We start from the raw sequence: 144,179 nt of genomic DNA, 5'->3' as shown, positions 1-144,179 counted from the left end.
AGATGATTTTTGAAATCGAATGAGGGTTTTTTCAAACCGGGATATCGAGCCTATAACTGAACACAGCGGGGAGGACTCAAATAAAGGTACACGACCTAAACACAACGAGACACGCTCGGGAGAGACTCAAAACAAAAGACGAGACCGTCAAATGAAAGAGACACGACACACAGACGCGTAAATGAAGATGGGAGACCTCGGACCACGAGGAGCCAGTTCAATCTGGGTATTGTTTCCCACCCTTTCTCATTTGTGATCCTCACATCACTCGACTCTCAAGCTCGGATTTTCTCTCAAAACCCTTTTCCTCAATTTTCTCTCAACTTACACCTCTCTATTCTTCAATCTCTCATTTTCCAAACGGTTTTTGCCTTCTACTAAAACGGTTTTGATCAAAACGAGAGTCGGATTAACGTACTTGTTCGATTTTTGATTTGAAAACCGTGCGAGTCAGGCCGCAAGCACTGTAAATTTTCCTTTTGGGGTCCAAGACAATGGTCCAGTTTTGGAAAATGAAATAGTTTTCGAGAAAGTAGTCAACCTCAGTAAAAATTTTCAAAAACTATTTTTCAAACAGTCAATGCTCAACGAGCATGAAACTTACCCTTCGAGATGCGCAACCTCAGATCGGGGGCAATGGAAAATTGCCCCTGGTTTGAAAAAGGGGGGGGGGAGGCAACGGAAAGTTGCCCCTAGTTTGAATGGCGTCTCACGACGGCTTGTGGCAACGGAAAGTTGCCCCTTGTTTGGGATGATGCCGCAGCAGTCTGTAAACAGTCTTCATTGGCGGTGGTCGAGCTCTTGGACACAGCGATGGCGAAGACGGTCACAACACATATATGGACACAATCACCTTGAAAGGTGTTGGCCACTGGACTTTGAGGTGAAATTGAAACCATTGCATGGACCGAGACGCTTATGAAAGCGTTGGGGGCTGGACTTCATGATGAAGTTGCCTACGTATCCCAAACATGGGAATCAAGCCTTACGTAGTTCCGGTTAAGGTCCACTCGGGTATTTTAACCTTCACTTTGTTTGGCTCTCACTTTTGCCAAGGCGCCCAATGCGGGTTTTCGACCTTGCGAGCTTCTTTTCATTTTCTATTTCCTCTTTTTTTCTTTTGCATTTTTCTTTTTCTTTTCTTTTTTGTATCTTTTGTCTTTTCTTTTCTTTTCTTCTTTTTTGTATTTTTGCTTTTTTTTTTGTATTTTTCTCTTGCTCTAACTTTTGCCTGGGCCGCCCTTCCGGGTTTTCGGCCCAGCGAGCCTCTCAGAGGGTAAAAGTGTAGCAAGTCCATGCCAAATGGTTTTTTTTTTTTGAAATTGAAGCCTCTCTGTGTCTTAGGAGAACGGCTGTTGCACTGATTTGCGGAAGTATCCATCCCGGTTGTTCCACGAGCTTCTTTCGGCAAGATCCACTCCTTCTGATTCGGCTTGGGTGCTTCTTGATCGAAGGCTACTTCAAAACCGGCCACACGGGCCTTTCATGGCGTTTGTCCGTTGAACTTTCTGAATGTTCAGAACGGGTTCAAAGTCGGAGAACAAGTAGATTGAATCTCGAGGCTGAGAGCGATCCTAGGCTGCGCAATCTCAAGAGCGATTCCACACAGGTCTTCGCAGGGCCGCGTAAAACATTTATTTTTGAAAGTTTTTAAGAAAGCGACAAATCGCTCGCGCCGAAGATAGTGTGGAACCAATCTGGATCAGGCCAGGGTCCTTCTCAGTACTCACGCCGACAAGCATGGCTTTATTCATAAAAAGGCTTAGCACGCCTCTCTTTCTCTCAAAATGATCAAAATTTTGCAAAACCCGAGGAATTCCTTCCTCTTCGTTTTCATCACCGCAGTGTTCAAAAAGTTTTTTTTTTTTGTGAAAAACTTAGGTTAATGCAATGAGTTTGGCACGCAGGAGAGCAGGCGAGATGTGCTGTCAGCCCATTCAAATTCTCTGGCACTTATGCTGAAAGCAAGCATCAAGTTGAGATAGCAACAGCTGTTTCAATTGGTTCTGTTGGTGCAACTGGCCCCTCGGCAGAAACAGACTCGAAACAAAAATAGATAATTACAAAACAAAACGGTGTTCGGGACAACAACCCCAGAATCACCAGGTATTATATACAACGGGGACTGACTCGATACAACCAGACAGACCCTTAAGCAAAAAAAGACTGACTCAAAACAAAGAGACAGACTCAAAACAAAAGACTGACTCGATATCCAAGCCAGGATTTACAAAAACTCGATTTCACCGGTGCTCAAAAATGCGTGCCAGACGCTTCACCCAAAAATGTACCAAATGTTGCCCGCAGGTAGTTCACTTCACATACTCGCAGTATCTGAGCCCTCGAAATCCAACAACTGAGTGGTGACGGGCTTGCCTGAGGTAGGTGGTAGGATAACCTTGTTATCAATCAAATCCTGCACTTCATGGCGAAGGCGGGAACATCCATCGGTACTGTGACCGGACTGTTGATGGTACGCGCAGTACAAGGTAGCATCATGAGTGGCGGGAAGATTCTTCGGGAGTGGCCGGGACTCCAAAGGCTTAAGATGCCCATTCTTCGCCAATATCAGCAATGCCCTAGAGAAAGGCATGTGGAGGTCGTGAAAGACCCTGCGCCCTCGGGGCAGGTACTTTGTAGTTTGAGGATTCTTGCCAGATGCGCTGGTGAAAGGATCAGCTGGCGCTGCCTTGGCTTTTGGAACCTTCCCCGATGCAGGGTTGGGAACTACAGGAATTGTCTGGGCATGACGGGGCCCATCTCGGTTTTCTGCCTGGCTTGAACTGCCTTTGATCGGAGCGGGGAAAGCATCATCTACAGCTTTGGTCACTATTGCAGATGTTTGTTGCTTGTTCATCCCTCTGGCCTTCAGAGCCTCGACTGCCCACAGCAGTTGTTCAATAGGGTCAGCGTCTACCTTTGCCTTGTCCTTTCCTCTAGCCTCAGCCTGATCAAGGGTCTGGGTTGGTGCTGACATGTCGTGGCTATAGCCGGAAGCCACCTCTGGCTGGCTGAGCTCTATCACAATCCGCCCCAGTAGCGGAGGCTCCTGTGGTACAAAATTCCCGGCATACGGCGCCGCTGGCGGTGAAGCCGACATTCCATAGGCGAGGTCCGCCACAGACCTTTGGAGATCGCCTATCATCCCCATCAATTCGAAGGTGGTGGGCTCACGAGCTTGGTATAACTGAGGAGCCCAGACCGGGTGCACAACGGGTGACCTGGGCGGATATGACATACTGATGCTGGCCTCATTCTGCGGAGTGGTTCCCTGCTCCGGTACAGCTGCCATAACCACAATTTCTTCTGAATTTTGTGCCGCCATAAATCCTGCCTCAGCAAGGGGGGACACTGGCTGTTCTGTATCAACTCTGCAACTCTCTGAACTGAAAGAAAACAGACAGCATTTCAGCCCAAACTGATCAAACACGGGTGTAGCCAAACAACTGTACCCTACTGCTGATCACTGTTCCCAGATTTCTGTTCCCAAAATACTGAATCTAATACTCGCGGATAACTGATTCCTGATAACTGATTCTCAACAATACTTATTCTGGCGCCTTCGGGTCCGATACTTAAACTCACAAACTGGTATATGCGTTCCTGTAGAGATACACTCTAAAAGCACATAGCAAGTAAAAGAGAGCTCAATCACCCCTATGTTGGGGTAGGGTTTCCCTGTCCTATTTTGTCAGGAACTAGGGTTTCACTACGCACACAGCGGTTTCAAACAACCTATCGGGTAAGCAACCTGTCCTAGTTTGGAATGGTCACTACGGATTCCGAATATGCACTAGGTCGAATGGTCAAAGGGGTGCCCCGGTAAAACCGGGGTTTGTGTTCCCATACTGTCAGAGCCCATAGCCGGTCAGCCTTATGGACATGCCTTGACAAGACAAGCCTCCGACAAACCGTTCAGGAATGGCAGATGGCAAACACTGTGTTCCTAGGCGCACCAATGCACATGCAATGCAAAGAAACACATAAATGAGATCAAAACAGGATATCACGAGTTCGAGTCAAACTCTCTAAAAATCCCCAGCAGAGTCGCCAGAAACTGTAACAGCGCCCGCGTGGGCCTCGTGCTACAGTTCGGACTCGATTTGTGTCACGGTTCTAAGTCTGAACCAAAGAGTCCAAATCTGGCAAATCGTTTTGAGAAACAGATTTTTGAAAAAGTAGTGCCAAACATGGACTGCTTTGCCAGATACAGAGTCGCCACCTAAATATTTTAAAATGGGGAAATTTAGGAAACCCTGACTCGGTGCCGAAGGCCACATGTCCGTCATCACCGGAGTTGTCTCGGCTCGGGAGCTTGGGTACGATCGGGGAAGGTCAGCTATGAGCACCCCCTTTCGCCCGGTCCGAAGACCGGCCTCTACTAACCGTGATATCCGTTTTTGAAAACGTTATTTGTTCTTATTCCAATTATTAGCCTAGAATTACTATGTTATGCGCGCAGCAAACAAGTATAGACTAGATTGCCTAATTTGGGAAAGAAACATTGCATATCCGTTTGTTTTGAAAATGCTTTAAATTCTGCTACTCGCAAGTAGGCTAAAACACGGATTTCAATGAGTTTTTCCAACTCAAACAATCCAACCTTCACCCACAGGCATTCCAAACATTTTAACACATAAGCATCTAGCCACATGTTAAGCATGCTGACATGGCAACATTCACACTCATGCGATATGCTAAAGCGGAAATACTTACATCGTACTCCGTGCCAAAATAAAGAACTCGTTAGCAAACATGCATGATCCAAGTTCATGTTAAAAATGGCTAATGCATCACATGCAAAAATGCGATCTAGGCAGGCTCGGCTAACCCTAAACATGGCATATGAAATGCGATCAACTATCACGTATTCAATTTTTGAATTGAAGTACAAATGCAGTTAGCGTGATGTACCGAGCCTAATGCATGCAATACAAATGCATGGATGCACACATGCATAGCATAAGGTATGCTAATTTAAACGTGCCTTAATCTACCATCATAAGCAGGTAAATAAAAGGGAGAAAGAAGTGGGGGTTGGAAGACATGCACACACACACCCACACTTATTACAAGTTTGCCCTCGCTCGGAGGGACCAAATGAATATTACAAATTAATTAACTACGCAAGCTAATTAATATTACAAATTAACTAATTTAATTAACAAATTAAATAAATTAATTAGAGCAGGAAAACACCTCGGGAAGCGTGCCGCCATGCGCAAGCTGCCTCTGTTTTCCTTCCTTTCCTCCTCTGGAGACTGTTAAAGCCTCAGGGCTGATCCCTTGGACAGAGAGGATCACCACCGGCTGATTGAAATTTCCACCGGCAGTGTAGTATGGCCATCGGCACAAAATAGGGTCTCTCGGCAGAGAAAATGGTGCCGGTCGGCACATTACACTGCCGGTCGGCAGAGTATTCCTGCAGAACCTGCAACTCACAGCAACAGAGGGCAAAACAAGGCATGGCAGCACAATTCAAAGCATGTATGCACCAACCATGTCTCTTATCATTGTAATGACTCAAAGGGACATGTGCCTCGGTTCTCGGACCACCAATCACGCATTTCCATGCATGATGGTCCAAGGAACCAAGCATGCAACTTTGGTTTCAAATGCATGCAAACCAACAAACAACTTAGGCCCTATCCCTATCACCAATTCAAGGGACAAGGCATGCATGCAAGATGCAATGCAACCTAGGCATACAAGCTAAGGATGCAACATGGCATGGCAAAACACTTATGCAATCATGCAAGCATACATATGGCAACGCAAATGGATGGCAAGATGGACTTATGCATGAATTAGGCTGCTCTAATAAGGCCTAAAACAGTGGCCATAATGACCGAAACAAGAAGCCAAAACACATGTACACATACACATGATGGAAGGCCTACACTTGGGCACAAATCAAGCAACATTCAAGCACACTTGAAAGGGATAAACAAGAGCAATTAGCATGCATTATAAGCTCTAAGATCATGCTAATACATGGTTCCAAACCAAGCAACAAATCAAGCCAAGCATGCACCAAATGGCTTAAGTGTTCAAGGCAAATCAATGAGGCATTGAGCTACACTTAACAAGACCAAACAAGGCATGCATTAAGCGACCAAAAACAGGTTTATAGCACATTAAAACAAGGCTAAAGGACTACTTAGATGGCATCTAAATGGCCCAAATACAAAGGCATACACCATGGCCAAAACATGGAGCATTGCAACACATACTTTCAAAGCATTAAAGAGACATGCAAGGCAATCAAACAAGCATGTAAATGGGACTGAAATGGCATGTAGGATGATTCCAAATCATCAAAACAATGCAAAAATGGCATACTACACATGCACGTATTCAAGGCCAACAAGCCCAAATACAAAGGAGCTATATAATGCATGCAAAGATCAACCCAAACGATTATGGACAGAGCTAAAACATGGCAAAATAAGCACATAAACTTCACAAATACAAGCCTAAAACATGCTCCAACAAAGGCTAACAACCTAGAACATGTTAAGGCACAAATAAGGCATTACATGGCAACTATGCTAAACATGCATGGAGTTCCAAAACCAACTTGAAATCATGTTATATTATGGATATATAAGCATGAAAAACAAACCAAACATGCTCAACACACACTCAAGAATAGGCTTCCTTAAGAGGCCAAACCATGCCCTTTTCAAGGACAACAAGGAGAGGGGGTGGCCCTCTCCTTCTTGGGACTTCAAAGCATCATCTTCACCACTGAAATCCCTCAAGATTTCAGTGGTGAAGAGACCTCAACACCAAAATCCCGGAGCTAGCACAAAATGGCTCAAAATGAGGCCTTTTGAGGCCTAAGGGTGGTCAACACCCCTTAAACAACAAAACACTCTTAATAAACAATAAAGAGGGCTTAAGAACAGAACTTTTTTATGTTATACAATAATCACAAAAACAGCTCTAAGACTAGTATAAAATCAATGCAAAAATGGGGGAAAAAGGGACTAGTTTCTCACCCTTGTAGTCCTCTTCAACAATGGTGCTCCAATGGCCTCCTTGAGCTTGAATCCAACACAAAAACTTCAAAACACACTCTTTAGAACCTCAGCTCCAAGAGGAAGGTGAAACACTAGGTGTTTGTGTGCAATAGTGAGACACAAAACACCTAGTGTGCAAAATGAGAGGGAAAGAGAGATAGGTTGTGTATGTCTAACCCTAACCCTAGAAAACCAGAGCTCTCCTCTGTATTTTTCCTCTCTCAAAAATGTCTAAAGCCTCTTTTTTTGCCTTAGAGAGAGCTTCTCTCTATATGCCTCTTGTAAAGCTTACAAAACAAGCTTTGCAAGAGGGAGATCCCTCCATACACGTGGAGGGGAGAAAAAGCAATACAGCTGTCTAAAAATATCTGCAAAAGCAGATGAACAGCAATCGGCCGGCAAAAAATGCCATCTTGGCCAAAAAGAGTGCCGACCGGCACAAAAAAGTGCTGACCGGCAACAAATAGTGCCGGCCGGCAAACTATATTGCCGGTGGCAGCAAGAACCAGCCGGTGGCATCTAGCCACTGCCGGTGATGGGTAGGGATGGTCTACAAGCCCTACCCTGCCTCTCAAAGGCAAGATGCAAGTGTTTGGTGCAAAACCAGACACTAAACGGTCGAGTTCGGGGATCCTGAGGCAAGGCGCGCGAGCCAAGACCTCCGGGAACTCCAAACGAACACAAACATGGATAATCACCGAGTGTTCAAACGGTGACGTCCAAGTCTTGAGGACGGTCAAAAATGGGGTGTCTACAAGTGTGTTATTCAGCTTATTGACTGTGTGTTGATTATGCCCGGCTGTGTGTCATGCATTTTATTTTAAGCTGTTATGCTGTCCGTTTATCTGTTTATTTATTTCCTTTTCGCTTTATTTATCTTTTGCTAGGTCAGTTCTAGCACAATTGCTTCCAACCCAACAGGCATTCCCCAAGCACTTTGGACACGAGGTCGTCGACTCCATCGATCTGAGGATCTAATCAACGGACAGCCAGTGTTCCATTCTCTACCCCCTGTTACCAGAATGAAGCAGAAAAAGCGCAGTGTATCTGAACAGAGATCACCAGAACAGTGGTTTCCCCCATCAGTGGACAGTCGGATTGAGATCCCCATTGAGACAGATCTGCCAGTAGTTCAGACAAATCAAAATAGTACGACGGCACCAACAGGAGTTGAGGAGATGATGCGCCAAATGCAAGAAACCATGCGAGCCATGCAACAGGATGCCGTTCGCCGGGATAAACTCGCTAAGCAACAAACTGAGATTATGACCCAGCAGGCTGAGCTGATTACCAGGCTGCAACAACAGAATACAACATCTGCTTCACAACAAATTCCTCCTCCGGCGAGGGCTCCAATACCTGAGCAGACACCTGTTGTTCAGAACGCTCCTCCAAACACCCAGAATACTGTGCCGACTATCCAAAATCTGCAAGAGGACACAAATCTTCCAACGGGGCCAGCTCTGCCCCCGCTTCCACCACAACTGTCCAAGGTCCATACACCCAATCACCCGGACTCTCCATCCGAGGTCGAGGTTGATCATACAGCTCTGAAATTGAGCAAACTGGAGAAGCTCTTCAAGAAATCCCAAGGGGTCAAGGCTATGCCGGATATCGAAGATGGATATACCGAGGAGGCCGTAACACTCCCCGATAGGTTCAAAATGCCACAAATCGACCGCTTTGACGGGTCCGGTGACCCCATGGTCCATATCCGACTATTTGCAGACATCTTGCGGCCAATGGGCCTAACACGACCACAGAAGCTTTCATTATTCGGCCGAACCCTGTTGGGTGTGGCCTCCCATTGGTGCGTAAAGTTACCAGATGAAGTGAAGAAGAATTGGGATGAAATGGCTGAGGCCTTTGTCGCGCAATATTCATACAACACTCAGATCGAGATCACAACCCGTGATCTCGAAACGACAAGGCAAGAGCCCAAGGAAACTTTCTCGGACTTTGTGATCCGATGGAGGGCAAAAGCGTCAATGATGACTTTAAGGCCCACTGACAAAGATCAAATCCGGATGATTGTGCGCAATCTCCACCCAAAGTTGATGCAGAGAATGATTGTAGTCCCCTTCCCTACTTTCGCAGATTTACATGAGATGGGAGTGCAAATCGAAGACGCAATGAAACAAGGTCTGTTTGACCACGACAGGGAACAACCAAGGAGGACCTTCAACCGTAACAACAATGCGGGCCCGAGTGGCGCTGCAAATACGAGAGCCTCGGAAGTTAGTATGGTCACCACCACTCCCCCTCCCCCTCCAAGGCCCATGACTGCCACACCCTTCTCCGGCGCCTCCGGAAGCAACACACAAACCAATAGATTCCAACCGCGAGGCCAAAGAACCTTTACCCCACTATATATGCCCCTGACCAAAGTTCTGGGAATATTGATCAGAAAAAATCATTTAAAACCCCTGGAGCCAAAGCCATTACCGAATCCACTCCCCCCCTCTTATGACCAAGCAAAGTACTGCGCATATCACCAACAACGCGGTCACGACACTGACCGTTGTTACAGATTGCGTCATGAGATCCAAGATCTTATTGACAAACAGGTGATCGCACCTCCTGATAAACCCAATGTCACAACCAACCCTCTCCCACCACATAACCAACCTCCCCCTCCCAAAAGAATTAATTTTATCCAGACTGGGGTCGCATCTTACGATCCTAGTATCTATATTATGCCCACCCACCTACCCAAGCCAGAGGTGCTCCTCCCCGATTGCACTGATTTCTTGTGCATGGTGGACATCTCTAAAACCCAACCAGAACCGATGGTGGTGACCGTCGAAGACAGGGCAGGGCAGATTTTGGGAGAGAATGAGATTGTTGAATCTGTGACTGGACAGAATTTTGCTGGGGGAGCCTATGATCCAAGCAAGTACATCCTATCAACGAGCCGAATTGGGCTAGGTATAGAATTGCCAGAGACAGGAGAGCTATGCATGATCCGGGGGGATGGATCTGGGCTATGGGCAGATGATCTGACAGCCGTAGAGGAGGACTTTGCCAACCTGCAATTTCTCGATGACCAGGAACTGGGGGATGCGTCAATCAATTGGTACGATTATGAGGGATCAGCGGAGGCCACTGGATGGCTTGAAGACCAACCAGATGCAGTGGGGGAAGCCCAACCAGAACAGAGCCCGATAGGGGCGGAAGTATCAGTTGTGGCCGGAATGGCCGAAAGTCAAGTTGTATCGCCGGAGAGCGCCGGTGCTAAGAATTCCGCTCGAGACATGGGCATTATGGATACGGGAATTGTTGAACAAACAGCTGTACTGATGCAGCTGGAACGAGAAAAGTTCGAGGAGGCTGAGAGAATTAGGAAAGCTAAAGGCCCTGAGGGGACTGAAAGTGCTGCGTGCACGAAGATAGAGAATGCTGCGAGCATGTTGACAGGGAATACTGCGAGTACAACTAAACCGGAGCCAGACAGGTGTCTGTTGGCTGCCGATGGAATGTGGTGGGAAGACGATGACTTATGTCTTGCCCACACGGATGAAGACTGGGGGAATAATCAACCGGATGACACTTGGTACCTCGATGAGGTTGACCACATGACGAGAAGTGGGCGGTATTTCAAACCCCCACACCTGGACCAACCCGAGGCATCCGGGAAGGATAGAGAAGCGGAGAAACAGAAGGAGAAGCAGATTGAAGAGGAAGCTGTGCTGAAACAATTAAAGAAGATACAAGCAGACATCTCCATCTGGGGACTGCTAATGGCATCACGAGTACATAGAGAAGTTGTCCTATCTGCTATGGACAAGTCCAAACTCTCCATAGACACCACGCCTGAACAGCTGGTTGGGCTGGTTTTTCCGGGAGGAGGTTCCCCGGCATTAACCTTTTCGGATAAGGAGCTACCGCCTGAGGGCACAAATAATAACAAACCTCTCTATATCTCTGTAGAATGTAGAGATAAGTGGATACCGGTGGTACTTGTTGATACCGGGTCTGCGATTAACGTCTGCCCAACCAGAACGGCATATGCAATCGGGTTGAAGCCCGTGGACTTCGTCCCAACTACCCAAGTGATCAGAGCATACGACAATACCAGCAGAGAAGTGATGGGGACTGTTAAAATTTAAACCAAGGTTGGTCCAGGACAACACAGTATCGAATTTCATATCTTGGACGTTCCCGCAACCTTTAACCTACTTTTGGGGCGACCGTGGTTGGACCAGGTCAAAGCAGTCTCTTCCACTCTACATCAAATGCTAAAGTACCCTCACGGGAAAGGGGTAGCGATCGTTTTTGGGAATTCATCAATCCATCCGCCGCCGGAAGTGTCTACACCTGTCTTGGAGATTGAGCACGGCACGGAGGATGTGTTTTTATCGGGGTTCACTTTGCCCGAGGCTCAAGTGGTGCAGAATGTCATGGCTGTGAATGAGGGCATGTATGTTAGTGCACAATCTATCTACCTCATGAACAAGCTAAAACATACCCCCGGGATGGGATTAGGGAGAAGCGGCCGGAAGGGCGTCTCAGTGTTGGCCGAAGTGCCACACAACCCTCACGCCTTTGGACTGGGTTATCTGCCCACCAAGGAGGATTGAGTGAGGAAAGGAAAAGAAATGGCCGGCAGGGCCAGGGCAAAGAAGGCCGGGAAGCCATTTGAGTTAATGCATAGGCCCATCTGGGGTACCCTAAACGGACGCTTCGTCCTGGAGAGGGAAGATTTTCCATTCTGCGGCTTCCCGGAGCCATGGCTAAACGCGGAGGGGACGCGCGTGCCTGGTTTTGAAATCTTCTTCGACATACAATTATCTGGGGATGACGTTGCCGAAGCGCAGACAGACCCACCGACTGAGGTTGAGCAATGTGAAGCAGTGGATCCTGAGAGCACAGAGCTTGAAATGGGGGTAGCACTGGCGTGTCTACTATCAGATCCTCTGATCGGCCAAGAGTGCTTGGGGGATAACTCTTCGGTTTCTGTGATTGGAGATGAAATAGCTGCGGGCTTTCCAGCGCCGATCTTGGATGCATCTATCGCACCTTCTCTCATCTGGCAATATGAAGAAGGCTTTTTATCTAGCAGCTCCGGGTCAGGTAGTGAGCCGGAATCTGATTCTACCGAATCTTGTGCGTCGGTATCAGATTCCAGCTCGACTGAGTCTGAGTCCGGTATTCCTGGGGGTGATAACCCGGATGCCACAGTCCTGTCTAGGTCGTCATTTTCATTTTCTTTTGAGTCTGTTGTAACAGAGGAATCTGACGGCTTGGAAATATTTAATGAGAATGATGTGGATGTGGTTTCTGAGTATTTTTCTGTGCCTTTGATTTATTGCTTAAATCAGGATTTTCAAAATTTTGATGAAAACAACGAGGGAGAAATTCCCCCAGTTTTGCAACGATTAATTGATCAAGAGCAGGAAAGATTTGTTAAACCTTTAATGGATGAAATCACTACTGTGAATGTTGGTACTGAGAAGGACCCGCGGCTGGTCCAGATTGGGTCCACGTTGTCTTCGGAGGAGCGCGAGCGCTTAGTCGCTTTATTAAAAGATTTCAAAGATGTTTTCGCGTGGTCCTACGAAGACATGCCTGGAATCGATCCTGAGATTGTACAGCACCGGATCCCTCTTGACCCCGAGGCCCGACCTGTCAAACAGAAACTCAGAAGGATTCGCCCGGACTGGGCCCTCAAAATTAAGGAAGAGGTCACCAAGCAAATTGACGTAGGGTTCCTGCTGGTATCTGAATATCCAACTTGGTTGGCCAACATTGTTCCGGTGCCAAAGAAGGACGGCAGGATTCGGGTCTGTGTAGACTTCAGAGATTTGAACAGGGCCAGTCCGAAGGACGACTTCCCCTTGCCGCACATCGATGAATTGGTGGATTTCACGGCGGGACACGCCTTGCTTTCGTTTATGGATGGTTTCTCAGGCTATAATCAGATAGTAATGGCACCCGAAGACCGGGAGAAGACTGCGTTCACTACCCCGTGGGGTACATATTGTTATAGAGTGATGCCATTCGAGTTGAAAAATGCTGGAGCTACGTATCAACGGGCAGCAACTACAATATTGCATGATATGATCCATAAAGAGGTCGAGGTGTATGTGGACGACATGATTGTCAAGTCCAAAGATAGAGAGGGCCACTGCACCGCCTTACAAAAATTCTTTCAAAGGATCAAAGAGTTTCGGCTGCGACTGAATCCCCAGAAATGCACGTTCGGTGTTACAGCAGGGAAGATGCTAGGGTTTCTGATTACACAAAGGGGCATCGAGGTCGACCCTTCCAAAATCAAGGCCATCTTAGAAATGCCACCACCAAGGACTGAAAAGGAGGTGCGAGGCTTTCTGGGTAAAGTGCAATTCATAAGACGGTTTATTTCTAAATTAACCTTGACTTGTGAACCACTTTTTGGTCTCCTGAAGAAAGGAAAGAAATTCCAATGGGACGGCCGATGTCAAGCAGCTTTTGAGCAGATCAAAGAGTATCTACAGAACCCACCCGTGTTGTTGCCACCAGAGCCGGGGAGACCGTTGATATTGTATCTTTTGGTAACTGAGACTACCATGGGCTGCATGCTCACGCAGGAGTCAGAAGACAAAGTGGAAAGAGCCATCTACTATCGGAGCAAAAAGATGCTGGATTACGAGACCCGCTATACACCGCTGGAGAAGGCTTGTTTGGCCTTGGTATGGCCAACCAGGAAGCTGCGGCACTACCTGTTAGCCCACTCTGTAATGTTGGTTTCGCGTTTGGACCCCATCAAATATCTCTTCGAGAAACCAGCACTTATGGGTAGGCTAGCTCGTTGGCTGCTGTTGCTCTCCGAATTTGATTTGAAGTATGTAACGCGCAAGTCGGTAAAAGGGAGAGCGGTAGCGGAGTTCCTTGCCGACCACTCGGTTGAGGGGGATGAAGCGGTTGAGTATCTATTCCCAGATGAAGCCATTCTACACGTCGAAGATGAAACTTGGACGATGTACTTTGACGGAGCGTGAAACCAGTATGGGTGTGGGATAGTGGTGTTGCTGATAGCACCTGATGATTCCCGTATCCCTTTAGCATTCAAGCTCCGGTTCAAAGTTTCCAGCAATGAAGCAGAGTATGAGGCATGTATTGCTGGCCTGGAAGCAGCCCTGGAACTAGGGGCAAGACGGTTGGACGTCATTGGGGACTCGAACCTTGTTGTGTCTCAAGCAAAAGGAGATTGGAAAGTCAAGGAGGAAAGGATGATAATCTACCACCAAACCTTGGATTTGTTAATTCCTCGGTTTGAGAAGCTAAACTTCACCCACCTCGTAAGAGAGAACAACAGGTTTGCAGATTCATTAGCAACTCTATCTTCTATGATAGACATCCCGTCCGGAGTCCGGATGCGTCCAGTCATTATTGATCAAAAGTTTGCGCCAGCATACGAGTCGATTTCCACCATAGATGAGGTTCAAGACGGCAACCCCTGGTATTACGACATCTGGAACTTCTTGGAAAAAGAGACATATCCACTAGGGGCAAATGCCAAAGATAAGAGGGCCATCAGAAGAATGGCTGCTCAGTTCATTATCTGTGGAGGAAAGCTGTACAAAAGGGGTCATCTGGGAATGCATAAGCTCTGTGTAGAAGCTGAAGAGTCGAAACGCCTGATGGAAGCCATCCATGGGGGGGAGTGCGGTGCACACATGAATGGAGTAATGCTGGCCAGAAAGATCCTCAGACAGGGCTACTACTGGTCAACCATGGAGGAGGATTGTATTAGTTTTGTTCGGCGATGCCACAAGTGTCAAATTCATGCAAACCGCATGAACATCCCGCCGTCAAAGCTGTACAACATGACTTCGCCATGGCCTTTTTCAGTTTGGGGAATTGATGTGATCGGAGCTGTTACCCCGAAGGGGTCAAACGGGCATGAGTTTATCCTAGTAGCGATAGATTATTTCACAAAGTGGGTTGAGGCCCAATCATACGCGGTGTTGAAGGCGTCGCATGTCGCAAAGTTCATCAGAAACAACATCATCTGTCGCTACGGGGTGCCAAACGAGATAATTTCAGATAATGGTTCCCACTTCAAGAAAGAAGTGATAGACTTGTTGGAGAAATACAATGTGGCTTTCCATAAATCATCCACATACCGGCCGCAGACCAACGGAGCGGTTGAGGCAGCCAACAAGAATATCAAGCATATATTGCAGAAGATGGTGGAAACCTATCGGGATTGGCCAGACAAGCTGCCATTTGCTCTGTGGGGCTACAGGACTTCGATCAGGACTTCTACTGGAGCAACTCCATATTCATTGGTCTATGGAATGGAGGCTGTTCTACCCATTGAGATTGAGGTTCCGTCGTTACGAGTATTGGCTGAATGCCAGATAGCCGAAGCAGATTGGCAGCAAAGCAGATTCGAAGAACTCATGCTCTTTGATGAAAGAAGACTGAAAGCACTGTACCACATCCAAGGCTATCAACGCAGAGTTGCCCGGGCTTTCAACAAAAAGGTTAAGTCCAGGAATCTGAAAGAAGGAGATTTGGTGCTCAAAGACAACCGAGCTCCCATCCACGACCCAAGGGGCAAGTTCAAACCCAATTGGACTGGTCCTTACATCATCAAAGCTATCTGGTCAGGTGGAGCTGTGGTTCTGATGGATCTAGATGGCTTGGAGTTCTTACAACCGATCAATATGGACAAGTTGAAGAAATACTATCCTTGAGAGGCTCGCTAGGCCGAAAACCCGAAAGGGTGACCTAGGCAAAAGTCAGAGCACAAAAAATTAGAAAATATAAAAACTGAGCTTGCAAGGTTGAAAACCCGCAAAGGGCGGCCTTGGCAAAAGTTAGAGCGCAAAAGGAGAGTGAAAATACTCGAGTGAACCTTAGCCTGAACTACGTAAGGCTTGATTCCCATCTTTGGGATACGTAGGCAGCTTCACATCGAAGTTCAGCCATAAACTTTTCCCCGATCAACTCTGTCCATTTTGATCATCTCAGTCATCTTTATCCATCAGCATTTATCGTGATCTCCGGTACAGTGCTGTTCAGACTAGGGGCAACTTTCCGTTGCCGCGACAGTGCAAAGTTACTCAGACTAGGGGCAACTTTCCGTTGCTTTGAAGTGCCGCATTCTTCTTCAGACTAGGGGCAACTTTCCAGTTACGGGGATCTGGGATTGTGCACCTCAGTGACAGATTTTCGGCGTGTCCAATTCTGATCCACATCGAAAATAGTTTTGAAAAGTTTTAATAAAAGTTGACTTTGTTCAAATTAATCTTTTTACGACTAAGACCATTTTTGGACCCTAAGCGGAAAATTTTTAGTACCACAACTTTCAATTTCATTGATTTCAAAACTGAGTTCTCCTGCTCTTGCATTACAATCGAGGTTGGTTTTTTTAGTACATTCATAACGAAAACTTGAAAATGCTAAACAAGCAATAAATTTGGGGCATAGTTGAATCAAGTATCTCTGCGTCCCCTCCCAGAGCTGGACGAAGCATCTGATGCCAAGCTAGGCCCAACCTGTGCCTCCTCATTGAGCCAATCCAGGCACTCGTCGGACAAAGTGCAACTGAAAGTAGAAGCAGGGGCCAGGAGCTCTCTAGTCCTCCATGCTGTGGCATATCGGGCAAGCTGTGCACCCCGGACCGGGAAAGCAGCTGGGTACTCAATCCCCTCCGGTGGGCAGGTCTGATCATGACCAAACTGACGCAGGAACCGGAACGGAAAATAGAACACGCAGTGGGTTAGACCAATCAATTGGATCCCAATCAGCTGAGACATACTATAGCTCATTGCCGGGAGGTTGAGCCAAGGACAACGCCAAGCAATGCCGTCTGCGGACAAATTGCACATCCAATCGAACCACCACCTTTCGTCAAGAGCATTGACTAGGCGCTGTCGAAAGAAGTAGCCTCGAGCTGAATAGGCCGGGCAAGAGTCCACAACCTGCAACTTGTCCATTAACCATACCTAGGGGAGGGATGGAAAATGAGAGAATAAAGAAGAGAGAGATGTACGATGAGAGAAAAGTAAGACAAGGGTTTTGTGAGAAAAACCGAGCCTGAGGGTCGAGTGATGTGAGCAAATATATATGTAAGGTCGGGTGGGAAACATTACCTGCAGCAGCAGTGGACTCCCAGCAAACCTAGTCGCCTCCCGGCGATAGACAGAATCTAAGCCCATCAGTGTCTCGGCCAAGGTCATGGCAATACAACTTTTTCCTTCTCTCAAGCCTTGGGCGACTTCAATCAGGCGAATGCTAGCCCCGCCGAAGCCCGAGGAAAGCAGAAAGTGAGACAACAAACATAAGCAGAGGGCGTGTTGCCTGAAACCCTGCCAATAATGGTTGCTGCGGTCACCGGCGTCGGAAAAACGACGGATCAAACCGAGGATGTCCAGTTCCCCACCGCAGATCAGAGATCGAGCGTCATGCGCCGTAAGCCCACACATCCGCCCTAAAGCCTGAGCATGGCCAAAACGGAGCTGGGGCAAGATCACTTCAGAGCATTCAGACTCCATCAAAACCTGAAAATCTTCGAAAGTAGGGCATACCTCTTGGTCGCCAAAGCTAAAAACATGTGTCACTGGATTCCAGAACCTTGCCGCGGCATGGAGAAAAGGGAGGTGTAGCGGAGTACGGCTCAGCGTGAATAGTGCATTCAAGCCGAAACCCAGGAAATTCAGCTTTTCCGGGCCATCTAGAGAAGAGATCCAAGATGTGACATTTTCTACGAGAAACGCCTCCATCTTTGTCTAAAACTAAGATGAAATGAATGTTCTCGAAGTTGAGGCTTTTATAGAGGGAAAAACACTATTCACGGGGACACGTGTCAAAAATCCGGTGGCTGCAGGACTAAGTGGCCGGCCGGCCACCTTTTCTGGCTGGCCAGCCATTTGCTTTTTGCAAAACTGGCCGGCCAGCTGTCTCTCTCCACAAAAATGGCCGGCCGGCTCCAAAAGATGGCCGGCAATGCTGCAGTGTATCCTCTTGGCCCTGTTTTACCCTTCGAGGGAGAGTTCCAAGCATTTCCATGCAACGGGAGAGTCAAAGGCCTTCATCTCCCTCCGTTTCGGATGCGTTCCGGTGCCCAGATCATCAGAAGTACACTCTGTTGTCGTCTTGTTTATCGAGTTGTTGTTTTGATTATCGAGTTGTTGTTTTGCTTATCGAGTTGTTTGTCGAGCGGACGTGTTTCGTGTTTTCGATTCATTACTTTCCGATTAAACAATCTTTGTTTAAGTCTTGTTTATTTGCGTTGTCAACGTTGTTGCATTTTGCTTATCGAGTTGTAAACTTCCTAAGGTTCTGTTATATCTTAGTAAGTTGAGTTGTTTAGTTTGTTGCGTCGGTTCACTACCTGACTTGGTGATTACACAATGCACATTTCCATTCAATTTCATTTTTGTGCGAAATAAATTGATGCGATACGATGCTAAAATTTTAAAATACAAACACCTTTTCGAAGGCTATTTCATTCCATCATGCTTTACAACAAACAAAGGTACAAGTTTTACAAAAAATAAAACTGCCTAACAATGTGCAAAGTGCTACAAACTACTAGCAAAAAGAAAAATAAAGCAGGAAATAGCAACATCAAAGTCCTCGGGAGCGGGAACGAGAAGCACTCCTCATCCTCTTCTGCGGGACAACCTCTGCGCCATCATCATCATCTGGGTCGGAGCTGTCATCCTCAGGATCCCCCTCAGCCTCACCTCTGTTCCCCGAACCAAAATCGGAGCCCCCCCTCCTCAGCAGATGTCTCTGACTGACGGTCGGTAGCCTCCTCCTCCTCCTCAACATCCTCCTCCTCCTCATCAGGCTCCACCTCCACAACGTTAGCCCTACGTCTGTGGACAGGCCCTCCTCGAGCTCCCCGAAAAGGCCTAGATGGCCCGGCTCCTCGGGAAGGCCGAGATGACCCCGCCCCCTGAAAAGGCCCGGGTGACCCAACTCCCTGAAAAGGCCCAGATGGCCCAGCTCCCCAAGGAGGCCCAGGTGGCCTGGCCTGCGGTTGACCGGACCATGAAGGCATCTGAAAACAAAGAGTTCAATTCAAATACATCAGTCCGAATATATACATCAGATGCAGATACAAGCAAAGGCTACGTGAAGTGGGTGCGTGTAAATGCAGTGTCCGAGTGTGGTGTGTGTCAGATGTGCTCTACACAAGTAGTCTATCGATGCAGTAGAAATCAGCATGTCATCAGAAGTATGTTAAATGCCAGAAAACTGAAGGGTACCTGAATGCCCGCGACAGACAACTGTGGCTCCCTACGCAGGACCATGCCCTCGAGTGTGGCCACCAGTCCAACCACCTCCTCCATGTACCCTCGCGGTGGCTGCAAAAATGAGTTCATAATCATCAGTGAACAAAAGTGTCTAAACATCTGAATGATGAATGAAAAACAGTGGAGCATACCAGCGGTGAGTCAGGATCAATGGCGTATCGATCACTGGGCATCGGAGGATCTAGCGGAATTGGAGTCGGGGAGATAGCTCCATACTGCCACGCCATCAACTCAGTAGGCATATCTGGCCATCCAGGATGAGGATAAGCCGACGGAGTCGGAGGAACCGGTCTACTCCCACCTCTAGATGTACCAGCCCTGCTAGTAGAAGGGGCGTCTGCAGCCCGAGCCCGAGCCTGGCCTGAGGATGACATACCGGCAGGCCTCATCATCGGGATACGAGCTCCCGTCAATGGAGGCATCAAGTATATGTGACGGTAAGTGGCGTAGTCCCCCTCCTCAACATATAGTAAAGCATCACTACCCAGCATGGCGCTGACTACCTCCGAGTAAGAGAGTCTATCAGCAGTCCGCATGCTGACTGGGGGCACTGCGGGAGGATCCTGAGAAAGATACCCCCATACCTGGCGCAGAAAGCGTTCCCCCAGGAACCATGCCCTGCCAACCGGCCCTTCAAGCAGGACCCTATACTGGGAGATATCTGACCCTCCGGTATACTGAAGTCGGAGACCGTCACCCAGGGACACCTAGGGCTGCCATGTGATCTGCGGATGATAAATGCATAAACCAATCAGAAATCAAGAATATACAGAGCAAATCAAAGATGAAAATGAAAGGAACTGAAAGTTCTGAGGTACCTCTGAATGTCGCACAGTGTCAAAGTACTGTCGCAGGTAAAGGAGGGTCTCTCGGGGTCTCGGCCGGTGCGGGCCCTCGAACACCAGTGAGTATGGGGTCATGGGAACCCCTACCACCTCCAACTCTGGGGCTAATGCTGGGAAGTATACATAGACCCATAGCTGAGAAAAGCAGTGCAGAATGTAAGTACGAAATGCTGAGAGCAAAATACAGACTGTAAAAGTGCGCTGTGTGTGCAATGTACAAGTAATGAAGAGCAGAAATGTAAATCAAGAGGACAGTAAAGTACCTCCCAGGCTCTCCAGTAGCCGCCAAGTAAATCGCCCCACCCGCGGGAGGTCGCGCTCATATAAAAGTAAAGGGTAGCCAGCCCGGCGCCACCCCAGTCATATCGATGGACCTGTGATAGGTCAACCAGAGCGCTCAGCAGGTATAGCCCGACTGTGTTCCCTCTGTCGGCGAACAGGGTAGTCCCGAAGAGGAACATAAGGAAACCACGGGCGTACTGCTCTGTCTCCTCGGGAGTCTCAGGCACCATCTCCGCCCGCCGGAAGTGGGAAGAGAACCAAGTGTATCGGACTCTCCCAGAAACCCTGTCAACAGGCGGGCGAGCCCCCAATAGATACATCCAAGCGGCCTCCCACTCGCCCATATCCTCATCATAGGGGATGGACCAACCTCCTATGTCTAAGCCAGTCAACACAGCGAAGTCTAGAGGCGTAATGGTCATGTCCCCGGTAGCAGAGAAATGAAAGGAGTTGGTGGTGTCCCACCATCTCTCTACCAAGGCTGCCATCAGTGTCCTCCTGGCAGGACAACGTGACAACCCGACGCAGAAGGGCCCGAATCCTGCCAAATCTACCAAGTCTCGGACGCCCTCCGGGAGCTCAGCGTACCAGTCCCGCGCAATGGTGGAACCATACCCCCGCACACTGCGGGAACCAACCTGCATTCAGAATGAATACATGTGTCAATAATGAAATGGGCTGTGTGCCAATGAAACGAATGGGCTGTGTGCCAATGAGATGAAATGGGCTGTGTGCCAATGAAATGAATGGGCTGTGAGCCAATGAGATGAAATGGGCTGTGTGCCAATGAGATGAATGGGCTGTGTGCCAATGATAATGAAATGGGCTGTGTGCCGATGAAATGAAATGGGCTGTGTGCCGATGAAATGAATGGGCTGTGTGCCAATGAGATGAAATGGGCTGTGTGCCAATGAAATGAATGGGCTGTGTGCCAATGAGATGAAATGGGCTGTGTGCCGATGAAATGAAATGGGCTGTGTGCCGATGAAATGAAATGGGCTGTGTGCCAATGAGATGAAATGGGCTGTGTGCCAATGAGATGAACTGGGCTGTGTGCCAATGAGATGAATTGGGCTGTATGCCGATGAAGTGAAATAAGCTACATGCAAATTTTAATCTGGGCTGCGTATTCAGAAAATTTGAAGTTTGGGCTGCGTGTTCAACTTTCTATCAGTGTGGGCTGCGTGTTCACTATTTAATCTGGGCTGCGTGTTCAGAAAATTTGAAGTTTGGGCTGCGTGTTCAACTTTATATCAGTGTGGGCTGCGTGTTCACTATTTAATCTGGGCTGCGTGTTCAGAAAATTTGAAGTTTGGGCTGCGTGTTCAACTTTCTATCAGTGTGGGCTGCGTGTTCACTATTTAATTTGGGCTGCGTGTTCAGAAAATTTGAAGTTTGGGCTGCGTGTTCAACTTTCTATCAGTGTGGGCTGCGTGTTCACTATTTAATCTGGGCTGCGTGTTCAGAAAATTTGAAGTTTGGGCTGCGTGTTCAAATTTCAACTAGTGTGGGTTGCGTGTTCACTATTTAATCTGGGCTGCGTGTTCAGAAAATTTGAAGTTTGGGCTGCGTGTTCAAATTTCAACTAGCGTGGGCTGCGTGTTCACTACTCTAATCTGGGCTGCGTGTTCAGAAAATTTGAAGTTTGGGCTGCGTGTTCAACTTTCTATCAGTGTGGGCTGCGTGTTCACTATTTAATCTGGGCTGCGTGTTCAGAAAATTTGAAGTTTGGGCTGCGTGTTCAAATTTCAACTAGCGTGGGCTGCGTGTTCACTACTCTATCTGGGCTGCGTGTTCAGAAAATTTAAAGTTTGGGCTGCGTGTTCAAATTTCAACTAGTGTGGACTGCGTGTTCACTATCTAATCTGGGCTGCGTGTTCAGAAAATTTAAAGTGTGGGCTGCGTGTTCACTTTCGAATTCGGGCTGTGTGTTCGACAAATCAGTGTTTGAGCCGTGTATTCGCCACTTAACTAATGTGTACTGTGCGTTCGCAATTAATTAATGAGCCGAGTGTTCAGAAATTCGAGTGTTGAAACTACATGTTCAGGATGCAAGCAAAGTACTATGTCATAAGCTAAACTGCATGTTCAAGCATGGCAAAGGTGCGAAATGTACGAAAAATACAGAAAAATGAAGTAAATACCTCTCGGGCCTCATGAGAAAGGTGATGCTCCGGCTCTCGGAGAAGCAGATCCCCGGGTGCTCGCTCGTCAAAGCTAGTGAAGTGACGGAAGACAGCGCACGGAAGAACATGTGCTGGCGGACGGTACCTCCCAGGAATAAAAGGTCGGGTCCTCGGGGGTAGGGTCATAGGATCAAAATCATCTCCGGCACCTGGAAAACCTCCGCTGTGGGGAGAATTACCCGCCATTTTCAGAAGATCTGCAAAGGGAGCAAAAATGAGCAAAATGGGCCGAAATTGGAAAAAGTCAACAAAAGTCAACTCTCGGGAAATAAAAAGTCAACAAAAGTCAACTCCCGAGAAAATCTTCCAAATATTGAGACAAACTTACCTCAAGTGGCGAAAATGCGAAAAGAAGCTCCGAAACCGAAATCTAATCGCTTCAGAGTGCTTGAAACTGAATGTTTTTGCGGAAACAATTTACGTGGGGCGTTGGAAAACGCGTGTGGAACTCAGATCTGGAGAAGAAAGTGGTATAGGAGGCAAGAAAGGGGAAGGTCTCGGCTGCCTTATATAGGCCCCAAGTCTTGGATTGAAGGAGCATCAAAAAGGAGGTGAAAAGACCAAAAAGCCCCCGGATTTGGGCATATGGCCGGCCGACCCTCTTTTCTAGCCGGCCAGCTATCTGCTTTTTGGAAAACTGGCCGGCCAGCCATTTGCTTTATGGAAAACCGGTTGGCCACCTCCCATTGGGAAGATAAACGGTCGGCCATGTCCCCCACATGCCCACCTAGCTCTCTGCAAATTTTGAGGAAGATCGGAGTTCCCGGGACCTGAAAAAGTTCAAGAAAAGTACACTTCCGGTCGCGAAATTGCTCCGTCGGGACTTCAGCTTCAAGTTCTGACATATGTCTCATCATCATTCATCGAAATCAAAGTGTATCCTTTTTGAACGAGTTGTAGCCTTTCCAGGAAGTGGATCGGAGGCTGTGATTGAGTCGCCTTCGCCGAAACACGCATTTCCATACTCGTTGTTTCATGACAAACGGACACCCTGATTCATGCTCGTTTCACACTATCATGCACATAACTTGCATTCTCATGAGCATACCTGCATTAACGTGCACATTTCTTGATATTGGCATACCTCTATGTTTGAGCATACGTTGTCACGCATGTTCCACTCTTGCATTACGATGCATACACTCACCGGCACTGTGTGTGTCGAACTTTCGGAATCACATTAAATATATGTTGGTAGCATGTTGTACTTGTTGCAATTTCTCTCTTTTACAGGCACGATATTGTATGTACGGTACATTTGAGGCTGGTGCGACCAGACGAATCGCGCAGGTATCGTATCTTCTCCGTGTGAGACGTGGCGGGGATTGAATAATCCTCCGCATTCTTAACCGCATGAAATGTAGTTGTTGCTTTGCATTCTTGCTTAAAACTGTTGCATCTATTTGCGAATACTTGCTTCATTACAGCTTGCTGCAGTCGCATGATCATGAGTGATGACCGGCTTCGCGTAGCGTATAAGTCCAACTTTCAAAACCGGCTTCGCGTAGCGTATAAGTCCAATCTTCAAAATCTTCTTGCATTATCATTTGCATTTTGCCCCATGCCTGCGGGCACATCTCTATTCATCTTGTACGTTTGTCTAAGTCTTCGGCCTTGTCAAAAATGGGTCGTCTCTGGGCTTTGACATTCACTACCGTCACTTGTGACTTCCGAGTTCTGTCAAAGAGGGGCAACTGTAGACACCCCATTTTTGACCGACCTTAAGACTCAGATGTCACTGATTGAGCGCTTGGTGATGTTGCATAATGTGCTCGTTCAGAAGTTTCAGAGTCGCGGCCGTGAGCCCTGCCTCCGGACTTCCGAACCCTCTTTTATAATTTGCCTCGGTTTGCGAACCAGGATCGATTTTCTCTGTTTCTTTTCCTGGGGGAAGGGAGAGGTCCCGTAGACTATCTCTCAATGTCCGTAGGCTACATTTGGTGGCCGTAGGCCATTTTTCCCATTTCGGAGTCTGGTTTTCGGTTTTCGGAGCCGTCAGGCCATGTGCCTCTGTTCGGGACCGCCTAACCACCTCCGTTTGTTCTAATTTTTGGCATACTCCTTATTTGCTCCCTTTTGAGGGACACTGGGGTCTGAGAAACCCACTTCGTGGCCGAATGCCACTTTCGGTGCTTAACAGCCCATTTTCGGGACCTCGAACTGCGTGTTTTGGTCCCCGAGCATTCGTTTTGCAATGGTTTTCGTTCATTTTTGGCAGGTACCTCTGTTTTATCACCGGAGAGGTCACTGAAGGGTGGGAGGCCAGTAATTGTTGCAGCAACCAGTTATACATCCTCCGACGCCCTCCGGCGCCCGTTTTTCGCACTTCCGGGCTAACGTTGAACACCTTGGGCCCATTTTCTCGAACTTTGAACCACATATTTGTGATGTACACACATGGGATGACCCTAAAAAATGGTGGCCGGCCATTAATATTACTTGACCCTTTTGACCCCCTCCTTCCGGGCTAATGTTGAACCCCTTGGACCAATTTTCTCGAACTTTGAACCACATATTTGTGATGTACACACATGAGAGGACCCTAAAAGTTGGTTGCCGGCCAGTAATTCCACCTGACCCTTTTGAACCCCTCTTTCCAAGCTAATGTTGAACCCCTTGGACCCACTTTCTTGGACTTTTAACCACAGGGTTGTGTTGTACACAGATAGGAGGACACCATCAGTTGGTGGCCGGCCACTAAATCTGATTGACCCTTTTGACCCCTAGCCGGCCGACTAGGGGGTGTAGCCGGCCGGCCACCTGCAGCAAAAGTAATAGGCCGGCCGAGCTCCTTGCACTGTGCACTTTACAGCTGTGGAGCTTTATCCCACAGAAAAGATCTTTATCCGGGGGATATTTTGTGGGGGAAAGTTACTCTCCTTTTCCCCCACCTTTACACCCCCTCTTTGGCCCTTATAACCAGCTGATGGCTTCACTTGTGAGGGTTAGAAAATTTGGTCTTCAAGCTTCCATACACAAAGCCATCTCTATACCTCTCATTTCCTTGAAAATTCCTAAGTCCCTAAGCACCATTTCTTCTACACCACCAAGCTCTACCACCACCACCTCATTTCCAGCAACAAGGAAGGCTTCTCAAAGGCTAAAGGAGCTGCAAATTGATCCAAGAAGCAACAAAAGCTTTGGTCTTCAAGGGTAAGTGACACTTCTCCTCTTTTGACCCCTTTTCTTGATCCATTTATAAGCCCCACTTGATTTTTGTTTCAAGCTCCGGCCCTAACTGAAAGGGGCCCTCTTTTGAGCTCATTTTCACTTTTAATTAAGGGCTCAACCCTGTTTGAGCCCTCCATGATGCACTTGCTTCATTGATCCTCTTATGTGTCATAATCTTGCATGCTACTTTTGGCCCATGAGAAATCTGTTTTTGAGCATGATGTAATCTGTGAATGTGCTTATTTTGGGCCCTTCTTCAACATTGTTGAAGGCCCCTCACCATTTGGTGCCTCCATGTGCCACTTGTAGTTATATCCCTTATTTGGCCACATTTTTGCATAAATCGGCAGCCCCCTTTGCTTCTGTTTTTGGACCTTGGTCCGAACTGAAAGCGGCCTTATTTTGGCCAATACTTCATGTTTCATTAACACTTTTTTCTGTTTGGTGATTATTTTGTATACTTCATGTTATAGCACCTTTTGAGCCTCAATCTTGTGCTCATTTTTTAGCATGTTTATATATTGATTCGAAGCTTGCCATATACTGTGAACATTCATATTTTTGGTCCCTCTTCAATGTTGTAGAAGGAAATTTTTCAGTTTGGGTTTTTCTTATATCACTTGCTTCATTACCCCTCTCTTGGCCCCTATTCTTGCATGCTATTTTTGCCATACCTATGCTTGCTGTTTGGCCATGTTTATAACTGTGAAAGTGCCTTTTTTGGGACTGTCTAGCTTCTGTCTTTGCATTGCATGTCCATATTGTGCATGTTTGGCATAGCTATAGGCCATTTCGGGTGCCTAAATTCGCATTTCGGGACAATTCCATGCATTCGGTATCATTTCGACTCATTTCGGGACTGTTTTCCCCCATATCTTAATGCTGAAATTCTATTAGAATGATTGCTATTCATTTCATGTCATTACATCGCATTTTATCATTGCCTCGGTTTGCGTGCCCGTGTGCACGCATTTCGAGGCACTTCATTTTTATCCGCCGGCATCTTATGTGAGTGTGGCTGAGGCTCACTCATGTTGGTATAAGCCCATATCATCATTGCATGTCATTACATCACATTCCGTCATTGCCTCGGTTTGCGTGCCCGTGTGCACGCATTTCGAGGCACTCTATTTTCATCCGCCGGCATCTTATGTGAGTGTGGCTGAGGCTCACTCATGTTGGTATAAGCCCATATCATCATTGCATGTCATTACATTGCATTTTACCATTGTCTCGGTTTGCGTGCCCGTGTGTACGCATTTCGAGGCATCTCATTTTCATAGCATAGTGCATACTAGGTTGTATCTTAGATTGCATTCTGTCATTTTCTCGGTTTGCGTGCCTATGTGCACGCATTTCGAGGCACCTCATTTTCATAGCATAGTGCATACTAGGTTGTATCTTAGATTGCATTCTGTCATTTTCTCGGTTTGCGTGCCCGTGTGCACGCACTTCGAGGCATCTCATTTTTACAGCATAGTGCATCCTAGGTTGTATCTTAGATCGCATTCTGTCATTTTCTCGGTTTGCATGCCCGTGTGCATGCATTTCGAGGCATCTCATTTTCATAGCATAGTGCATACTAGGTTGTATCTTAGATTGCATTCTGTCATTTTCTCGGTTTGCATGCCCGTGTGCACGCATTTCGAGGCATCTCATTTTCATAGCATTGTGTATGTTAGGATTGTATCTTAGTTGAATTTCATGCATATCATGCATATTGCATCGTGTCCGGAATAGGAGTTAGTCCGGGCACGGGAAGCGAGGTACATTTCGTACTCCGAGTGACGGAATGTGTCTCAATTCCCCAGTCACCGACACTTCGGATTATCCATGATGGAGTTAGGTTTTAGCTGTAGTTTCATGTGCATTCATCCTATATTGATGGAGTTAGGTTTTAGTAAACAACATAATTACGTATCTACCCTCATGCAAGAGGGTCGGTGTAAGTGTCCGAGTGTTTAAACCCTAATCCATGAGAAATGGCAAGTAAACATCATAAATACATATCTGCCATCACGCAAGAGGGTCCGAATAAGTGTCTGAGTGTTTAAACCCTAATGCACGAGAAATGATAAATAAACACCATAATTACATATCTGCCATCTTGCATGGGGTTCCGAATAAGTGTCCGAGTGTTAAAGCCCTATTGCATGGGAAATAGCAAATAAACGCCATAATTACATATCTGCCATCACCTAAGTGGGTGTGAATAAGTGTCCGAGTGTTTAAACCCTAATGCATGAGAAATGGCAAGTAAACACCATAATTACATATCTGCCATCATGCAATAGGGTCCGAATAAGTGTCCGAGTGTTTAAACCCTAATGCATGAGAAATGGAAAGTAAACACCATAATTACATATCTGCCATCATGTAAGAGGGTCCGAATAAGTGTCCGAGTGTTTAAACCCTAATGCATGAGAAATGGCAAGTAAACACCATAATTACATACCTGCCATCATGCAAGAGGGTCCGAATAATTGTCCGAGCATTTAAACCCTAATGCATGAGAAATGGCAAATAAACACCACAATTACATATCAGCCATCACGCAAGAGGGTCCGAATAAGTGTCCGAGTGTTTAAACCCTAATGCATGAGAAATGGCAAGTAAACGCCATAATTACATATCTGCCATCATGCAAGAGGGTCCGAATAAATGTCCGAGTGTTTAAACACAAATGCATGAGAAATGGCAAGTAAACACCATAATTACAAATCTTCCATCATGCAAGAGGGTCCGAATAAGTGTCCGAGTATTTAAACCCTAATGCATGAGAAATGGCAAGAAAACGCCATAATTATATATCTGTCGTCATGCAAGTGGGTCCGAATAAGTGTCTGAGTGTTTAAACCCTAATGCATGAGAAATGGCAAGTAAACGCCATAATTAGATATCTGCCGTCACGCAAGAGGGTCCGAATAAGTGTCTGAGTGTCTAAACACTAATGCATGAGAAATGGCAAATAAACACCATAATTACAAATCTGCCATCATGCAAGAGGGTCCGAATAAGTGACCGAGTATGTAAACCCTAATGCATGAGAAACGGCAAATAAACACCATAATTTCATATCTGCGGTCATGCAAAAGGGTTTGAATAAGTGGCCGAGTATTTAGACCCTAATGCATGAGAAATGGCAAATAAACACCATAATTACACACCGGCCATCTTGCAAGATCGTCCAAATAAGTGTCCGACTATTTAAACTCTAATGCATGAGAAATGGCAAGAAAACGCCATAATTATATATCTGCCGTCATGCACGAGGGTCCGAATAAGTGTCCGAGTACTTAAACCCTAATGCATGAGAAATGGCAAATAAACACCATAATTACATATCTGCCATCATGCAAGAGGGTCCGAATAAGTGTCCCAGTGTTTAAATCCTAATGCATGAGAAATGGCAAATAGACACCATAATTATATATCTGCCATCACGCAAGAGGGTCCGAATAAGTGTCCGAGTGTTTAAAACCTAATGCATGAGAAATGGCAAGTAAACACCATAATTACATATCTGCCATCATGCAATAGGGTCCGAATAAGTGTCCGAGTGTTTGAACCCTAATGTATGAGAAATGGCAAGTAAACACCATAATTACATATCTGCCATCATGTAAGAGGGTCTGAATAAGTGTCCGAGTGTTTAAACCCTAATGCATGAGAAATGGCAAGTAAACACCATAATTACATACCTGCCATCATGCAAGAGGGTCCGAATAATTGGCCGAGCATTTAAACCCTAATGCATGAGAAATGGCAAATAAACACCATAATTACATATCAGCCATCATGCAAGAGGGTCCGAATAAGTGTCCGAGTGTTTAAACCCTAATGCATGAGAAATGGCAAGTAAACGCCATAATTACATATCTGCCATCATGCAAGAGGGTCCGAATAAATGTCCGAGTGTTTAAACCCAAATGCATGAGAAATGGCAAGTAAACACCATAATTACAAATCTTCCATCATGCAAGAGGGTCCGAGTAAGTGTCCGAGTATTTCAACCCTAATGCATGAGAAATGGCAAGAAAACGCCATAATTATATATTTGCCGTCATGCAAGAGGGTCCGAATAAATGTCCGAGTACTTAAACCCTAATGCATGAGAAATGGCAAATATACACCATAATTACATATCTGCCATCATGCAAGAGGGTCTGAATAAGTGTCCGAGTGTTTAAACCCTAATGCATGAGAAATGGCAAGTAAACGCCATAATTACATATCTGCCGTCATGCAAGAGGGTCCGAATAAGTGTCTGAGTGTCTAAACACTAATGCATGAGAAATGGCAAATAAACAACGTAATTACAAATCTGCCATCATGCAAGAGGGTCCGAATAAGTGACCGAGTATGTAAACCCTAATGCATGAGAAACGGCAAATAAACACCATAATTACATATCTGCGGTCATGCGAGAGGGTTTGAATAAGTGGCCGGGTATTTAGACCCTAATGCATGAGAAATGGCAAATAAACACCATAATTACACACCGGCCATCATGCAAGATCGTCCGAATAAGTGTCCGACTATTTAAACCCTAATGCATGAGAAATGGCAAGAAAACGCCATAATTATATATCTGCCGTCATGCACGAGGGTCCGAATAAGTGTCCGAGTACTTAAACCCTAATGCATGAGAAATGGCAAATAAACACCATAATTACATATCTGCCATCATGCAAGAGGGTCCGAATAAGTGTCCCAGTGTTTAAATCCTAATGCATGAGAAATGGCAAATAGACACCATAATTATATATCTGCCATCACGCAAGAGGGTCCGAATAAGTGTCCGAGTGTTTAAACCCTAATGCATGAGAAATGGCAAGTAAACACCATAATTACATATCTGCCATCATGCAAGAGGGTCCGAATTAGTGACCGAGTGTTAAAGCCCTATTGCATGACAAATGGTGATTAAAACCATAATTACGTATCTGTCATCTTGTAAGAGGGTCCAAATATGTGTCTGAGTGTTTAAACCCAAATGCATGAGAAATGATAAATAAGCACCACAATTACATATCTACCATCAAGCGTGGGGGTCCGAATAAGTGTCCGAGTGTTAAAGCCCTAATGCATGAGAAATGGCAAGTAAACACCATAATTACATATCTGCCATCACATAAGCGGGCCTGGATAAGTGTCCGAGTTTTTAAACATTAATGCATGAGAAATGGCAAATAAACACCATAATTACATATCTGCCATCATGCAAGAGGGCCCGAATAAGTGTCCGAGAGTTTAAGCCCGAATGCATGAGAAATGATAAGTAAACAACATAATTACATATCTGCCATCATGCAAGAGGGTCTGAATAAGTGTCTGAGTATTTAAACCCTAATGCATGAGAAATGGCAAATAAACACCATAATTAAATATCTGCCATCGTGCAAGAGGGTCCAAGTAAGTGTCCGAGTGTTTAAACCCTAATGCATGAGAAATGGCTAGTAAACACTATAATTACATATCTGCCCTCATGCAAGAGGGTCGGAGTAAGTGTCCGAGTGTTTAAACCCTAATCGATGAGAAATGGCAAGTAAATATCATAATTACATATCTGCCATCATGCAAGAGGGTCCGAATAAGTGTCCGAGTGTTAAAGCCCTAATGCGGGAGAAACGGTGATTAACCCCAAAATTACATACCAGCCATCATGCAATAGGGTCCTAATAAGTGTCTGAGTGTTTAAACCCTAATGCATGAGAAATGATAAATAAACACCATAATTACATATCTGCCATCATGCATGGGGGTCCGAATAAGTGTCCGAGTGTTAAAGCCCTAATGCATGAAAAATGGCAAGTAAACACCATAATTACATATCTGCCATCACGTAAGCGGGTCTGAATAAGTGTCCGAGTGTTTAAACCCTAGCCCATGAGAAATGGCAAATAAACACCATAATTACATATCTGCGATCATGCAAGAGGGTCCGAATAAGTGTCCGAGTGTTTAAACCCTAATGTATGAGAAATGGCAAGTAAACACCATAATTACAAATCTGCCATCATGCAAGAGTGTCCGAACAAGTGTCCGAGTGTTTAAACGCTAATGCATGAGAAATGGCAAGTAAACACCATAATTACATATCTGCTATCATGTAAGAAGGTCCGAATAAGTGTCCGAGTATTTAAACCCTAATGCATAAGAAATGGCAAATAAACACCATAATTACATATCTGCCATCATGCAAGAGGGTCCGAATAAGTGTCCGAGTGTCAAAGCCCCAATGCATGATAAATGGTGATTAAACACCATAATTACGTATCTGTCATCATGCAAGAGGGTCCAAATATGTGTCTGAGTGTTTAAACCCAAATGCATGAGAAATGATAAATAAACACCACAATTACATATCTGCCATCAAGCGTGAGGGTCCGAATACGTGTCCGAGTGTTAAAGCCCTAATGCATGAGAAATGGCAAGCAAACACCATAATTACATATCTGCCATCACGTAAGCGGGTCTGAATAAGTGTCCGAGTTTTTAAACCTTAATGCATGAGAAATGGCAAATAAACACCATAATTACATATCTGCCATCATGCAAGAGGGTCCGAATAAGTGTCCGAGTGTTTAAGCCCTAATGCATGAGAAATGGTAAGTAAACAACATAATTACATATCTGCCATCATGCAAGAGGGTCAGAATAAGTGTCCGAGTATTTATACCCTAACGCAAGAGAAATGGTAAATAAATACCATAATTACATATCTGCCATCATGCAAGAGGGACCGAATCAGTGTTCGAGTGTTTAAACACTAATGCAAGAGAAATGGCAAGAAAACACCATAATTACATATCTGCCATCATGCAATAGCGTCGGAATATGTGTCCGAGTGTTTAAACCCTAATGGATGTGAAATGGAAAGTAAACACGATAATTACATTTCTGCCATCGTGCAATTGGGTCCGAATAAGTGTCCTAGTATTTAAACGCTAATGCATGAGAAATGGCAAATAAACACCATAATTAAATTTCTGCCATCAAGCAAGAGGGTCCGAGTGTTTAAACGCTAACGCATGAGAAATGGCAGGTAAACACCATAATTACATATCTGCCATCATGCAAGAGGGTCCGAATAAGTGTCCGAGTGTTTAAACCCTAATGCATGAGAAATGGCTAGTAAACACCATAATTATATATCTGCCCTAATGCAAGAGCGTCGGAGTAAGTGTCCGAGTGTTTAAACCCTAATCCATGAGAAATGACAAGTAAACATCATAATTACATATCTGCCATCATGCGAGGGGGTCTGAATAAGTGTCCGAGTGTTAAAGCCCTAATGCATGAGAAACGGTGATTGAACACCATAATTACATATCTGCCATCATGCAAGACGGTCCTAATAAGTGTCTGAGTTTTTAAACCCTAATGCATGAGAAATGATAAATAAACACCATAATTACATATCTGCCATCATGCAAGAGGGTCCGAATAAGTGTCCGAGTGTTAAAGCCCTAATGCGGGAGAAACGGTGATTAACCCCAAAATTACATATCAGCCATCATGCAATAGGGTCCTAATAAGTGTCTGAGTGTTTAAACCCTAACGCATGAGAAATGATAAATAAACACCATAATTACATATCTGCCATCATGCATGGGGGTGCGAATAAGTGTCCGAGTGTTAAAGCCCTAATGCATGAAAAATGGCAAGTAAACACCATAATTACATATCTGCCATCACGTAAGCGGGTCTGAATAAGTGTCCGAGTGTTTAAACCCTAGCCCATGAGAAATGGCAAATAAACACCATAATTACATATCTGCGATCATGCAAGAGGGTCCGAATAAGTGTCCGAGTGTTTAAACCCTAATGTATGAGAAATGGCAAGTAAACACCATAATTACAAATCTGCCATCATGCAAGAGTGTCCGAACAAGTGTCCGAGTGTTTAAACCCTAATGCATGAGAAATGGCAAGTAAACACCATAATTACATATCTGCCATCATGTAAGAAGGTCCGAATAAGTGTCCGAGTATTTAAACCCTAATGCATAAGAAATGGCAAATAAACACCATAATTACATATCTGCCATCATGCAAGAGGGTCCGAATAAGTGTCCGAGTGTCAAAGCCCCAATGCATGATAAATGGTGATTAAACACCATAATTACGTATCTGTCATCATGCAAGAGGGTCCAAATATGTGTCTGAGTGTTTAAACCCAAATGCATGAGAAATGATAAATAAACACCACAATTACATATCTGCCATCAAGCGTGAGGGTCCGAATACGTGTCCGAGTGTTAAAGCCCTAATGCATGAGAAATGGCAAGCAAACACCATAATTACATATCTGCCATCACGTAAGCGGGTTTGAATAAGTGTCCGAGTTTTTAAACCTTAATGCATGAGAAATGGCAAATAAACACCATAATTACATATCTGCCATCATGCAAGAGGGTCCGAATAAGTGCCCGAGTGTTTAAGCCCTAATGCATGAGAAATGGTAAGTAAACAACATAATTACATATCTGCCATCATGCAAGAGGGTCAGAATAAGTGTCCGAGTATTTATACCCTAACGCAAGAGAAATGGTAAATAAATACCATAATTACATATCTGCCATCATGCAAGAGGGACCGAATCAGTGTTCGAGTGTTTAAACACTAATGCAAGAGAAATGGCAAGAAAACACCATAATTACATATCTGCCATCATGCAATAGGGTCGGAATATGTGTCCGAGTGTTTAAACCCTAATGGATGTGAAATGGAAAGTAAACACGATAATTACATTTCTGCCATCGTGCAAGTGGGTCCGAATAAGTGTCCTAGTATTTAAACGCTAATGCATGAGAAATGGCAAATAAACACCATAATTAAATTTCTGCCATCAAGCAAGAGGGTCCGAGTGTTTAAACGCTAACGCATGAGAAATGGCAGGTAAACACCATAATTACATATCTGCCATCATGCAAGAGGGTCCGAATAAGTGTCCGAGTGTTTAAACCCTAATGCATGAGAAATGGCTAGTAAACACCATAATTATATATCTGCCCTAATGCAAGAGCGTCGGAGTAAGTGTCCGAGTGTTTAAACCCTAATCCATGAGAAATGACAAGTAAACATCATAATTACATATCTGCCATCATGCGAGGGGGTCTGAATAAGTGTCCGAGTGTTAAAGCCCTAATGCATGAGAAACGGTGATTGAACACCATAATTACATATCTGCCATCATGCAAGACGGTCCTAATAAGTGTCTGAGTGTTTAAACCCTAATGCATGAGAAATGATAAATAAACACCATAATTACATATCTGCCATCATGCATGAGGGTCCGAATAAGTGTCCGAGTGTTTAAACCCTAATGCATGAGAAATGGCAAGTAAACACCATAATTACATATCTGCCATCCCGTAAGCGGGTCTGAATAAGTGTCCAAGTGTTTAAACCCTAGCCCATGAGAAATGGCAAATAAACACCATAATTACATATCTGCGATCATGCAAGAGGGTCCGAATAAGTGTCCGTGTGTTTAAACCCTAATGCATGAGAAATGGCAAGTAAACAGCATACTTACATATCTGCCATCAAGCAAGAGGGTCCGAATAAGCGTCCGAGTGGTTAAATCCTAATGCATGAGAAATGGCAAGTTAACACCATAATTACATATCTGCCATCATGGAAGAGGGTCCGAATAAGTGTCCGAGTGTTAAAGCCCTAATGCATGAGAAACGGTGATTAAACACCATAATTACATATCTGCCTTCATGCAAGAGGGTCCTAATAAGTGTCTGAGTGTTTAAAACCTAATGCATGAGAAAAGATAAATAAACACCATAATTACATATCTCCCATCATGCATGGGGGTCCGAATAAGTGTCCGAGTGTTAAAGCCCTAATGTATGAAATATGGCACATAAACACCATAATTACATATCTGCCATCACGTAAGCGGGTCTGAATAAGTGTCCGAGTGTTTTAACCCTAGCCCATGAGAAATGGCAAATAAACACCATAATTACATATCTGCGATCATGTAAGAGGGTCCGAATAAGTGTCCGAGTGTTTAAAACCTAATGCATGAGAAATGGCAAGTAAAAACACCATAATTACATATCTGCCATCATGCAAGAGGGTCGGAGTAAGTGTCCGAGTGTTTAAACCCTAATGCATCAGAAATGGCGATTAAATACCATAATTACATATCTGCCATCATGTAAGAGGGTCCGACTAAGTGTCCGAGTTTTTAAACCCTCATGCATGAGAAATGGAAAGTAAACACCATAATTACATATCTGCGATCATGCAAGAGGGTCCGAATAAGTGTCTGAGTGTTTAAACCCTATTGCATGAGAAATGATAAATAAACGCCATAATTACATATCTGCCGTCATGCATGAGGGTCCGAATAAGTGTCCGAGTGTCAAAGCCATAATGCATGATAAATGGTGATTAAACACCATAATTACGTATCTGTCATCATGCAAGAGGGTCCAAATATGTGTCTGAGTGTTTAAACCCAAATGCATGAGAAATGATAAATAAACACCACAATTACATATCTGCCATCAAGCGTGAGGGTCCGAATAAGTGACCGAGTGTCAAAGCCCTAATGCATGAGAAATGGCAAATAAACACCGTAATTACATATCTGCCACCATGCAAGAGGGTCCGAATAAGTGTCCGAGTGTTTGAACCCTTATGCATGAGAAATGGCAAGTAAACGGCATAATTACATATCTGCGAACATGCAAGAGGGTCCGAATAAGTGTCCGACTATTTAAACCCTAATGCATGAGAAATGGCAAATAAACACCATAATTTCATATCTGCCATCATGCAAGAGGGTCCAAAGAAGTGTCCGAGTGTTTAACCCCTAATGCATGAGAAATGGCAAACAAACACCATAATTACATATCTGCCTTCATGCAAGAGGGTATGAATATGTGTCCAAGTGTTTAAACCCCAATGCATGAGAAATAGCGAGTAAACACCATAATTATAAATCTGCCATCCGGCAAGAGGGTCCGAATAAGTGTCCGAGTGTTAAAGCCCTAATGCATGAGAAATGGTGATTAAACACAATAATTACATATCTGCCATTATGCAAGAGGGCCCGAATAAGTGTCTGAGTGTTTAAACCCTAATGCATGAGAAATGATAAATAAACACCATAATTACATTTCTACCATCATGCAAGAGGGTTCGAATAAGTGTCCGAGTGTCTAATCCCTAATGCACGAGAAATGGAAAGTAAACACCATAGTTACATTTTTGCCATTATGCAAGAGGGTCCGAATAAGTGTCCGAGTATTTAAACCCTAATGCATGAGAGATGGCAAATAAACACCATAATTACATATTTGCCGCCATGCAAGAGGGTCCGAATAAGTGTCCGAGTGTTTAAATCCTTATGCATGAGAAATGGCAAGTAAACGGCATAATTACATATCTGCCATCATGCAAGAGGGTCCGAATAAGTGTCCGAGTGTTTAAACCCTAATGCATGAGAAATGGCAAGTAAACATCATAATTATATATCTGCCATCTTGCAAGAGGGTCCGAATAAGTGTCCGAGTATTTAAACCCTAATGCATGAGAAATGGCAAATAAACACCATCATTACATATCTGCCATCATGCAAGAGGGTCCGAATAAGTGTCCGAGTGTTTAAACCCTAATGCATGAGAAATGGCAAATAAACACCATAATTACATATCTGCCATGATGCATGAGGGTCCGAATAAGTGTCCGAGTGTTTAAACCCTAATGCATGTGAAATGGCGAGTAAACACCATAATTACATATCTGCCATCAGGCAAGAGGGTCCGAATAAGTGTCCGAGTGTTAAACCCTAATGCATGAGAAATGGTTATTAAACACCATAATTACATATCTGCCATCGTGCAAGAGGGTCCGAATAAGTGTCTGAGTGTTTAAACCCTAATGCATGAGAAATGATAAATAAACACCATAATTACATATCTGCCATCATGCATGGGGGTCCGAATAAGTGTCCGAGTGTTAAAGCCCTAATGCATGAGAAATGGCAAGTAAACACCATAATTAGATATCTGCCATCACGTAAGCGGGTCTGAATAAGTTTCCGAGTGTTTAAACCCTAACCCATGAGAAATGGCAAATAAACACCATAGTTACATATCTGCCATCATGCAAGAGGGTCTGAATAAGTGTCCAAGTGTTTGAACCCTAATGCATGAGAAATGGCAAGTAAACACCATAATTACATATCTGCCATCATGCAAGAGGGTCCGAATAAGTGTCCGTGTATTTAAACCCAAATGCATGAGAAATGGCAAATAAACACCATAATTACATATCTGCCATCATGCAAGAGGGTCCGAATATGTGTCCGAGTGTTTCAACCCTAATGCATGAGAAATGGCAAGTAAACGCCACAATTACATATCTGCCATCATGCAAGAGGGTCCGAATAAGTGTCCGATTGTTTAAACCCTAAAACATGAGAAATGGAAAGTAAACACCATAATTACATATCTGCCATCATGCAAGAGGGTCCGAATAAGTGTTCGAGTGTTTAAACCCTAATGCATGAGAAATGGCAAGTTAACACCATAATTACATATCTGCCATCATACAAGAGGATCCGAATAAGTGTCTGAGTATTTAAACCCTAATGCATAAGAAATGGCAAGTAAACACCATAATTACATATCTGCCTTCATGCAAGAGGGTCCGAATGAGTGTCCGAGTGTTTAAACCCTAATGCATGGGAAATGGCAAGTAAACACCATAATTACATATCTGCCATCATGCAAGAGGGTCCGAATAAGTGTCCAAGTGCCAAAGCCCTAATGCATGATAAATGGTGATCAAACACCATAATTACGTATCTGTCATCATGCAAGAGGGTCCGAATCTGTGTCTGAGTGTTTAAACCCTAATGCAAGAGAAATGGTAAAGAAATACCATAGTTACATATATGCCATCATGCAAGAGGGTCCGGATCAGGGTCCGAGTGTTTAAACCCTAATGCATGAGAAATGGCAAGTAAACACCATAATTACATATCTGCCATAATGCGAGAGGGTAGGAATAAGTGACCGGGTGTTTAAACCCTAATGGATGTGGGATGGCAAGTAAACACCATAATTACATATCTGCCATCATGCAAGGGGGTCCGAATAAGTGTCCCAGTATTTAAACCCTAATGCATGAGAAATGGCAAATAAACAGCATAATTAAATAACTGCCATCATGCAAGGGGGTCCAAATAACTGTCCGAGTGTTTAAACGCTAACGCATGAGAAATGGCAAGTAAACACCATAATTACATATCTGCCATCATGCAAGAGGGTCCAAATAAGTGTCCGAGTGTTTAAACCCTAATGCATGAGAAATGGCCAGTAAACACCATAATTACATATCTGCCATCATGTAAGAGGGTCGGAGTAAGTGTCGGAGTGTTTAAACCCTAATGCATCAGAAATGGCGATTAAACACCATAATTATGTATCTGCCATCATGCAAGAGGGTCCGACTAAGTGTCCGAGTTTTTAAACCCTCATGCATGAGAAATGGAAAGTAAACACCATAATTACATATTTGCGATCATGCAAAAGGGTCCGAATACGTGTCTGAGTGTTTAAACCCTATTGCATGAGAAATGATAAATAAACGCCATAATTACATATCTCCCATCATGCATGAGGGTCCGAATAAGTGTCCGAGTGTCAAAGCCATAATGCATGATAAATGGTGATTAAACACCATAATTACGTATCTGTCATCATGCAAGAGGGTCCAAATATGTGTCTGAGTGTTTAAACCCAAATGCATGAGAAATGATAAATAAACACCACAATTACATATCTGCCATCAAGCGTGAGGGTCCGAATAAGTGTCCGAGTGTTAAAGCCCTAATGCATGAGAAATGGAAAATAAACACCGTAATTACATATCTGCCACCATGCAAGAGGGTCCGAATAAGTGTCCGAGTGTTTGAACCCTTATGCATGAGAAATGGCAAGTAAACGGCATAATTACATATCTGCCAACATGCAAGAGGGTCCGAATAAGTGTCCGAGTATTTAAACCCTAATGCATGAGAAATGGCAAATAAACACCATAATTTCATATCTGCCATCATGCAAGAGGGTCCGACGAAGTGTCCGAGTGTTTAACCCCTAATGCATGAGAAATGGCAAACAAACACCATAATTACATATATGCCTTCATGCAAGAGGGTATGAATATGTGTCCAAGTTTTTAAACCCCAATGCCTGAGAAATAGCGAGTAAACACCATAATTATAAATCTGCCATCCGGCAAGAGGGTCCGAATAAGTGTCCGAGTGTTAAAGCCCTAATGCATGAGAAATGGTGATTAAACACAATAATTACATATCTGCCATCATGCAAGAGGGTCCGAATAAGTGTCTGAGTGTTTAAACCCTAATGCATGAGAAATGATAAATAAACACCATAATTATATATCTGCCATCATGCATGAGGGTCCGAATAAGTGTCCGAGTGTTTAAACCCTAATGCATGAGAAATGGCAAGTAAGCACCATAATTACATATCTGCCATTATGCAAGAGGGTCCGAATAAGTGTCTAAGTGTTTAAACCCTAATGCATGAGAAATGATAAATAAACACCATAATTACATATCTGCCATCATGCATGGGGGTCCGAATAACTGTCCGAGTGTTAAAGCCCTAATGCATGAGAAATGGCAAGTAAACAACATAATTACATATCGCCATCACGTAAGCGGGTCTGAATAAGTGTCCGAGTGTTTAAACCCTAATGCATGAGAAAATGGCAAGTAAGCACCACAATCACATATCTGCCATCATGCAAGAGGGTTCGAATAAGTGTCTGAGTGTTTAAACCCTAATGCATGAGAAATGATAAATAAACACCATAATTACATACCTGCCATCATGCATGAGGGTCCGAATAAGTGTCCGATTGTTAAAGCTCTAATGCATGAGAAATGGCCAGTAAACACCATAATTACATATCTGTCATCCTGTAAGCGGGTCTGAATAAGTGTCTGAGTGTTTAAACCCCAACGCATGAGAAATGGCAAATAAACACCATAATTACATATCTGCCATCATGCAAGAGAGTCCGAATTAGTGTCCGAGTGTTTAAACCCTAATGCATGAAAAATGGCAAGTAAACACCATAATTACATCTCTGCCATCATGCAAGAGGGTCCGAATAAGTGTCCGAGTGTCTAAAGCCTAATGCATGAGAAATGGCAAGTAAACACCACAGTTACATATCTGCCATCATGCAAGAGGGTCTGAATAAGTGTCCGAGTATTTAAACCCTAATGCATGAGAGATGGCAAATAAACACCATAATTACATATCGGCCACCATGCAAGAGGGTCCGAATAAGTGTTCGAGTGTTGAAACCCTTATGCATGAGAAATGGCAAGTAAACGCCATAATTACAGATCTGCGATCCTGCAAAAGGGTCAGAATAAGTGTCCGAGTGTTTAAACCCTAATGCATGAGAAATGGCAAGTAAACACCATAATTACATGTCTGCCATCATGCAAAAGGGTCCGAATAAGTGTCCGAGTATTTAAACCCTAATCCATGAGAAATGGCAAATAAACCCCATAATTACATATGTGCCATCATGCAAGAGGGTTCGAATAACTGTCCGAGTGTTCAAACCCTAATGCATGAGAAATGGCAAATAAACACCATAATTACATATCTGCCATCGTACAAGAGTGTCCGAATAAGTGTTCGCGTGTTTAAACCCTAATGCATGTGAAATGGCGAGTAAACACCATAATTACATATCTGCCATCAGGCAAGAGGGTCCGAATAAGTATCCGTGTGTTAAAGCCCTAATGCATGAGAAATGGTGATTAAACACCATAATTACATATATGCCATCATGCAAGAGGGTCTAAATAAGTGTCCGAGTGTTTAGACCCCAATGCATGAGAAATAGCGAGTAAACACCATAATTATAAATCTGCCATCCGGCAAGAGGGTCCGAATAAGTGTCCGAGTGTTAAAGCCCTAATGCATGAGAAATGGTGATTAAACACAATAATTACATATCTGCCATTATGCAAGAGGGTCCGAATAAGTGTCTGAGTGTTTAAACCCTAATGCATGAGAAATGATAAATAAACACCATAATTACATTTCTACCATCATGCAAGAGGGTTCGAATAAGTGTCCGAGTGTCTAATCCCTAATGCATGAGAAATGGCAAGTAAACACCATAGTTACATTTTTGCCATTATGCAAGAGAGTCCGAATAAGTGTCCGAGTATTTAAAACCTAATGCATGAGAGATGGCAAATAAACACCATAATTACATATTTGCCGCCATGCAAGAGGGTCCGAATAAGTGTCCGAGTGTTTAAATCCTTATGCATGAGAAATGGCAAGTAAATGGCATAATTACATATCTGCCATCATGCAAGAGGGTCCGAATAAGTGTCCGAGTGTTTAAACCCTAATGCATGGGAAATGGCAAGTAAACATCATAATTATATATCTGCCATCTTGCAAGAGGGTCCGAATAAGTGTCCGAGTATTTAAACCCTAATGCATGAGAAATGGCAAATAAACACCATCATTACATATCTGCCATCATGCAAGAGGGTCCGAATAAGTGTCCTAGTGTTTAAACCCTAATGCATGAGAAATGGAAAATAAACACCATAATTACATATCTGCCATGATGCAAGAGGGTCCGAATAAGTGTCCGAGTGTTTAAACCCTAATGCATGTGAAATGGCGAGTAAACACCATAATTACATATCTGCCATCAGGCAAGAGGGTCCGAATAAGTGTCCGAGTGTTAAACCCTAATGCATGAGAAATGGTTATTAAACACCATAATTACATATCTGCCATCGTGCAAGAGGGTCCGAATAAGTGTCTGAGTGTTTAAACCCTAATGCATGAGAAATGATAAATAAACACCATAATTACATATCTGCCATCATGCATGGGGGTCCGAATAAGTGTCCGAGTGTTAAAGCCCTAATGCATGAGAAATGGCAAGTAAACACCATAATTAGATATCTGCCATCACGTAAGCGGGTCTGAATAAGTGTCCGAGTGTTTAAACCCTAACCCATGAGAAATGGCAAATAAACACCATAGTTACATATCTGCCATCATGCAAGAGGGTCTGAATAAGTGTCTAAGTGTTTGAACCCTAATGCATGAGAAATGGCAAGTAAACACCATAATTACATATCTGCCATCATGCAAGAGGGTCCGAATAAGTATCCGTGTATTTAAACCCAAATGCATGAGAAATGGCAAATAAACACCATAATTACATATCTGCCATCATGCAAGAGGGTCCGAATAAGTGTCCGAGTGTTTCAACCCTAATGCATGAGAAATGGCAAGTAAACGCCACAATTACATATCTGCCATCATGCAAGAGGGTCCGAATAAGTGTCCGAGTTTTTAAACCCTAAAACATGAGAAATGGAAAGTAAACACCATAATTACATATCTGCCATCATGCAAGAGGGTCCGAATAAGTGTTCGAGTGTTTAAACCCTAATGCATGAGAAATGGCAAGTTAACACCATAATTACATATCTGCCATCATACAAGAGGATCCGAATAAGTGTCTGAGTATTTAAACCCTAATGCATAAGAAATGGCAAGTAAACATCAAAATTACATATCTGCCTCCATGCAAGAGGGTCCGAATGAGTGTCCGAGTGTTTAAACCCTAATGCATGGGAAATGGCAAGTAAACACCATAATTACATATCTGCCATCATGCAAGAGGGTCCGAATAAGTGTCCAAGTGCCAAAGCCCTAATGCATGATAAATGGTGATCAAACACCATAATTACGTATCTGTCATCATGCAAGAGGGTCCGAATCTGTGTCCGAGTGTTTAAACCCTAATGCAAGAGAAATGGTAAAGAAATACCATAGTTACATATATGCCATCATGCAAGAGGGTCCGGATCAGGGTCCGAGTGTTTAAACCCTAATGCATGAGAAATGGCAAGTAAACACCATAATTACATATCTGCCATAATGCGAGAGGGTCGGAATAAGTGACCGAGTGTTTAAACCCTAATGGATGTGGGATGGCAAGTAAACACCATAATTACATATCTGCCATCATGCAAGGGGGTCCGAATAAGTGTCCCAGTATTTAAACCCTAATGCATGAGAAATGGCAAATAAACACCATAATTAAATAATAGCCATCATGCAAGGGGGTCCAAATAAGTGTCCGAGTGTTTAAACGCTAACGCATGATAAATGGCAAGTAAACACCATAATTACATATCTGCCATCATGCAAGAGGGTCCAAATAAGCGTCCGAGTGTTTAAACCCTAATGCATGAGAAATGGCCAGTAAACACCATAATTACATATCTGCCATCATGCAAGAGGGTCGGAGTAAGTGTCGGAGTGTTTAAACCCTAATGCATCAGAAATGGCGATTAAACACCATAATTACGTATCTGCCATCATGCAAGAGGGTTCGACTAAGTGTCCGAGTTTTTAAACCCTCATGCATGAGAAATGGAAAGTAAACACCATAATTACATATTTGCGATCATGCAAGAGGGTCCGAATACGTGTCTGAGTGTTTAAACCCTATTGCATGAGAAATGATAAATAAACGCCATAATTACATATCTGCCATCATGCATGAGGGTCCGAATAAGTGTCCGAGTGTCAAAGCCATAATGCATGATAAATGGTGATTAAACACCATAATTACGTATCTGTCATCATGCAAGAGGGTCCAAATATGTGTCTGAGTGTTTAAACCCAAATGCATGAGAAATGATAAATAAACACCACAATTACATATCTGCCATCAAGCGTGAGGGTCCGAATAAGTGTCCGAGTGTTAAAGCCCTAATGCATGAGAAATGGAAAATAAACACCGTAATTACATATCTGCCACCATGCAAGAGGGTCCGAATAAGTGTCCGAGTGTTTGAACCCTTATGCATGTGAAATGCCAAGTAAACGGCATAATTACATATCTGCCAACATGCAAGAGGGTCCGAATAAGTGTCCGAGTATTTAAACCCTAATGCATGAGAAATGGCAAATAAACACCATAATTTCATATCTGCCATCATGCAAGAGGGTCCGAAGAAGTGTCCGAGTGTTTAACCCCTAATGCATGAGAAATGGCAAACAAACACCATAATTACATATCTGCCTTCATGCAAGAGGGTATGAATATGTGTCCAAGTGTTTAAACCCCAATGCATGAGAAATAGCGAGTAAACACCATAATTATAAATCTGCCATCCGGCAAGAGGGTCCGAATAAGTGTCCGAGTGTTAAAGCCCTAATGCATGAGAAATGGTGATTAAACACAATAATTACATATCTGCCATCATGCAAGAGGGTCCGAATAAGTGTCTGAGTGTTTAAACCCTAATGCATGAGAAATGATAAATAAACACCATAATTACATTTCTACCATCATGCAAGAGGGTTCGAATAAGTGTCCGAGTGTCTAATCCCTAATGCATGAGAAATGGCAAGTAAACACCATACTTACATTTTTGCCATTATGCAAGAGGGTCCGAATAAGTGTCCGAGTATTTAAACCCTAATGCATGAGAGATGGCAAATAAACACCATAATTACATATTGGCCGCCATGCAAGAGGGTCCGAATAAGTGTCCGAGTGTTTAAATCCTTATGCATGAGAAATGGCAAGTAAACGGCATAATTACATATCTGCCATCATGCAAGAGGGGCCGAATAAGTGTCCGAGTGTTTAAACCGTAATGCATGAGAAATGGCAAGTAAACACCATAATTATATATCTGCCATTTTGCAAGAGGGTCCGAATAAGTGTCCGAGTATTTAAACCCTAATGCATGAGAAATGGCAAATAAACACCATAATTACATATCAGCCATCATGCAAGAGGGTCCAAATAAGTGTCCGATTATTTAAACCCTAATGCATGAGAAACGGCAAATAAACACCGTAATTACATACCTGCCATCATGCAAGAGGGTCCGAATAAGTGTCTGAGTGTTTAAACCATAATGCATGAGAAATGGAAAATAAACACCACAATTACATATCTGCCATTATGCAAGAGGGTCCGAATAGGTGTCCGAGTGTTTAAACCCAAATGGATGAGAAATGGCAGGTAAACACCATAATTACATATCTGCCGTCATGCAAGGGGGTCCGAATAAGTGTCCGAGTGTTAAAGCCCTAATGCATGAGAAATGGCGATTAAACACCATAATTACATATCTGCCATCACGCAAGAGGGTCCGAATAAGTGTCTGAGTGTTTAAACCCTAATGCATGAGAAATGATAAATAAACACCATAATTATATATCTGCCATCATGCATGAGGGTCCGAATAAGTGTCCGAGTGTTTAAACCCTAATGCATGAGAAATGGCAAGTAAGCACCATAATTACATATCTGCCATTATGCAAGAGGGTCCGAATAAGTGTCTAAGTGTTTAAACCCTAATGCATGAGAAATGATAAATAAACACCATAATTACATATCTGCCATCATGCATGGGGGTCCGAATAAGTGTCCGAGTGTTAAAGCCCTAATGCATGAGAAATGGCAAGTAAACACCATAATTACATATCGCCATCACGTAAGCGGGTCTGAATAAGTGTCCGAGTGTTTAAACCCTAATGCATGAGAAAATGGCAAGTAAGCACCTCAATCACATATCTGCCATCATGCAAGAGGGTTCGAATAAGTGTCTGAGTGTTTAAACCCTAATGCATGAAAATGATAAATAAACACCATAATTACATACCTGCCATCATGCATGAGGGTCCGAATAAGTGTTCGATTGTTAAAGCTCTAATGCATGAGAAATGGCCAGTAAACACCATAATTACATATCTGTCATCCTGTAAGCGGGTCTGAATAAGTGTCTGAGTGTTTAAACCCCAACGCATGAGAAATGGCAAATAAACACCATAATTACATATCTGCCATCATGCAAGAGAGTCCGAATTAGTGTCCGAGTGTTTAAACCCTAATGCATGAAAAATGGCAAGTAAACACCATAATTACATCTCTGCCATCATGCAAGAGGGTCCGAATAAGTGTCCGAGTGTCTAAAGCCTAATGCATGAGAAATGGCAAGTAAACACCACAGTTACATATCTGCCATCATGCAAGAGGGTCTGAATAAGTGTCCGAGTATTTAAACCCTAATGCATGAGAGATGGCAAATAAACACCATAATTACATATCGGCCACCATGCAAGAGGGTCCGAATAAGTGTTCGAGTGTTGAAACCCTTATGCATGAGAAATGGCAAGTAAACGCCATAATTACAGATCTGCGATCATGCAAAAGGGTCAGAATAAGTGTCCGAGTGTTTAAACCCTAATGCATGAGAAATGGCAAGTAAACACCATAATTACATGTCTGCCATCATGCAAAAGGGTCCGAATAAGTGTCCGAGTATTTAAACCCTAATGCATGAGAAATGGCAAATAAACCCCATAATTACATATGTGCCATCATGCAAGAGGGTTCGAATAACTATCCGAGTGTTCAAACCCTAATGCATGAGAAATGGCAAATAAACACCATAATTACATATCTGCCATCGTACAAGAGTGTCCGAATAAGTGTTCGAGTGTTTAAACCCTAATGCATGTGAAATGGCGAGTAAACACCATAATTACATATCTGCCATCAGGCAAGAGGGTCCGAATAAGTATCCGTGTGTTAAAGCCCTAATGCATGAGAATTGGTGATTAAACACCATAATTACATATATGCCATCATGCAAGAGGGTCTAAATAAGTGTCTGAGTGTTTAAACCCTAATGCACGAGAAATGATAAATAAACCCCATAATTACATATCTGCCGTCATGCATGAGGGTCCGAATAAGTGTCCGAGTGTTTAAACCCAAATGCAAGAGAAATGGGAAGTAAGCACGATAATTACATATCTACCATTATGCAAGAGGGTCCGAATAAGTGTCTGAGTGTTTAAACCGTAATGCGTGAGAGATGGCAAATAAACACCATAATTACATATTTGCCGCCATGCAAAAGGGTCCGAATAAGTGTCCGAGTGTTTAAATCCTTATGCATGAGAAATGGCAAGTAAACGACATAATTACATATCTGCCATCATGCAAAAGGGTCCGAATAAGTGTCCGAGTGTTTAAACCCTAATGCATGAGAAATGGCAAGTAAACACCATAATTATATATCTGCCATCATGCAAGAGGGTCCGAATAAGTGTCCGAGTATTTAAACCCTAATGCATGAGAAATGGCAAATAAACACCATCATTACATATCTGCCATCATGCAAGAGGGTCCGAATAAGTGTCCGAGTGTTTAAACCCTAATGCATGAGAAATGGCAAATAAACACCATAATTACATATCTTCCATGATGCAAGAGGGTCCGAATAACTGTCCGAGTGTTCAAACCCTAATGCATGCGAAATGGCAAATAAACACCATCATTACATATCTGCCATCGTACAAGAGTGTCCGAATAAGTGTCCGAGTGTTTAAACCCTAATGCATGTGAAATGGCGAGTAAACACCATAATTACATATCTGCCATCAGGCAAGAGGGTCCGAATAAGTATCCGTGTGTTAAAGCCCTAATGCATGAGAAATGGTGATTAAACACCATAATTACATATCTGCCATCATGCAAGAGGGTCTAAATAAGTGTCTGAGTGTTTAAGCCCTAATGCACGTGAAATGATAAATAAACCCCATAATTACATATCTGCCGTCATGCATGAGGGTCCGAATAAGTGTCCGAGTGTTTAAACCCTAATGCAAGAGAAATGGGAAGTAAGCACCATAATTACATATCTACTGTTATGCAAGAGGGTCCGAATAAGTGTCTGAGTGTTTAAACCCTAATGCATGAGAAATGATAAATAAACACCATAATTACATATCTTCCATCATGCATGGGGGTCCGAATAAGTGTTCGAGTGTTAAAGCCCTAATGCATGAGAAATGGCAACTAAACACCATAATTACAAATCTGCCAACACGTAAGCGGGTCTGAATAAGTGTCCGAGTGTTTAAACCCTAACCCATGAGAAATGGCAAATAAACACCATAATTACATATCTGCCATCATGCAAGAGGGTCCGAATAAGTTTCCAAGTGTTTAAACCCTAATGCATGAGAAATGGCAAGTAAACACCATAATTACATATCTGCCATCATGCAAGAGGGTCCGAATAAGTGTCCGAGTGTTTAAACCGTAATGCATGAGAAATGGCAAATAAACACCTTAATTACATATCTGCCATCATGCAATAGGGTCCGAATAAGTGTCCGAGTGTTTAAACCCTAATGCATGAGAAATGGCAAATAAACGCCATAATTACATATCTGCCATCATGCATGAGGGTCCGAATAAGTGTCCGAGTCTTTAAACCCTAATGCATGAGAAATGGCAACTAAACACCATAATTACAGATCTGCCATAAGGCAAGAGGGTCCGAATAAGTGTCCGAGTATTTAAAACCAAATGCATGAGAAATGACAAATAAACACCATAATTACATATTTGCCATCAAGCAAGTGGGTTCGAATAAATGTCCAAGTATTTAAAACCTAATGCATGTGAAATGGAAAATAAACACCATAATTACATACCTGCCATAATGCAAGAGGGTCCGAATAAGTGTCCGAGCGTTACAGACCTAATCCATGAGAAATGGGGATTAACCACCATAATTACATATCTGCCATCCTGCAAGAGGGTCCGAATAAGCGTCCGAGTGCTTCAACCCTAATCCATGAGAAATGATAAATAAACACCATAATTACATGTCTGCCATCATGCATGAGGGTCCAAAGAAGTGTCCGAGTGTTTAAGCCCTAATGCATGAGAAATGGCAAGTAAGCACCATAATTACATATCTGCCATTATGCAAGAGGGTCCGAATAAGTGTCTGAGTGTTTAAACCCTAATGCATGAGAAATGATAAATAAACACCATAATTACATATCTGCGATCATGCATGGGGGTCTGAATAAATGTCCGAGTGTTAAAGCCCTAATGCATGAGAAATGACAAGTAAACACCATAATTACATATCTGCCATCATGCAAGAGGGTCCGAATAAGTGTTCTAGTGTTTAAACCCTAGCGCATGAGAAATGGCAAATAAACACCATAATTACATATCTGCCATCATGCAAGAGGGTCTGAATCAGTGTCCGAGTGTTTAGACCCTAATGCATGAGAAATGGCAAGTACTCACCATAAATACATATCTGCCATCAAGCAAGAGGGTCCGAATAAGTGTCTGAGTGTCTAAACCCTAATGCATGAGAAATGGCAAGTAAACACCATAATTACATATCTGCCATCATGCAAGATGGTCCGAATAAGTGCCCGAGTGTTTAAACCGTAACACATGAGAAATGGCAAATAAACACCGTATTTACATATCTGCCATCATGCAAGAGGGTCCGAATAAGTGTCCGAGTGTTTAAACCCTTGTGCATGAGAAAATGGCAAGTAAACGCCATAATTACATATATGTCATCATGCAAGAGGGTCGGAATAAGTGTCCGAGTGTTTAAACCCTAATGCATGAGAAATGGCAAGTAAACACCATAATTACATATCTGCCATCATGCAAGAGGGTCCGAATAAGTGTCCGAGTATTTAAACCCTAATGCATGAGAAATGGCGAATAAACACCATAATTACATATCTGCCATCATGCAAGAGGGTCCGAATAAGTGTCCGAGTGTTTAAACCCTAATGCGTGAGAAATGACAAATAAACACCATAATTACATATCTGCCATCATGCAAGAGGGTCCGAATAAGTGTCCGAGTGTTTGAACCCCAATGCTTGAGAAATGGCGGGTAAGCACCATAATTACATATCTGCCATCAGGCAAGAGGGTCCGAATAAGTGTCCTAGTGTTAAAGCCCTAATGCATGGGAAATGGTGATTAAAGACCATAATTACATATCTGTCATCATGCAAGAGGGTCCGAATAAGTGTCTGAGTGTTTAAACCCTAATGCATGAGAAATGATAAATAAACACCATAGTTACATATCTGCCGTCATGCATGAGGGTCCGAATAAGTGTCCGAGTGTTTAAACCCCAATGCATGAGAAATGGCAAGTAAGCACCATAATTAAATATCTGCCATCATGCAAGAGGGTCCGAATAAGTGTTCTAGTGTTTAAACACTAACGCATGAGAAATGGCAAGTAAACACCATAATTACATATCTGCCATCATGCTAGAGGGTCCGAATAAGTGTCTGAGTGTTTAAACCCTAATGCATGAGAAATGGCAAGTAAACACCATAATTACATATCTGCCATCATGCAAGAGGGTCCGAATAAGTGTTCTAGTGTTTAAACCCTAGCGCATGAGAAATGGCAAATAAACACCATAATTACATATCTGCCATCATGCAAGAGGGTCCGAATAAGTGTCTGATTGTCTAAACCCTAATGCATGAGAAATGGCAAGTAAACACCATAATTACATATCTGCCATCATGCAAGATGGTCCGAATAAGTGCCCGAGTGTTTAAACCGTAACACATGAGAAATGGCAAATAAACACCGTATTTACATATCTGCCATCATGCAAGAGGGTCGGAATAAGTGTCCGCGTGATTAAACCCTAATGCATGAGAAATGGCAAGTAAACACCATAATTACATATCTGCCATCATGTAAGAGGGTTCGAATAAGTGTCCGAGTATTTAAACCCTAATGCATGAGAAATGGAAAATGAACACCATAATTACATATCTGCCATCATGCAAGAGGGTCCGAATAAGTGTCCGAGTGTTTAAACCCTAATACATGAGAAATGGCAAGTGAACACCGTAATTACATATCTGCCATCATGCAAGAGGGTCCGAATAAGTGTCCGAGTATTTAAACCCTAATGCATGAGAAATGGCGAATAAACACCATAATTACATATCTGCCATCATGCAAGAGGGTCCGAATAAGTGTCCGAGTGTTTAAACCCTAATGCGTGAGAAATGACAAATAAACACCATAATTACATATCTGCCATCATGCAAGAGGGTCCGAATAAGTGTCCGAGTGTTTGAACCCCAATGCTTGAGAAATGGCGGGTAAGCACCATAATTACATATCTGCCATCAGGCAAGAGGGTCCGAATAAGTGTCCTAGTGTTAAAGCCCTAATGCATGGGAAATGGTGATTAAAGACCATAATTACATATCTGTCATCATGCAAGAGGGTCCGAATAAGTGTCTGAGTGTTTAAACCCTAATGCATGAGAAATGATAAATAAACACCATAGTTACATATCTGCCGTCATGCATGAGGGTCCGAATAAGTGTCCGAGTGTTTAAACCCCAATGCATGAGAAATGGCAAGTAAGCACCATAATTAAATATCTGCCATCATGCAAGAGGGTCCGAATAAGTGTTCTAGTGTTTAAACACTAACGCATGAGAAATGGCAAGTAAACACCATAATTACATATCTGCCATCATGCTAGAGGGTCCGAATAAGTGTCTGAGTGTTTAAACCCTAATGCATGAGAAATGGCAAGTAAACACCATAATTACATATCTGCCATCATGCAAGAGGGTCCGAATAAGTGTTCTAGTGTTTAAACCCTAGCGCATGAGAAATGGCAAATAAACACCATAATTACATATCTGCCATCATGCAAGAGGGTCCGAATAAGTGTCTGATTGTCTAAACCCTAATGCATGAGAAATGGCAAGTAAACACCATAATTACATATCTGCCATCATGCAAGATGGTCCGAATAAGTGCCCGAGTGTTTAAACCGTAACACATGAGAAATGGCAAATAAACACCGTATTTACATATCTGCCATCATGCAAGAGGGTCGGAATAAGTGTCCGAGTGATTAAACCCTAATGCATGAGAAATGGCAAGTAAACACCATAATTACATATCTGCCATCATGTAAGAGGGTTCGAATAAGTGTCCGAGTATTTAAACCCTAATGCATGAGAAATGGAAAATGAACACCATAATTACATATCTGCCATCATGCAAGAGGGTCCGAATAAGTGTCCGAGTGTTTAAACCCTAATACATGAGAAATGGCAAGTGAACACCGTAATTACATATCTGTCATCAAGCAAGAGGGTCCGAATAAGTCTCCAAGTGTTAAAGCCCTAATGCATGAGAAATGGTGATTAAACACCATAATTACATATCTGCCATGTTGCAAGAGGGTCCGAATAAGTGTCTGAGTGTTTAAACCCTAATGCATGAGAAATGGAAAGTAAGCAGCATAATTACATATCTGCCATCGTGGAAGAGGGTCCGAACAAGTGTGGGAGTGTTTAAACCCAAATGCATGAGAAATGATAAATAAACACCATAATTACATATCTACCATCATGCATGAGGGTCCGAATAAGTATCCGAGTGTTTAAACCCCAATGCATGAGAAATGGCAAGAAAGCACCATAATTACATATCTGCCATTATGCAACGGGGTCTGAATAAGTGTCCGAGTGTTTAAACCCTAATGCATGAGAAATGGCTAGTAAACACCATAATTACAAATCTGCCATCATGCAAGAGGGTCCGAATAAGTGTTCTAGTATTTAAACCCTAGTGCATGAGAAATGGCAAATAAACACCATAATTACATATCTGCCATCATGCAAGATGGTCCGAATAAGTGTTCTAGTATTTAAACACAAACGCGTGAGAAATGGCAAGTAAACACCACAATTACATATCTGCCATCATGCAAGAGGGTCCGAATAAGTGTCCGAGTATTTAAACCCCAATGCATGAGAAATGGAAAATAAACACCATAATTACATATCTGCCATCATGCAAGAGGGTCCGAATAAGTGTCCGAGTGTTTAAACCCTAAGACATGAGAAATGGCAAGTGAACACCATAATTACATCTCTGTCATCAAGCAAGAGGGTCCGAATAAGTGTCCGAGTGTTAAAGCCCTAATGCATGAGAAATGGTGATTAAACACCATAATTACATATCTGCCATGTTGCAAGAGGGTCCGAATAAGTGTCTGAGTGTTTGAACCTAATGCATGAGAAATGGCAAGTAAGCAGCATAATTACATATCTGCCATCATGGAAGAGGGTCCGAATAAGTGTCTGAGTGTTTAAACCCTAATGCATGAGAAATGATAAATAAACACCATAATTACATATTTGCCATCACGCATGAGGGTCCGAATAAGTGTCCGAGTGTTTAAACCCTAATGCATGAGAAATGGCAAGTAAATACCATAATTACATATCTGCCATCATGCAAGAGGGTCGGAATAAGTGTCCGAGTATTTAAACCCTAATGCATGAGAAATGGAAAATAAACACCATAATTACATATCTGCCATCATGCAAAGAGGGTCCGAATAAGTGTCCGAGTGTTTAAACCCTAATACAGAAGAAATGGCAAGTGAAAACCATAATTACATATCTGTCATCAAGCAAGAGGGTCCGAATAAGTGTCCGAGTGTTAAAGCCCTAATGCATGAGAAATGGTGATTAAACACCATAATTACATATCTGCCATGTTGCATGAGGGTCCGAATAAGTGTCCGAGTGTTTAAACCCTAATGCATGAGAAATGGCAAGTAAGCACCATAATTACATATCTGCCATCATGGAAGACGGTCCGAATAAGTGTCTGAGTGTTTAAACCCTAATGCATGAGAAATGATAAATAAACACCATAATTACATATCTGCCATCATGCATGAGGGTCCGAATAAATGTCCGAGTGTTAAAGCCCAAATGCATGAGAAATGGCAAGTAAACACCATAATTACATATCTGCCATCACGTAAGCGGGTCTGAATAAGTGCCCAAGTGTTTAAACCCTAATGCATGAGAAATGGCAAATAAACACCGTATTTACATATCTGTCATCATGCAAGAGGGTCCGAATAAGTGTCCGTGTGTTTAAACCATAATGCATGAGAAATGGCAAGTAAACACCATAATTACATATCTGCCATCATGCAAGAGGGTCCGAATAAGTGTCCGAGTGTCTAAACCCTAATGCATGAGAACTGGCAAGTAAACACCATAATTACATATCTGCCATCATGCGAGAGGGTTCGAATAAGTGTCTGAGTGTTTAAACCCTAATGCATGAGAAATGATAAATAAACACCATAATTTCATAGTTGCCATCATGCATGAGGGTCCGAATAAGTGTCCGAGTGTTAAAGCCCTAATGCATGAGAAATGGCCAGTAAACACCATAATTACATATCTGCCATCACGTAAGCAGGTCTGATTAAGTGTCCGAGTGTTTTAACCCTAACGCATGAGAAATGGCAAATAAACACCATAATTACATATCTCCCATCAAGCAAGAGTGTCTGAATTAGTGTCCGAGTGTTTAAACCCTAATGCATGAGAAATGGCAAGTAAACACCATAATTACATATCTGCCATCATGCAAGAGGGTCCGAATAAGTGTCCGAGTATTTAAACCCTAAAGCATGGGAAATGGCAAATAAACACCATAATTACATATCTGCCACCATGCAAGAGGGTCCGAATAAGTGTTCGAGTGTTTAAACCCTTATGCATGAGAAATGGCAAGTAAACGCCATAATTACATATCTGCCATCATGCAAGTGGGTCGGAATTAGTGTCTGAGTGTTTAAAATCTAATGCATGAGAAATGGCAAGTAAACACCATAATTACATATCTGCCATCGTACAAGAGGGTCCGAATAAGTGTCCAAGTATTTAAACCCTAATGCATGAGATATGGCGAATAAAAACCATAATTACATATCTGGCATCATGCAAGAGGGTCCGAATAAGTGTCCGAGTGTTTAAACCCTAATGCATGAGAAATGGCGGGTACACACCATAATTTCATATCTGCCATCAGGCAAGAGGGTCCGAATAAGTGTCCGAGTGTTAAAGCCCTAATGCATGAGAAATGGTGATTAAACGCCATAATTACATATCTTCCATCATGCAAGTGGGTCCGAATAAGTGTCTGAGTGTTAAAACCCTAATGCACGAGAAATGATAAATAAACACCATAATTGCATATCTGCCATCATGCATGAGGGTCCGAATAAGTGTCCGAGTGTTTAAACCCTGATGCATGAGAAATGGCAAGTAAGCACCATAATTACATATCTGCCATTATGCAAGGGGGTCCAAATAAGTGTCAGAGTGTTTAAACCCTAATGCATGAGAAATGATAAATAAACACCATAATTACATATCTGCCATCATGCATGGGGGTCCGAATAAGTGTCCGAGTGTTAAAGCCCTAATGCATGATAAATGGCAAGTAAAACCATAATTACATATCTGCCGTCACGTAAGCGGGTCTGAATAAGTGTCCGAGTGTTTAAACCCTAACCCATGAGGAATGGCAAATAAACACCATAATTACATATCTGCCATCATGCAAGAGGGTCCGAATAAGTGTCAGAGTGTTTAAATCCTAATGCATGAGAAATGGCAAGTAAACACCATAATTACATATCTGCCATCATGCAAGAGGGTCTGAATAAGTGTCCGAGTGTTTAAATCCTTATGCATGAGAAATGGCAAGTAAACGGCATAATTACATATCTGCCATCATGCAAGAGGGTCCGAATAAGTGTCCGAGTGTTTAAACCCTAATGCATGAGAAATGGCAAGTAAATACCATAATTATATATCTGCCATCATGCAAGAGGGTCCGAATAAGTGTCCGAGTATTTAAACCCTAATGCATGAGAAATGGCAAATAAACACCATCATTACATATCTGCCATCATGCAAGAGGGTCAGAATAAGTGTAGACGTCCCCGAACGCCCCGGGAGGTTGAGCTCCCGTTCTGTTCATTTGGGGTCACTACAGCTCAAGACTCTCAATTTGTCACGGTTCTAGGTCTGAACCAAAGAGTCCAAATCCGGCAAATCGTTTTTGAGAAAATAGATTTTTAGAAAAGAAGTGCCAACCATGGACTGCTTTGCTAGATACAGAGTCGCCACCTAAATATTTTATTTTGGGGAAATTTAGGAAACCCTGACTCGTTTGCCTAAGGCCACGTGTCCGTCATCACCAAAGTTGCCTCGGTTCGGGAACTTGGGTACGATTGGGGAAGGTCACTTCGTGAGCACCCCCGTTCGTCCGATCAAAGATCGGCCTCTACTAACCATGATATCTAGTTTTGAAAACATTGTGTGTTCTTATCCCGGTTATTAGCCTAGATTTACTATGTGATGCGCACAACATACAAGTATAGACTGGGTCGCCTGAATTGGAACAAAACATTTCATGTTTGTTTATTTGAAAGATGGTTTGCTACTCGCAAGTAGGCTTGAAATGCAGATTTTGCCACCCTCAGGTGGGCTTAAGAAAAGATGGTTTTGCCACTATCTAGTGGGCATAAAACTCACAGTTAATGATTTGTTCCAGTGCAGATAATCCAACCTTCACCCACAAGCATTCAGGCAGTTATATCACATAAGCATATTGCCTCATTGTAAGCATGCTATCATGGCATTTACTCACACGCATGCAAGGATGCTAAAGCATAAAGCTCACCGGGTACTCCAAGCCAAAACAAAAACTCATTAGGAATCATGCATGAATCCTAAGTACACAGAAATGCCTAATGCAACACATGCAAAAATGCAAACTATAGCAGGCTCGGCTATTCTAAACATGGCATATGGAATGCTACAGCTAACATGTATTCAATCTTGGAATTGAAAATACAATGCAGTTAGTATGACGCACCGAGCCCGGTGTATGTAAAACAGATGAATGAATGCAAACATGCTATCATACTGTATGCTAATTGAAATATGCCCTAATAACCATCATAAGCGGATAAATAAAAGGGAGAAAGACGTGGGGTCGGAAGACATACAACACACACACGCACACTTATTACAGTTGTACCCTCGCGCGGAGGGTCTAAATAAATATACAGTCCCGAATAAAAGAATATTACAGTCCGAATAATACAGTCCAAATAATATACAAATTCCTAATTAATTAATCAAATTAACTAAGAAAGCTGTAAAATTGGTGTGCAAGCCAGGGACTGCCTTGGTTCTGACGAATGATGTATGCCTGGGCTGCCTTGCGCGGAAATCCACTGGGATGCCCCAATTAGCCTCTGTTTACACCTTTTCTTGAAATGCGTGCCGAACTCCAAAAAGTTGCTGATTCTTTATTTTGCTGCAACAGAGAGCAGGAAAGGGGCATGGCAATGTATTTTCACAGATATATGCATGCCTCGATCCTCGGGCCACCAATCACGCATATCGATGCAGGATGGCAAAGGGGTCGAAATGTGCAACTCAATATAGAATGAATGCACGTATAAACACAACAAGAACCTAACTCCATCATGGATGATCCGGAGTGTCGGTGACTAGGGAATTGAGACACGTTCCGTCACTCGGAGTACGAAACGCACCTCGTTTCCCGTGCCCGGACTAACTCCTATCCCGGACACGATGCAATATGCATGATATGCATGAATGCAACTAAGATACAGCCTAGCATACACAATGCTATGAAAATGAGATGTCTCGAAATGCGTGCACACCGGCACGCAAACCAAGGAAAATGACAGAATACGATCTAAGATACAACCTAGTATGCACTATGCTGTAAAAAAGAGATGCCTCGAAATTCGTGCACATGGGCACGCAAACCGAGAAAATGACATACGCAATTCAAATGACATGGAAATGTGATATGGGCTTACACTAACATGAGAGAGCCTCAGCCACGCTCACATAAGAGGCCGATGGATGAAAATGAAGTGCCTCAAAACGCGTGCACACGGGCACACAAATCGAGGCAATGGCATATACAATGCAATAGCATGGAAAATGATATGCAAACACGCTAATGGAATTTCAGCACTGAAATGTGGGGGAAAACAGCCCCGAAATGAGGCGAAAACACACCTGATGCATGGAATAGCCCTGAAGCAAAAATTTTGGCACCCGAAATGGCCTATAGCTATACCAAATATGCACAATATGGACATGCAATGAATAGACAGTAGCAAGGCAGCCCCAAAATTAGCATTTTACCAGTACAAATCATGGCCAATCAGCAAACACAGATAGGGCAACAATGGCATGCAAAAATGGCCCTAAACGTGAGGTAAAGAAGCAACTGACAGTTTCTGACCCCAAACAGGTTAGGACCCTTCAACAAAGTTGAAGAGGGGCCCAAAAAATGATCTTTTTCAGAACTGTAAAAACCCCAAAAACAAACATAGGTATGGCTAAGCTCTTATGCAAGAATTGGACCAAAAAAAGGACAAACAAGCAAGTAGTAGATGCAAAGCCCAAACAGAATATAAATACACTCAGAATGTCATGCAAGATGAGGCTCAAAAGAGGCTATAACACAAAGTCTACAAAATATTCCACAAACGGCCAAAGACCCTTAATGAAACATGAAGAATGGGCCAAAATAAGACTATTTTCAGTACTGTAAAAAGGCCAAAAACAGACGCACAATGGGCTGCCAAAGCATGCAAGAAAAGGGGACCAAAGAGGGATATAACATGAAGTGGTAGATGGAGGTCCCAAACAGTGATGAGCCCTTCTTCAATTTTGAAGAGGGGCTCAAAAGAAACCTATTTACCATTTACATCATGCTCCAAAACAGATCACATATAGGCTAAAAATATCATGCAAGAAGATGGCATTCAAGGAGGATATTGAAGCAAGTGCAATATGGGGGCCTCAAACAGTGTTGAGCCCTTAAGAAAAAGTGAAAAGGAGCTCAAAAGAAGGCCACTTTCAGTTAGGGCCGGAGCGCAAAACAACAAGCATATATGGCTTAAAAATGATACAAGAAATAAACCAAAAAGGGGGAAATGAGACTCACCTTTCAAGACAAGTCTTTAGCAACTCTTGGCTTGAGTTTGTAGCACCCTTAGGCCTTAAAGAACACCTTCAAACTTCTGGAATGGAGGATGGAAGGGTGGGGGTTGGTGGTGTAGAAGAAATGGTGGTAGAACTTAGGAAGTTTTTTGCTTGAAAGGGATAGATGGAGGGAGATTTTTGCATGCAAGCTTGAAGGTAATTTTTTCTAACCCCTAAGACCAATGCTTCCTGCTGGTTATATGGACCAAAAAGAGGGAGTAAAGGTGGGGAAAAGGTGGGGGAAAAGGAGGCAAGTTTTCCCCCAAAAAATATCCCCCGGATCAAGATATTTTCTAGGGGAAACAGCTATACAGCTGTAAAGTGCACAGTGTAAGGATTATGGCCGGCCACCTTCACTAGCCGGCCGGCCAAGGGTCAAAAGGGCCAAGTTGAAATAGTGGCCGGCAGCTTCACATTGGTGTCCTCCCAGGTGCCCTCAACACAACCCTGTGACTCAAAATTGGAAACAGTGAAAGATGAGAGAGAACAAGCCATTTTTAGGAGGGGTTCAAAAGGGTCAATTGGAGTTTCTGGCCGGCCATATGATATTAGGATCCTCCCATGTGTGTACAACACAAATATGTGGTTTGGGGTTGAAGAAAGTGGCCCCAAGGTGTTCAACATTGGCTCGGAAGTGAGAAAAACGGGTGTCGGAGGGTGAAAATGGAATATAACTGGTTGCCAAGATAATTGCTGGCCTTCCATTCTCCAGTGACCTTCCTAGTGATAAAACAGAGGTACCTGCCAAAAATGAACAAAAACCGATGCAAAACGAATGCTCGGGGGCCAATACAGTTCGGGGTCCCGAAAATGGGCTACTAAGCACCAAAAGTGGCGTTCGGCCACAAAGTGGGTTTCTCAGACCCCAGTGTCCTTCAAAAGGGAGAAAATAAGATGTATACCAAAAATCAGAGAAAATGAAGAAGGTTAAGCGGTCCCGAACCGAGGCACACGGCCTGACGGCTCCGAAAACCGGAAACCGAGCTCCGAAATAGGCAAAATGGCCTACAGCCACAAAATGTAGCCCACGGCCACTGAGAGATGGTCTACGGGACCTCTCCCTCCCCTCAGGAAAAGAAACAGAGAAAACCAAGTCTGGTTCGCGAACCGAGGCAAGGCAGAGAAGAGGGTTCGGAAATCCGGAGGCAGGGCTCACGGCCGCGACTCTGAGACTTCTGAATGAGCGCGATATGCAACATCACCAAGCGCTCAATTGGTGATGTCTGAGTCTTAAGGTCGGTCAAAAATGGGGTGTCTACAATAAGTGTCAGAGTATTTAAACCCTAATGCTTGATAAATGGCAAATAAACACCAAAATTACATATTTGCCATCATGCAAGAGGGTCCGAATAAGTGTCCGAGTATTTAAACCCTAATGGATGAGAAATGGCAAATAAACACCATAATTACATACCTGCCATCATGCAAGAGGGTCCGAATAAGTGTTCGAGTGTTTAAACCCTAATGCATGAGAAATGGAAAATAAACACCATAATTACATATCTGCCATCATGCAAGAGGGTCCGAATAAGTGTCTGAGTGTTTAAACCCTAATGCATGGGAAATGGCAAGTAAACACCATAATTACATATCTGCGGTCATGCAAGAGGGTCTGAATAAGTGTCCGAGTGTTAAAGCCCTAATGCATGAGAAATGGTGATTAAACACCATAATTACATATCTGCCATCATGCAAGAGGGTCCGAATAAGTGTCCGAGTGTTTAAACCCTAATGCATGAGAAATGAAAAATAAACACCATAATTACATATCTGCCACCATGCATGAGGGTCCGAATAAGTGTCCGAGTGTTAAAGCCCTAATGCATGAGAAATGGCAAGTAAACACCATAATTACATATTAGGCATCATGCAAGACGGTACGAATAAGTGCCCGAGTGTTTAAACCCTACTACATGAGAAATGGATAATAAACACTATAATTACATATCTGCCATCATGCAAGAGGGTCGGAGTAAGTGTCCGAGTGTTTAAACCCTAATGCATGAGAAATGGCGATTAAACACCATAATTACATATCTGCCATCATACAAGAGGGTCCGAATAAGGGTCCGAGTGTTTAAACCCTAATGCATGAGAAATGGCGAGTAAACACCACAATTACATATCTGCCATCAGGCAAGAGGGTCCGAATAAGTGTCTGATTGTTAAAGCCCTAATGCATGAGAAATGGTGATTAAACACCACAATTACATATCTGTCATCATGCAAGAGGGTCCGAATAAGTGTTTGAGTGTTTAAACCCTAATGCAATGGAAATGATAAATAAACACCATAATTACATATCTGCCATCATGCGTGAGGGGCCGAATAAGTGTCCGAGTGTTAAAGCCCTAATGCATGAGAAATGGCAAGTAAACACCATGATTGCATATCTGGCATCATGCAAGACGGTCCGAATAAGTGTCCGAGTGTTTAAACCCTACTGCATGAGAAATGGCTAGTAAACACCATAATTACAAATCTGCCATCATGCAAGAGGGTCGGAGTAAGTGTCCGAGTGTTTAAACCCTAATGCATAAGAAATGGCGATAAAACACCATAATTACATAGCTGCCATCATGCAAGAGGGTCCGAATAAGTGTAGACGCGCCCGTGGGCCTCATGCTACAGTTCGGACTCGATTTGTGTTACGGTTCTAAGTTTGAACCAAAGAGTCCAAATCTGGCAAATCGTTTTGAGAAACAGATTTTTGAAAAAGTAGTGCCAAACATGGACTGCTTTGCCAGATACAGAGTCGCTACCTAAATATTTTAAAATGGGAAATTTAGGAAACCCTGACTCGGTGCCGAAGGCCACATGTCCGTCATCACCGGAGTTGTCTCGGCTCGGGAGCTTGGGTACGATCGGGGAAGGTCATCTATGAGCACCCCTTCTCGCCCGGTCCGAAGACCGGCCTCTAGTAACCGTGATATCCAGTTTTGAAAACGTTATGTGTTCTTATTCCAATTATTAGCCTAGCATTACTATGTTATGCGCGCGGCAAACAAGTATAGACCGAATCGCCCAAATTGGAAATAAAACATTTTATGTTCGTTTTGAAAATGGTTTGGTAGTCGTAAGTAGGCTAAAATGCAGGTTTTGCCACCTTCAAGTGGGCTTTTGGAAAAGATGGTTTTGCCACTATCTAGTGGGCTTAAAAAAATCACAGTTTTAACGCATTATCCCAATTTAAGCAATTTGACCTCCACCCACAGGCATTCAAGCAGTTTATCTCATGTAAGCACTTAGCCGCATGGCAAGCATACTGTCATGGCAACACTCACACGCATGCTGGATGCTAAAGCAAAAATACTTACATCGTACTCCGTGCCAAAACAGTAAACTAGTTAGCAAACATGCATGTCCTAGTTCATGTTAAAAGTGGCTAATGCATCACATGCAAAATGCGATCTAGGCAGGCTCGGCTAGCCCTATACATGGTATGTGAAAATGCACAATTATCACATATTCGGTTTAGAATTTGAAATACAAATGCGGTTAGCGTGATGTACCGAGCCTAATGTATGCAATACAAATGCATGGATGCACGCATGCATAGCATAAGGTATGCTAATTTCAAAAAATGCCCTAATCTACCATCATAAGCGGGTAAATAAAGGGGAAGAAAGAAATGGGGATTGGAAGACATACACACCACCCACACACACTTATTACAGATTTGCCCTCACTCGGAGGGCCCAAATAAATATTACAGTCCCAAAATAATAAACAAATACAATTATTACAAGATTTCTAATTTAATTTAAAAGAAAAGATGGCAAAGGAAAGAAGAGGGCAGCCACAGCCTCTGCCTCGGGATGCGCGAATGATGTATGCTCGAATCCGTCTCGCCCGGAAAACCCGTACTGTACTCCTGCCGCCTCTGTTTGTACTGCCTTGTCTTTCTGAAAATTGCCAAAGTACTGGAGCAAGTTCCTTGCATCCTGCAGAGCACCACCGGCCGGACAGAATTCCCACCGACACTTCACAATTCCCATCGGCATTTGTTGGATTCCTCGGCACTCCAGATATTGCCGGTCGGCACTAAATTCTGCCGGTCGGCAGAAACTTCCTGCAGAAGACAATTTGACAGCAAACAGAGAACAGACAGTGCATGGCATGGGGTTCTCAGGTACATGTGGGCATGGTTGTGCTTCTTATCATGTTTTGAACTCAAAGAAGCACGACCCTCGATCTTTGAGCCATCAATGGAGCATGATGACCCAAGGGATCAAATTCGCCACTCAATGTAAGGATGCATGCAACAAACAAAATGAGATCCGAAGCCTTTTCATGTCGAAGTCAAAGGCCCCGGTGACCGAGAATCAAGGTACATTGCATCACTTGGAGTATGAATGTCCCTTGACCCTCATATTTGGCTTGACACCCCAAGCCAAATGATGCAATGCATGTTATGCTCACAAGGCTCAAAATACAACATGATGCTAAACATGCAAGATATGCCAAATGTTATGCAACAAAAACATGGCAAGTATGTAATGTCAACATGCAAGATGCAATTGGGATACAAACATGAACCAATTTGCCATAAAGTTAGCATTAGAATAGCACATTAATGGGACAATCATGCAATCAATCATGAAATAAGCATGCAAAGGGGGCCTCGAAGTGATAAAGGTGCAAACCTTTATTCACCTCAAAACAGCACCAAAAGTGCTCAAAATGATGGACAAACAACTCATGTTAACAACCAAACTTATGATCCCAAGGTTAAGGGACAAAAGGGGACAACTTTACTTCCAACAACAAGACCTAGCCACGGCATGATTAAGACAAGTAAGGACAGATTTTTTTTTATGCAAAATGGGACCCCAAAACCTCCTAGTATGGCAGCTAAAGATGACTCCCAAAAGGCATATGCACTAAGGCTCATTCCTAAGCATAAGAGGGTACACCCTCAAGGCATAAAAGAGGCCATGCATGCACACATACAAACATGATCCTTGCGCTAAAATGTGATCCTAGATGATGTCAAATCATGAGGATGATTACAACCATGCATGCTAGAGGTCAACATGTTCAAAGCTTTTAAGCCAAAATGCAAAGCAAACCTAACAAACATGTCAAGCATGACCAAACGGATAGCCAACAGACTTTAAGCATGGAAAAACGACACTAAAAGCTTCATGGAACTAACCCAACACACACAAGAATCATGGCCTAATCATGAGATGCGCTTCTAAGCAAAATGGAGCAATACAAAGCAAGTATTACAAGCATACAAAGAGGTACAAATCCAACCAAAAAAAGAGATCCCACATGACCTAAAAACACCCAAAAAGTTCTGAAATGAAGCAAGAACCAAGCAAGCATGCATGTCACCCTCTTGGGCCACAACTTAAGGAAACAAATCATAAAGGGAGAGGGGTGTCCCTCCCCTATGCAAGACTTCAAACCAACTTTTTTGACACTAAAAATACACTGATTTTCAATGATCAAAGGACCAAAACACTGAAGTGAACAAAACCTTATCAAAGAGGCACAAAAATGGACCAAACAAGGCCTAGAAGGGTGAGTTTGCACTCAAACCACAAAATGACCTTAATGAAAGTGCTAGAGCAGGAAAATACAAGCCCTTTTTATGTTATACACAAGGGCTAAAACAGCAAGCAAGATAGGTAAAAAACTATTGCAAGTTTGGGGAATATAAATCAAGATGCTCACCCTTGAAGAACCTTTGAAGAACAAATGGTCTAGCCTCCTTCTTTTGATCAAAACCAGTCCAAAAACTCAAGAAACAACCCCCCAAGTCCCTCAATCTCGGAGTAGGGTGTGATGGTGTGTGTAATGGTGCAAAAGTAAGGTAAAAACCACCTTTTGAGCTAAAAAACACACACAAAGGAGGAGAGAGAGGGAGGTATAGAGATAATATGTATCTATATCTCCAAGGTCTGGTTTTTGGTTGCAAGAGTCTAACCTAGATCAAAGAGGAAGGCCCTCCTCTTATAAGACTCCCTCTTGCAAAGCTTATACAACAAGCTTGCTTAGAGGGAGATCCCTCCATACACGTGTATGGAGGGGGGGAAGAGTTGGTGCCAGCTATCACAGCTGGCACAAAATATCTCCATAAAGTGGATGAATAGTGGTCGGCTGCCCAAAAATGCCATTACGGTAAAAAACAATGCCGACCGGCAACAAACTATGCCGACCGGCAATAAAATGTGCCGACCGGCAAACAAAAGTGCTGATAGCAGCAAAAAACCAGCCGGTGGCCTCTAGCCACTGCCGGTGGGGTGTGGGGATGGTCCACAAGCCCTACCCTGCCTCTCAAAGGCAAGATGCAAGTGTTTGGTGCAAAACCAGACACTAAACGGTTGAGTTCGGAGATCCTGAGGTAGGGCACGCGAGCCGAGACCTCCGGGAACTCCAAACGAACACAAACAAGGATAATCACCGAGTATTCAAACGGTGACGTCCAAGTCTAGAGGACGGTCAAAAATGGGGTGTCTACAGTTGCCCCTCTTTGACAGAACTTGAAAGTCATAACAATGACGGGAGTGAATGTCAAAGCCTAGAGACGACCCATTTTTGACAAGGCCGAAGACTTAGACAAACATGCAAGACAATCAAGATATGCGCCCGAAGGCAGGGGCAAAATGCAAGACAATGCAGAGAGCCGGGCATAACTTATGATCATGCAAAGAAAGCTGTAACGAAGCATACATGCGACAGTTTTAAGCTAGCACACATCAAACTACACTATAATGCAGAAAGGATGTAAGAGAATTATGCCATTGTCAATACATCTCACTCGGGAGATACAATACCTGTGCGGCCCGTCTGGTTGCATCAACCTCAAATGAACCGTACATACAATATCGTGCCTGAAAAGAAAACAAACTTAACAGGTACAATATCGTTAGCAACATGCAAAGTAGTGTACTTGAAATGCGTGACAGCGCAAAGCAAGTGGGGAGCATGACAATGCATATGGAAATACAACTAGGTAAGTGGAGCAAGCGGTCTACGCAGGCGATGAAATTGATCATAAGCATGCGGCCTACGGAGGCAATGGAATTGACAAGTATGCGGTCTATGCAAGCAAAACATGCAGTCTACGCAGGTATTGAAATTAAATATGCGGTCTACGCAATCAAGACATGCGGTCTACGCGGGTAATGAAATCGATAAATCATGCGGTCTACGGAAGCAAAACATGTGGTCTACGCAGGTAATGAAATTAAACATGCGGTCTACGCAATCAAAACATGCGGTCTACGCAGGTAATGAAATCGATAAATCATGCGGTCTACGCAAGCAAAACATGCGGTCTACGCAGGTAATGAAATTAAACATGCGGTCTACGCAATCAAAACATGCGGTCTACGCAGGTAATGGAATTAAACATGCGGTCTATGCAATCAAAACATGCGGTCAACGCAGGTAATGGAATTAAACATGCGGTCTACGCAATCAAAACATGCGGTCTACGCAGGTAATGGAATTAAGCATGCGGTCTACGCAATCAAAACATGCGGTCTACGCAGGTAATGGAATTAAACATGCGGTCTACGCAATCAAAACATGCGGTCTACGCAGGTAATGCAATTAAACATGCGGTCTACGCAATCAAAACATGCGGTCTACGCAGGTAATGGAATTAAACATGCGGTCTACGCAATCAAAACATGCGGTCTACGTGGGTAATGGAATTAAGCATGTGGTCTACGCAATCAAAACATGCGGTCTACGCAGGTAATGGAATTAAGCATGCGGTCTACGCAATCAAAACATGCGGTCTACGCAGGTAATGGAATTAAACATGCGGTCTACGCGATCAAAACATGTGGTCTACGCAGGTAATGGAATTAAACATGCGTTCTACGCAATCAAAACATGCGATCTATGCAGGTAATGAAATTAAACATGCGGTCTACGCAATCAAAACATGCGGTCTACGCAGGTAATGGAATTAAACATGCGGTCTACGCAATCAAAACATGCGGTCTACGCGGGTAATGGAATTAACCATGCGGTCTACGCAATCAAAACATGCGGTCTACGCAGGTAATGGAATTAAACATGCGGTCTACGCAATCAAAACATGTGGTCTACGCGGGTAATGGAATTAAGCATGCGGTCTACGCAATCAAAACATGCGGTCTACGCAGGTAATGGAATTAAGCATGCGGTCTACGCAATCAAAACATGCGGTCTACGCGATGAAAACATGCGGTCTACGCAGGTAATGGAATTAAACATGCGGTCTACGCAATCAAAACATGCGGTCTACGCAGGTAATGGAATTAAGCATGCGGTCTACGCAATCAAAACATGCGGTCTACGCAGGTAATGGAATTAAACATGCGGTCTACGCAATCAAAACATGCGGTCTACGCAGGTAATGGAATTAAACATGCGGTCTACGCAATCAAAACATGCGGTCTATGCAGGTAATGGAATTAAACATGCGGTCTACGCAATCAAAACATGCGGTCTGCGCAGGTAACGGAATTAAACATGCGGTCTACGCAAGTAAAGAAAGGATGTACCATTACATAGCATAATTGAAATAATTTGTGGAGTTCACAAAGCATGAAAAGGATATGGGGCGGGGCATTCTTCGCATGTATCGAGGGTTGCTCGCAGAAGTTGTGGCCTGAGGTCAACTCGAAGGTTCACGTTTCAAAGGTGTGATTTCCCGTATTGTGAGGGCGTCCAACGACGTGGCTGACCCGAACAAAGATGCGGAAGGTGCGTTAACCGCAAGGGGAGTTTCACTGGTATCAATTCTGATACTTGGCTACCCTACCATTCTACGTTTTATTTTCCTTTTTACTAGTAGTTTAAGCACATTGCACTGCCTCAGGCAGGTTTTATTTTCTTTCTTAAAATTCACACACTTTGCAAAACATGTGATGGGAATGAAACAAATCATTTTATTCAAAAGATGTTGCATTTGTGGATCTTCTGTGCATCGCATCGCAGGGTATCACACCACAATGTGAACGAAATTGAACTCATTTTGGAAATTTGCCATCGTAATAATCAGGTAGTGAACCGACTTATAACTCAATAAGCAAAACAAGGACATGACGCAACCAAACAAGTGTGAATACAACTTGATAAACAAATCAAGAGCTCAAAGAGAGCGAAATACAACTCGATAAGCAAATGTTCAAAACTCGACAAGCAGACAGGCGTGGCTCCGCAAGAGTCGATCGCCGGGGAGGGGTTGGAGGTGGTGAAGTTCCCCAATTCTTAGCATAAACAGCTCAGAAAACCAGAAGGAAGTCTACCGGCATGGTGGAGGGACCACCGGCTGCAAGGAATGGCTACCGGCCATGCGTCTGTTTTGTCGGCAAAATAAAATGGCCGGTCGGCAGAGTTTTTGGCCGGCCGGCACTAAATGAGGGGAACCACCAGAATGTTGACACCTGTCCCCCACTCAACCTTATCTCCTACAAAAGATCCCAGCCTCGTAGTTTTTCTCATTTTCACACTGATTCGCTCCAATGGAAGAGTTTCTTGCTCAAAATCTGACAGCTTGGATTGCTAGCTTGGATGGCTCGGAAAAAGTGAATTTCCGGGGTTTCGGCATAAATGCACTATTCACTCTAGGTCGCACCCCATTGCACCTCCCGTTTCTTCAAGCCGCGGCAAGGTTTTGGAATCCGGTGACACATGTCTTTAGCTTCGCCGGGCAAGAGATATGTCCTACTTTCGAAGACTTCCGAGCCTTAATGGAGTCCGAGCGCGACGAGGAACTCCTGCCCCCACTTAATTTTGGTCATGTCCAATCCTTAGGGCGAATGTGTGGACTCAGCATGCGTGGCGCTCGGTCCCTGATTTGTGACGGGATGCTGGACATTCCGAGTTTGGCTAATCGATTTTCTGATGCTGGTGATCGCAACAACCATCACTGGCAAGGCTTCCGGCGACATGCCCTCTGCTTGTGCATGCTGTCCCATTTCTTGTTCGTCTCAGGGTATGGAGGGGCTAGTATCCGGTTGATTGAGGTTGCCCAAGGCTGGAAGGAGGGCAAGAATTGTATTGCCATGGCTCTGGCCGAGATGCTAATGGGCTTAGACGCCTTTTATCGTCATGAGACGTCTAGATTGGCGGGGAGTCCACTACTACTACAGGTAATGTTTCCCACCCAATCTCGCATTTATGTATTGCTCACATCACTCGGCCCTAGAGCTCGGTCTTTTCTCACAAAAACCCCATTCTCACTCTTCTCTCCTCGTACATCTCTCTATTCTTTAATCTCTCATTTTTCAATCCCTCCCCAGGTGTGGCTGATGGATAAACTGCAGGTTGTGGACTCCTGCCCCGCATATTCAGCTCGCGGCTACTTCTTCCGGCATCGTCTAGTCAATGCCTTGGATGAGGAATGGTGGTTCGCTTGGATGTGCCACTTGTCCGCAGACCGTATTGCTTGGCGGTGCCCTTGGCTGAACCTTCCGGCAATGAGTTACAATATCCCTCGGCAGACTGGGATTCAACTGGTTGGTCTCACTCACTGTGTATTCTATTTCCCATTTCGGATTCGACGCCAATTTGGCCATGATCAGACCTGCCCGCAAGAGGGGATAGAGTATCCTGCTGCATTCCCAGCCCGGGGCGCGCAGCTTGCTTGGCAGGCCACTGCGTGGAGGATGAGAGAACTCCTGGCCCCCGCTCCTATTTTCAGTTGCACTTTGCCTGACGAGTGCATAGATTGGCTCAATGAAGAAGCACAGATCGGGCCCATCTTGGCATCAGAGGCTTCGGCCAGCTCTGGGAGGGGTGCAGGAACACCTGACTTGACTATGCCCTAGATTTATTGCTTTATTAGTACTTTCAAGTTTTCTCTTATGAATGTAATAAAAAGCAACTTCAATTGTGTGTAAGAGCAGGAGAACTCTGTTTTGAAATCAAAGAAATTGAAAGTTGTGGCACTGAAAATTTTCCACCTTGGTCCAAAAATGGTCAAAGTTGTAAAAAGATTATTTGAACAAAGTCAGCTTATATTAAAACTTTTCAAAGATATTTTTGATGTGGATCAGAACTGGACACGCCTGAGATCTGTCACTCGAGATGCACAACCCCAGATTCTTGAAACTAGAAAGTTGCCCCTAGTCTGAAGAGCGCCGCAGCAGTGCATAGCAACGGAAAGTTGCCCCTAGTCTGAGTGGCACCGCACCGGAGATTCCAACGAATGCTGATGAACAAAGATGACTGAGATGATCAAATGGACAAAGTTGATCGGGGAAGTGTTATAGCTGAACTTCAGGATGAAGCTGCCTACGTATCCCAAACATGGGAATCAAGCCTCACGTAGTTCCGGCTGGGGTTCACTCGAGTATTTTCACTCTCCTTTTGCGCTCTAACTTTTGCCAAGGCCGCCCTTTGCGGGTTTTCAGCCTTGCGAGCTCAGTTTTTATATTTTCTAATTTTTTTGTGCTCTGACTTTTGCCTAGGTCGCCCTTCCGGGTTTTCGGCCTAGCGAGCCTCTCAAGGGTAGTATTTCTTCAACTTGTCCATGTTGATCGGTTGGGAAAATTCCAAGCCATCTAAGTCCATCAGAACCACAGCTCCACCTGACCAGATAGCTTTGATGATGTAGGGACCAGTCCAATTGGGTCTGAACTTGCCCCTTGGGTCGTGGATGGGTGCTCGGTTGTCTTTGAGTACCAAATCCCCTTCCTTTAGATTTCTGGACTTAACCTTCTTGTTAAAAGCCCGAGCAATCCTGCGCTGATAACTCTGAACGTGGTACAGTGCTTTCAGCCTTCTTTCGTCAAAGAGCATAAGTTCCTCGAACCTGCTCTGCTGCCAATCTGCCTCAGCTATCTGACACTCGGCCAATACCCGTAAAGACGGAACTTCAATCTCAATAGGTAGAACAGCCTCCATTCCATAAACTAACGAATACGGAGTTGCTCCGGTAGAAGTTCTAATTGAAGTCCTATAGCCCCACAGAGAAAACGGCAACTTATCTGGCCAATCTCGATAGGTCTCCACCATTTTCCGCAGTATATGCTTGATGTTCTGGTTGGCGGCCTCAACTGCTCCATTGGTTTGCGCCCGGTACGTAGATGACTTATGAAAAGCCACGTTATACTTTTCCAACAAGTCGATCACTTCTTTCTTAAAGTGGGATCCATTATCCGAAATGATCTCGTTTGGTACCCCGTAGCGACAAATGATGTTGTTTCTGATGAACTTGGCGACGTGTGACGCTTTCAACACCGCGTATGATTGGGCCTCGACCCACTTTGTGAAATAATCTATCGCTACCAGGATATACTCATGTCCGTTCGACCCCTTCGGGGTAACAGCTCCGATCACATCAATCCCCCACACGGAAAATGGCCACGGGGACGTCATGTTGTAAAGCTTGGATGGTGGGATGTTCATACGGTTTGCGTGGATCTGGCATTTGTGGCATCGCCGAACAAAGCCGATACAATCCTCCTCCATGGTCGACCAGTAGTAACCCTGCCTGAGGATCTTTCTGGCCAGCATTACTCCATTCATGTGCGCACCACATTCCCCTCCATGAATAGCCTCCATTAGGCGCTTCGACTCTTCAGCTTCTACACAGAGCTTATGCATTCCCAGATGACCCCTTTTGTATAGCTTACCTCCGCAGATGATGAACTGAATAGCCATTCTTCTAATGGCCCTCTTATCCTTGGTGCTTGCCCCTAGTGGATACGTCTCCTTTTCCAAGAAGTTCCAAATATCGTAATACCAGGGGTTGTCGTCTTGGGCCTCATCTCTGGCGAAAATTGACTCGTATGCTGGCGCAAACTTCTGATCAATGATGACTGGACGCATCCGGACTCCCGACGGGATGTCTATCATGGAAGATAGAGTTGCTAGTGAATCTGCGAACCTGTTGTTCTCTCTTACGAGGTGGGTGAAATTTAGCTTCTCAAATCGAGGAATTAACAAATCCAAGGTTTGGTGGTAGATTATCATCCTTTCCTCCTTGACCTTCCAGTCTCCTTTTGCTTGAGACACAACAAGATTCGAGTCCCCAATGACGTCCAACCGTCTTACCCCTAGTTCTAGGGCTGCGTCCAGACCAGCAATACATGCCTCATACTCTGCCTCATTGTTCGAGACTCTGAACTGGAGCTTGAATGCTAAAGGGATACGGGAATCGTCAGGCGCTATCAGCAACACCCCTATCCCATACCCATACTGGTTTGACGCTCCGTCAAAGTACATCGTCCAAGTTTCATCTTCGATGTGCAGAATGGATTCATCTGGGAATAGGTACTCAACCGCTTCATCCCCCTCAACCGGGTGGTCGGCAAGGAACTCCGCTACCGCTCTCCCTTTCACCGACTTGCGTGTTACATACTTCAAGTCAAATTCGGAAAGCAATAGCAACCAACGAGCTAGCCTACCCGTAAGTGCTGGTTTCTCGAAAAGATATTTGATGGGATCCAAACGTGAAACCAACATTACAGAGTGAGCTAACAGGTAGTGCCGCAGCTTCCTGGTAGCCCATACCAAGGCCAAGAAAGCCTTCTCGAGCGGAGTGTAGCGGGTCTCGTAATCCAGCATCTTTTTGCTCAGATAGTAGATGGCCCTTTCCACTTTGTCTTCTGACTCCTGTGCGAGCATGCAGCCCATGGTGGTCTCAGTTACCGAAAGATACAATATCAACGGTCTCCCCGGTTCTGGCGGTGACAACACAGGCGGGTTCTGTAGATACTCTTTGATCTGCTCAAAAGCTGCTTGACATCGGCCGTCCCATTGAAATTTCTTTCCTTTCATCAGGAGACCAAAAAGTGGTTCACAAGTCAAGGTTAATTTAGAGATAAACCGTCTTATGAATTGCACTTTACCTAGAAAGCCTCGCACCTCCTTTTCAGTCCTCGGTGGTGGCATTTCTAAGATGGCCTTGATTTTGGAAGGGTCGACCTCAATGCCCCTTTGCATAATTAGAAAACCTAGCATCTTCCCTCCTGTAACACCAAAAGTACACTTCTGGGGATTCAGCCGCAGCCAAAACTCTCTGATCCTCTGAAAGAATTTTTGTAAGGCGGTGTAGTGGCCCTCTCTTTCTTTGGACTTGACAATCATGTTGTCCACATACACCTTGACCTCTTTATGGATCATATCATGCAATATTGTAGTTGCTGCCCGTTGATAGGTAGCTCCAGCGTTTTTCAGCCCAAATGGCATCACTCTATAACAATATGTACCCCACGGGGTAGTGAATGCAGTCTTCTCCTGGTCTTCGGGTGCCATTACTATCTGATTATAGCCCGAGAAGCCATCCATAAACGAAAGCAAGGCGTGTCCTGCCGTGAAATCTATTAATTCATCAATGTGCGGCAGGGGAAAGTCGTCCTTCGGACTGGCCCTGTTCAAGTCTCTGAAGTTTACATAGACCCGAATTCTGCCGTCTTTCTTCGGCACCGGAACAATGTTGGCCAGCCAAGTCGGGTACTCAGACACCAACAGGAAGCCTGCATCAATCTGCTTGGTGACCTCTTCCTTGATCTTAATGGCCCAATCAGGGCGGATCCTTCTGAGCTTCTGTTTGACAGGTCAGGCCTCGGGATCAAGAGGGATCCGGTGCTGTACAATCTCAGGATCGATTCCAGGCATGTCTTCATAGGACCATGCGAAAACATCTTTGAAATCTTTTAACAAAGCGACTAAGCGCTCGCGTTCCTCAGAAGACAACGTGGACCCGATATGGACCAGCCGCGGATCCTTCTCAGTAGCAACATTCACAGTAATGATTTCATCCATTAAAGGTTTAACAAATCTTTCCTGTTCTTGATCAATTAACCGTTGCAAAACCGGAGGAATTTCTTCCTCGTCGTTTTCATCAAAATTTTGAAAATCCTGATTTAAGCAATAAATCAAAGGCACAGAAAAATACTCCGAAACCACATCCACGTCGTTCTCATTAAATACTTCCGAGCCGTCTGATTCCTCTGTTACAACAGACTCAAAAGAAAATGAAAAAGATGACCTAGACAGGACTATGGCATCCGGGTTATCACCCCCGGGAATATCGGACTCAGACTCAGTTAAGCTGGAATCTGATTCCGACGCACAAGATTCGGTAGAATCAGATTCCGGCTCACTACCTGACCCGGTGCTGCTTGATAAAAAGCCTTCTTCATATTGCCAGAGGAGAGAAGGTGCGATGGACGCATCCAAAATAGCTGATGGTAGGCTCGCAGCCGCTTCATTCCCAATCACACATACCGAGGAGCTATCCCCCAAGCACTTATGTTCGATCGGAGGATCTGAAAGCAGATATGCCAACGCTGCCCCCATTTCGTTTTCAGCGTCCTCAAACTGCACTTCCTTACTTTGCTCAGCCTCAGCCGATAGATCTGCCTGCCCTTCCGCGATGTCACCCTCAGGTAACTGTAAATCGAAGAAAATCTCAAATCCCGGTACGCGCTTCTTCTCCGCGTTGAGCCACGGCTCTGGGAAGCCACAGAACGGAAAGTCCTCCCCCTCCCGGACGAAACGTCTATTTAGGGTCCCCCGAATGGGCTGGTGCATTAAGTCAAAGGGCTTCCCCATCTGTTTCGCCCTGGCCCTACCGGCCATTTCCTTTCCTTTCCTTATCCAATCCTCTTTGGTGGGTAGGTAGCCCAAACCAAAGGTATGGGGGTTATGTGGCACTTCGGCCGATGCTGCGGCACCTTTCCTGCCGCTCTTGCCTAATCCCATCCCGGGGATGTGCTGGAGTTTGTTCATGAGATAGACTGCTTGGGCACTGACATACACCCCTTCGTTAGCTGCCATAATGTTTTGTACGACCCGAGCCTCGGCCAAGGTAAAACCTGATATGAACACATCTTCTATACCGTGCTCAATTTCTAGAACAGGCGTAGATACCTCTGGTGGTGGATGAATTGATGAGTTTCCAAAAACAATGGCTACTCCCTTCCCATAGGGGTATTTCACCACTTGATGTAGGGTAGAGGAGACCGCCTTTACCTGATGCAGCCACGGCCGCCCCAAAAGCAAGTTGAACGTTGCAGGAACCTCCAAGACATGGAAATCTATCTCGTGATGTCCTGGCCCAACCTTTGTTTGAATCTTGACTGTCCCCATCACTTCCCGGCTTGTGTTGTCATACGCCCGAATCACCTGGGCCGTTGGCACAAAATCCGCGACTTTCAAACCAATCGCATAAGCTGTCCTTGCCGGGCAGACGTTGATGGCGGACCCCGTGTCGACAAGTACCACAGGTATCCATTTATCTCTGCACTCGACAGAGATGTAGAGCGGCTTGTTATGGTTCGCACCCTCGGGTGGCAGTTCTTTGTCAGAAAAACTCAATGCTGGGGAACTTCCTCCCGAAAAGACTAAGCCCACCAGTTGTTCGGGCGTGGTATCTATGGAAAGTTTGGCCTTATCCATGGCTGAAAGGACAGCCTGCCTATGTACTCGAGAAGCCATAAGCAGTCCCCAGATGGAGATGTCTTCTTGTATCTTTTTCAATTGTCTCAATACGGCCTCGTCTTCGAGTTGCTTCTCCTTTTGTTTCTCTGCTTCATTATCTTTTCCAGACGCCTCTGGTTGATCTAGGTGTGGAGGCTTGAAATACCGTCCACTCCTAGTCATGTGATCGACTTCGCCGATATACCAGGTATCATCTAGTTGGTTACCTTTCCAATCCTCGTCCGTGTGGGCAAGACATAGATCGTCGTCTTCCCACCACATATCATCTGCAGCTGACAAGCATCTGTCTGGTTCTGGCACAACTGTCCCGATACTCGCAGTACCTTTTATCCCTATGCTCGCAATATTCTCCATTTCCGTACTTGTGGCGGTTTCGACCCCCACGTGGCCTTTTGCTTTCCTGATCCTCTCAGAATCCTCGAATCTCTCTTGTTCTGACTGTGTCAATGCAGTAGATTGCTCACTGATCCCTGTACTTAAAATGCTCCATTCCCGAGTGAAACTCTCGACACCGGCGCTCTCCGGCGATGTATTCTGTTCTTCGACACTCCCTGCCGTTGTGGACATTCCCGCCCCTACCGGGCCTTGTTCTGACTGGAACTCCCCTATTACATCTGGCTGATCGTCTAACCATCCCGTGGCCTCCGCTGATTCTTCATTATCGTACCAGTTGGTGGCTGAATATTCTAGATCTTGGTTATCGCAAAATTGGAACTTGGAAAAATCCTCTTCCATGGCTGCCAAATCATCCGTTTCCTGTCTTGGACTGTTCCCTCGGATTACACACAGCTCTCCCCCGACTGGAAATTCGACATTTGGTCTATTCTGGCCCACTGGTGAAATGTAGTCACTCGGACTGTAAGCATTCCTAACATCATTCTCAGGCTCCACAGACTCTGGTTTGACAACCTCTTTCCTGTTCTCGATGGTCACCACCACTGGGTTGGGTTGGGTTATAGAGACGTCCATCATGCACAAATCGATGCAATCAGGGAGGAAAACTTTCGGTTTAGGCAAGTAGGAGGGTGTGATATAGATACTAGGATCGTAGGATGCGACCCCAGTGTAGATGAAGTTGATTCTTTTGGGTGGTGGAACTTGGTTATGTGTGGGGAGAGGATTTGTAGTAACATTGGGTTTCTCAGGGGGTAGAATCACCCCATTATCAATGAGATCTTGAATCTCATGACGTAAATGAAAGCATAGGTCGGCGTCGTGACCGTGCTGCTGGTGGAACGCACAATACTTGGCTGGATTGTGGGTGGCGGGTAGTCTTTCAGGTAAGGGCCGCGGCTCTAGGGGCTTCAGATGCCCTTTTCTGATCAAAACCCCCAAAGCTTTGGACAGGGGCATATAAAGTGGAGCGAAGGTTCTGGTGTTTCTGGGAGGGTATTTGGCTGTTTGTGAGTTGCTTCCGGACGCACCGGAGAATGGTGTGGCTGCCGTATTTCTTGGGGAAGGGTTAGTGGTGACCATACTCACTTCGGAGGTCCTGGCAGTCGTAGCGCCGCTCGGGCCTGCATTAGTATTACGATTGAAATTTCTGCGGGGTTACTCCCGGTCATTATCAATCCACCCTTGTCTTAGGGCGTCCTCGATCTGTACCCCCATTTCATGCAGATCAGCAAAGGTAGGGAAGGGGACTACGATCATCTTTTGCATTAGCTTCGGCTGGAGATTGCGCACAATCATCCGAATCTGGTCTTTGTCCGTGGGTCTTAAGGTCATCATCGAAGCCTTAGCCCGCCATCTGGTTACAAATTCTGAGAAACTCTCCTTGGGTTCTTGCCTCGTTGTCTCGAGATCCCGGGTCGTGATCTCGATTTGTGTGTTATACAAGTACTACAGGATGAAGGCCTCGGCCATCTCGTCCCAATGTCTCTTGACGTCATCCTCTAACTTGGCATACCATGCGGCTGCCACACCCGACAAGGTCCGGCCGAATAAAGATAGCTTCTGCAATCTAGTGAGGCCCATTGGCCTTAGGACGTCTGAGAATAGTCGCAGCTGTACCATGGGATCCTCAGATCCGTCAAAACGATCAATTTGGGGCATCTTAAACCGATCTGGCAGCGTCACAGCTGTGTCGATGTATCCGTCTCCAATGTCGGGAATGGACTTCGTACCTTGAGATTTCTTGAACAGCTTTTCAAGCTTGTGCATTTTTAACGTCATGGGGTCTACCTCGGACTCAAAGGGACAATCCGACAGATTGATGGGGGTGGGTGCCTTGGATTGTTGAGGTGGAATCGGAAGGGGAGCTGGCCCTGTTGGGATGTCTGTATCCTCTTGGACATTCCGGGCGATTGGTGTCTCTTCGGGTATTGGAACCCTTAATGGAGGAGGGATTTACTGCGAAGGTGATGCCCCAGTTTGCTGTTGCAATCTCCCAATTAAATCCGCTTGCTCACTCACGACTGTAGCTTGTTGTCTGGCGAATTCTACCTGTCGGACAGCATCCTGCTGCATCATTTTCATGCTTTCTTGAAGTTGGCGCACCATCTCCTCTAAGCTAGCCATACTATTCTGCTCTGGTTGGGTTACTGGTATGCGTTCCCTCTCTGTGGGTGAAACAGGATCCTGATCCCTACTGTACACAGGTGGGGTAGATGAAGCCCTCTGTACTGACTGTTGGACCGATGTCCTCTGCTAGTTGCCTTCCGTTTAGTAACTGGGGGTAGAGAATGGTACACCGGTTGTCCTTCTATCAGATCCTCAGATCGATGGAGCCGACGACCTCTGATCCAGAGTGCTTGGGGAATGTCTACTGGGTTGGACGCAATGATGCTAAACTACCTAGCAAAAAGATAAATAAAGCAATAAATAAACCAACAACCGGACAGCACAATAGTATAAAATAAACATATAATACACAGTTGGATATTCAATACAAAGTCGGTGAGCCGAACACACTGTTCCTCGATATTGATCACTGTTTCCCCAAAAACGAGCTCTGTTCCCAACACTGAACCCTGATACCCGCAGATAACTGATTCTCTTAAAATTGATACTGATGCCCTCAGGCCTGATGCCCAGACTTGCAAACTGGTATGTACTTTTCCCTGTAGAAATACATTCTAAAAGCACATAGCAAGTAAAGAGAGCCAAAACACCCCTACATTGGGGTAGGGTTTCCCTGTCCTATTTTGTCAGGAGCTAGGGTTTCACTATGCACGCAGCAGTTCTCAAACAACCTAATATCGGGTAAGCAGCCTGTCCTAATTTGGAATGGTCACTATGGATCCGAATATGCACTAGGTCGAATGGTCAAAAAAGGTGCCCCGGTAAACCGGGGTTTGTGTTCCCATGCTATCAGAGCCCATAGCCGGTCAGCCTTATGGACATGCCTTGACAAGGCAAGCCTCCGGCAAACCGTTCAGGAATGGCAGATGGCAAACACTGTGTTCCTAGGCGCACCAATGCACATGCAATGCAAAGAAACATATAAGCGAAATCAAAACAGGATATCACGAGTTTGAGTCAAGCGCTCTAAAATTCCCCAATGGAGTCGCCAGAAACTGTAGACGCGCCCGTGGGCCTCATGCTACAGTTCGGACTCGATTTGTGTCACGGTTCTAAGTCTGAACCAAAGAGTCCAAATCTGGCAAATTGTTTTGAGAAACAGATTTTTGAAAAAGTAGTGCCAAACATGGACTGCTTTGCCAGATACAGAGTTGCCACCTAAATATTTTAAAATGGGGAAATTTAGGATACCCTGACTCGGTGCCGAAGGCCACATGTCCGTCATCACCGGAGTTGTCTCGGCTCGGGAGCTTGGGTACGATCGGGGAAGGTCAGCTATGAGCACCCCCTCTCGCCCGGTCCGAAGACCGGCCTCTACTAACCGTGATATCCAGTTTTGAAAACGTTATGTGTTCTTATTCCAATTATTAGCCTAGCATTACTATGTTATGCGCGCGGCAAACAAGTATAGACCGAATCGCCCAAATTGGAAATAAAACATTTTATGTTCGTTTTGAAAATGGTTTGCTACTCGTAAGTAGGCTAAAATGCAGGTTTTGCCACCTTCAAGTGGGCTTTTGGAAAAGATGGTTTTGCCACTATCTAGTGGGCTTAAAAAAATCGCAGTTTTAACGCATTATCCCAATTTAAGCAATTTGACCTCCACCCATAGGCATTCAAGCAGTTTATCTCATGTAAGCACTTAGCCGCATGGCAAGCATACTGTCATGGCAACACTCACACGCATGCTGGATGCTAAAGCAAAAATACTTACATCGTACTCCGTGCCAAAACAGTAAACTAGTTAGCAAACATGCATGTCCTAGTTCATGTTAAAAGTGGCTAATGCATCACATGCAAAATGCGATCTAGGCAGGCTCGGCTAGCCCTATACATGGTATGTGAAAATGCACAATTATCACATATTCGGTTTGGAATTTGAAATACAAATGCGGTTAGCGTGATGTACCGAGCCTAATGTATGCAATACAAATGCATGGATGCACGCATGCATAGCATAAGGTATGCTAATTTCAAAAAATGCCCCAATCTACCATCATAAGCGGGTAAATAAAAGGGAAGAAAGAAATGGGGATTGGAAGACATACACACCACCCACACACACTTATTACAGATTTGCCCTCACTCGGAGGGCCCAAATAAATATTACAGTCCCAAAATAATAAACAAATAAAATTATTACAAGATTTCTAATTTAATTTAAAAGAAAAGATGGCAAAGGAAAGAAGAGGGCAGCCGCAGCCTCTGCCTCGGGATGCGCGAATGATGCATGCTCGAATCCGTCTCGCCCGGAAAACCCATATTGTACTCCTGCCGCCTCTGTTTGTACTGCCTTGTCTTTTTGAAAATTGCCAAAGTACTGGAGCAAGTTCCTTGCATCCTGCAGAGCACCACCGGCCGGACAGAATTCCCACCGGCACTTCACAATTCCCATTGGCATTTGTTGGATTCCTCGGCACTCCAGATATTACCGGTCGGCACTAAATTCTGCCGGTCGGCAGAAACTTCCTGCAGAAGACAATTTGACAGCAAACAGAGAACAGACAGTGCATGGCATGGGGTTCTCAGGTACATGTGGGCATGGTTTTGCTTCTTATCATGTTTTGAACTCAAAGAAGCACGACCCTCGATCTTTGAGCCATCAATGGAGCATGATGACCCAAGGGATCAAATTCGCCACTCAATGTAAGGATGCATGCAACAAACAAAATGAGATCCGAAGCCTTTTCATGCCGAAGTCAAAGGCCCCGGTGACCGAGAATCAAGGTACATTGCATCACTTGGAGTATGAATGTCCCTTGACCCTCATATTTGGCTTGACACCCCAAGCCAAATGATGCAATGCATGTTATGCTCACAAGGCTCAAAATACAACATGATGCTAAACATGCAAGATATGCCAAATGTTATGCAACAAAAACATGGCAAGTATGTAATGTCAACATGCAAGATGCAATTGGGATACAAACATGAACCAATTTGCCATAAAGTTAGCATTAGAATAGCACATTAATGGGACAATCATGCAATCAATCATGAAATAAGCATGCAAAGGGGGCCTCGAAGTGATAAAGGTGCAGACCTTTATTCACCTCAAAACAGCACCAAAAGTGCTCAAAATGATGGACAAACAACTCATGTTAACAACCAAACTTATGATCCCAAGGTTAAGGCACAAAAGGGGACAACTTTACTTCCAACAACAAGACCAAGCCACGACATGATTAAGACAAGTAATGACAGATTTTTTTTATGCAAAATGGGACCCCAAAACCTCCTAGTATGGCAGCTAAAGATGACTCCCAAAAGGCATATGCACTAAGGCTCATTCCTAAGCATAAGAGGGTACACCCTCAAGGCATAAAAGAGGCCATGCATGCACACATACAAACATGATCCTTGGGCTAAAATGTGATCCTAGATCATGTCAAATCATGAGGATGATTACAACCATGCATGCCAGAGGTCAACATGTTCAAAGCTTTTTAGCCAAAATGCAAAGCAAACCTAACAAACATGTCAAGCATGACCAAACGGATAGCCAACAGACTTTAAGCATGGAAAAACGACACTAAAAGCTTCATGGAACTAAGCCAACAAACACAAGAATCACGGCCTAATCTTGAGATGCGCTTCTAAGCAAAATAGAGCAATACAAAGCAAGTATTACAAGCATACAAAGAGGTACAAATCCAACCAAAAAAAGAGATCCCACATGACCTAAAAACACCCAAAAACTTTTGAAATGAAGCAGGAACCAAGCAAGCATGCATGTCACCCTCTTGGGCCACAACTCAAGGAAACAAAATCATAAAGGGAGAGGGGTGTCCCTCCCCTATGCAAGACTTCAAACCAACTTTTTGGACACTAAAAATACACTGATTTTCAATGATCAGAGGACCAAAACACTGAAGTGAACAAAACCTTATCAAAGAGGCACAAAAATGGACCAAACAAGGCCTAGAAGGGTGAGTTTGCACTCAAACCACAAAATGACCTTAATGAAAGTGCTAGAGCAGGAAAATACAAGCCCTTTTTATGTTATACACAAGGGCTAAAACAGCAAGCAAGATAGGTAAAAAACTATTGCAAGTTTGGGGAATATAAATCAAGATGCTCACCCTTGAAGAACCTTTGAAGAACAAATGGTCTAGCCTCCTTCTTTTGATCAAAACCAGTCCAAAAACTCAAGAAACAACCCCCCAAGTCCCTCAATCTCGGAGTAAGGTGTGATGGTGTGTGTAATGGTGCAAAAGTAAGGTAAAAACCACCTTTTGAGCTAAGAAACACACACAAAGGAGGAGAGAGAGGGAGGTATAGAGATAATATGTATCTATATCTCCAAGGTTTGGTTTTTGGTTGCAAGAGTCTAAGCTAGATCAAAGAGGAAGGCCCTCCTCTTATAAGACTCCCTCTTGCAAAGCTTATACAACAAGCTTGCTTAGAGGGAGATCCCTCCATACACGTGTATGGAGGGGGGAAGAGTTGGTGCCAGCTATCACAGCTGGCACAAAATATCTCCATAAAGTGGATGAACAGTGGTCGGCTACCCAAAAATGCCATTTCGGCAAAAAACAGTGCCGACCGGCAACAAACTATGCCGACCGGCAATAAAATGTGCCGACCGGCAAACAAAAGTGCCGATAGCAGCAAAAAACTAGCCAGTGGCCTCTAGCCACTGCCGGTGGGGTGTGGGGATGGTCCACAAGCCCTACCCTGCCTCTCAAAGGCAAGATGCAAGTGTTTGGTGCAAAACCAGACACTAAACGGTTGAGTTCGGAGATCCTGAGGTAGGGCACGCGAGCCGAGACCTCCGGGAACTCCAAACGAACACAAACAAGGATAATCACCGAGTATTCAAACGGTGACGTCCAAGTCTTGAGGACGGCCAAAAATGGGGTGTCTACAATAAGTGTCCGAGGGTTTCAACCCTAATGCATGATAAATGGCAAGTAAACACCATAATTACATATCTGCCTTCATGCAAGAGGGTCAGAATAAGTGTCCAAGTATTTAAACACTAATGCATGAGAAATGGCAAATAAACACCATAATTATATATCTGCCATTATAGAAGAGGGTCTGTGTAAGTGTCAAAGTGTTTAAACCATAACGCATGTGAAATGGCAAGTAAACGCCATAATTACATATCTGCCATCATGCAAGAGGGTCCGAATAAGTGTCCGAGTGTTTAAACCGTAATGCGTGAGAAATGGCAAGTAAACACCATAATTACATATCTGCCATCATGCAAGAGGGTCCGAATAAGTGTCTGAGTATTTAAACCCTAATGCATGAGAAATGGCAAATAAACACTATAATTACATACCTGCCATCATGCAAAAGGGTCTGAATAAGTGACCGAGTGTTTAAACCCTAACGCATGAGAAATGGCAAATAAACACCATAATTACATATCTGCCTTCATGCAAGAGGGTTGGAATAAATGTTCGAGAGTTTAAACCCTAATGCATGAGAAATGGCCAGTAAACACTATAATTACATATCTGGCATCATGCAAGACGGTCCGAATAAGTGTCTGAGTGTTTAAACCCTACTGCATGAGAAATGGCTAGTGAACACCATAATTACATATCTGCCATCTTGCAAGAGGGTCGGAGTAAGTGTCCGAGTGTTTAAACCCATATGCATGAGAAATGGCGATTAAACACCATAATTACGTATCTGCCATCATGCAAGAGGGTCCAAATAAGTGTCCGTGGGTTTCAACCCTTATGCATGAGAAATAGCAAGTCAACACCATAATTACATATCTGCCATCATGCAAGAGGGTCCGAATAAGTGTCCGAGTATTTAAACCCTAATGCATGAGAAATGGAAATTAAACACCACAATTACATATCTGCCATCATGCAAGAGGGTCCGAATAAGTGGCCGAGTGTTTAAACCCTAATGCATGAGAAATGGCAAGTAAACACCATAATTACAAATCTGCCATCATGCAAGAGGGTCCGAATAAGTGTTCGAGTATTTAAACCCTATTGCATGAGAAATGGCAAATAAACACCATAATTACATACCTGCCATCATGCAAGAGGGTCCGAACAAGTGTCCGAGTGTTTAAACCCTAATGCATGAAAAATGGCAAATAAACACCATAATTACATATCTGCCATCATGCAAGAGGGTCCGAATAAGTGTCCGAGTGTTTAAGCCCTAATGCATGAGAAATGGCAAGTAAATACCATAATTACATATCTGCCATCATGCAAGAGGGTCCGAATAAGAGTCCGAGTGTCAAAGCCTTAATACAAGAGAAATGGTGATTAAACACCATACTTACATATCTGCCATCATGCAAGAGGGGTCCGAATAAGTGTCTGAGTGTTTAAACCCTAATGCAAGAGAAATGATAAATAAACACCATAATTACATATCGGCCATCATGCATGGGGGTCCGAATAAGTGTCCGAGTGTTAAAGCCCTGATGCATGAGAAATGGCAAGTGAACACCATAATTACATATCTGCCATCACGTAAGCGGGTCTGGATAAGTGTCTGAGTGTTTAAACCCTAACCCATGAGAAATGGCAAATAAACACCATAATTACATATCTACAATCATGTAGGAGGGCCCGAATAAGTGTCCGAGTGTTTAAACCCTAATGCATGAGAAATGGCAAGTAAACACCATAATTACATATCTGCCATCATGCATGAGGGTCCGAATAAGTGTCCGAGTGTTTAAACCCTAATGCATGAGAAATGGCAAGTAAACACCATAATTACAAATCTGCCATCATGCAAGAGGGTCCGAATAAGTGTCCAAGTATTTAAACCCTAATGCATGAGAAATGGCAAATAAACACCATAATTACATATCTGCCATCATGCAAGAGGGTCCGAATAAGTGTCCGCGTATTTAAACCCTAACGCATGAGAAATGGCAAATAAACCCCATAATTACATACCTGCCATCATGCAAGAGTGTCCGAATACGTGTCCGAGTGTTTAAACCCTAATGCATGAGAAATGTCAAATAAACACCATAATTACATATCTGCCATCATGCAAGAGGGTCCGAATAAGTGTCCGAGTGTTTAAAGCCTAATCCATGAGAAATGGCAAGTAAACACCATAATTACATATCTGCCATAATGGAAGAGGGTCCGAATAAGTGTCCCAGTGTTAAAGCCCTAATGCTGGAGAAATGGTGATTAAACACCATAATTACATATCTGTCATCTTGCAAGAGGGTCCGAATAAGTGTCTGAGTGTTTAAATCCGAATGCATGAGAAGTGATAAATGAACACCATAATTACATATCTGCCATCATGCATGAGGGTCCGAATAAGTGTCCGAGTGATAAAGCCCTAATGCATGAGAAATGGCAAGTAAACACCATAATTACATATCTGGCATCATGCAAGACGGTCCGAATAAGTGTCCGAGTGCTTAAACCCTACTGCATGAGAAATGGCTAGTAAACACCATAATTACATATCTGCCATCATGCAAGAGGGTGGGAGTAAGTGTCCGAGTGTTTAAACCCTAATGCATGAGAAATGGCGATTAAACACCATAATTACATATCTGCCATCATGCCAGAGGGTCCGAATAAGTGTCCGTGGGTTTCAACCCTAATGCATGATAAATGGCAAGTAAACACCACAATTACATATCAGCCATCATGCAAGAGGGTCCGAATAAGTGTCCCAGTGTTTAAACCGTAATGCATGAGAAATGGCAAGTAAACACCATAATTACATATCTGCCATCACGCAAGAGGGTCCGAATAAGTGTCCGAGTATTTAAACCCTAATGCATGAGAAATGGCAAATAAACACCATAATTACATACCTGCCATCATGCAAGAGGGTCCGAATAAGTGTCCGAGTGTTTAAACCCTAATGCATGAGAAATGGAAAATAAACACCATAATTACATATCTGCCTTCACGCAAGAGGGTCCGAATAAATGTCCGAGTGTTTTAACCCTAATGCATGAGAAATGGCAAGTAAACACCGGAATTCCATATCTGCCATCATGCAAGATGGTCCGAATAAGTGTCCGAGTGTTAAAGCCCTAATGCATGAGAAATGGTGATTAAACACCATAATTACATATCTGCCATCGTGCAAGAGGGTCTTAATAAGTGTCTGAGTGTTTAAACCCTAATGCATGAGAAATGATAAATGAACACCATAATTACATATCTGCCATCATGCATGAGGGTCCGAATAAGTGTCCGAGTGTTTAAACCCTAATGCATGAGAAATGGCAAGTAAACGCCATAATTACATATCTGTCATCATGCAAGAGGGTCCGAATAAGTGCCTCACTGTTTAAAACGTAATGCATGAGAAATGGCAAGTAAATACCATAATTACATATCTGCCATCATGCAAGGGGGTCCGAATAAGCGTCCGGGTATTTAAACCCTAATGCATGAGAAATGAAAAATAAACACCATAATTACATACCTGCCATCATGCAAGAGGGTACGAATAAGTGTCCGAGTGTTTAAACCCTAATGCATGAGAAATGGCAAATAAACACCATAATTACATATCTGCCTTCATGCAAGAGGGTCCGAATAAATGTCCGAGTGTTTTAACCTAATGCATGAGAAATGGCAAGTAAACACCGTAATTACATATCTGCCATCATGCAAGAGGGTCCGAATAAGTGTCCGAGTGTTAAAGCCCAAATGCATGAGAAATAGCAAGTAAACACCATAATTACGCATCTGGCATCATGCAAGATGGTCCGAATAAGTGTCCGAGTGTTTGAACCCCACTGCATGAGAAATGGCTAGTAAACACCATAATTACATATCTGCCATCATGCAAGAGGGTCGGAGTAAGTGTTCGGGTGTTTAAACCCTAATGCATGAGAAATGGCGATTAAACACCATAATTACATATCTGCCATCATGTCAGAGGGTCCGAATAAGTGTCCGAGGGTTTCATCCCAAATGCATGACAAATGGCAAGTAAACACCATAATTACGTATCTGCCATCATGCAAGAGGGTCCGAATAAGTGTCCGAGTATTTAAACCCTAATGCATGAGAAATGGCAAATAAACACCATAATTACATATCTACCACCATAGAAGAGGGTCCGAATAAGTGTCCGAGTGTTTAAACCCTAATGCATGAGAAATGGCTAGTAAACGCCATAATTACATATCTGCCATCATGCAAGAGGGTCCGAATAAGTGTCCCAGTGTATAAACCGTAATGCATGAGAAATGGCAAGTAAACACCATAATTACATATCTGCCATCATGCAAGAGCGTCCGAATAAGTGTCCGAGTATTTAAACCCTAATGCGTGAGAAATGGTAAATAAACACCATAATTACATACCTGCCATCATGCAAGAGGGTCCGAATAAATGTCCGAGTGTTTTAACCCTAATGCCTTAGAAATGGCTTGTAAACACCGTAATTACATATCTGCCATCATGCAAGAGGGTCCGAATAAGTGTACGAGTGTTAAAGCCCTAATGCATGAGAAATGGTGATTAAACACCATAATTACATATCTGCCATCGTGCAAGGGGGACCGAATAAGTGTCTGATTGTTTAAACCCTGATGCATGAGAAATGATAAATAAACACCATAATTACATATCTGCCATCATGCATGAGGGTCCGAAGAAGTGTCCGAGTGTCAAAGCCCTAATGCATGAGAAATGGAAAGTAAACACCATAATTACATATCTGCCATCATGCAAGAGGGTCGGTGTAAGTGTCCGAGTGTTTAAACCCTAATGCCTGAGAAATGGCGATTAAACACCATAATTACGTATCTGCCATCATGCAAGAGGGTCCGAATATGTGTCTGAGGGTTTCAACCCTAATGCATGAGAAATAGCAAGTAAACACCATAATCACATACCTGCCATCATGCAAGACGGTCCGAATAAGTGTCCGAGTATTTAAACCCTAATGCATGAGAAATGGCAATTAAACACTATAATTACGTATCTGCCATCATGCAAGAGGGTCCGAATAAGTGTCCGAGTGTTTAAACCCTAATGCATGTGAAATGGCAAGTAAACGCCATAATTACATATCTGCCGTTATGCAAGACGGTCCGAATAAGTGTCCGAGTATTAAAACCCTAATGCATGCGAAATGCTAATTAAACACCATAATTACATATCTGCCATCAGGCAAGGGGGTCCGAATAAGTATCCGAGTATTTGAACCCTAATGCATGAGAAATGGCAAATAAACACCATAATTACATACCTGCCATCATGCAAGATGGTCCGAATAAGTGTCCGAGTGTTTAAACCCTAATGCATGAGAAATGGCAAATAAACACCATAATTACATATCTGCCATCATGCAGGAGGGTCCGAATAAGTGTCTGAGTGTTTAAACCCTAATGCATGAGAAATGATAAATAAACACCATAATTACATATCTGCCATCCTGCATGAGGTTCCGAATAAGTGTCCGAGTGGTTAAACCCTAATGCGTGAGAAATCGCAAGTAAAAGCCATAATTACATATCTGCCATCGTGCAAGAGGGTCCGAATAAGTGTCCAAGTGTTTAAACCCTAATGCATGAGAAATGATAAATGAACACGATAATTACATATCTGCCATCACGCATGAGGGTCCGAATAAGTGTCCGAGTGTTTAAGCCCTAATGCATGAGAAATGGCAAGTAAACACCATAATTACATATCTGGCATCATGCAAGACGGTTCGAATAAGTGTCCGAGTGTTTAAACCCTTCTGCATGAGAAATTGCTAGTAAACACCATAATTACATATCTGCCATCAAGCAGGAGGGTCGGAGTAAGTGTCGGAGTGTTTAAACCCTAATGCATGAGAAATGGCGATTAAACACCATAATTACATATCTGCCATCTTGCCAGAGGGTCCGAATAAGTGTCCGAGGGTTTCAACCCTAATGCATGATAAATGGCAAGTAAACACCATAATTACATATCTGCCATCATGCAAGAGGGTCCGAATAAGTGTCCGAGTATTTAAACCCTAATGCATGAGAAATGGCAAATAAACACCAGAATTACATATCTGCCATCATAGAAGAGGGTCCGAATAAGTGTCCGAGTGTTTAAACCCTAATGCATGAGAAGTGGCAAGTAAACGTCATAATTACATATCTGTCATCATGCAAGAGGGTCCGAATAAGTGTCTCAGTGTTTAAAACGTAATGCATGAGAATTGGCCAATAAACACCATAATTACATATCTGCCATCATGCAAGAGGATCCGAATAAGTGTCCGAGTATTTAAACCCTAATGCATGAGAAATGGCAAATAAACACCATAATTACATACCTGCCATCATGGAAGAGGGTCCGAATAAGTGTCCGAGTGTTTAAACCCTAATGCATGAGAAATGGCAAATAAACACCATAATTACATATCTGCCTTCATGCAAGAGGCTCCGAATAAATGTCTGAGTGTTTTAACCCTAATGCATGAGAAATGGCAAGTAAACACCATAATTACATATCTGCCATCATGCAAGAGGGTTCGAATAAGTGTACGAGTGTTAAAGCCCTAATGCATGAGAAATGGTGATTAAACACCATAATCAAATATCCGCCATCATGCAAGAGGGTCCGAATAAGTCTCTGATTGTTTAAACCCTAATGCATGAGAAATGATAAATAAACACCATAATTACATATCTGCCATCATGCATGAGGGTCCGAAAAAGTGTCCGAGTGTCAAAGCCCTAATGCATGAGAAATGATAAGTAAACACCATAATTACATATCTGCCATCATGCAAGACGGTCCGAATAAGTGTCCGAGTGTTTAAACCCTACTGCATGAGAAATGGCAAGTAAACACCATAATTACATATCTGCCATCATGCAAGAGGGTCGGAGTAAGTGTCCGAGTGTTTAAACCGTAATGCCTGAGAAATAGCGATTAAACACCATAATTACGTATCTGCCATCATGCAAGAGGGTCCGAATAAGTGTCCGAGGGTTTCAACCCTAATGCATGAGAAATAGCAAGTAAACACCATAATTACATATCTGCCATCATGCAAGACGGTCCGAATAAGTGTCCGAATATTTAAACCCTAATGCATGAGAAATGGCAATTAAAAACCGTAATTACATATCTGCCATCATGCAAGAGGGTCCGAATAAGTGTCCGAGTGTTTGAACCCTAATGCGTGAGAAATGGCAAATGAACACCATAATTACATATCTGCCATCATGCAAGACGGTCCGAATAAGTGTCCGAGTATTTAAACCCTAATGCATGCGAAATGGCAATTAAGCACCATAGTTACATATCTGCCATCAAGCAAGAGGGTCCGAATAAGTGTCCGAGTATTTGAACCCTAATGCATGAGAAATGGCAAATGAACACCATAATTACATACCTGCCATCATGCAAGGGGGTCCGAATAAGTTTGCGAGTGTTTAAACCCTAATGCACGAGAAATGGCAAATAAACAAGATAATTACATATCTACCATCATGCAAGTGGGTCCGAATAAGTGTTCGAGTGTTTAAACCCTAATGCATGAGAAATGGCAAGTAAACACCGTAATTACATATCTGCCATCACGCAAGAGGGTCCGTATAAGTGTCCAAGTGTTAAAGCCCTAATGCATGAGAAATGGTGATTAAACGCCATAATTACATATCTGCCATCGTGCAAGAGGGTCCAAATAAGTGTCTGAGTGTTTAAACCCTAATGCATGAGAAATGGCAAGTAAAAGCCATAATTACATATCTGCCATCGTGCAAGAGGGTCCGAATAAGTGTCCGAGTGTTTAAACCCTAATGCATGAGAAATGATAAATGAACACCATAATTACATATCTGCCATCATGCATGAGGGTCCGAATAAGTGTCCGAGTGTTAAAGCGCTAATGCATGAGAAATGGCAAGTAAACACCATAATTACATATCTGGCATCATGCAAGACGGTCCGAATAAGTGTCCGAGTGTTTAAACCCTACTGCATGAGAAATGGCTAGTAAACACCATAATTACATATTTGCCACCATGCAAGAGGGTCGGAGTAAGTGTCGGAGTGTTTAAACCCTAATGCATGAGAAATGGCGATTAAACACCATAATTACATATCCGCCATCATGCCAGAGGGTCCAAATAAGTGTCCGAGGGTTTCAACCCTAATGCATGGTAAATGGCAAGTAAACACCATAATTACATATCTGCCATCATGCAAGAGGGTCCGAATAAGTGTCCGAGTATTTAAACCCTAATGCATGAGAAATGGCAAATAAACACCAGAATTACATATCTGCCATCATAGAAGGGGGTCCGAATAAGTGACCGAGTGTTTAAACCCTAATGCATGAGAAATGGCAAGTAAACGCCATAATTACATATCTGTCATCATGCAAGAGGGTCCGAATAAGTGTCTCAGTGTTTAAAACGTAATGCATAAGAAATGGCCAATAAACACCATAATTACATATCTGCCATCATGCAAGAGGATCCGAATAAATGTCCGAGTATTTAAACCCTAATGCATGAGAAATGGCAAATAAACACCATAATTACATACCTGCCATCGTGCGAGAGGCTCCGAATAAATGTCCGAGTGTTTTAACCCTAATGCATGAGAAATGGCAAGTAAACACCATAATTACATATCTGCCATCATGCAAGAGGGTCCGAATAAGTGTACGAGTGTTAAAGCCCTAATGCATGAGAAATGGTGATTAAACACCATAATAACATATCTGCCATCATGCAAGAGGGTCTGAATAAGTGTCCGAGTATTTAAACCCTCATGCATGAGAAATGGCAAATAAACACCATAATTACATATCTACCATCATGCAAGAGGGTCCGAAAAAGTGTCCGAGTATTTAAACCCTAATGCATGAGAAATGGCAAATAAACACCGTAATTACATATCTGCCATCATGCAAGAGGGACCGAATAAGTGTCCGAGTGTTAAAGCCCTAATGCATGAGAAATGGTGATTAAACACCATAATTACATACCTGTCATCGTGTAAGAGGGTCCGAATAAGTGTCTGAGTGTTTAAAACCTAATGCATGAGAAATGATAATTAAACACCATAATTACATACCTGCCATCTGTCATGAGGGTCCGAATAAGTGTCCGAGTGTTTAAACCCTAATGCATGAGAAATGGCAAGTAAAAGCCATAATTACATATCTGCCATCACGCAAGAGGATCCGAATAAGTGTCCGAGTGTTTAAACCCTAACGCATGAGAAATGGCAAGTAAACACAATAATTACAAATCTGCCATCACGCAAGAGGGTCCGAATAAGTGTCCGAGTATTTAAACCCTAATGCATGAGAAATGGCAAATAAACACCATAATTACATATCTGCCATCATGCAAGAGGGTCCGAATAAGTGTCCGAGTATTTAAACCCTAACGCCTGAGAAATGGCAAATAAACACCATAATTACATACCTGCCATCATGCAAGAGGGTCCGAATAAGTGTCCGAGTGTTTAAACCCTAATGCCTGAGAAATGGCAAATAAACACCATAATTACATATATGCCATCATGCAAGAGGGTCCGAATAAGTGTCCGAGTGTTTAAACCCTAATACATGAGAAATGGCAAGTAAACACCATAATTACATATCTGCCATCATGCAAGAGGGTCCGAATATGTGTCCGAGTGTTGAAGCCCTAATGCTAGAGAAATGGTGATTAAACACCATAATTACATATCTGCCATCATGCATGAGGGTCCGAATAAGTGTCTGAGTGTTTAAACCCTAATGCATGAGAAATGATAAATAAACACCATAATTACATATCTGCCGTCATGCATGAGGGTCCGAATGAGTGTCCGAGTGTTAAAGCCCTAATGCATGAGAAATGGCAAGTAAACACCATAATTACATATTTACCATCACGTAAGCGGGTCTGAATAAGTGTCCGAGTGTTTAAACCCTAATGCATGAGAAATGGCAAATAAACACCATAATTACATATCTGCCATCATGCAAAAGGGTCCGAATAAGTGTCCGAGTGTTTAAACCCTAATACATGAGAAATGGCAAGTAAACACCATAATTACATATCTGCCATCAGGCAAGATGGTCCGAATATGTGTCCGAGTGTTAAAGCCCTAATGCTAGAGAAATGGTGATTAAACACCATAATTACATATCTGCCATCATACATGAGGGTCCGAATAAGTGTCTGAGTGTTTAAACCCTAATGCATGAGAAATGATAAATAAACACCATAATTACATATCTGCCATCATGCATGAGGGTCCGAATAAGTGTCCGAGTGTGAAAGCCCTAATCCATGAGAAATGGCAAGTAAACACCATAATTACATATTTGCCATCACGTAAGCGGGTCTGAATAAGTGTCCGAGTGTTTAAACCCTAATGCATGAGAAATGGCAAACAAACACCATAATTACATATCTGCCATCATGCAAGAGGGTCCGAATAAGTGTCCGAGTGTTTAAACCCTAATACATGAGAAATGGCAAGTAAACACCATAATTACATATCTGCCATCATGCAAGAGGGTCCGAATATGTGTCCGAGTGTTAAAGCCCTAATGCTAGAGAAATGGTGATTAAACACCATAATTACATATCTGCCATCATGCATGAGGGTTCGAACAAGTGTCCGAGTGTTAAAGCCGTAATGCATGAGAAATGGCAAGTAAACACCATAATTACCTATTTGCCATCACGTAAGCGGGTCTGAATAAGTTTCCGAGTTTTTAAACCCTAATGCATTAGAAATGGCAAGTAAACACCATAATTACATATCTACCATCATGCAAGAGGGTCGGAATAAGTGTCCCAATGTTTAAACCCTAATGCATGAGAAATGGCAAGTAAACACCATAATTACATATCTGCCTTCATGCAAGGGGTTCCGAATAAGTGTCCCAGTATTTAAACCCTAATGCTTGGGAAATGGAAAATAAACAACGTAATAAAATATCTGTCATCATGCAAGAGGGTCCGAATATGTGTCCGAGTGTTTAAACGCTAATGCATGAGAAATGGCATGTAAACACCATAATTACGTATCTGCCATCATGCATGAGGGTCCGAATAAGTGTCCGTGGGTTTAAACCCTAATGCATGAGAAATGGCTAGTAAACACCATAATTGCATATATGCTATCATGCAAGAGGGTCAGTGTAAGTGTCCGAGTGTTTAAATCTAAATGCCTGAGAAATGGCAAGTAAACACCATAATTACATATCTGCCATCATGCAAGAGGGTGCGAATAAGTGTACGAGTGTTAAAGCCCTAATGCATGAGAAATGGTGATTAAACACCATAATAACATATCTGCCATCATGCAAGAGGGTCGGAATAAGTGTCCGAGTATTTAAACCCTCATGCATGAGAAATGGCAAATAAACACCATAATTACATATCTACCATCATGCAAGAGGGTCCGAAAAAGTGTCCGAGTGTTTAAACCCTAATGCATGAGAAATGGCAAGTAAATGCCAAAATTTCATATCTGCCATCATGCAAGAGGGTCCGAATAAGTGTCCGAGTGTTTAAACCGTAATGCATGAGAAATGGCAAGTAAACACCGTAATTACATACCTGTCATCATGCAAGAGGGTCCGAATACGTGTCCGAGTATTTAAACCCTAATGCATGAGAAATGGCAAATAAACACCATAATTACATACCTGCCATCATGCAAGAGGGTCCGAATAAGTGTCCGAGCGTTTAAATCCTAATGTATGAGAAATGGCAAATAAACACCATAATTACATATCTGCCATCATGCAAGAGGGTCCGAATAAGTGTCCGAGTGTTTAAACCCTAATGCATGAGAAATGGCAAGTAAACACCGTAATTACATATCTGCCATCATGCAAGAGGGTCCGAATAAGTGTCCGAGTGTTAAAGCCCTAATGCATGAGAAATGGTGATTAAACACCATAATTACATACCTGCCATCGTGCAAGAGGGTCCGAATAAGTGTCTGAGTGTTTAAAACCTAATGCATGAGAAATGATAAATAAACACCATAATTACATATCTGCCATCCGGCATGAGGGTCCGAATAAGTGTCCGAGTGTTTAAACCCTAATGCATGAGAAATGGCAAGTAAAAGCCATAATTACATATCTGCCATCACGCAAGAGGTTCCGAATAAGTGTCCGAGTGTTTAAACCCTAACGCATGAGAAATGGCAAGTAAACACAATAATTACAAATCTGCCATCACGCAAGAGGGTCCGAATAAGTGTCCGAGTTTTTAAACCCTAATGCATGAGAAATGGCAAATAAACACCATAATTACATATCTGCCATCATGCAAGAGGGTCGGAATAAGTGTCCGAGTATTTAAACCCTAACGCTTGAGAAATGGCAAATAAACACCATAATTACATACCTGCCATCATGCAAGAGGGTCCGAATAAGTGTCCGAGTGTTTAAACCCTAATGCCTGAGAAATGGCAAATAAACACCATAATTACATATATGCCATCATGCAAGAGGGTCCGAATAAGTGTCCGAGTGTTTAAACCCTAATGCATGAGAAATGATAAATAAACACCATAATTACATATCTGCCATCATGCAAGAGGGTCCGAATATGTGTCCGAGTGTTGAAGCCCTAATGCTAGAGAAATGGTGATTAAACACCATAATTACATATCTGCCATCATGCATGAGGGTCCGAATAAGTGTCTGAGTGTTTAAACCCTAATGCATGAGAAATGATAAATAAACACCATAATTACATATCTGCCATCATGCATGAGGGTCCGAATGAGTGTCCGAGTGTTAAAGCCCTAATGCATGAGAAATGGCAAGTAAACACCATAATTACATATTTACGATCACGTAAGCGGGTCTGAATAAGTGTCCGAGTGTTTAAACCCTTCTGCATGAGAAATTGCTAGTAAACACCATAATTACATATCTGCCATCAAGCAGGAGGGTCGGAGTAAGTGTCGGAGTGTTTAAACCCTAATGCATGAGAAATGGCGATTAAACACCATAATTACATATCTGCCATCTTGCCAGAGGGTCCGAATAAGTGTCCGAGGGTTTCAACCCTAATGCATGATAAATGGCAAGTAAACACCATAATTACATATCTGCCATCATGCAAGAGGGTCCGAATAAGTGTCCGAGTATTTAAACCCTAATGCATGAGAAATGGCAAATAAACACCAGAATTACATATCTGCCATCATAGAAGAGGGTCCGAATAAGTGTCCGAGTGTTTAAACCCTAATGCATGAGAAGTGGCAAGTAAACGTCATAATTACATATCTGTCATCATGCAAGAGGGTCCGAATAAGTGTCTCAGTGTTTAAAACGTAATGCATGAGAATTGGCCAATAAACACCATAATTACATATCTGCCATCATGCAAGAGGATCCGAATAAGTGTCCGAGTATTTAAACCCTAATGCATGAGAAATGGCAAATAAACACCATAATTACATACCTGCCATCATGGAAGAGGGTCCGAATAAGTGTCCGAGTGTTTAAACCCTAATGCAAGAGAAATGGCAAATAAACACCATAATTACATATCTGCCTTCATGCAAGAGGCTCCGAATAAATGTCTGAGTGTTTTAACCCTAATGCATGAGAAATGGCAAGTAAACACCATAATTACATATCTGCCATCATGCAAGAGGGTCCGAATAAGTGTACGAGTGTTAAAGCCCTAATGCATGAGAAATGGTGATTAAACACCATAATCAAATATCCGCCATCATGCAAGAGGGTCCGAATAAGTCTCTGATTGTTTAAACCCTAATGCATGAGAAATGATAAATAAACACCATAATTACATATCTGCCATCATGCATGAGGGTCCGAAAAAGTGTCCGAGTGTCAAAGCCCTAATGCATGAGAAATGATAAGTAAACACCATAATTACATATCTGCCATCATGCAAGACGGTCCGAATAAGTGTCCGAGTGTTTAAACCCTACTGCATGAGAAATGGCAAGTAAACACCATAATTACATATCTGCCATCATGCAAGAGGGTCGGAGTAAGTGTCCGAGTGTTTAAACCGTAATGCCTGAGAAATAGCGATTAAACACCATAATTACGTATCTGCCATCATGCAAGAGGGTCCGAATAAGTGTCCGAGGGTTTCAACCCTAATGCATGAGAAATAGCAAGTAAACACCATAATTACATATCTGCCATCATGCAAGACGGTCCGAATAAGTGTCCGAATATTTAAACCCTAATGCATGAGAAATGGCAATTAAAAACCGTAATTACATATCTGCCATCATGCAAGAGGGTCCGAATAAGTGTCCGAGTGTTTGAACCCTAATGCGTGAGAAATGGCAAGTAAACGCCATAATTACATATCTGCCATCATGCAAGACGGTCCGAATAAGTGTCCGAGTATTTAAACCCTAATGCATGCGAAATGGCAATTAAGCACCATAGTTACATATCTGCCATCAAGCAAGAGGGTCCGAATAAGTGTCCGAGTATTTGAACCCTAATGCATGAGAAATGGCAAATGAACACCATAATTACATACCTGCCATCATGCAAGGGGGTCCGAATAAGTTTGCGAGTGTTTAAACCCTAATGCACGAGAAATGGCAAATAAACAAGATAATTACATATCTACCATCATGCAAGTGGGTCCGAATAAGTGTTCGAGTGTTTAAACCCTAATGCATGAGAAATGGCAAGTAAACACCGTAATTACATATCTGCCATCACGCAAGAGGGTCCGTATAAGTGTCCAAGTGTTAAAGCCCTAATGCATGAGAAATGGTGATTAAACGCCATAATTACATATCTGCCATCGTGCAAGAGGGTCCAAATAAGTGTCTGAGTGTTTAAACCCTAATGCATGAGAAATGGCAAGTAAAAGCCATAATTACATATCTGCCATCGTGCAAGAGGGTCCGAATAAGTGTCCGAGTGTTTAAACCCTAATGCATGAGAAATGATAAATGAACACCATAATTACATATCTGCCATCATGCATGAGGGTCCGAATAAGTGTCCGAGTGTTAAAGCGCTAATGCATGAGAAATGGCAAGTAAACACCATAACTACATATCTGGCATCATGCAAGACGGTCCGAATAAGTGTCCGAGTGTTTAAACCCTACTGCATGAGAAATGGCTAGTAAACACCATAATTACATATCTGCCACCATGCAAGAGGGTCGGAGTAAGTGTCGGAGTGTTTAAACCCTAATGCATGAGAAATGGCGATTAAACACCATAATTACATATCCGCCATCATGCCAGAGGGTCCAAATAAGTGTCCGAGGGTTTCAACCCTAATGCATGGTAAATGGCAAGTAAACACCATAATTACATATCTGCCATCATGCAAGAGGGTCCGAATAAGTGTCCGAGTATTTAAACCCTAATGCATGAGAAATGGCAAATAAACACCAGAATTACATATCTGCCATCATAGAAGGGGGTCCGAATAAGTGACCGAGTGTTTAAACCCTAATGCATGAGAAATGGCAAGTAAACGCCATAATTACATATCTGTCATCATGCAAGAGGGTCCGAATAAGTGTCTCAGTGTTTAAAACGTAATGCATAAGAAATGGCCAATAAACACCATAATTACATATCTGCCATCATGCAAGAGGATCCGAACAAATGTCCGAGTATTTAAACCCTAATGCATGAGAAATGGAAAATAAACACCATAATTACATACCTGCCATCGTGCAAGAGGCTCCGAATAAATGTCCGAGTGTTTTAACCCTAATGCATGAGAAAAGGCAAGTAAACACCATAATTACATATCTGCCATCATGCAAGAGGGTCCGAATAAGTGTACGAGTGTTAAAGCCCTAATGCATGAGAAATGGTGATTAAACACCATAATAACATATCTGCCATCATGCAAGAGGGTCTGAATAAGTGTCCGAGTATTTAAACCCTCATGCATGAGAAATGGCAAATAAACACCATAATTACATATCTACCATCATGCAAGAGGGTCCGAAAAAGTGTCCGAGTATTTAAACCCTAATGCATGAGAAATGGCAAATAAACACCATAATTACATATCTGCCATCATGCAAGAGGGTCCGAATAAGTGTCCGAGTGTTTAAATCCTAATGCATGAGAAATGGCAAGTAAACACCGTAATTACATATCTGCCATCATGCAAGAGGGACCGAATAAGTGTCCGAGTGTTAAAGCCCTAATGCATGAGAAATGGTGATTAAACACCATAATTACATACCTGCCATCGTGTAAGAGGGTCCGAATAAGTGTCTGAGTGTTTAAAACCTAATGCATGAGAAATGATAATTAAACACCATAATTACATACCTGCCATCTGTCATGAGGGTCCGAATAAGTGTCCGAGTGTTTAAACCCTAATGCATGAGAAATGGCAAGTAAAAGCCATAATTACATATCTGCCATCACGCAAGAGGATCCGAATAAGTGTCCGAGTGTTTAAACCCTAACGCATGAGAAATGGCAAGTAAACACAATAATTACAAATCTGCCATCACGCAAGAGGGTCCGAATAAGTGTCCGAGTATTTAAACCCTAATGCATGAGAAATGGCAAATAAACACCATAATTACATATCTGCCATCATGCAAGAGGGTCCGAATAAGTGTCCGAGTATTTAAACCCTAACGCCTGAGAAATGGCAAATAAACACCATAATTACATACCTGCCATCATGCAAGAGGGTCCGAATAAGTGTCCGAGTGTTTAAACCCTAATGCCTGAGAAATGGCAAATAAACACCATAATTACATATATGCCATCATGCAAGAGGGTCCGAATAAGTGTCCGAGTGTTTAAACCCTAATACATGAGAAATGGCAAGTAAACACCATAATTACATATCTGCCATCATGCAAGAGGGTCCGAATATGTGTCCGAGTGTTGAAGCCCTAATGCTAGAGAAATGGTGATTAAACACCATAATTACATATCTGCCATCATGCATGAGGGTCCGAATAAGTGTCTGAGTGTTTAAACCCTAATGCATGAGAAATGATAAATAAACACCATAATTACATATCTGCCGTCATGCATGAGGGTCCGAATGAGTGTCCGAGTGTTAAAGCCCTAATGCATGAGAAATGGCAAGTAAACACCATAATTACATATTTACCATCACGTAAGCGGGTCTGAATAAGTGTCCGAGTGTTTAAACCCTAATGCATGAGAAATGGCAAATAAACACCATAATTACATATCTGCCATCATGCAAAAGGGTCCGAATAAGTGTCCGAGTGTTTAAACCCTAATACATGAGAAATGGCAAGTAAACACCATAATTACATATCTGCCATCAGGCAAGATGGTCCGAATATGTGTCCGAGTGTTAAAGCCCTAATGCTAGAGAAATGGTGATTAAACACCATAATTACATATCTGCCATCATACATGAGGGTCCGAATAAGTGTCTGAGTGTTTAAACCCTAATGCATGAGAAATGATAAATAAACACCATAATTACATATCTGCCATCATGCATGAGGGTCCGAATAAGTGTCCGAGTGTGAAAGCCTTAATCCATGAGAAATGGCAAGTAAACACCATAATTACATATTTGCCATCACGTAAGCGGGTCTGAATAAGTGTCCGAGTGTTTAAACCCTAATGCATGAGAAATGGCAAACAAACACCATAATTACATATCTGCCATCATGCAAGAGGGTCCGAATAAGTGTCCGAGTGTTTAAACCCTAATACATGAGAAATGGCAAGTAAACACCATAATTACATATCTGCCATCATGCAAGAGGGTCCGAATATGTGTCCGAGTGTTAAAGCCCTAATGCTAGAGAAATGGTGATTAAACACCATAATTACATATCTGCCATCATGCATGAGGGTTCGAACAAGTGTCCGAGTGTTAAAGCCCTAATGCATGAGAAATGGCAAGTAAACACCATAATTACCTATTTGCCATCACGTAAGCGGGTCTGAATAAGTTTCCGAGTTTTTAAACCCTAATGCATTAGAAATGGCAAGTAAACACCATAATTACATATCTACCATCATGCAAGAGGGTCGGAATAAGTGTCCCAATGTTTAAACCCTAATGCATGAGAAATGGCAAGTAAACACCATAATTACATATCTGCCTTCATGCAAGGGGTTCCGAATAAGTGTCCCACTATTTAAACCCTAATGCTTGGGAAATGGAAAATAAACAACGTAATAAAATATCTGTCATCATGCAAGAGGGTCCGAATATGTGTCCGAGTGTTTAAACGCTAATGCATGAGAAATGGCATGTAAACACCATAATTACGTATCTGCCATCATGCATGAGGGTCCGAATAAGTGTCCGTGGGTTTAAACCCTAATGCATGAGAAATGGCTAGTAAACACCATAATTGCATATATGCTATCATGCAAGAGGGTCAGTGTAAGTGTCCGAGTGTTTAAATCTAAATGCCTGAGAAATGGCAAGTAAACACCATAATTACATATCTGCCATCATGCAAGAGGGTGCGAATAAGTGTACGAGTGTTAAAGCCCTAATGCATGAGAAATGGTGATTAAACACCATAATAACATATCTGCCATCATGCAAGAGGGTCGGAATAAGTGTCCGAGTATTTAAACCCTCATGCATGAGAAATGGCAAATAAACACCATAATTACATATCTACCATCATGCAAGAGGGTCCGAAAAAGTGTCCGAGTGTTTAAACCCTAATGCATGAGAAATGGCAAGTAAATGCCAAAATTTCATATCTGCCATCATGCAAGAGGGTCCGAATAAGTGTCCGAGTGTTTAAACCGTAATGCATGAGAAATGGCAAGTAAACACCGTAATTACATACCTGTCATCATGCAAGAGGGTCCGAATACGTGTCCGAGTATTTAAACCCTAATGCATGAGAAATGGCAAATAAACACCATAATTACATACCTGCCATCATGCAAGAGGGTCCGAATAAGTGTCCGAGCGTTTAAATCCTAATGTATGAGAAATGGCAAATAAACACCATAATTACATATCTGCCATCATGCAAGAGGGTCCGAATAAGTGTCCGAGTGTTTAAACCCTAATGCATGAGAAATGGCAAGTAAACACCGTAATTACATATCTGCCATCATGCAAGAGGGTCCGAATAAGTGTCCGAGTGTTAAAGCCCTAATGCATGAGAAATGGTGATTAAACACCATAATTACATACCTGCCATCGTGCAAGAGGGTCCGAATAAGTGTCTGAGTGTTTAAAACCTAATGCATGAGAAATGATAAATAAACACCATAATTACATATCTGCCATCCGGCATGAGGGTCCGAATAAGTGTCCGAGTGTTTAAACCCTAATGCATGAGAAATGGCAAGTAAAAGCCATAATTACATATCTGCCATCACGCAAGAGGTTCCGAATAAGTGTCCGAGTGTTTAAACCCTAACGCATGAGAAATGGCAAGTAAACACAATAATTACAAATCTGCCATCACGCAAGAGGGTCCGAATAAGTGTCCGAGTTTTTAAACCCTAATGCATGAGAAATGGCAAATAAACACCATAATTACATATCTGCCATCATGCAAGAGGGTCCGAATAAGTGTCCGAGTATTTAAACCCTAACGCTTGAGAAATGGCAAATAAACACCATAATTACATACCTGCCATCATGCAAGAGGGTCCGAATAAGTGTCCGAGTGTTTAAACCCTAATGCCTGAGAAATGGCAAATAAACACCATAATTACATATATGCCATCATGCAAGAGGGTCCGAATAAGTGTCCGAGTGTTTAAACCCTAATGCATGAGAAATGATAAATAAACACCATAATTACATATCTGCCATCATGCAAGAGGGTCCGAATATGTGTCCGAGTGTTGAAGCCCTAATGCTAGAGAAATGGTGATTAAACACCATAATTACATATCTGCCATCATGCATGAGGGTCCGAATAAGTGTCTGAGTGTTTAAACCCTAATGCATGAGAAATGATAAATAAACACCATAATTACATATCTGCCATCATGCATGAGGGTCCGAATGAGTGTCCGAGTGTTAAAGCCCTAATGCATGAGAAATGGCAAGTAAACACCATAATTACATATTTACGATCACGTAAGCGGGTCTGAATAAGTGTCCGAGTGTTTAAACCCTAATGCATGAGAAATGGCAAATAAACACCATAATTACATATCTGCCATCATGCAAAACGGTCCGAATAAGTGTCCGAGTGTTTAAACCCTAATACATGAGAAATGGCAAGTAAACACCATAATTACATATCTGCCATCAGGCAAGATGGTCCGAATATGTGTCCGAGTGTTAAAGCCCTAATGCTAGAGAAATGGTGATTAAACACCATAATTACATATCTGCCATCATACATGAGGGTCCGAATAAGTGTCTGAGTGTTTAAACCCTAATGCATGAGAAATGATAAATAAACACCATAATTACATATCTACCATCATGCATGAGGGTCCGAATAAGTGTCCGAGTGTTAAAGCCCTAATCCATGAGAAATGGCAAGTAAACACCATAATTACATATTTGCCATCACGCAAGCGGGTCTGAATAAGTGTCCGAGTGTTTAAACCCTAATGCATGAGAAATGGCAAACAAACATCATAATTACATATCTGCCATCATGCAAGAGGGTCCGAATAAGTGTCCGAGTGTTTAAACCCTAATACATGAGAAATGGCAAGTAAACACCATAATTACATATCTGCCATCATGCAAGAGGGTCCGAATATGTGTCCGAGTGTTAAAGCCCTAATGCTAGAGAAATGGTGATTAAACACCATAATTACATATCTGCCATCATGCATGAGGGTTCGAACAAGTGTCCGAGTGTTAAAGCCCTAATGCATGAGAAATGGCAAGTAAACACCATAATTACCTATTTGCCATCACGTAAGCGGGTCTGAATAAGTTTCCGAGTTTTTAAACCCTAATGCATTAGAAATGGCAAGTAAACACCATAATTACATATCTACCATCATGCAAGAGGGTCGGAATAAGTGTCCCAATGTTTAAACCCTAATGCATGAGAAATGGCAAGTAAACACCATAATTACATATCTGTCTTCATGCAAGGGGTACCGAATAAGTGTCCCAGTATTTAAACCCTAATGCTTGGGAAATGGAAAATAAACATCATAATAAAATATCTGTCATCATGCAAGAGGGTCCGAATATGTGTCCGAGGGTTTAAACGCTAAAGCATGAGAAATGGCATGTAAACACCATAATTACATATCTGCCATCATGCATGAGGGTCCGAATAAGTGTCCGAGGGTTTAAACCCTAATGCATGAGAAATGGCTAGTAAACACCATAATTGCATATATGCTATCATGCAAGAGGGTCAGTGTAAGTGTCCGAGTGTTTAAATCTAAATGCCTGAGAAATGGCAAGTAAACACCATAATTACATATCTGCCATCATGCAAGAGGGTCCGAACAAGTGTACGAGTGTTAAAGCCCTAATGCATGAGAAATGGTGATTAAACACCATAATAACATATCTGCCATCATGCAAGAGGGTCGGAATAAGTGTCCGAGTATTTAAACCCTCATGCATGAGAAATGGCAAATAAACACCATAATTACATATCTACCATCATGCTAGAGGGTCCAAAAAAGTGTCCGAGTGTTTAAACCCTAATGCATGAGAAATGGCAAGTAAATGCCAAAATTTCATATCTGCCATCATGCAAGAGGGTCCGAATAAGTGTCCGAGTGTTTAAACCGTAATGCATGAGAAATGGCAAGTAAACACCATAATTACATACCTGTCATCATGCAAGAGGGTCCGAATACGTGTCCGAGTATTTAAACCCAAATACATGAGAAATGGCAAATAAACACCATAATTACATACCTGCCATCATGCAAGAGGGTCCGAATAAGTGTCCGAGCGTTTAAATCCTAATGTATGAGAAATGGCAAATAAACAACATAATTACATATCTGCCATCATGCAAGAGGGTCCGAATAAGTGTCCGAGTGTTTAAACCCTAATGCATGAGAAATGGCAAGTAAACACCGTAATTACATATCTGCCATCATGCAAGAGGGTCCGAATAAGTGTCCGAGTGTTAAAGCCCTAATGCATGAGAAATGGTGATTAAACACCATAATTACATACCTGCCATCGTGCAAGAGGGTCCGAATAAGTGTCTGAGTGTGTAAAACCTAATGCATGAGAAATGATAAATAAACACCATAATTACATATCTGCCATCCGGCATGAGGGTCCGAATAAGTGTCCGAGTGTTTAAACCCTAATGCATGAGAAATGGCAAGTAAAAGCCATAATTACATATTTGCCATCACGCAAGAGGATCCGAATAAGTGTCCGAGTGTTTAAACCCTAACGCATGAGAAATGGCAAGTAAACACAATAATTACAAATATGCCATCACGCAAGAGGGTCCAAATAAGTGTCCGAGTATTTAAACCCTAATGCATGAGAAATAGCAAATAAACACCATAATTACATATCTGCCACCATGCAAGAGGGTCCGAATAAGTGTCCGAGTATTTAAACCCTAACGCCTGAGAAATGGCAAATAAACACCATAATTACATACCTGCCATCATGCAAGAGGGTCCGAATAACTGTCCGAGTGTTTAAACCCTAATGCCTGAGAAATGGCAAATAAACACCATAATTACATATATGCCATCATGCAAGAGGGTCCGAATAAGTGTCCGAGTGTTTAAACCCTAATACATGAGAAATGGCAAGTAAACACCATAATTACATATCTGCCATCATGCAAGAGGGTCCGAATATGTGTCCGAGTGTTGAAGCCCTAATGCTAGAGAAATGGTGATTAAACACCATAATTACATATCTGCCATCATGCATGAGGGTCCGAATAAGTGTCTGAGTGTTTAAACCCTAATGCATGAGAAATGATAAATAAACACCATAATTACATATCTGCCATCATGCATGAGGGTCCGAATGAGTGTCCGAGTGTTAAAGCCCTAATGCATGATAAATGGCAAGCAAACACCATAATTACATATTTACCATCACGTAAGCGGGTCTGAATAAGTGTCCGAGTGTTTAAACCCTAATGCATGAGAAATGGCAAATAAACACCATAATTACATATCTGCCATCATGCAAGAGGGTCCGAATAAGTGTCCGAGTGTTTAAACCCTAATACATGAGAAATGGCAAGTAAACACCATAATTACATATCTGCCATCATGCAAGAGGGTCCGAATATGTGTCCGAGTGTTGAAGCCCTAATGCTAGAGAAATGGTGATTAAACACCATAATTACATATCTGCCATCATGCATGAGGGTCCGAATAAGTGTCCGAGGGTTTCAACCCTAATGCATGAGAAATGGCGATTAAACACCATAATTACATATCGGCCATCATGCAAGACGGTTCGAATAAATGTCCGAGTATTTAAACCCTACTGCATGAGATATGGCAAATAAACACGATAATTACATACCTGCCATCACGCAAGAGGGTCCGAACAAGTGTCCGAATGTTTAAACCCAAATGCATGAGAAATGGCAAGTAAACGGCATAATTACAAATCTGCCATAATGCAAGAGGGTCCGAATCAGTGTCCCAGTGTTTAAACCCAACTGCATAAGAAATGGTATGTAAACACCATAATTACATATCTGCCATCATGCATGAAGGTCCGAATAACTGTCCGAGTGTTAAAGCCCTAATGCATGAGAAAAGGCAAGTAAACACCATAATTACATATTTGCCATCATGCAAGGGGGTCCAAATACGAGTCCGAGTGTTTGAACCCTAATGCATGAGAAATGGCAAATAAACACCATAATTACGTATCTGCCACCATGCATGAGTGTCCGAATAAGTGTCCAAGTGTTTCAACCCTAATGCATGAGAAATGGCAAGTAAACACCGTAATTACATATCTGCCATCATGCAAGGGGGTCCGAATACGTGTCCGAGTCTTTGAACCCTAATGCATGAGAAATGGAAAATAAACACCATAATTACATACCTGCCATCATGCGAGAGGGTCTGAATAAGTGTCCAAGTATTTAAAGCCTAATGCATGAGAAATGGAAAATAAACACCATAATTACATATCTGCCATCATGCAAGAGGGTCCGAGTAAGTGTCCGAGTGTTAAAGCCCTAATGCATGGGAAATGTTCATTAAGCACCATAATTACATATCTGCCATCATGCAAGAGGGTCGAATAAGCGTCTGAGTGTTTAAACCCTAATGCATGAGAAATGGCAAGTAAACGCCATAATTACATATCTGCCATAATGCAAGAGGGTCCGAACAAGTGTCCGAGTGTTTAAACCCTAATGCATGAGAAATGGCAAGTAAACGCCATAATTACATATCTGCCATAATGCAAGAGGGTCCGAATAAGGGTCCCAGTGTTAAAGCCCTAATGCATGGGAAATGTTCATTAAGCACCATAATTACATATCTGCCATCATGCAAGAGGGTCGAATAGGTGTCTGAGTGTTTAAACCCTAATGCATGAGAAATGATAAATAAACACCATAATTACATATCTACCATCATGCATGAGGGTCTGAATAAGTGTCCGAGTGTTAAAGCCATAATGCATGAGAAATGGCAAGTAAACACCATAATTACATATCTGCCATCATGCAAGAAGGTCCGAATAAGTGTCTGAGTGTTTAAACCCTAATGCATGAGAAATGAAAAATAAACGCTATAATTACATATCTGCCATCATGCAGGAGGGTCGGAGTAAGTGTCCAAGTGTTCAAACCCTAATGCATGAGAAATGGCGATTAAACACCATAATTACATATCTGCCATCGTAGGAGAGGGTCCGAATAAGTGTCCGAGGGTTTCAACCCTAATGCATGAGAAATGGCAAGTAAACACCATAATTACATATCGGCCATCATGCAAGAGTGTTCGAATAAGTGTCCGAGTATTTAAACCCTACTGCATGAGATATGGCAAATAAACACGATAATTACATACCTGACATCATGCAAGAGGGTCCGAATAAGTGTCCGAGTGTTTAAACCCTAATGCATGAGAAATGGCAAATAAACACCATAATTACATATCCGGCATCATGCAAGACGGTCCGAATAAGTGTCCAAGTGTTTAAACCCCACTGCATGAGAAATGGCTAGTAAACACCATAATTACATATCTGCCATCATGCAAGATTGTCAGAGTAAGTGTCCGAGTGTTTAAACCGTAATGCACGAGAAATAGCGATTAAACAGCATAATTACATATCTGCCATCATGCTAGAGGGTCCGAATAAGTGTCCAAGGGTTTCAACCCTAGTGCATGAGAAATGGCAAGTAAACACCATAATTACATATCTGCCATCATGCAGGAGGGTCTGAATAAGTGTCCGAGTGTTTAAACCCTAATGCATGAGAAATGAAAAATAAACACAATAATTACATATCTGCCATCATGCAAGAGGGTCCGAACAAGTGTCCGAGTGTTTAAACCCTAATGCATGAGAAATGGCAAGTAAACGCCATAATTACATATCTGCCAAAATGCAAGAGGGTCCGAATAAGTGTCGCAGTGTTAAAACCCTACTGCATGAGAAATGGCAAGTAAACACCATAATTACATATTTGCCGTCAAGCAAGGGGGTCCAAATACGTGTCCGAGTGTTTGAACCCTAATGCATGAGAAATGGCAAATAAACACCATAATTACATATCTGCCACCATGCATGAATGTCCGAATAAGTATCCGAGTGTTTCAACCCTAATGCTTGAGAAATGGCAAGTAAACACCATAATTACATATCTGCCATCATGCAAGGGGTCCGAATACGTGTCCGAGTGTTTAAACCCTAATGCATGAGAAATGGCAAATAAACACCATAATTACATACCTGGCATCATGCGAGAGGGTCTGAATAAGTGTCAAAGTATTTAAACCCTAATACATGAGAAATGGCAAATAAACACCATAATTACATACCTGCCATCATGCAAGAGGGTCCGAATAAGTGTCCGAGTGTTTTAACCCTAATGCACGAGAAATGACAAATGAACACCATAATTACATATCTGCCATCATGCAAGAGGGTCCGAGTAAGTGTCCGAGTGTTAAAGCCCTAATGCATGGGAAATGTTCATTAAACACCATAATTACATATCTGCCATCATGCAAGAGGGTCGAATAAGTGTCTGAGTGTTTAAACCCTAATGCATGAGAAATGATAAATAAACACCATAATTACATATCTGCCACCATGCATGAGGGTCCGAATAAGTGTCCGATTGTTAAAGCCCTAATGCATGAGAAATGGCAAGTAAACACCACAATTACATATCTGGCATCATGCAAGACGGTCCGAATCAGTGTCCGAGTGTTTAAACCCTATTGCATGAGAAATGGCGATTAAACACCATAATTGCATATCTGCCTTCATGCAAGAGGGTCCGAATAAGTGTCTGAGGGTTTCAACCCTAATGCATGAGAAATGGCAAGTAAACATCATAATTACATATCTGCCATCATGCAAGAGTGTCTGAATAAGTGTCCGAGTATTTAAACCCTAATGCATGAGAAATGGAAAATAAACACCATAATTACATACCTACCATCATGCAAAAGGGTCCGAATAAGTGTCCGAGTGTTTAAACCCTAATGCATGAGAAATGGAAAATAAACACCATAATTACATATCTGCCATCATGCAAGAGGGTCCGAATAAGTGTCTTAGTGTTTAAACCCTAATGCATGAGAAATTATAAACAAACACCATAATTACATATCTGCCATCATGCGTGAGGGTCCGAATAAGTGTCCGAGTGTTAAAGCCGTAATGCATGAGAAATGGTGATTAAACACCATAATTACATATCTGCCATCATGCAAGAGGGTCCGAATAAGTGTCTGAGTGTTTAAACCCTAATGCATGTGAAATGATAAATAAACACCATAATTACATATATGCCCTCATGCATGAGGGTCCGAATAAGTGTCCGAGTGTTAAAGCCCTAATGCAAGAGAAATGGCAAGTAAACACCACAATTACATATCTGGCATCATGCAAGATAGTCTGAATAAGTGTCCGAGTGTTTAAACCCTACTGCATAAGAAATGGCTAGTAAACACCATAATTACATATCAGCCATCATGCAAGAGGGTCGGAGTAAGTGTCCGAGTGTTTAAACCCTAATGCATGAGAAATAGTGATTAAACACCATAATTACATATCTGCCATCATGCAAGAGGGTCCGAATAAGTGTCCGAGGGTTTCAACCCTAATGCATGAGAAATGGCAAATAAACACCATAATTACATATCTGCCATCATGCAAGAGGGCCCGAATAAGTGTCCGAGTACTTAAACCCTAATGAATGAGAAATGGCAAACAAACACCATAATCACATATATGCCATCATGCAAGAGGGTCCGAATAAGCGTCCGAGTGTTTAAACCCTAATGCATGAGAAATGGCAAGTAAACACCATAATTACATATCTGCCATCATGCAAGAGGGTCCGAAGAAGTGTCCGAGTGTTTAAACCCTAATGCATGTGAAATGGAAAGTAAACACCATAATTACATATCTGCCATCATGCAAGAGGGTCCGAATATGTGTCCGAGTATTTAAATCCTAATGCATGAGAAATGGCAACTAAACACAATAATTACATACATGCCATCATGCAAGAGGGTCCGAATAAGTGTTTGAGTGTTTAAACCCTAATGCATGAAAAATGGCAAATAAACACCATAATTACATATCTGACATCATGCAAGAGGGTCCGAATAAGTGTCCGAGGGTTTCAACCCTAATGCATGAGAAATGGCAAGTAAACACCATAATTACATATCTACCATCATGCAAGAGGTTCCGAATAAGTGTCCGAGTGTTAAAGCCCTAATGCATGAGGAATGGTGATTAAACACCATAATTACATATCTGCCATCATGCAAGAGGGTCCGAATATGTGTCTGAGTGTTTAAACCCTAATGAAAGAGAAATGATAAATAAACACCATAATTACTTATCTGCCATCATACATGAGGGTCCGAATAAGTGTCCGAGTGTTAAAGCCCTAATGCATGAAAAATGGTGATTAAATACCATAATTACATATCTGCCATCATACAAGAGGGTCTGAATATGTGTCTGAGTGTTTAAACCCTAATGCATGAGAATTGATAAATAAACACCATAATTACATATCTGCCATCTTGCATGAGGGTCCGAATAAGTGTCCGAGTCTTCAAGCCCTAATGCAAGAGAAATGGCAAGTAAACACCACAATTACATATCTGGCATCATGCAAGACGGTCTGAATAAGTGTCCGAGTGTTTAAACCCTACTGCATGAGAAATGGATAGTAAACACCATAATTACATATCAGCCATCATGCAAGAGGGTCGGCATAAGTGTCCGAGTGTTTAAACCCTAATGCATGAGAAATAGAGATTAAACACCATAATTACATATCTGCCATCACGCAAGAGGGTCCGAAGAAGTGTCCGAGTATTTAAACCCTAATGCATGAGAAATGGCAAATAAACACCATAATTACATATCTGCCATCATGCAAGAGGGTTTGAATAAGTGTCCGAGTGTTTAAAACCTAATGCAAGAGAAATGGCAAGTAAACGCCAAAAGTACATATCTGCCATCATGCAAGAGGGTCCGAATAAGTGTCCGAGTGTTTAAACCCTAATGCATGAGAAATGGCAAGTAAACACCATAATTACATATCTGCCATCATGCAAGAGGGTCCGAATATGTGTCCGAGTGTTTAAACCCTAATGCATGAGAAATGGCAAATAAACACCATAATTACATATCTGCAATCATGCAAGAGGGTCCGAATAAATGTCCGAGTGCTAAAGCCCTAATGCATGAGAAATTGTGATCAAACACCATAATTACATATCTGCCATCATGCATGAGGTTCCGAATTAGTGTCCGTGTGTTAAAGCCCTAATGCATGAGAAATGGCAAGTAAACACCATAATTACATATTTGCCATCACATAAGCGGGTCTGAATAAGTGTCCGAGTTTGTAAACCCTAATGCATGAGAAATGGCAAATAAACACCATTATTACATATCTGCCACCATGCATGAGCGTCCGAATAAGTGTCCGAGTGTTTAAGCTCTAATGCATGAGAAATGGCAAGTAAACACCATAATTACATATCTGCCATCATGTAAGAGGGTCCGAATATGTGTCCGAGTGTTTAAACCCTAATGCATGAGAAATGGCAAATAAACACCATAATTACATATCTACCACCATGCAAGAGTGTCCGAATAAGTGTCTGAGAGTTTAAGCTCTAATGCATGAGAAATGGCAAGTAAACACCATAATTACATATCTACCATCATGCAAGAGGGTCCGAATAAGTGTCCGAGTGTTTAAACCCTACTGCATGAGAAATGGCTAGTAAACACCATAATTACACATCAGCCATCATGCAAGAGGGTCGGAGTAAGTGTCCGAGTGCTTAAACCCTAATGCACAAGAAATAGCGATTGAACACCGTAATTACATATCTGCCATCATGCAAGAGGGCCTGGACAAGTGTCCGAGGGTTTCAACCCTAATGCACGAGAAATGGACAGTAAACACCATAATTTCAGATCTGCCATCATGCAAGAGGGCCCGAATAAGAGTCTGAGTATTTAAACCCTAATGCATGAGTAATGGCAATAAACACCATAATTACATATCTGCCATCATGCAAGAGCGTCCGAATAAGTGTCCGAGTGTTTAAACCGTAATGCATGAGAAATGGCAAGTAAATGCCATTATTACATATCTGCCATCATGCAAGAGGGTCCGAATAAGTGTCCGTGTGTTTAAACCCTAATGCATGAGAAATGGCAGGTAAACACCATAATTACATATCTGTCATCATGCAAGAGGGTCCGAATATGTGTCCGAGTATTTAAACCCTAATGCACGCGAAACGGCAACTAAACACATAATTACATACCTGCCATCATGCAAGACGGTCCGAATAAGTGTCCAGTGTTTAAACCCTAATGCATGAGAAATGGCAAGTAAACACCACAATTACATATCTGGCATCATGCAAGACGGTCCGAATAAGTGTCCCAGTGTTTAAACCCTAACGCATGAGAAATGGCAAATAAACACCATAATTACATAACTGCTATCATGCAAGAGGGTCTGAATAAGTGTCCGAGGGTTTCAACCTTAATGCACGAGAAATGGAAAGTAAACACCATAGTTACATATCAGCCATCATGCAAGAGGGCCCGAATAGGTGTCCGAGTATTCCAACCCTAATGCATGAGAAATGGAAAATAAACACCATAATTACTTATCTGCCATCATGCAAGAGGGTCCAAATAAGTGTCCGAGTGTTTAAACCCTAATGCATGAGAAATGGAAAGTAAACGCCATAATTACATATCTGCCATCATGCAAGAGGGTCTGAATAAGTGTCCGAGTGTTTAAACCCTAATGCATGAGAAATGGCAAGTAAACACCATAATTACATATCTGTCATCATGCAAGGCGGTCCGAATATGTGTCCGAGTATTTAAACCCTAATGCATGAGAAATGGCAACTAAACACCATAATTACTTGCCTGCCATAATGCAAGAGGGTCCGAATAAGTGTCCGAGTGTTTAAACCCTAATGCATGAGAAATGGCAAATAAACACCATAATTACATATCTGCCATCATGCAAGAGGGGTCCGAATAAGTGTCCGAGTGTTTAAACCCTAATGCATGAGAAATGGCAAGTAAACACCATAATTACATATCTGCCATCATGCAAGAGGGTCCGAATAAGTGTCCGAGTGTTAAAGCCCTAATGCATGAGAAATGGTGATTCAACACCATAATTACATATCTGCCATCATGCAAGAGGGTTCGAATAAGTGTCTAAGTGTTTAAACCCTAACGCATGAGAAATGATAAATAAACACCATAATTAGATATCTGCCATCATGCATGAGGGTCCGAATAACTGTCCGAGTGTTAAAGCCCTAATGCAAGAGAAATGGCAAGTAAAACACCACAATTACATATCTGGCATCATGCAAGACGGTCCGAATAAGTGTCCGACTGTTTAAACCCTAACGCATGAGAAATGGCAAATAAACACCACAATTACATATCAACCATCATGCAAGAGGGTCTGAATAAGTGTCTGAGGGTTTCAACCCTAATGCACGAGAAATGGAAAGTAAACACCATAATTACATATCTGCCATCATGCAAGAGGGCCCGAATAAGTGTCCGAGTATTTCAACCCTAATGCGTGAGAAATGGAAAATAAACACCATAATTACTTATCTGCAATCATGCAAGAGGGTCTGAATAAGTGTCCGAGTGTTTAAAACCTAATGCATGAGAAACGGCAAGTAAATGCCATAATTACATATCTGCCACCATGCAAGAGGGTCCGAATAAGTGTCCGAGTGTTTAAACCCTAATGCATGAGAAATGGCAAGTAAACACCATAATTACATATCTGTCATCATGCAAGGGGGTCCGAATATATGTCCGAGTATTTAAACCCTAATGCATGAGAAATGGGAACTAAACACCATAATTACATACCTGCCATCATGCAAGAGGGTCCGAATAAGTGTCCGAGTGTTTAAACCCTAATGCATGAGAAATGGCAAATAAACACCATAAATACATATCTGCCATCATGCAAGAGGGTCCGAATAAGTGTCCGAGTGTTTAAACCCTAATGCATGAGAAATGGCAAGTAAACACCATAATTGCATATCTGCCATCATGCAAGAGGGTCCGAATAAGTGTCCGAGTGTTAAAGCCCTAATGCATGAGAAATGGTGATTAAACACCATAATTACGTATCTGCCATCATGCAAGAGGGTTCGAATAAGTGTCTGAGTGTTTAAACCCTAACGCATGAGAAATGATAAATAAACACCATAATTACATATCTGCCATCATGCATGAGGGTCCGAATAACTGTCCGAGTGTTAAAGCCCTAATGCACGAGAAATGGCAAGTAAACACCACGATTACATATCTGGCATCATGCAAGACGGTTCGAATAAGTGTCCAAGTGTTTAAACCCTAACGCATGAGAAATGGCAAATAAACACCATAATTACATATCTGCTATCATGCAAGAAGGTCTGAATAAGTGTCCGAGGGTTTCAATCTTAATGCACGAGAAATGGAAATTAACACCATAATTACATATCTGCCATCATGCAAGAGGGCCCGAATAAGTGTCCGAGTATTTCAACCCTAATGCGTGAGAAATGGAAAATAAACACCATAATTACATATCTGCCATCATGCAAGAGGGCCCGAATAAGTGTCCGAGGATTTTAACCCTAATGCATGAGAAATGGCAAGTAAACGCCATAATTACATATCTGCCATCATGCAAGAGGGTCCGAATAAGTGTCCAAGTGTTTAAACCCTAATGCATGAGAAATGGCAAGTAAACACCATAATTACATATCTGTCATCATGCAAGGGGGTCCGAATATATGTCCGAGTATTTAAACCCCAATGCATGAGAAATGGCAACTAAACAACATAATTACATACCTGCCATCATGCTAGAGGTTCCGAATAAGTGTTCGAATGTTTAAACCCTAACGCATGAGAGATGGAAAATAAACATCCTAATTACATATCTGCCATCATGTTAGAGGCTCCGAATAAGTGTCCGAGTGTTTAAGCCCTAATGCATGAGAAATGGCAAGTAAACACCACAATTACATATCTGCCATCATGCAAGAGGGTCCGAATAAGTGTCCGAGTGTTAAAGCCCTAATGCATGAGAAATGGTGATTAAACACCATAATTACATATCTGCCATCATGCAAGAGGGTTCGAATAAGTGTCTGAGTGTTTAAACCCTAACGCATGAGAAATGATAAATAAACACCATAATTACATATCTACCATCATGCAAGAGGGTCCGAATAAGTGTCCGAGTGTTTAAACCCTAATGCATGAGAAATGGCAAGTAAACACCATAATTACATATCTGTCATCATGCAAGGTGGTCCGAATATGTGTCCGTGTATTTAAACCCTAATGCATGAGAAATGGCAACTAAACACCATAATTACATACCTGCCATCATGCAAGAGGGTCCGAATAAGTGTCCGAGTGTTTAAACCCTAATGCATGACAAATGGCAAATAAACACCATAATTACATATCTGCCATCATGCAAGAGGGTCCGAATAAGTGTCCGAGTGTTTAAACCCTAATGCATGAGAAATGGCAAGTAAACACCATAATTACATATCTACCATCATGCAAGAGGGTCCGAATAAGTGTCCGAGTGTTAAAGCCCTAATGCACGAGAAATGGTGACTAAACACCATAATTACATATCTGCCATCATGCAAGAGGGTTCGAATAGGTGTCTGAGTGTTTAAACCCTAACGCATGAGAAATGATAAATAAACAACATAATTACATATCTGCCATCATGCATGAGGGTCCGAATAACTGTCCGAGTGTTAAAGCCCTAATGCATAAGAAATGGCAAGTAAACACCACAATTACATATCTGGCATCATGCAAGACGGTCTGAATAAGTGTCCGAGTGTTTAAACCCTAACGCATGAGAAACGGCAAATAAACACCATAATTACATATCTGCCATCGTGCAAGAGGGTCTGAATAAGTGTCCAAGGGTTTCAACCCTAATGCACGAGAAATGGAAAGTAAACACCATAATTACATATCTGCCATCATGCAAGAGGGCCCGAATAAGTGTCCGAGTATTTCAACCCTAATGCGTGAGAAATGGAAAATAAACACCATAATTACATATCTGCCATCATGCAAGAGGGCCCGAATAAGTGTCCGAGTATTTTAACCCTAATGCATGAGAAATGGCAAGTAAACGCCATAATTACATATCTGTCATCATGCAAGAGGGTCCGAATAAGTGTCCGAGTGTTTAAACCCTAATGCATGAGAAATGGCAAGTAAACACCATAATTACATATATGTCATCATGCAAGGGGTCCGAATATATGTCCGAGTATTTAAACCCCAATGCATGAGAAATGGCAACTAAACAACATAATTACATACCTGCCATCATGCTAGAGGTTCCGAATAAGTGTTCGAATGTTTAAACCCTAACGCATGAGAAATGGAAAATAAACATCCTAATTACATATCTGCCATCATGTTAGAGGGTCCGAATAAGTGTCCGAGTGTTTAAGCCCTAATGCATGAGAAATGGCAAGTAAACACCACAATTACATATCTGCCATCATGCAAGAGGGTCCGAATAAGTGTCCGAGTGTTAAAGCCCTAATGCATGAGAAATGGTGATTAAACACCATAATTACATATCTGCCATCATGCAAGAGGGTTCGAATAAGTGTCTGAGTGTTTAAACCCTAACGCATGAGAAATGATAAATAAACACCATAATTACATATCTGCCATCATGCATGAGGGTCCGATTAACTGTCCGAGTGTTAAAGCCCTAATGCATGAGAAATGGCAAGTAAACACCATAATTACATATCTGGCATCATGCAAGACGGTTCGAATAAGTGTCCAAGTGTTTAAACCCTACTGCATGAGAAATGGCAAGTAAACACCATAATTACATATATGCCATCATGCAAGAGGGTTGGAGTAAGTGTCCGAGTGTTTAAACCCTAATGCATGAGAAATAGCGATTAAACACCATAATTACATATCTGTCATCTTGTAAGAGGGTCCGAATAAGTGTCCGAGGGTTTCAACCCTAATGCAAGAGAAATGGCAAATAACCACCATAATTACATTTCTGCCATCATGCAAGAGGGTCCGAATAAGTGTTCGAGTGTTAAAGCCCTAATGCATGAGAAACGGTGATTAAACACCATAATTACATATCTGCCATGATGCAAGAGGGTCCGAACAAGTGTCTGAGTGTTTAAACCCTAATGCATGAGAAATGATAAATAAACAACATAATTACATATCTGCCATCATGCATGAGGGTCCGAATAAGTGTCCGAGTGTTAAGACCCTAATGCATGAGAAATGGTAATAAAACACCATAATTACATATCTGCCATCATACAATAGGGTCTGAATAAGTGTCTGAGTGTCTAAACCCTAATGCATGAGAAATGATATCTGCCATAATGCATGAGAGTCCGAATAAGTGTCCGAGTGTTAAAGCTCTAATGCAAGAGAAATGGCAAGTAAACACCACAATTACATATCAGCCATCATGCAAGAGGGTCGGAGTAAGTGTCCGAGTCTTTAAACCCTAATGCATGAGAAATAGCGATTAAACACCATAATTACATATCTGCCATCATGCAAGAGGGTCCGAATAAGTGTCCGAGGGTTTCAACCCCAATGCATGAGAAATGGCAAGTAAACACCATAATTGCATATCTGCCATCATGCAAGAGGGCCCGAATAAGTGTCCGAGTAATTAATCCCTAATGCATGAGAAATGGCAAATAAACACCATAATTACATATCTGCCATCATGCAAGAAGGTCTGAATAAGTGTCCGAGTGTTTAAACACTAATGCATGGGAAATGGCAAGTAAACGCCATAAGTACATATCTGCCATCATGCAAGAGGGTCCGAATAAGTGTCCGAGTGTTTAAACCCTAATGCAAGAGAAATGGCAAGTAGACACCATAATTACATATCTGCCATCATGCAAGAGGGTCCGAATAGGTGTCCTAGTGTTTAAACCCTAATGCATGAGAAATGGCAAATAAACACCATAATTACATATCTGCCATCATGCAAGGGGGTCCGAATAAGTGCCCGAGTGTTAAAGCCCTAATGCATGAGAAATGGTGATTAAACACCATAATTACCTATCTGCCATCATGCATGAGGGTCTGAATTAGTGTCCGAGTGTTAAAGCCCTAATGCATGAGAAATGGCAAGTAAACACCACAATTACATATTTGCCATCACATAAGCGGGTCTGAATAAGTGTCCGAGTTTGTAAACCCAAATGCATGAGAAATGGCAAATAAACACCATTATTACATATCTGCCACCATGCAAGAGCGTCCGAATAAGTGTCCGAGTGTTTAAGCTCTAACGCGTGAGAAATGGCAAGTAAACACCATAATTACATATCTGCCATCATGCAAGAGGGTCCGAATATGTGTCCGAGTGTTTAAACCCTAATGCATGAGAAATGGCAAGTAAACACCATAATTACATATCTGCCATCATGCAAGAGGGTCCAAATATGTGTCCGAGTGTTTAAACACTATTGCATGAGAAATGGCAAATAAACACCATAATTACATATCTGCCATCATGCAAGAGCGTCCGAATAAGTGTCCGAGTGTTAAAGCCCTAATGCATGAGAAATGGTGATTAAACTCCATAATTACATATCTGCCATCATGCATGAGGGTCCGAATTAGTGTCCGAGTGTTAAAGCCCTAATGCATGAGAAATGGCAAATAAACACCATAATTACATATTTGCCATCACATAAGCGGGTCTGAATAAGTGTCCGAGTTTGTAAACCCTAATGCATGAGAAATGGAAAATAAACACCATTATTACATATCTGCCACCATGCAAGAGCATCTGAATGAGTGTCAAAGTGTTTAAGCTCTAATGCATGAGAAATGGCAAGTAAACACCATAATTACATATCTGCCATCATGCAAGAGGGTCCGAATATGTGTCCGATTGTTTAAACCCTAATGCATGACAAATGGCAAGTAAACACCACAATTACATATCTGCCATCACGCAAGAGGGTCCGAATATGTGTCCGGGTGTTTAAACCCTATTGCATGAGAAATGGCAAATAAACACCATAATTACATATCTGCCATCATGCAAGAGGGTCCGAATAAGTGTCCGAGTGTTAAAGCCCTAATGCATGAGAAATGGTGATTAAACACCATAATTACATATCTGCCATCATGCATGAGGGTCCGATTTAGTGTCCGAGTGTTAAAGCCCTAATGCATGAGAAATGGCAAGTCAACACCATAATTACATATTTGCCATCACATAAGCGGGTCTGAATAAGTGTCCGAGTTTGTAAACCCCAATGCATGAGAAATGGCAAATAAACACCATTATTACATATCTGCCACCATGCAAGAGCGTCCGAATAAGTGTCGGACTGTTTAAGCTCTAATGCATGAGAAATGGCAAGTAAACACCATAATTACATATCTGCCATCATGCAAGAGGGTCTGAATATGTGTCCGTGTGTTTAAACCCTAATGCTTGAGAAATGGCAAGTAAACACCATAATTACATATTTGCCATCATGCAAGAGAGTCCGAATATGTGTCCGAGTGTTTAAACCCTATTGCATGAGAAATGTCAAATAAACACCATAATTACATATCTGCCATCATGCAAGATGGTCCGAATAAGTGTCCGAGTGTTAAAGCCCTAATGCAAGAGAAATGGTGATTAAACACCATAATTACATATATGCCATCATGCATGAGGGTCCGAATTAGTGTCCGAGTGTTAAGGCCCTAATGCATGAGAAATGGCAAGTAAACACCATAATTACATATTTGCCATCACATAAGCAGGTCTGAATAAGTGTCCTAGTTTGTAAACCCTAATGCATGAGAAATGGCAAATAAACACCATTATTACATATCTGCCACCATGCAAGAGCATCCGAGTAAGTGTCCGAGTGTTTAAGCTCTAATGCATGAGAAATGACAAGTAAACACCATAATTATATATCTGCCATCATGCAAGAGGGTCCGAATATGCGTCCGAGTGTTTAAACCCTAATGCGTGAGAAATGGCAAATAAACACCATAATTACATATCTGCCCTCATGCAAGAGGGTCCGAATAAGTGTCTAAGTGTTAAAGACCTAATGCATGAGAAATGGCAAGTAAACACCATAATTACGTATCTGCCATAATGCAAGAGGGTCCAAATAAGTGTCCGAGTGTTTAAACCCTAAATCATTAGAAATGGCATGTAAACGCCATAATTACGTATCTGCCATAATGCGAGAGGGTCCGACTAAGTGTCCGAGAGTTTAAACCCTAATGCATGGGAAATGGCAAGTAAACACCATAATTACATATATGCCATCATGCAAGAGGGTCTGAATAAGTGTCCGAGTGTTAAAGCCCTAATGCATGAGAAATGGTGATTAAACACCATAATTACATATCTGCCATTATGCAAGAGGGTCCGAATAAGTGTCCGAGTGTTAAAGCCCTAATGCATGAGAAAAGGTGATTAAACACTATAATTACATATCTGCAATCATGCATGAGGGTCCGAATTAGTGTCCGAGTGTTAAAGCCCTAATGCATCAGAAATGGCAAGTCAACACCATAATTACATATTTGCCATCACATACGCGGGTCTGAATAAGTGTCCGAGTTTGTAAACCCTAATGCTTGAGAAATGGCAAATAAACACCACAATTACATATCTACCACCAAGCAAGAGTGTCCGAATAAGTGTCCGAGTGTTTAAACCCTAATGCTTAAGAAATGGCAAGAAAACACCATAATTACATATCTGCCATCATGCATGGCGGTTCGAATAAATGTCCGAATATTTAAACCCTAATGCATGGGAAATGGCAAATAAACACCATAATTGTATATCTGCCATCATGGAAGAGGGTCCGAATAAGTGTCCGAGTGTTTAAACCCAAATGCATGAGAAATGGCAAGTAAACACCATAATTACATATCTTCCATCATGCAAGAGGGTCCGAATAAGTGTCTAAGTGTTTAAACCCTAATACATGAGAAATGATAAATAAACACCATAATTACATATCTTCCATCATGCGTGAGGGTCCGAATAAGTGTCCGATTGTTAAAGCCCTAATGCATGAGAAATGGCAAGTAAACGCCATAATTACATATCTGCCATGACGTAAGCGGGTCTGAATAAGTGTCCGAGTGTTAAAACCCTAACACAAGAGAAATGGCATATAAACACCATAATGACATATCTGTCATCATGCAAGAGGGTCCGAATAAGTGTCCGAGTGTTTAAACCCTAATGCATGAGAAATGGCAACTAAACACCATAATTACATATCTGCCATCATGCAAGAGGGTCCAAATAAGTGTCCAAGTGCTTAAACCCTAATGCATGAGAAATGGCAAGTAAACACCATAATTACATATCTGCCATCATGCAAGAGGGTCCGAATAAGTGTCCGAGTATTTAAACCCTAATGCATGAGAAATGGCAAATAAACACCATAATTATATATCTGCCGTCATGCAAGAGGGTCCGAATAAGTGTCCGAGTGTTTAAACCCTAATGCATGAGAAATGGCCAGCAAACGCCATAATTACATATCTGCCATCATTCAAGAGGGTCCGAATAAGTGTCCGAGTGTTTAAACCCTAAGGCATGAGAAATGGCAAATAGACACCATAATTACATATCTGCCATCATGCAAGAGGGTCCGAATAAGTGTCCGAGTGTTTAAACCCTAATGCATGAGAAACGGCAAGTAAACACCAGAATTACATATCTGCCATCATGCAAGAGGGTCCGAATAAGTGTCCGAGTGTTAAAGCCCTAATGCATGGGAAATGGTGATTGAACACCATAATTACATATCTAGCATCATGCGAGAGGGTTCGAATAAGTGTCTGAGTGTTTAAACCCTAATGCATGAGAAATGATAAATAAACACCGTAATTACATATCTGCCATCATGCATGTGGGTCCGAATAAGTGCCCAAGTGTTAAAGCACTAATGCATGAGAAATGGCATGTAAACACCATATTTACATATCTGCCATCCACTAAGCGGGTCTAAATAAGTGTCCGAGTGTTTGAACCCTAACGCATGAGAAATGGCAAATAAACACCATAATTACATATCTGCCATCATGCCAGGGGTCCGAATAAGTGTCCGAGTGTTTAAGCACTAATGCATGAGAAATGGCAAGTAAACACCGAAATTACATATCTGCCATCATGCAAGAGGGTCGGAATAAGTGTCCGAGTATTTATACCCTAATGCAAGAGAAATGGTAAATAAACACCATAATTACATATCTGCCATCACGTAAGCGAGTCTGAATAAGTGTCCGAGTGGTTAAACCCTATTGCATGAGAAATGGCAAATAAACGCCATAATTACATATCTCCCATCATGCAAGGGGATCCGAATAAGTGTCCGAGTGTTTAAGCCCCAATGCATGAGAAATGGCAACTAAATAGCATAATTACTTATCTGCCATCATGCAAGAGGGTCTGAATAAGTGTCCGAGTATTTATACCCTAATGCAAGAGAAATGGTAAATAAACACCATAATTACATATCTGCCATCATGCCAGAGGGTCCAAATAAGTGTCTGAGTGTTTAAACCTTATTGCATGTGAAATGGCAAGTAAACTCCATAATTACATCTCTGCAATCGTGCAAGGGGGTCCGAATAAGTGTCCGAGTGTTCAAACCCTAATGCATGAGAAACGGCAAACAAACACCATAATTAAATATCTGTCATCATGCAAAAGGGTCCGAATAAGTGTCCGAGTGTTTAAACCCTAATGCTTGAGAAATGGCAAGTAAACACCATAATTACATATCTGCCATCATGCAAGGGGTCCGAATAAGTGTCCGAGTATTTAAATCCTAACGCATGAGAAATGGCAAATAAACACCATAATTACATATCTGCCATCATGCAAGAGGGTCGGAATAAGTGTCTGAGTGTTTAAACCCTAATGCATGAGAAATGGCAAGTAAACACCATAATTACATATCTGCCACCATGCAAGGGGTCCGAATAAGTGTCCGAGTATTTAAATCCTAACGCATGAGAAATGGCAAATAAACACCATAATTACATATCTGCCATCATGCAAGAGGGTCCGAATAAGTGTCTGAGTGTTTAAACCGTAATGCATGAGAAATGGAAAGTAAACACCATAATTACATATCTGCCATCATGCAAGAGGGTCCGAATAAGTGTCCGAGTGCTGAAGCCGTAATGCATGAGAAATGGTGATTAAACACCATAATTACATATCTGCCATAATGCAAGAGGGTTCGAATAAGTGTCCGAGTGTTTAAACCCTAATCCATGAGAAATGGCAAGTAAGCACCATAATTACATATTTTCCATCATGTAAGAGGGTCCGAATAAGTGTCTGAGTGTTTAAACCCTAATGCAAGAGAAATGGTAAATAAACACCATAATTACATATCTGCCATCATGCACGAGGGTCCAAATAAGTGTCCGAGACTTAAAGCCCAAATGCAAGAGAAATGCCAAGTAAACACCACAATTACATATCTGCCATCACGTAAACGGGTCTGAATAAGTGTCCAAGTGTTTAAACCTAACGAATGACAAATGGCAAATAAACACCATAATTACATATCTGCCATCATGCAAGAGGGTTCGAATAAGTGTTCGAGTGTCTAAACCCTAATGCATGAGAAATGGAAAGTAAACACCATAATTACATATCTGCCGTCATGGAAGAGGGTCCGAATATGTGTCTGAGTGTTTCAACCCTAATGCATGAGAAATGGCCAGTAAACACCATAATTACATATCTGCCATCTTGCAAGAGGGTTCGAATAAGTGTTCGAGTGTCTAAACCCTAATGCGTGAGAAATGGAAAGTAAACACCATAATTACATATCTGCCATCATGCATGAGGGTCCGAATAAGTATCCGAGTGTTAAAGCCCTAATGCATGAAAAATGGCAAGTAAACACCATAATTACATATCTGCCATCATGCAATAGCGTCCGAATAAGTTTCTGAGTGTTTAAGCCCTAATGCATGAGAAATGGCAAGTAAACACCATAATTACATATCTACCATCGTGCAAGAGGGTCCGAATAACCGTCTGAGTGTTTAAACCCCAATGCATGAGAAATGGCAAGTAAACACCATAATTACATATCTGCCATCATGCCAGAGGGTCCAAATGAGTGTCCGAGTATTTAAACCCTAATGCATGAGAAATGGCAAATAAACACCATAATTACTTCTCTGCCATCATGCAAGAGGGTCCGAATAAGTGTCCGAGTGTTTAAACCCTAATGCATGAGAAATGGCAAGTAAACGCCATAATTACTTATCTGCCATCACGCAAGAGGGTCCGAATAAGTGTCCGAGTGTTTAAACCCTAATGCATTTGAAATGGCAAGTAAACGCCATAATTACATATCTACCATCATGCAAGAGGGTCCGAATAAGTGTCCGAATGTTTAAACCCTAATGTATGAGAAATGGTGATTAAATACCATAATTACATATCTGCCGTCATGCAAGAGGGTCCGAATAAGTGTCCGAGTGTTAAATCCCTAATGCATGAGAAATCGTGATTAACCACCATAATTACATATCTGCCATCGTGCAAGAGGGTCCGAATAAGTGTCCGAGTGTTTAAACCCCAATGCGTGAGAAATGGCAAGTAAGCACCATAATTACATATCTGCCATCATGGAAGGGGGTCCGAATAAGTGTCCGAGTGTTTAAACCGTAATGCATGAGAAATGATAAATAAACACCATAATTACATATCTGTCATCATTCATGAGGGTCCGAATAAGTGTCTGAGTGTTAAAGCCCTAATGCATGAGAAATGACAAGTAAAGACCATAATTACATATCGGCCATCGTGCGAGAGGGTCCGAATAAGTGTCCGAGTGTTTAAGCCCTAATGCATGAGAAATGGCAAGTAAACACCATAATTACATATCCGCCATCACGTAAGCAGGTCTGAATAAGTGTCCGAGTGTTTAAACACTAATGCATGAGAAATGGCTAATCAACACCATAATTACATATCTGCCATCATGCAAGAGGGTCCGAATAAGGGTCCGAGTGTTTAAGCCCTAATGCATGAGAAATGGCAAGTAAACACCAGAATTACATATCTGCCATCATGCAAGAGGGTCTGAATAAGTGTTCGAGTGTTTAAACCCTAATGCATGAGAAATGGCAAATAAACGCCACAATTAGAAATCTGCCATCACGCAAGAGGGTCCGAATAATTGTCCGAGTGTTTAAACCCTAATGCGTGAGAAATGGCAAGTAAACGCCATAATTACATATCTGCCATCATGCAAGAGGGTCCGAATAAGTGTTCGAGTGTTTAAACCCTAATGCATGAGAAATGGCAAATAAACACCATAATTACATATCTGCCATCATGCAAGAGGGTTTGAACCAGTGTCCGAGTGTTTAAACCCTAATGCATGAGAAATGGCAAGTAAACACCGTAATTACATATCTGCCATCATGCAAGAGGGTCCGAATAAGTGTCCGAGTGTGAAAGCCGTAATGCATGAGAAATGGTGATTAAACACCATAATTACATATCTGCCACCATGCAAGAGGGACGGAATAAGTGTCCGAGTGTTTAAACCCTAATGCATGAGAAATGGCAAGTGAACACCGTAATTACATATCTGCCATCATGCAAGGGGGTCCGAATAAGTGTTCTAGTATTTAAACCCTAATGCATGAGAAATGGAAAATAAACGCCATGATTACATATCCGTCATCATGCAAGAGGGTCCGAATAAGTGTCCGAGTGCTTAAACGCTAATGCATGAGAAATGGAAAGTAAACACCATAATTACATATCTGCCATCATACAAGAGGGTCCGAATAAGTGTCCGAGTGTTTAAACCCTAATGCATGAGAAATGGCTAGTAAACACCATAAATACATATCTGCCATCATGCAAGAGGGTCCGAATAAGTGTCCGAGTGTTTAAACCCTAATGCATGAGAAATGGCAAGTAAACACCATAATTACATATTTGCCATCATGCAGGAGGGTCCGAATAAGTATCTGAGTGTTTAAACCCTAATGCACGAGAAATGATAAATAAACACCATAATTACATATCTGCCATCAGGCATGAGGGTCCGAATAAGTGTCTGAGTGTTAAAGCCCTAATGCATGAGAAATGGCAAGTAAACACCATGATTACATATCTGCTATCATGCAAGGGGTCCGAATAAGTGTCCCAGTATGTAAACCGTAATGCATGAGAAATGAAAAATAAACACCGTAAATACATATCTGCCATCATGCAAGAGGGTCCGAATAAGTGTCCGAGTGTTTAAGCCCTAATGCATGAGAAATGACAAGTAAAAACCATAATTACATATCTGCCATCATGCCAGAGGGTCCGAATAAGTGTCCGAGTGTTTAAACCCTAACGCATGAGAAATGGCAAATAAACACCATAATTACATATTTGCCATCATGCAAGAGGGTCCGAATAAGTGTTCGAGTGTTTAAGCCCTAATGCATGAGAAATGGCAAGCAAACAACATAATTACATATCTGCCATCATGCAAGAGGGTCTGAATAAGTGTCCGAGTGTTTAAGCCCTAATGCATGAGAAATGGTGATTAAACACCGTAATTACATATCTGCCACCATGCAAGAGGGACGGAATAAGTGTCTGAGTGTTTAAACCCTAATGCATGAGAAATGGCAAGTGAACACCGTAATTACATATCTGCCGTCATGCAAGGGGGTCCGAATAAGTGTCCCAGTATTTAAACCCTAATGCATGAGAAATGGAAAATACACGCCATAATTACATATCCGCCATCATGCAAGAGGGTCCGAATAAGTGTCCAAGTGCTTAAACGCTAATGCATGAGAAATGGCTAATAAAAACCACAATTACATATCTGCCATCATGCAAGAGGCTCCGAATAAGTGTCCGAGTGTTTAAACCCTAATGCATGAGAAGTGGCAAACAAACACCGTAATTACATATCTGCCATCATGCAAGAGGGTCCAAATAAGTGTCCGAGTGTTTAAGCCCTAATTCATGAGAAATGGCAAGCAAACAACATAATTACATATTTGCCATCATGCAAGAGGGTTCAAATAAGTGTCCGAGTGTTAAAACCCTAATGCATGAGAAATGGCAAGTAAACACCATAATTACATATCTACCATCATGCATGAGGGTCGGAATAAGTGTCCGAGTGTTTAAACCCTAATGCATGAGAAATGGCAAATAAAAACCATAATTACATATCTGCCATCATGCAAAGGGGTCTGAATAAGTATCCGAGTGTTTAAGCCCTATTGCATGAGAAATGGCAAGTAAACACCATAATTGCATATCTGCCATCATGCAAGAGGGTCCGAATAAGTGTCGGAGTGTTTAAGCCCTAATGCATGACAAATGGCAAGTAGACACTATAATTGCATATCTGCCATCATGCAAGAGGGTCCGAATAAGTGTCCGAGTGTTTAAGCCGTAATGCATGAGAAATGGAAAATAGACCCCATAATTACATATCTGCCATCATGCAAGAGGGTCAGAATAAGTGTCCGAGGGTTTAAGCCCTAATGCATGAGAAATGACAAGTAAAACCATAATTACATATCTGTCATCATTCAAGAGGGTCCGAATAAGTGCCCGAGTGTTTGAACCCTAATGCAGGGGAAATGGCAAGTAAACCGCATAACTACATATCTGCCATCGTGCAAGAGGGTCGAAGTAAGTGTCCGAGTGTTTAAACCCTAATGCATGAGAAACAGCGATTAAACACCATAATTACATATCTGCCATCATGCAAGAGGGTCCGAATAAGTGTTCGATTGTTTAAACACTAATGCATGAGAAATGACAAATAAACACCATAATTACATATCTGCCATCATGCAAGAGGGTCTGAATAAGTGTCCGAATGTTTAAACCCTAATGCATGAGAAATGGTGATTAAACACCATAGTTACATATCTGCCATCATGTAAGAGGGTCCGAATAAGTGTCCGAGTGTTAAAGCCCTAATGCATGAGAAATCGTGATTAAACACAATAATTACATATCTGCCATCGTGCAAGAGGGTCCGAATAAGTGTCCGAGTGTTTAAACCCCAACGCCTGAGAAATGGCAAGAAAGCACCATAATCACATATCTGCCATCATGGAAGAGGGTCCGAACAAGTGTCCGAGTGTTTAAACCTAATGCGTGAGAAATTATAAATAAACACCATAATTACATATCTGCCATCATGCATGAGGGTCCGAATAAGGGTCCGAGTGTTTAAGCCCTAATGCATGAGAAATGGCAAGTAAACACCATAATTACATATCTGCCATCATGCAAGAGGGTCTGAATAAGTGTCCGAGTGTTTAAACCCTAATGCTTGAGAAATGGCAAATAAACACCATAATTAGATATCTGCCATCATGCAAGTGGGTCCGAATAAGTGTCCGAGTGTTTAAACCCTAATGCATGAGAAATGGCAAGTAAACGCCATAATTACATATCTGCCATCATGCAAGAGGGTCCGAATAAGTGTCCGAGTGTTTAAACCCTAATGCATGAGAAATAGCAAATAAACACCATAATTACATATCTGCCATCTTACAAGAGGGCTCGAACCAGTGTCCGAGTGTTTAAACACTAATGCATGAGAAATGGCAAATAAACGCCACAATTACATAGCTGCCATCATGCAAGAGGGTCCGAATATGTGTCCGGGTGTTTAAACGCTAATGCATGAGAAATGGCAAGTAAACACCATAATTACCTATTTGCCATCATACAAGAGGGCCCAAACAAGTGTCCGAGTGTTTAAACCCTAATGCATGAGAAATGGCAAGTAAACACCATAATTACATATTTGCCATTATGCAGGCGGGTCCGAATAAGTATCTGAGTGTTTAAACCCTAATGCAAGAGAAATGATAAATAAACACCATAATTACATATCTGCCTTCAGGCATGAGGGTCCGAATAAGTGTCCGAGTGTTAAAGCCCAAATGCATGAAAAATGGCAAGTAAAAACCATAATTACATATTTGCCATCACGTAAGCGGGTTTGAATTAGTGTCCAAGTGTTTAAACCCTAACGCATGAGAAATGGAAAATAAACACCGTAATTACATATCTGCCATCATGCAAGAGGGTCCGAATAAGTGTCCGAGTGTTTAAACCTAATGCATGATAAATGGTAAGTAAACACCATAATTAAATGTCTGCCATCATGCAAGAGGGTCGAAATAAGTGTCCGAGTGTTTAAACCCTAATGCATGAGAAATGGCAAGCAAACACCATAATTACATATCTGCAATCATGCAAGGGGTCCGAATAAGTGTCCCAGTATATAAACCCTAATGCATGAGAAATGACAAATAAACACCATAATTACATATCTGCCATCATGCAAGAGGGTCCGAATAAGTGTCCGAGTGTTTAAACCCTAATACATGAGAAATGGCAAGTGAACACCACAATTACATATCTGCGATCATGCAAGAGGGTCCGAATAAGTGTCCGAGTGTTTAAACCCTAATGCATGAGAAATGGCAAAACAAACGCTATAATTACATATCTGCCATCATGGAAGAGGGTCCGAATAAATGTCTGAGTTTTTAATCCCTAATGCATGAGAAATGGCAAGTAAAAACCATAATGGCATATCTGCCACCATGCAATAGGGTCCTAATAAGTGTCCGAGTGTTTAAACCCTATTGCATAAGAAATGGCAAATAGACACCATAATTACATATCTGCTATCGTGCAAGAGGGTCCGAACAAGTGTCGCAGGGTTTAAGCCCTAATGCATGAGAAATGACAAGTAAACACCATAATTACATATCTGCCATCATTCAAGCGGGTCCGAATAAGTGTCCGAGTGTTTAAGCCCTAATGCATGAGAAATGGCAAGCAAACAACATAATTACATTTCTGTCATAACGCAAGAGTGTCCAAATAAGTGTCCGAGTGTTTAAGCCCTAATGCATGAGAAATGGCAAGTAAACACCATAATTACATATCTGCCATCATGCATGAGGGTCGGAATAAGTGTCCGAGTGTTAAAACCCTAATGCATGAGAAATGGCAAATAAAAACCATAATTACATATCTGCCATCATGCAAGAGGGTCCGAATAAGTGTCCGAGTGTTTAAACCCTAATGCATGAGAAATGGCAAATAAACACCATAATTACATATCTGCCATCATGCAAGAGGGTTCGAACCAGTGTCCGAGTGTTTAAACCCTAATGCATGAGAAATGGCAAATAAACGCCATAATTACATATCTGCCATCATGCAAGAGGGTCTGAATATGTGTCCGAGTGTTTAAACTCTAATGCATGAGAAATGGCAAGTAAACACCATAATTACCTATCTACCATCACACAAGAGGGTCCAAATAATTGTCCGAGTGTTTAAACCCTAATGCATGAGAAATGGCAAGTAAACACCATAATTACAAATTTGCCACTATGCAGGAGGGTCCGAATAAGTATCTGAGTGTTTAAACCCTAATGCAAGAGAAATGATAAATAAACACCATAATTACATATCTGCCATCAGGCATGAGGGTCCGAATAAGTGTCCTAGTGTTAAAGCCCAAATGCATGAAAAATGGCAAGTAAAAACAATATTACATATTTGCCATCACGTAAGCGGGTCTGAATTAGTGTCAAGTGTTTAAACCCTAACGCGTGAGAAATGGCAAATAAACACCACAATTACATATCTGCCATCATGCAAGAGGGTCCGAATAAGTGTCCGAGTGTTTAAACCTAATTCATGACAAATAGTAAGTAAACACCATAATTAAATGTCTGCCATCATGCAAGAGGGTCGAAATAAGTGTCCGAGTGTTTAAACCCTAATGCACGAGAAATGGCAAGTAAACACCATAATTACATATCTGCAATCATGCAAGGGGTCCGAATAAGTATCCCAGTATGTAAACCGTAATGCATGAGAAATGACAAATAAACACCATAATTACATATCTGCCATCATGCAAGAGGGTCCGAATAAGTGTCCGAGTGTTTAAACCCTTATACATGAGAAATGGCAAGTAGACACCACAGTTACATATCTGCCATCATGCAAGAGGGTCCGAATAAGTGTCCGAGTGTTTAAACCCTAATGCATGAGAAATGGCAAGCAAACAACATGATTACGTATCTGCCATCATGCAAGAGGGTCCAAATAAGTGCCCGAGTGTTTAAACCCTAATGCATGAGAAATGGCAAGTAAACACCATAATTACATATTTGCCATTATGCAGGAGGGTCTGAATAAGTATCTGAGTGTTTAAACCCTAATGCAAGAGAAACGATAAATAAACACCATAATTACATATCAGCCATCAGGCATGAGGGTCCGAATAAGTGTCCGAGTGTTAAAGCCCAAATGCATGAAAAATGGCACGTAAAAACAATATTACATATTTGCCATCACGTAAGCGGGTCTGAATTAGTGTCCAAGTGTTTAAACCCTAACGCATGAGAAATGGCAAATAAACACCACAATTACATATCTGCCATCATGCAAGAGGGTCCGAATAAGTGTCCGAGTGTTTAAACCTAATTCATGATAAATGGTAAGTAAACACCATAATTAAATGCCTGCCATCATGCAAGAGGGTCGAAATAAGTGTCCGAGTGTTTAAGCCCTAATGCATGAGAAATGGCAAGTAAACACCATAATTACATATCTGCAATCATGCAAGGGGTCCGAATAAGTGTCCCAGTATGTAAACCGTAATGCATGAGAAATGACAAATAAACACCATAATTACATATCTGCCATCATGCAAGAGGGTCCGACTAAGTGTCCGAGTGTTTAAACCCTAATAGATGAGAAATTGCAAGTAAACACCACAATTACATATCTGGCATCACGCAAGAGGGTCCGAATAAGTGTCCGAGTGTTTAAACCCTAATGCATGAGAAATGGCGAACAAACGCCATAATTACATATCTGCCATCATGCAAGAGGGTCCTAATAAGTGTCCAGGTGTTTAAATCCTATTGAATAAGAAATGGCAAATAGACAGCATAATTACATATCTGCCATCATGCAAGAGGGTCCGAACAAGTGTCCCAGGGTTTAAGCCCTAATGCATGAGAAATGACAAGTAAACACCATAATTACATATCTGCCATCATTCAAGCGGGTCTGAATAGGTGTCCGAGTGTTTAAGCCCTAATGCATGAGAAATGGCAAGCAAACAACATAATTACATATCTGTCATAATGCAAGAGGGTCCAAATAAGTGTCCGAGTGTTTAAGCCCTAATGCATGAGAAACGGCAAGTAAACACCATAATTACATATCTGCCATCATGCATGAGGGTCGGAATAAGTGTCCGATTGTTAAAACCCTAATGCATGCGAAATGGCAAATAAAAACCATAATTACATATCTGCCATCATGCAAGAGGGTCCGAATAAGTGTCCGAGTGTTTAAACCCTAATGCATGAGAAATGGCAAGCAAACAACATGATTACGTATATGCCATCATGCAACAGGGTCCAAATAAGTGTCCGAGTGTTTAAACCCTAATGCATGAGAAATGGCAAGTAAACACCATAATTACATATCTGCCATCATGCATGAGTGTCCGAATAAGTGTCCGAGTGTTTAAGCCCTAATGCATGAGAAATGCAAGTAAACACCATAATTGCATATCTGCCATCATGCAAGAGGGTCCGAATAAGTGTCCGAGTGTTTAAGCCCTAATGCATGAGAAATGGCAAGTAGACACCATAATTGCATATCTGTCGTCATGCAAGAGGGTCCAAATAAGTGTCCGAGTGTTTAAACCGTAATGCATGGGAAATGGCAAATAGACACCATAATTACATATCTGCCATCATGCAAGAGGGTCCGAATATGTGTCCGAGGGTTTAGGCCCTAATGCATGAGAAATGACAAGTAAACACCATAATTACATATCTGTCATCATTCAAAAGGGTCTGAATTAATGTCCGAGTGTTTATGCCCTAATGCAGCGGAAATGGCAAGTAAATCGCATAACTACATATTTGCCATCATGCAAGAGGGTCGGGGTAAGTGTCTGAGTGTTTAAACCCTAATGCATGAGAAATGGCGATTAAACCCCATAATTACATATCTGCCCTCTTGCAAGAGGGTCCGAATAAGTGTCCGAGTGTTTAAACCCTAATGCATGAGAAATGGCAAGTAAATGCCATAATTACATACCTGGCATCATGCAAGAAGGTCCGAATAAGTGTCCGAGTGTTTAAGCCCTAATGCATGAGAAATGACAACTAAACACCATAATTACATATCTGCCATCATGCAAGAAGGACAGAATAAGTGTCCGTGTGTTTAAACCCTAATGCATGAGAAATGGCAAGTGAACACCATAATTACATATCTGCCATCATGCAAGGGGGTCCGAATAAGTGTCGCAGTACTTAAACCCTAATGCATGAGAAATGGGAAATAAATGCCAAAATTACATATCTGCCATCGCGCAAGAGGGTCCGAATAAGTGTCTGAGTGTTTAAACCCTAATGCATGAGAAATGGCAAATAAACGCCACAATTACATATCTGCCATCATTCAAGAGGGTCCGAATATGTGTCCGGGTGTTTAAACGCTAATGCCTGAGAAATGGCAAGTAAACACCATAATTACCTATTTGCCATCATACAAGAGGGCCGAAAGAAGTGTCCGAGTGTTTAAACCCTAATACGTGAGAAATGGCAAGTAAACACCATAATTACATATTTGCCATTATGCAGGAGGGTCCGAATAAGTATCTGAGTGTTTAAACCCTAATGCAAGAGAAATGATAAATAAACACCATAATTACATATCTGCCATCAGGCATGAGGGTCCGAATAAGTGTCCGAGTGTTAAAGCCCAAATGCATGAAAAATGGCAAGTAAAAACCATAATTACATATTTGCCATCACGTAAGCGGGTTTGAATTAGTGTCCAAGTGTTTAAACCCTAACGCATGAGAAATGGCAAATAAACACCATAATTACATATCTGCCATCACGCAAGAGGGTCCGAATAAGTGTCCGAGTGTTTAAACCTAATGCATGATAAATGGTAAGTAAACACCATAATTAAATGTCTGCCATCATGCAAGAGGGTCGAAATAAGTGTCCGAGTGTTTAAACCCTAATGCATGAGAAATGGCAAGTAAACACCATAATTACATATCTGCAATCATGCAAGGGGTCCGAATAAGTGTCCCAGTATATAAACCGTAATGCATGAGAAATGACAAATAAACACCATAATTACATATCTGCCATCATGCAAGAGGGTCCGAATAAGTGTCCGAGTGTTTAAACCCTAATGCATGAGAAATGGCAAACAAACGCCATAATTACATATCTGCCATCATGCAAGACGGTCTGAATAAATGTCTGAGTTTTTAATCCCTAATGCATGAGAAATGGCAAGTAAAAACCATAATGGCATATCTGCCACCATGCAATAGGGTCCTAACAAGTGTCCGAGTGTTTAAACCCTATTGCATAAGAAATGGCAAATAGACACCATAATTACATATCTGCTATCGTGCAAGAGGGTCCGAACAAGTGTCCCAGGGTTTAAGCCCTAATGCATGAGAAATGACAAGTAAACACCATAATTCCATATCTGCCATCATTCAAGCGGGTCCGAATAAGTGTCCGAGTGTTTAAGCCCTAATGCATGAGAAATGGCAAGCAAACAACATAATTACATTTCTGTCATAACGCAAGAGGGTCCAAATAAGTGTCCGAGTGTTTAAGCCCTAATGCATGAGAAATGGCAAGTAAACACCATAATTACATATCTGCCATCATGCATGAGGGTCGGAATAAGTGTCTGAGTGTTAAAACCCTAATGCATGAGAAATGGCAAATAAAAACCATAATTACATATCTGCCATCATGCAAGAGGGTCCGAATAAGTGTCCGAGTGTTTAAACCCTAATGCATGAGAAATGGCAAATAAACACCATAATTACATATCTGCCATCATGCAAGAGGGTTCGAACCAGTGTCCGAGTGTTTAAACCCTAATGCATGAGAAATGGCAAATAAACGCCATAATTACATATCTACCATCATGCAAGAGGGTCTGAATATGTGTCCGAGTGTTTAAACGCTAATGCATGAGAAATCGCAAGTAAACACCATAATTACCTATCTACCATCATACAAGAGGGTCCAAATAAGTGTCCGAGTGTTTAAACCCTAATGCATGAGAAATGGCAAGTAAACACCATAATTACAAATTTGCCACTATGCAGGAGGGTCCGAATAAGTATCTGAGTTTTTAAACCCTAAAGCAAGAGAAATGATAAATAAACACCATAACTACATATCTGCCATCAGGCATGAGGGTCCGAATAAGTGTCCTAGTGTTAAAGCCCAAATGCATGAGAAATGGCAAGCAAACAACATGATTACGTATTTGCCATCACGTAAGCGGGTCTGAATTAGTGTCCAAGTGTTTAAACCCTAACGCATGAGAAATGGCGAATAAACACCACAATTACATATCTGCCATCATGCAAGAGGGTCCGAATAAGTGTCCGAGTGTTTAAACCTAATTCATGATAAATGGTAAGTAAACACCATAATTAAATGTCTGCCATCATGCAAGAGGGTCGAAATAAGTGTCCGAGTGTTTAAACCCTAATGCATGAGAAATGGCAAGTAAACACCATAATTACATATCTGCAATCATGCAAGGGGTCCGAATAAGTGTCCCAGTATGTAAACCGTAATGCATGAGAAATGACAAATAAACACCATAATTACATATCTGCCATCATGCAAGAGGGTCCGAATAAGTGTCCGAGTGTTTAAACCCTAATACATGAGAAATGGCAAGTAAACACCACAATTGCATATCTGCCATCATGCAAGAGGGTCCGTATAAGTGTCCGAGTGTTTAAACCCTAATGCATGAGAAATGGCAAGCAAACAACATGATTACGTATCGCCATCATGCAAGAGGGTCCACATAAGTGTCCGAGTGTTTAAACCCTAATGCATGAGAAACGGCGATTAAACACCATAATTACATATCTGCCATCATGCAAGAGGGTCCGAATAAGTGTTCGATTGTTTAAACACTAATGCATGAGAAATGACAAATAAACACCATAATTACATATCAGCCATCATGCAAGAGGGTCTGAATAAGTGTCCGAATGTTTAAACCCTAATGCATGAGAAATGGTGATTAAACACCATAGTTTCATATCTGCCATCATGTAAGAGGGTCCGAATAAGTGTCCGAGTGTTAAAGCCCTAATGCATGAGAAATCGTGATTAAACACAATAATTACATATCTGCCATCGTGCAAGAGGGTCCGAATAAGTGTCCGAGTGTTTAAACCCCAACGCCTGAGAAATGGCAAGAAAGCACCATAATCACATATCTGCCATCATGGAAGAGGGTCCGAACAAGTGTCCGAGTGTTTAAACCTAATGCGTGAGAAATTATAAATAAACACCATAATTACATATCTGCCATCATGCATGAGGGTCCGAATAAGGGTCCGAGTGTTTAAGCCCTAATGCATGAGAAATGGCAAGTAAACACCATAATTACATATCTGCCATCATGCAAGAGGGTCTGAATAAGTGTCCGAGTGTTTAAACCCTAATGCTTGAGAAATGGCAAATAAACACCATAATTAGATATCTGCCATCATGCAAGTGGGTCCGAATAAGTGTCCGAGTGTTTAAACCCTAATGCATGAGAAATGGCAAGTAAACGCCATAATTACATATCTGCCATCATGCAAGAGGGTCCGAATAAGTGTCCGAGTGTTTAAACCCTAATGCATGAGAAATAGCAAATAAACACCATAATTACATATCTGCCATCTTACAAGAGGGCTCGAACCAGTGTCCGAGTGTTTAAACACTAATGCATGAGAAATGGCAAATAAACGCCACAATTACATAGCTGCCATCATGCAAGAGGGTCCGAATATGTGTCCGGGTGTTTAAACGCTAATGCATGAGAAATGGCAAGTAAACACCATAATTACCTATTTGCCATCATACAAGAGGGCCCAAACAAGTGTCCGAGTGTTTAAACCCTAATGCATGAGAAATGGCAAGTAAACACCATAATTACATATTTGCCATTTTGCAGGAGGGTCCGAATAAGTATCTGAGTGTTTAAACCCTAATGCAAGAGAAATGATAAATAAACACCATAATTACATATCTGCCTTCAGGCATGAGGGTCCGAATAAGTGTCCGAGTGTTAAAGCCCAAATGCATGAAAAATGGCAAGTAAAAACCATAATTACATAATTGCCATCACGTAAGCGGGTTTGAATTAGTGTCCAAGTGTTTAAACCCTAACGCATGAGAAATGGCAAATAAACACCGTAATTACATATCTGCCATCATGCAAGAGGGTCTGAATAAGTGTCCGAGTGTTTAAACCTAATGCATGATAAATGGTAAGTAAACACGATAATTAAATGTCTGCCATCATGCAAGAGGGTCGAAATAAGTGTCCGAGTGTTTAAACCCTAATGCATGAGAAATGGCAAGCAAACACCATAATTACATATCTGCAATCATGCAAGGGGTCCGAATAAGTGTCCCAGTATATAAACCCTAATGCATGAGAAATGACAAATAAACACCATAATTACCTATCTGCCATCATGCAAGAGGGTCCGAATAAGTGTCCGAGTGTTTAAACCCTAATACATGAGAAATGGCAAGTGAACACCACAATTACATATCTGCGATCATGCAAGAGGGTCCGAATAAGTGTCCGAGTGTTTAAACCCTAATGCATGAGAAATGGCAAAACAAACGCCATAATTACATATCTGCCATCATGGAAGAGGGTCCGAATAAATGTCTGAGTTTTTAATCCCTAATGCATGAGAAATGGCAAGTAAAAACCATAATGGCATATCTGCCACCATGCAATAGGGTCCTAATAAGTGTCCGAGTGTTTAAACCCTATTGCATAAGAAATGGCAAATAGACACCATAATTACATATCTGCTATCGTGCAAGAGGGTCCGAACAAGTGTCGCAGGGTTTAAGCCCTAATGCATGAGAAATGACAAGTAAACACCATAATTACATATCTGCCATCATTCAAGCGGGTCCGAATAAGTGTCCGAGTGTTTAAGCCCTAATGCATGAGAAATGGCAAGCAAACAACATAATTACATTTCTGTCATAACGCAAGAGTGTCCAAATAAGTGTCCGAGTGTTTAAGCCCTAATGCATGAGAAATGGCAAGTAAACACCATAATTACATATCTGCCATCATGCATGAGGGTCGGAATAAGTGTCCGAGTGTTAAAACCCTAATGCATGAGAAATGGCAAATAAAAACCATAATTACATATCTGCCATCATGCAAGAGGGTCCGAATAAGTGTCCGAGTGTTTAAACCCTAATGTATGAGAAATGGCAAATAAACACCATAATTACATATCTGCCATCATGCAAGAGGGTTCGAACCAGTGTCCGAGTGTTTAAACCCTAATGCATGAGAAATGGCAAATAAACGCCATAATTACATATCTGCCATCATGCAAGAGGGTCTGAATATGTGTCCGAGTGTTTAAACTCTAATGCATGAGAAATGGCAAGTAAACACCATAATTACCTATCTACCATCACACAAGAGGGTCCAAATAATTGTCCGAGTGTTTAAACCCTAATGCATGAGAAATGGCAAGTAAACACCATAATTACAAATTTGCCACTATGCAGGAGGGTCCGAATAAGTATCTGAGTGTTTAAACCCTAATGCAAGAGAAATGATAAATAAACACCATAATTACATATCTGCCATCAGGCATGAGGGTCCGAATAAGTGTCCTAGTGTTAAAGCCCAAATGCATGAAAAATGGCAAGTAAAAACAATATTACATATTTGCCATCACGTAAGCGGGTCTGAATTAGTGTCCAAGTGTTGAAACCCTAACGCATGAGAAATGGCAAATAAACACCACAATTACATATCTGCCATCATGCAAGAGGGTCCGAATAAGTGTCCGAGTGTTTAAACCTAATTCATGACAAATAGTAAGTAAACACCATAATTAAATGTCTGCCATCATGCAAGAGGGTCGAAATAAGTGTCCGAGTGTTTAAACCCTAATGCATGAGAAATGGCAAGTAAACACCATAATTACATATCTGCAATCATGCAAGGGGTCCGAATAAGTATCCCAGTATGTAAACCGTAATGCATGAGAAATGACAAATAAACACCATAATTACATATCTGCCATCATGCAAGAGGGTCCGAATAAGTGTCCGAGTGTTTAAACCCTTATACATGAGAAATGGCAAGTAAACACCACAATTACATATCTGCCATCATGCAAGAGGGTCCGAATAAGTGTCCGAGTGTTTAAACCCTAATGCATGAGAAATGGCAAGCAAACAACATGATTACGTATCTGCCATCATGCAAGAGGGTCCAAATAAGTGCCCGAGTGTTTAAACCCTAATGCATGAGAAATGGCAAGTAAACACCATAATTACATATTTGCCATTATGCAGGAGGGTCTGAATAAGTATCTGAGTGTTTAAACCCTAATGCAAGAGAAACGATAAATAAACACCATAATTACATATCAGCCATCAGGCATGAGGGTCCGAATAAGTGTCCGAGTGTTAAAGCCCAAATGCATGAAAAATGGCACGTAAAAACAATATTACATATTTGCCATCACGTAAGCGGGTCTGAATTAGTGTCCAAGTGTTTAAACCCTAACGCATGAGAAATGGCAAATAAACACCACAATTACATATCTGCCATCAGGCAAGAGGGTCCGAATAAGTGTCCGAGTGTTTAAACCTAATTCATGATAAATGGTAAGTAAACACCATAATTAAATGCCTGCCATCATGCAAGAGGGTCGAAATAAGTGTCCGAGTGTTTAAGCCCTAATGCATGAGAAATGGCAAGTAAACACCATAATTACATATCTGCAATCATGCAAGGGGTCCGAATAAGTGTCCCAGTATGTAAACCGTAATGCTTGAGAAATGACAAATAAACACCATAATTACATATCTGCCATCATGCAAGAGGGTCCGACTAAGTGTCCGAGTGTTTAAACCCTAATACATGAGAAATTGCAAGTAAACACCACAATTACATATCTGCCATCACGCAAGAGGGTCCGAATAAGTGTCCGAGTGTTTAAACCCTAATGCATGAGAAATGGCGAACAAACGCCATAATTACATATCTGCCATCATGCAAGAGGGTCCTAATAAGTGTCCAGGTGTTTAAATCCTATTGAATAAGAAATGGCAAATAGACAGCATAATTACATATCTGCCATCATGCAAGAGGGTCCGAACAAGTGTCCCAGGGTTTAAGCCCTAATGCATGAGAAATGACAAGTAAACACCATAATTACATATCTGCCATCATTCAAGCGGGTCTGAATAGGTGTCCGAGTGTTTAAGCCCTAATGCATGAGAAATGGCAAGCAAACAACATAATTACATATCTGTCATAATGCAAGAGGGTCCAAATAAGTGTCCGAGTGTTTAAGCCCTAATGCATGAGAAACGGCAAGTAAACACCATAATTACATATCTGCCATCATGCATGAGGGTCGGAATAAGTGTCCGAGTGTTAAAACCCTAATGCATGCGAAATGGCAAATAAAAACCATAATTACATATCTGCCATCATGCAAGAGGGTCCGAATAAGTGTCCGAGTGTTTAAACCCTAATGCATGAGAAATGGCAAGCAAACAACATGATTACGTATATGCCATCATGCAACAGGGTCCAAATAAGTGTCCGAGTGTTTAAACCCTAATGCATGAGAAATGGCAAGTAAACACCATAATTACATATCTGCCATCATGCATGAGTGTCCGAATAAGTGTCCGAGTGTTTAAGCCCTAATGCATGAGAAATGCAAGTAAACACCATAATTGCATATCTGCCATCATGCAAGAGGGTCCGAATAAGTGTCCGAGTGTTTAAGCCCTAATGCATGAGAAATGGCAAGTAGACACCATAATTGCATATCTGTCGTCATGCAAGAGGGTCCAAATAAGTGTCCGAGTGTTTAAACCGTAATGCATGGGAAATGGCAAATAGACACCATAATTACATATCTGCCATCATGCAAGAGGGTCCGAATATGTGTCCGAGGGTTTAGGCCCTAATGCATGAGAAATGACAAGTAAACACCATAATTACATATCTGTCATCATTCAAAAGGGTCTGAATTAATGTCCGAGTGTTTATGCCCTAATGCAGCGGAAATGGCAAGTAAATCGCATAACTACATATTTGCCATCATGCAAGAGGGTCGGGGTAAGTGTCTGAGTGTTTAAACCCTAATGCATGAGAAATGGCGATTAAACCCCATAATTACATATCTGCCCTCTTGCAAGAGGGTCCGAATAAGTGTCCGAGTGTTTAAACCCTAATGCATGAGAAATGGCAAGTAAATGCCATAATTACATACCTGGCATCATGCAAGAAGGTCCGAATAAGTGTCCGAGTGTTTAAGCCCTAATGCATGAGAAATGACAACTAAACACCATAATTACATATCTGCCATCATGCAAGAAGGACAGAATAAGTGTCCGTGTGTTTAAACCCTAATGCATGAGAAATGGCAAGTGAACACCATAATTACATATCTGCCATCGCGCAAGAGGGTCCGAATAAGTGTCTGAGTGTTTAAACCCTAATGCATGAGAAATGGCAAATAAACGCCACAATTACATATCTGCCATCATTCAAGAGGGTCCGAATATGTGTCCGGGTGTTTAAACGCTAATGCCTGAGAAATGGCAAGTAAACACCATAATTACCTATTTGCCATCATACAAGAGGGCCGAAACAAGTGTCCAAGTGTTTAAACCCTAATACATGAGAAATGGCAAGTAAACACCATAATTACATATTTGCCATTATGCAGGAGGGTCCGAATAAGTATCTGAGTGTTTAAACCCTAATGCAAGAGAAATGATAAATAAACACCATAATTACATATCTGCCATCAGGCATGAGGGTCCGAATAAGTGTCCGAGTGTTAAAGCCCAAATGCATGAAAAATGGCAAGTAAAAACCATAATTACATATTTGCCATCACGTAAGCGGGTTTGAATTAGTGTCCAAGTGTTTAAACCCTAACGCATGAGAAATGGCAAATAAACACCATAATTACATATCTGCCATCATGCAAGAGGGTCCGAATAAGTGTCCGAGTGTTTAAACCTAATGCATGATAAATGGTAAGTAAACACCATAATTAAATGTCTGCCATCATGCAAGAGGGTCGAAATAAGTGTCCGAGTGTTTAAACCCTAATGCATGAGAAATGGCAAGTAAACACCATAATTACATATCTGCAATCATGCAAGGGGTCCGAATAAGTGTCCCAGTATATAAACCGTAATGCATGAGAAATGACAAATAAACACCATAATTACATATCTGCCATCATGCAAGAGGGTCCGAATAAGTGTCCGAGTGTTTAAACCCTAATACATGAGAAATGGAAAGTGAACACCACAATTACATATCTGCGATCATGCAAGAGGGTCCGAATAAGTGTCCGAGTGTTTAAACCCTAATGCATGAGAAATGGCAAACAAACGCCATAATTACATATCTGCCATCATGCAAGACGGTCTGAATAAATGTCTGAGTTTTTAATCCCTAATGCATGAGAAATGGCAAGTAAAAACCATAATGGCATATCTGCCACCATGCAATAGGGTCCTAACAAGTGTCCGAGTGTTTAAACCCTATTGCATAAGAAATGGCAAATAGACACCATAATTACATATCTGCTATCGTGCAAGAGGGTCCGAACAAGTGTCCCAGGGTTTAAGCCCTAATGCATGAGAAATGACAAGTAAACACCATAATTACATATCTGCCATCATTCAAGCGGGTCCGAATAAGTGTCCGAGTGTTTAAGCCCTAATGCATGAGAAATGGCAAGCAAACAACATAATTACATTTCTGTCATAACGCAAGAGGGTCCAAATAAGTGTCCGAGTGTTT

This window comes from Camellia sinensis, unplaced genomic scaffold, assembly GCF_055761805.1.
Source record: "Camellia sinensis isolate YWXY unplaced genomic scaffold, ASM5576180v1 Unanchor6, whole genome shotgun sequence".
NCBI classification, from domain to species: domain Eukaryota; kingdom Viridiplantae; phylum Streptophyta; class Magnoliopsida; order Ericales; family Theaceae; genus Camellia; species Camellia sinensis.
The sequence above is the reverse complement of the archived record's forward strand: the minus strand, read 5'-3'. Positions refer to the sequence as shown.